The 121,896-nt window shown below is 46.1% G+C and overlaps 1 protein-coding gene across 1 annotated transcript; it reads right to left on the minus strand.

The window, feature by feature from the left end:
* Positions 1–30,372: 30,372 nt before the first annotated feature.
* Positions 30,373–118,742, minus strand: RCOR1 (REST corepressor 1). The gene is made up of 12 exons (XM_074149018.1): positions 118,553–118,742; positions 118,362–118,421; positions 74,871–74,954; positions 54,710–54,762; positions 50,581–50,742; positions 47,792–47,910; positions 44,228–44,306; positions 39,907–40,101; positions 38,844–38,921; positions 38,075–38,132; positions 37,311–37,540; positions 30,373–34,814 (listed from the first exon to the last, which is right to left on the minus strand). The coding sequence occupies exons 1-12, from the start codon at positions 118,740–118,742 to the stop codon at positions 34,773–34,775; spliced, it is 1,350 nt and encodes a 449-aa protein (XP_074005119.1). The 3' UTR covers positions 30,373–34,772.
* Between the last annotated feature and the right edge of the window lie 3,154 nt (positions 118,743–121,896).

Below are 121,896 nucleotides of genomic sequence, written 5' to 3' on the forward strand. Positions count from 1 at the left end.
CCGTAAGCCCCAGAGGCACGTCCACTCGGTGCCAGAAATACATGTGTCCATGCTGCCTGCCTGACTCTCATATCACGGTCCTGAAATACCTGCTGAGCACCAGCAAAACTGTGTCAGTGATGGCACTGGTCTGCATCAGCAGCACATAAACTCAGGCTTTGAGGGCAATCCTGAGGAATCCTGGTACCTCGGGATGAACCATGCCTCCAGCTCCCACACCCATCCTCCTGAAATGCAAGAAGGAAATTACAGTTTGTCATTATCCCCATTTCCACCAACCCATCATCATCCAAATTTGACTTCGTTAGGGTCTTTCCCCGGGCATATCCAGGTTGTTGTTACCTTTCTGCTCAACAGACTTACCCACCCAGGAAACTGGCAGGTCCAGGTCCAGGCAGGAGTCTCACTGAAGCTCGCTGCACTGGGTTTTGGCCTAGACAGCCAAACGAACCCTGATGTGTGCCAGGGACATCTTCGTCTTTATCACCTGATTATTCACGCTGCAGGCCATCAGTGCTGGTCAGCATCTACAGGCTACACCAGAAGCTCTCTTGAAAGATTTGCCCATAGGGGACATCTGAAGAGCAGCGATGCCACTGTTCACCTGTCACCTCCCAACACGTCATACCATGACGAGGTCCAACACAGGCACCGGAGAGGTTGTCCTGTCCTTGGGCTTTAAACAAACCCTGAGGCTCAGCATCATGGAGCCCTACTTGGGATCTTCATACAGTAAAACAGACAAGTGCAATCAATCAAAGAAACAGCTAATAGTGTGCACAGCAAAATAAATAAAGTTTTGATTTCTACAAACAGCATCTTAAAGGTGAGGGTGGATTCTTCCCAGATACCCAGGGAAAGATGAGCTCCTGCCCCCTTCCCTGTCCTAGGAGTGGTAACAGGCCTATGTATTCATGGAATTGAAGGAGCTTGATATTTCTGAGGTCCCTGAAATTTTTTGTAATTTGGTCTAATGAGTTCAAAATCAGAGGAGGACAGAATGACAACATGAGCATGCAATCTCATTTGCATATTAACCACTTAGCCCAGTCACACCACTCTTTCCTTCAGCTCCACATCCCTCTGCGGGAGCTGAGGGCAGGACAGCAGAAAGATATGTGCCACCTGGACCACATTACTCTGGGAACTTTTCATGTGTGCTGAACTAGAGCACAGCACAGCAAAACGTGTGTATGTCACACACCTCGAATGGGACACCTCTACGTGGGCACGTAGCCATCACTATTTTTTCCCTGCTGGCCTACTAATGCCAGTGGGACCATTCACAACTGAGATGATAGGGACTGCTGTGCAAGCACTAATACCCAGCAAAGGCTGGCGTGGTCAGATAGAGACAATCAGGCTTCAAACCACCACCACAGGACCTCCTGGAGCTCCTCTGACAAAGCTCTTGGTCTCTGTGGCTTAGCCATTCCCATGAAGATAAAACTACTCCCTTTCTCCTGCTTGCTCTTGCCTGGCTCCCTCAGAAACTCCAGAGGTTCAAAAAGCATGCAGGGGAGCACCCCAAAAAACTAGGGGTTATTGCTTTTCTTTTTTTTTTTTTCAACAGAAATGCATATAAACTTACAAGTGGTTGATTCATGTTTTTTAAAAGGGTGTCTTTTCCTTCCTGAGCATCCCCACCTTCCCCAGCTACAGGTCCCACCTCCCAGCAAACGCCCTTACAGAAACGCAGCTTATTGCAACATCCTTCGGCTGGAATATCTCAGACTGGCTCTTGAGAGAGAGCAAATAATGCCAGCACAGTCCTTTTCAAGTGATACGACTGCATCAGCACCGGGACATTTGCCAGCACAGCTATTTTTTTGGCAAGAGAAGGGTAAAAAGCCACTGCTCCAACCAACAGAACGAAGCTGGCAAAACAGAAGCATGGGCCGTTGCATCTCCAGTAGCATCTGTCTCCTCTGTGCCCCTTCTCCAGCCCCACTTTCTCCCACCACCACTTACACACACAGTTTCGGGTCTGTCCGGGAAGGGACGGGATGTACTGCTATCTCCTCATGCGGACAAAGCCACAATGTCTAGTGAAAACAAGTCCAAAGGACCTGTGGGAAACGCGGACCATATGCTGCACGTCAACTCATTCACTCAGTCCCTCATCACCTCATTGAGCCACTAACCCGACAGCAGCTCCTCAAATCTCCTTGCTAACTACAAAGCTCTTGTTCCAAAGGAACAAAACGCTTTGAATGATCCCTGTGCAGGAAAAGCTGCTGTGTGTCGGGGACGAGAGCCGCAGCGCTGCCGCTTGGTCTGCGGGGCACTGCTGAAAGCAGCGAACAGCCCGGAGCGTAGCTGCAGCCTGCTCTCCGTCATGAGCAGTCAACTTCATGGGTGAGTTGGGACCGTTTCATCAATAGCGTTATTAAGCAAAGCTCATTTGCCCTCCCACCTTCCGCCTATGAAAGGAGGAGAGAAGTTCAATGCCGAACTCTGCGCTAAAGCAACTGCAAAACCACACTTTAAAAAAAGGGCCGAAAATGGGGAAGCTGGGGGGGGGTGGGGAGGGGGTGTTTCAGCAGCAGCCGTAATCCCGCCTTGCTGCAGTGACCTGGGTGGCCTTCCCTGGGCCAGGGCACGCCGAGAGCTTCACAGCTTCGCTCGGGATGCTGTGGCACGGCAGAGAGCACGGGGAGACTTGGCACAGCCTGAATGCAACTTCCAGAGCCTCTGCAGGCTCCCACCTTGGCTCCCATTTAGCAAACAGTGCGTGGTGCAGTCTGACAGCGCCTGGAAGGAGGCTGCGCCGTAGCTCCACATGCATGCAAGCAAACAGAGCAACAGATAGGAAAAGCAAAGCCTATGCAGCCACGTCTCTGCTGACATGCAGGTAAATCCTGATGACAGACTCTAATCCCTCTTGTTAACGCACCTAAATTTCTTCCTACAGTTTAGCAAGTTGATGCTATTTGGGCAAAACACCACAATCAACAGATAAGTTGGCAGGCACGGCAAATTGAAAAGGCTTTGAATAATGTTGATCCAATTCCTAGCTTGAAAGCTTATAGCTTACAAACAACATAACATGTAACAACACTGTATATTGATTTCATTAAATAATAGCATTGGGTGGGGGGAAATTGCTCTGAATAGCGGCTTTTAGGAAAATCACTTTACAGCCCATAGTATCTGATAAAAACGTCGTTCTGGCAATCGAGACCAAGGGGAGAAAGAGCTGAATCAGAGGCCCCTGGGATGCAGTGCCAGTCTCTGCTGCAAGGGTGTGGGAATCCTGCAGCAGATTTTACTAATTCTCCTCCAGCCCCGCAGCCGCAGCGTGTGACTGCAATCCCCCGGCCCCCGGCCTCGCCACAGCCCCGCTCTGCCCTGCGTCCCCAGGAACCGCTGCCGACATCCTTCCCAGCATCAATCCCTCCAAGCTGCGCTCGTGCTCGGACCGCTCAGATCGTGCCGCAGAATGAAATGTTGCTGGGGCAGCATTTTGGGTAGGGGGCTGGAGCTGGGCTGGTGGGCTTTTACTGGGATAACCAGACCAGGCTATCTCCAGGCAAAACAGCCAGTCATCTGCGAAAGGGAATTTCTGCCAGATGATAAATGTTTCTAACCTCTCCTCTGCTCCTCTTACCCCAAATAAACCTTAGTAGGGAAAAAGCTGCTGGGGATGTATCCAAGGGGCTTTTTCCGATATGATTCTCTCAAGCACCTCATGCATCTCATCACACCTCCAGCCGGTACAGCTCTGCAGGGCCAGACCAGAGCCCGGCCGCCAGCAAGATGCAAGGGGAAAAAAAAAACAACTCAGATTTGTCAAATCAGCTCCCACTCAGAGCAGCGAGGACTGCATTAGGATCCGCTGGGGCACCCATTTAACCTCACCATTAAGTTTCCATCAGGCCAGGCCACTGCCCCTGCCAGGGTGGAGCCCAGTTAATTGGGCTTGTGACCTCCCCATTCCCCGGCTCCTCTCATTCAGAGCAGGCTCATAAAAGCGCAGACGCTGCCAGCCAGAAGCGCGCTATTAGTAGTAATAGTAGTGGCACTGTTATTATTAGCTAGCCTTTTATTTATTTTTTAGGAAGTTGTACTGCTGGACTGCAGACCTGCCTGTAATGCTTTTCCAAGGGGGAGGAGGGCTGGGGACGGCAGACTCCCCGGCACCAAACCCATCATTAATCTATTTTGAAAACAAGATCGTGTTTTCCAAATAACACTGCATGACTCGCTCCTATTCTGCCAACACATTTTTTATGGTGGTTTGGGATTTTTCGGGGGTTTCTTGATGGTGGGGGAGGAGGTTAACGACTGATAAGTGTACTAGCCTGCTTCCAGCGAGCCAGGAGAAAAGTCTGTGTCCTCAGCCTGGGCAGAGCAAGTAAAGCCCTTCCACACCAGGTGGGGACGAGGTCCCCAGGAAGCCCTCTCCATGGGCACTGGCTGTAGTCCATTCCAGGTGGAGGATGTGCCTGCTTCAATACACAGCAATATCTGGAGGCAACAGCATCACCGGCCACGAGTGCAGGAGATTTGCTTAAGTGCATGCCCTGGGAGCGTGGTTAACCCCCCAAAAACCTAATGTGACTGCAGCCCAGCAAAATGCAGGGCTAGATCCTCCAACGATGCTCTGCAAAGCTGAGATTTAATGGCCCCATCCCTGCTGGACCACCTGCCTCTGCTGCAGCACAGCATCCCTGGCTACCCCTCATAGCAGACCCCGCAGCCGGGGTAGGTTCCTCTGGTCCCCAGCCACGTTTGTCAAGTGCAAAGGTCCCATCTCTGTCACTGCTGTAACTAATGATGAGGCTTAGCTACAGGCTCCATGTCAGAGCTGGTCTGAAGGGCTTACAGTGCTCGAGTGTGGACCGGTGCTCCAAATCCCAACGGATTTGCCCTGCACCTCAGTAAGGACTAGTTCAGGACCAAAAGCTGGTTCAGTCTCTAACTGCTGTTATTTAAGGGAGATGTGCGGGGTCCTGACAGGAAGAAATGAGCTGGCTGCTGGCAGCCTTTGCGGGCAGGAGCAGCAGGGACAGGCGAAGACCAGCAGCCTTGCTGTGAAGACAGGGAGGAGAGCAAAACACTACCAGCATTTTGGCTCATAGCTTTGGACCCTCTTTGGGGAATTCCCAGCATGCAAGATGCTGTTTGTTTTTTCCTGGGGTCCCTCAGGAGCTTTTGGGCAATTACAAATGTGTGCTGTGGAGCACAAAACCTGGTTTCTCCCGAAGCAGCCTGGTCCTGCACCAGAGGCTTTCGGCACCCTGGAGGAGCCATGCTCGGTGTGAGCCTCTGCACTTCCCCTGCCTCCAACCCAGCACTAACATGGGTAAAAAGAACCCGAGCAAGAAGTGACAGAGGTGAGAGCACAGGCCTACAGCTCAGGAAACACAGTCTCTACTTCCAGCACCACCTGTGCTTCCCGATGATCCCGTACAAGATGCTTGGCTCTGTGCCTCAGTTTCCCTCTCTGTAAAATGGGCTAGCAGCCACCCTTCTGGTGAGCTCTCTGACAGGTAGGGACGGGAAGTGCTGCAAATGCTGTCACAAGGGCACTGCCCTGGGGAGAAGACAGGAGGAAGGGGGCAGGTAGATATGCCAGCTGTGTGTCAGGAGCAACAGAAAGGGCCTTAGCACCTACTTTTTCTCAGTTTAAAAAAAAAAAAAAAAAACAGGAATCCTGAGCAAAGGAAAAGAAATTAATAAAGTCGGGTGAGAAGCCAGGTAGCTGGCAAAGTCACACACACAGGCGAAACTGAGGCAGTTGGGAATCAATTCACTGACACTGAAAAGCATCTTCATCAGAGAGTCCTGTCCGCTCCTGAGACTGGGACAATCCTGGCAGTGAGGAGTCCACGTGCTACTTCTAAATATTGCAGAAAGTCCCAGCTGCTGCAGGGAAAGGAGTCCCCCCCCTAGGACGGAGCCAGGCTGGCTCAGGAGAACGTGAGCGTGCTGCAAAACAAGTCTCATGGAGAGGCTACTGGGTGCTTTGCTCATTTAAAACAGCCTTGTGCTTATTCATCTTTGTGCAATGTCCCCCGTGATTGCACACGGCTGCGTACAATACTGGAGAAGTTAGGAGAAATTCAATTATATTGATTTACAGAAGAAAGAGACAATAACAAATGTAATGGGTAGCTGCTATTCCATATTTTATCGTGAGCCATTAAGACTTCGGTTTCTAATATCCTCTACCTTTAGCGTGAGAATGAAATTAAAACAATCATTTTCAGGATGAGGCGCTTCTCCATGCAAAGCCCGGAGCTGCCAGCTAACCGAGTGTCGACACACATAAATCAAGACCTCCTCAAACCTGAGTGCGTTCAGATACCTGCTGGAAATCAACTGAAGAAGGTTCCTCTCAGAAAAGGTGCTTTTCGGTATAAAATATGCCAGGCGGGCATCCCACTCATTGTGCAAATCTAATTGTAGACTGGATAAATATACGGTAGGAAACTGAATCTGAGGTGGCTTCTATTTAATATCCATGCTTTGAAGATCCACCTTCTAATTACTAGGTAGGTCACCACAGTCTACAGCAGGGAAACAGAAAACTCAAAGTATTAAGCTAAAGCAAGCAGAGAATTGTCCTGGTCTGTAGCATGTTCCAGGTACCGGTGACCAAACCTGATTGATTTTAGGGAAGACTTGAAAAAAGACAGATTTTTGAGAGGGGTAACAAAATCAGTCATCCAGACTTGAGGTTACCAGCTAAGAAACCCCTGGCATCTCCCGCTGTTGGATACACATATCACTAGTGACAGCTTGATGTCCTGCTGCTCTGCTGCTGGGTCTACAGCTCCACTTCCATGAGGAATAAAGCCCTGAGCCTCTGGGCTTTCCTCCTCTGACTCACATTTCATTAGGGGTCGCAGTTCTGTGATGAAAAATGAAGTGCAACCAATTCTCCAAACCTCTTCCTTTCAGCAAGTAAAACCTGAAACCACCTCATTTATAGGTATGCTGCTAGAGAAGTTTCCCCTCCCCGATATTCAGATTCTGCTGGGAACACACAACCAGGCAGCCGCTCTTTCTAACGTAGCCTGAAAATGTCTGCTCTTTATCATGATCAAGGGCTAAAAAGCTGCTGAGGCACATTCCAGCATTGTAATATTGCTCTAAGTACAAAAACGATAGAATGCAACCCTGGCTTCTTGAGGTAGAGCATTTTTATGTTAATTGTGGTTTAGGAGCCCTGCTCAGTAGTTGAATGAATGACCATTTGTTTGCAGCATCTTAAGCTACGACTGCATGCAGTTTATGGCAATTTAACAGAGTATTTATAGCTGAGGTTAATAATTTCCCTGCAGTTTTTTCTTAGCTCCTTGCTATCATTTGACACCTTGAATGGCTCCTCCCCACCCACTGCCTGGACCGAGCAGTGACATGCTGCCAAAACAGCAATGATGCCTCCTTCAGCCTGCTCCTGCCTCAGCCGAGCAACAGGAGCAAATTTACCTACCAAAACATTGTTCCCTGTTCCCAGAAATCAGTCTCGGAGTCGTACATCTCTCTCCCTGACTCCATCAATGCTGAAGGCTCCCCAAAAGCCCCCTGTCAGACACACCAGGGCAGCCTGTGCCCCCCATGCACAAAGGCTGGTGGGATCATGACACGGCTCCCACCGGAGGTGAGGAAGACTGCCAACCCGCCCAGCCTTCCTCCGGTGAGCAGACCAGGTTGCTGCTTCAGCTTGCAGCTGTCTGGCATCTCTCCAGGTGATGCTTGCTTGCTTTTTAAAAGCAAGCCACCCACAGCCGAGTCCCCACCAAAGGTGGTTTCCCCAACCCTTGCTTTCTGCACAAAGCCTGGAGGCACCTTGTGGTCCAAAAGCACCGATGGGCAGAAAGTGGCTACCGGAGCCCTGCACGTGGTCCCTTTCCAGACCGTGGCCCCTGCAGGAGGCCTCCAAAGGGCTCGTTTTGTGGTTTCTACCAGCAAACTCCTTTCCCTGAGGTGGGAAGGGCCCAGAGGGCAGCTCCCTCCATCAGGCTCTTCTCTCTGCCCCAGAGCACAGGTTTTGCACCCATTTGGATGGATGGATGCTTCAGGACCTTCACCTCCTCAAGGATGAGGTGCAGGCCAGGTCACTGAGGGCTCGCTCATCCCACAGGTCCCTCCAACGCATTCAGACCATCTTTGGGGACAGAGGGCCCGAGGTTTGGGTGGAGGCTGGGCAGGTGGGAGGGGGCTCTGGGGCATCTGTGGGGTGCAAGGCTGGGGTGTGAGGGGAAGTGGCAGCTGCATGCCTTCCCTGGGGAGCAGAGAGACGAGTTTCAGTGCCAGTTTCAAAGGCACACGCTTCTCACAATTAACCCTCTGACCTCCCAGCACACCCTGGGCCAGCCTGTTGCCACTCTCTTCAATGTTTTGGGGGCTCAGGGCATCCTCCTCAAGCTTTACAATAGGGTTACAATGCACTAGCTGTGCCTTGAGCAGGAGGAGAGAGCAAGATGACCAATGGAACTGGATGATTTGCAGTATCAGGATGGGGGAGGCTGGCAGGGGCCTCTCTGGAGACCGTCTGTCCACCCCCTGCCCAGGGCAGGGTCAGCCAGAGTAGGTTGCTTTGGTGGGGCTTTGTATATCTCCATGGGTGGAGATGCTACATCCTCTCCGAGTGCCCTGTTTCTGTGTTTGACCACATCCAGGCAGGCTGGGATTTAATCTCAGTCAACATCTGAAAATGTCATCAAAGCAGGTCTCCTTTTCCTGTGTAAAACCAGTACCCTCTGCGGGGCCCCCGGTCCAGCTCTGCTCCTTGGAAGCCTTCACCACCTCAGAAGCATGATCACATCAGCAAAGGAGACTCAGTCTCCCAGCTAGACCTGCTCCCCCCTCCGAGTCCACTATCCATGTATTTGATAATTCACAGATTCAAATATTCTACCTTTTGCCATTTAACCTTTGTCAGCAAAGTTAATTTGCAGAGGCAGATTGTGAGCTCGGTGGGACAGAAACCACATTTTTCTACTGTGTTGTACATAGTAACGGTTTCTATGTAATATTCCATAGAAATAAGAGTCTTTATAGGACGGACTAAATATAACAGCTCTAATGAAGTTACCTCTGGTCTTAAACATAACATGCCGCCTTCCAGCCTGCAGGGCTTCATCACACACATTGTTCCCCTCTATCAAAAATAGAGGAGTAGGACGGCTGTTTTTCTGTCCTCAGGCAGCTTTACCTGCCTCCTCTTTGGCCCGGGAGCCACTTCATACATCCTTCGCTTTCTAAATATCACACAGTGACCCCTAGGAAATGTCACAGCCCACCCTTGCCACCTCCTCCCACCCAGGCTACTTCTCAGCTCTGTCCCACCACTCTGTGGCCTCTTCGACCTCACCCCTGCCACTGCAAGAACCCTCTATCCCTGCCTTGCTTGGCATCTCCGTCCTTCACCAATTCCCAGCACTACCCAAATCTCAGCAGAAAACGAGTCTGCCACCATTTGCTATGCTCATTTTATTTCCAGTTACTATCTCTAAAACTGAGGAGGAAAAGCTTATATGAAAGAAAACAAAATCAGCCCCCAGCCTCAAGATGAACAAAACTGAGCATTGCCTGGTTAGATAGGGCAGAATTGAAACTTCCTTCTAAAAGCTCACAGCACAGTAGCTTCAAAACCAAGAAAACTTCAGTGACCTCACCCTATGAATTAGGCTGCTCCTCTTGATTCCTACTCGTGAGTTATATGGCATCACACTCAGCACAGCCATCCAGGTTAAAAACATGCATAATCGCTCCCAGGGTTGCAGGCGGCAAGGGCAGGCGAGGGATTCCTGCCCAGCCCGAAGAGCGAACACCTTGGATCACTGCACCCTAACGCGTGAAGTTATTAAATGCATTTGTTGGGACCATCTGCTCCAAGAGCTGCAGCGCGAGGGCAGGGGAAGCCGCCTGCAGCAGCTTGTTGTCTCTAGCTGCTTATCTGGAACCCAAGTCACAGTTGGCTGGTGGTCCAGAACTGAGAAGTGAAAGACACCCAAATGAAACGCAGTCGGCTCGAGCACTGCTTTAGTGCATTTCACTGACGGGCCGCCTCGCTTAAAATCACTTAAAACTTCTGTTACACAGGCAGAGGGAAAGAGCACTCCAGAAGCTAGAGATACTCTACTGATGCGCAAAATTAAACAGTGGCTCAGCTAAAATTGTGTATAGATACAGGCTGGGGAAAACCCAGTATCCCTGTTATGCATTTCAGGCTCACAGATAACAAGAATCTGATTTTCCTTTCCTACCTACACAGGGGTGGCACTTGCTATTTGCACAGAATTGTCTTTACGGTGTAAAACTGATGTTGCGCTTTTATAAAACAAGCCAGAGACCCCATCCCACACTCCTTCACTAGAGTAGAACTCTACCTATTCTATAGTTAGAATAGGTACACTCATTCTCCGTACCGAGGGTGTGCTGGATGAACAAGGGGAGAAGTTGCTTTAAAAGACCCACATTTTGCATTCCCTGTGAAGGCCAGGTCCTGCCAATAGCTCTCCGCACCGCATGCATTGCAATAAGCTGTAGATCATCATTTGGCAGGAGACTTACCCGCAGACTGCCAAGCTGTCCAGGAGCTCGTAGCAAGAGACCTCGCTGCCTCCGGCTGACCCTGACGTGCCCGGGACCTGTGGACCACTGTGCACCACTCTCCCCCATGAAGCAAGCACCGCTCCATCCAGGTCATGAAGTCACTCGTTGGCAACAGTGACCAACGCAACTGGCTGTGTCTCAAGTCACAGCTGAAAGCCTCTTGGCTGGGGTGGTTTTATCCAGTCCCCCGTGGGCTCCCTTTGCAAAAGGCGACCAGGCAGGGTGGAGGCTAAAGCGGCCGGTCAGCTAGCTGGCTGGATCCTGGCTAGTATTCCAGATAGCAGTGGAGGGTTATCTGCCTCAAGGGATCTCAACTTGGGATGTTCAAATTCCAAGTAATAGGTCAATTTACTGAGTGAAAACAGGAGCTCTGTGCTTGCCTGGGCCTGAGATGCTCTTTCGAGCACCGCGCTGTCACAAGGAGCTGGCCATCTGCCAGCCCAAAGGTCTCCAGGCCGGGGCTGCAACTCCATAAAAACCCCAAACCCCAAGCGACGTTCTCATTTTCTGTTTTACCACTCTGAAACCCTGCGTTTGCTCGAGTGGGCGACTGCACTCAGTCATCACTGCCGAGCAAAGGCAGCTCAACAGCCATGTCCACCCCAGCCCCGTGGCACAAGCCCAGCTGGAGAGTGTGGCCACGCAGCCAGGGGGAAGAGCTGCACCAGAGGGACTGCAGGGGACACAGGAGAGAGGATCTTCCCTCTGCTTTGCTATCTGTTCTGTCTTTTCTCCTTTTATCACCTTTGTTCCTGCTTTACCTTTTTTTGCTGTTTTCTTCCTCCTCTCTCCTTGGTCATAACCCTTCCTTGGTTCCCACCGAAGCCAGGTGGGTTCAGCCTCTGACGTTTGCAGCCCCCAGCACTGAACTAAGCTGTGCTTTTTCTCAGGGGAGGAGCATCAGCTCCCCCACCAAGACTGGTTCCTAATCTCTGCACCTCCATTTCCCTCCACAGCTTTTTCCCCACCAGTCCCATAGGGCACAAGCTGTCTGAGTGAGGTTAGGTTTGGAAACTGCAAGAAGACACCCATGGTGGCAGAAGACAGCCTTTTGCTGGGTCGCTGGAGGAAAGCACTGTGGATGCCTGAGCTTAGACACCAAATCCACATCACCTGTGGATGAACATGGGCACGGTGCACCCCCCTGTCCAGCTGTGTCTGGACCCTCAGCTCTCCCCTCGCAAGCCGGCATCTCTGCTCACACTGTCACCACGTGCTCTGCCTCCAGCTCTTGCTCAAAATCAGAGGGTATTTGCAGTGATTCGGTGGGAACGACCTATATCCTCCACTCCCAGTGCTTCACTGTGCAACAGTGACCAGATACTCTTCAGATTCAGTTTATCACAAGAATTTCTTTCATCAAATCCTCGCCAGAAACCCCTCACGTTATCCACGCTGCTAACGCAGCGCAAGACTCCACATTAATCCAACACGCGGACACCAACAAATTCAGATTTGTTGCTAACAAACGTGAGGAAACGCTTGGCTGCTGATGCATCCCTGACCTTGTCTCCGGTGTCACAAGGAATTACTATTTTCCCGTTACCTGTCGCCTTCTCTTCCATTTTCCAGGATGTGAAACAATTAATCACAGAAGAGGGGAAAAGCGCTCCGCCTCGCTCCCAGGGAGGGGGAGAAAGGAGCTGCAGGATATTTCTAGCCCAAGTAAAAAACATCGGGATAACAGTCTGGCACCCAGTCACTCTACAGAAAAATTAGCAATGATCTCCACTGCAACACGAACTGGAGCTGGCTGGATATTTGTCAGGGTTTTGGCATGTGTGTGCTGGGTTTGGTTGGGTTTTTTTGCTTTTATATAAATTAATTTAGAAATGGAATGTAGAGGTGCCTCTTTTATAGTAGCTCAGCTCAGAAATTGTTGATTTGCAGTTTTTGTGAGGGTTTAGGTGATAAAGCTCCTCTTGCTTTCACTGTAGCAGCCCATTTTGAGACCATGGACAGACTGGTTTGCTTTCTCTTCGCTAGTTTGTGAGGAATATATATCATATGTATATATGTGTTTGTTTGTTTGTTTGTTTTCCATGTTTGTATTTCAGGCTTCCTTTTATTCTGCTCCAGGCATCCTTATTGACAGACTAATAAATATTACAGCATCTCTTTCCCGTGGATTAGGAGGGCTGCAACTATCCATTCAAATGCTCAGAATAATCAATTTTTTTCACTGCACATAATAGGGGAGGGGAAGAAAAAGCATCATAACCCACGATGGGCGATCAGGCAGGGGAACAGCATGTACGCAAAATGCTCAGTAGTGGCTCTGGAATTACACTGTGCCTGTTTCTGAAAGCTTCATTTGTCATTTCAGGGTTTTGTACACCAGAGGATCCAGCTGCAGGCTTGAATCATTGTATTCCCATCAGGGCAGCACACAGAAATCGTTTAGGAGGTAAAGCGCACACCAGCATCGCAAGGTATGCTGTTTGCAGCGGGCCAGGTAAGAATGGGTTTGCCAAAAAGAGGGCGTAGTGTGTGCCCATAGTTTTGGAAACACAGAATCAGGTGTGAGGTTCTTGAATCAAGAGCAATCTTCTGGTCTTCTCAAGCACCTAAATATCTCAGGGTGCCACAGACTCATCTCCTTTCCCAGAGGCAGCGTTGCTCGTGCTGCAGGAAAGCCACACTAGGTCTGCAGGCAGGATCTGCATCACTGATGTATTACAACTGCAAAGCTCGATGCTCTAGGCAAGACCAAGGCAATGAGACTTACTAAAATCACTACTTTTCCTCAAAAAAAAAAAAAAAAAATTGTCTCTTGCCTTTATCACAGGAAAGTTACCCACTGACACATGAAGCTTTGAGAGCACAGGGCATCAAGTGGATAAAACTGACAGGGGTAAAGGAGAAATGAGATATGAAATTAAATAATGGATTATAACACTTGTCTCTTGACTGGAAGAATTTGGAACATAAGAGACAGGAAGGTGCCTAGCACCAGAAATACCATCAAATAAGGCTCATGCAAGATTTTATTTTTATGAAGACATGCTCAAAAGGAAGACAAGCAAAGCATGGCTCTAAAACAAATATAATTTTTCACAGTCAAAAAGATTAGTCTTGCTCAATATTCTACAGCTAAGTGGGAAGAGCTGGTTATTAGGCAACACTAGAAAAGAATTAGAACAACACTGCAGTCTTAAAAAAAAATTTGGAGAGATATGACTTTCATATAAAGACAGGAGCTTCTGAGATCTGAGACGGGAGTTTTACATCAAACCCACAGCCTAGTGAAATGCCTACTTTAGGGCTAGATTGTAAGGGCTGTCAGAGACACAAAACTGGAAAAGAGCCGACTAAAAGAGCCCAGTAAGGATTCACCATTGCCATAGATCACAACTGCAAATCCTGGCCAGAAAACCACAGTGGACAGAGCGAGCAAATCCCAGCCCCAGGGACGGGGGTTGCAGAGCCAGGACTGCAAGACCAGAGAAAAGATTTACAAAGTCCGGCGTATTCACACAAGATGTTTTCCATCCAGTGTGGAAGTAAACGTGGGCTTCTGCAACTCTGCTGCATCTACAAGAACCTGCTGAGGACCCATAGAAACATACCTTGAAAGAAACCCCAAAGGTCCATCCCTGCAGGGAGCAGATGGCCTCAGTACAAAGATGAGGGAGGGAACTGCTCGTGGGGATTTCTCAAGACACCAAGGCACGCAGCAAGTGAAACATCCACGTGAACATGAAGGTCTCTTATAAATTGAACACTTCTGTGAGCGGGTAGATAGAGTTCCAATAAAAGGGTTGAAAAGAAAATGTAATCGTGCTCATTCCTGAACTGGGGTACCACAGTAGGAAAATAATTTCTATCATAGACAGAAGCAAGGGAGATGTCAGAGGAAAACAAAATATTGAAGAGTTTGTTTCAAGTAAGGAGTTCCTATTCCAGGGTCGAAAACATCTTAAGCTTCAGCATTTGTGTTCATCTCTTCCAGATTTCAGGTTATCCAGGGTGGAACCTGCGGCTACATTGCCTGTCCCTCATGGGTTAAGGGAGGAGAACGGGCACCGCTGGGATGCAGTTCATCTCATCTAGTTTAGAGATCTAGCTTAGGAGGAGACAAGTCATATCTTAGAGGTGGGTATTTAGTGGATAAAAAGGGAGGCTTTACAACACAGGTGTCTACACATGAGCCTGTTGGTCACCATCATCTGAAACCAGGGTGGGATTCATCTTACCTTACTGAATGAAAATTCCTATCATAGGACAGGAGCTTGTAGAGGAAAAAAATAATAGAGAGAAGCAGAACTAAAGGAGGGGAAAAAAACCCCCACAAACTAAAAGCCCCATCCCCAGTAGCAGGTGAAGGCAATGCAGAAAGTGATACCTCTAAAGTAAAATGAAGAAGAGACAGCATAAAAAAACCCCCTAAGCTAATATTTCTGAACATTCTGAAGGAAGCCAGATTCCCAGGCCAAGGCTGGCACAGGCTTGCTTATGCTGGGAAAACATATATTGATTTTGGATCGTTGTTCTTAGAATCCAAAAATAGCATTAATAAAGATTACAAACCAGTAACCACATGGTCTCCTGTCTAAAAGTCTATCTGCCAGTCATAGCATAACAACTATGGAAACAACAGATAACAAACCACAGCTGAGTGTTACGAGTTAAGTGTTTCAGGGGGAAAAAAAATTATTGTGAGGAAACTCCTCTGAGCCCAAAGTGATTTGGCTTGGTCTGGGATGTCCAGCTTATCTGCCTCATGGGAAGTGATGCCTACAGTCCCAGCCCAGCATACAAATGTATAACAACGTGTTATTCTGGCTCCCGGGGGGCAATTCCACCCTTCTCGTGCCTCCAAAGGGATTACTAGAGGGGACCAGACCTGTAAGAGAAGCAGAAAACCCTTCATCGGGTTTGTCCAGAAGAAGGGGAGATGTGGTTCTCCGAGCTGCAGAGCGAGGCAGCAGGGCTCGTTACATCAGGAAGGGGACCGAGGATGTCAGCACAGGGACACTTGGGGTGCACAAGAGCGAGGAGGCCAGCACCGAGCACAACCAAGTCTCGCTGAATTGCTTTTTCAATGCTATGCAAGTCCGTCCTTCCTTCCAGGCCGATGGGGCTGAGCTGCAGTGTCCCAGAGCAACCCAGTCAGGGCAGTTTTGGGAACAGTAAGAGCCTGCAGCCAGAGACAAGTAGATGATGCCTTTCTTCAGCTGGCAGGAATATTTTTTAATTTATCTCTTACACTAAAATGCATCCAAGTCATTACCCCAGCCAAGCAACTGCTCCCCCCGGCCCAACAACACATACTGCCTGTGTGAAGAGGCTGTTACCAACACCTGGACATCTCCACCCAATGCTGTGGCTTTACCTCTGTGACCAAGCTACCCAGGGGGAGCAGGCTGGTCCCATGGGGGCCAGCGCTGCCGGAGCTGTAGCCCCCTCCAGGTCTCCAGCTCTGCGTCCAGAGCACTGCAACCTCCAGGGTTTGCTACAAGCTTGATGTTCATGTTCAGAAACCGGGAATTTTTAGCCCTTGGCAGAGGCACGAAAGAGGATGGAGGAGTGAGAGGGGGGATGGAGAAGAATTTGATGCTGTTCTGAGCACAGTGAAAACTAGAGAAATAAAAAGTAATCCTGCAGAGGTAGAAAAGCTGATTTACAGCCGAGCTCATTTTTAGAGTGGCAGCCACCAACATCTGCTAATGGCAGTAAAAGTCCTCCCACTTTGGCTACATATCAGCTCCTGTATAAACTCATCCGAAGGCTGACAGCCAGTCTGGGTTGGCTGTTTCAGTACCTTTTATTGCTTCAGCACTCGCAAAGGGAATGAATTTGTGTCCCAGGTGGCTAAGAGCCATGCATAACCTGCAGCCTCGCTTCTCACCGGGGTTTAAGACCCACTGCATCCCCTGCTGATGCTGCCCCACGCCCCCAGACCAGCACCCACCTTCACAGCAGCTCCACCAAGCCTCCCATTCCCTGCAGAGGACAACACCACAGCAGCTGACATACCTTCTACCCGACCAGGGGCTCCATTAGGAGGAGGCTTCAGCTAATCACCTGATGGTGATTAGCTAATCACCAGGTGGCTCCTGACAAGCCACCCAGGGCACTTCCAGCAGGGCAAGGGAATAGCTACAACTTCTGCTAAAACTCCTCTGTAAAGTGCTCGAGATGCTAATGGGTTTTAATTTTCCATGAATTTGCAAAAGCAGTATCCTGCAAAGCTGCAGACGATTGTTCAGGCTTCCTCACCTAGTCTAACATTTATTATATTTTTCAAACAGACATTAGTATTAATTTAATCTTGAGGGGTTTTTTTTCCTGAAGCAAGCTATAATTAAATGTCCTTTTCCCATGACATTTGCTGGGATATAGTGAGGCCAGGGCATTTTTAAAGACTTATTCAATATAACTAGCATTTCAATTAGTGTAAGTGTGTGAAGTAAACATTAAAAAAAACAGCCCAGTCACTTGAACTCATACACATGGGACAGTTTGATTTTTAATTGACTGCAATTTTTTTATTTTTTTTAAATCTGACTGAGTGGTGGAAGTCCTAGCGAAGTGTGCATGTTAAAGCACGCTGGATTTCTTTTCATTTTCTCCTCAGAGCCGTAATATATTTTCTTTTCTAGAGCTGAAGCTTCATGTTGACACTTCGTCTCTGTGCTGCTGCCCTTACTTGGGGGGATTTTCATAGAGGAAATTTCCTACTGAGTGACACTGTTTCACTGAACAAAGCTGCTTCTCTTTTGGTCCATCACACCAACATGCCTGAGCACGGGTTGGCAAAGGTACGTGTAATACTTTCAACGGCTTACGCTTCTTCTTTGAAAACAGTCACAGAGAAATACGGTATTTCTTCTCATTCCTATTTTTCAGGGAACATCTCTCAAAAAAAAAAAAAAAAAAGCCTCCTTTGGGGTTCACAGATCCCAGCCACCTCCTGAGGAGGAGGTCATTAAAGCAAGAGTCACATCTTGCTGTATATTAGCACAGCATCTCACACAGGAGACCCCTGACCTTGCTGGGCGGGAGGCGGCAGCGCTGTGCAGCAGCGGCAGTCACTGAGCCTTTAATAAGTTGTCTCAAATTACCATAGGAGACATTAAGGAAAGGGACATTTAATTACAGTTCTTTGTTAGAGGGGAAAAAAAAAAAAAAAGAAAAAAAAAAGCAGCGGTCATTTTAATCCATCTCCCACGAGTGTGGAAAAGGAAGAGCAGCTTCCCTGTCCCATTTAAATCTCCTTTCTGTACTGCTGGTGACCGAAGCCGAGGGGCGGTGGGAGAGGATGCCACCCCCCCAGGCTGACAGCGGCTCCTGGAGAAGCAAAGTGGAAGGCTCGACTTTGCCAACCTGATATAAAGGCACGTGTCATACATCACTCAGAGAGGTTGTCCTGCTTTGAGAAAGCTCCCCCCGTTCCCGCAAGCCCCTGCTGGTTGCACAGCCCCGAGGGCGGCGTGTCTGTAAGAGGGCTCCGACACTTCTGGGCTTGTTTCAGGAGCCACGGGGAGAAACGATGTGCTGAAGGTGAAGAGACAAGCTCGGGAAAAAGGTGAATCCAAGCTTTCCCTGCAGAAAGTGGAGGCCTTGGGGTTCGCATGGTAAGAGAAGCACATCCCCAAAGGGATGGCTCAGAAGCACATGCAGGAGGATCCTGACACAGCCGCAGCAGCAGCTAGGAACGTTGCGTGCAGATACCTCACCCTCAAGTAACCCAACCAGGCTGCAGTAAATTGGTCACTAATTACCCCCAAGACCTGCGCTCAAGAAGAAACCCAGCATCTGCACTCCTATTTCTATTCCAAGTAATACTGTTGCAACACCAAAATGAAGCACGATTACAAAAGCCAAGAGTATTTCTAAAAATAAAGGAGATACCAGTAAATGCCCCCATATGAAATGTAGCATTTTATCTAACGCTACCAATTGAACTGAACGCTGCGCTGCCTGCTCTGCCGTTCCCAGAATAAGCACGGCGCATCTCCAATCGATTTACCCTTATTACTCATTTTGTACCGGGGTTTGCAAATTCCTCTCCCAGCACAGAACATAATTTTTCTCCGTTGCTGACGGACAGCAGCAGGCCGACTCCGATAAATCCCACTTGGTCAGAATCAAGTATCTCCATAATCATTCCTCCTAACCGCCCGGCTGAAACACTGCCGGCACTGCATTAGCAGGAGGCAATTTCAATCGCTGCGTTTACCTTCCTTTAACCTCTTCCACAGATCCCAGAGCTTTCCCATTATTTCAGATGCTGGAGATGCTTTCCTCAACTTAGGTGCAAAGGAATCCTCTCCAGGAGGAGAGGAGATTTGAATGCCATCACCTCTGGGTGGAAAGTCACCCTTAGGAAGGTTCAACCCAGCGCCATCGGCTGCTCCCGAGGGGAAGCGAGCATCCCACCGCCCTTTTCCCACTTCAACCGATGACACTTGGCCTGAGCTGGAACCCAACAGACGCCATGGTTGGGGTAAGATTTATGAGCAATTTAGCAACTTGTTTATTTTTATGCAGTTGGTTACTACAGTTACTACACACTGACAAGTGTCCTTAGTGTGACACCAGGCTCTCTTCTGGCGTTTCCTGCCCAACAAGTCTACCTGGGGGATCTGATTAATTAATCCCTGGCCATGTTCAATATTTGCTGATGGGACCCCCAACCAGGCACAGAGAACCTCATCTCCCCCCTTTTTTTTTTTTGGATGAAACTTGCAACAGGTGGGTACCAGTGATAAATGGGGGAGGAGGAGGAAGACAGCAAATTAAACGCTGAAGCTGACCTGCCCGACATACTAATGAGGCTTCTCAGTGCGCTGCCGCGCTCGCCGGCGGCAAACCATTTCCCCTTCTCTCCCTACGGCAGCGGAGAGGCGGGATGGAAGAGCACTGCTGGGAAAGCAAACACGTTAGCAGTGCCTCTTAGTTAAAGGCAACATCTAGAAGGCTCCTCGCTGCGGGAGGGAAGCAGCACACACGGCCCGCTGTGCCCCTCCATACCCTCGGGAAGGGATACGGGGACCGGAGCCTCCCCCAGGCCCTTCCCAGAGGAGCCCAAACCCAGCTCCCTGCCCCACGGATCGGTTTTGCCTTGAGATCTTGGTGCCCCCCAGGACTTCCATAGGAAACCACATTTTTTTTTTTCTCAGGGACTTCTTTTAACACCTGGGGCCTCTTGCCTGGACTTTGCCAATTAGAGACAGAGTTGCAGAGACTGCAGAATTGCTCTCATTTTGTATTTCATTTTTTCAGTTAGATTAGTTCAGGGATCAGAAAATGAATGAGCTTAGCTCAAGTCCCACAAGCCTGCTTTTCCTCCAGGCAGCTAAACACACTTCTCTGCTTGCTAGACAAACATTTAATCACTTTCTACACTCAGCATCCTCCGCCATGCTGGGAGATGGGCTCTTGCCAGGTTCCTCAAATAGGCAAAGCCACCACATGCCTTCATTTATTTCCCATGCAAGTTGTGGCTTCCACCCAAGACAGGCACAAAGAGAGGAAATCGCCTTTTGTAAAGGAGAAACCTTGTAAATAGCATCAGGTTAAACAGGCTCTCCGAATTCCAGAGCATCTTCTGTGCAACTGTAAAACAGGAACCTATCCGACAACAAACCTATCAGACAATTTATGCCAGGAGACACAGGGGAAGGAAGATTCACTTCCAAATGTTACCAGTGCCCAACAGCACAGTTTTGAGAGAAGGGCAACAGGAATTATTTTGGTTGTGTAAAGTTTGCCTTTTCACGAAGACAGCAGAAAACTCACACTACTCAGTTTATCCAAAATGAGACTACGATGTAGGCGACCGCTGATCTACAAGTACCAGGTTGGGGAGAAGCGTCTGATAATAGTCTTTCACCCAGCAGAAGGAGATGCAATGAGACATACCAAGTAGAAGAAAAAAAAAAAAATAAAAATATGCTGGGCAAATTAAGGCAGCAAAGGTAACTTACTACAGCAGCAACTTGCTTAGGAACCTTGAGAATTCGTCGTTGCTTGAAGTCAAACCTGGGCATCTTTCCAAGAGCTACGTTACAGCTCAAGAATAAATAACAGGTGTGACAGAGCTGATGTTCTGGAAGCACAGAGATATGATAAAGGCCATGGAAACAGTCACATCAAGCAGAAGTCATTATGAATAAATTGGTATTCCTTACTTGATGGGAACTGTTGGAGTGTGTGGGAGAAGAAAGGGGAGAAAGGGATAATTAGGGCGAGCTCCTGCCTGCGTGGATGGCTTGTCCTCCAGACATCACCTCCCAAAGGAAACAGCACCACTTGGCTCAGGAGGCTGGATGGGGCCCTTGAGCTAAATATCAATGCTGCTGGTCTCGAAGGAACCGTCTCATGCCAGTACAAAATGCCACACGTGCCCCATATGTGCCATCTACTCCCACCACCATCCTGCTGACATGAGCAAATGTGGACTTGCTTTGTAGGAGCCTCTGCAATGCTACTGCCCCCAGCAGAGCTGGGGACGTCAAGCTGGCATCCAACGTGCGGAAATCACCATGGTACCTCAGAAGGCAGCTGCAGGTTTAAAACTCATCCCTGGAGAGACATGAGTGTGGGACAGAGACGCCAGAAGACCTATAGGAGTCCCTGAGGAGCTACAGAAGGTCTGAATGGGATCTTGGTGGAAAGGTCATCAGGCAGGTTCTGAGATGGTTTAGGGCTATTAAAGCCTGAGTGGTGGGTAAGCCACACAAAACATGGTTGTGGGCCTTTCTAGCTTTCAAAACCTACAAGAACTCATCCCACTTGATCATTTATCACTAGACACGTGGATCTTTCATGCATTCCAGCACAGCCTGTGCCTCCCCCTCAAATTATACTCATCTAGACTTCTCTTCAGAGAAAACCCCCAAATAAATCATTTGTGATTCATAATTTATTCAAGCAGTTCCTAATCCTTTGGACTAGGTATTGCTTGGGTTGTCATCTGACAAGATTAATCACTTTTCGGAGCCACTGGGAACACCTTCCCCATCCTCTCCTCCTCAGAGCTTTACTGGCTCTGGCAAAGTACAGGCTGGAGGTGCCACCTGGCACCCCTGCCTTGAACACAGGCTGTCGAGAAACAGTTTGTGTATAAAGACAAACTCAAAGTTTCACAGCAATAAAGAACGTGGCACATCTGTCACTCAGCTCTGCTAATGATTAATTCCCTTCACTGCCTCGTTTCCAGGACTTCATCAAGAGCTATTTTCTAGCCCTACCACACAGCCTGGGCTGAAGCATCCACCTGTCCACCATCTCCTGCAGAAATAAATCCTGTTGCCTCAGGTCTCCAAGCTGTTCCCCGTGGCATAGCCTGCACCCGGTACCTCCTTTCCATCCGCCGAGGACTTACCCCACTCCCCTCCAGCCCCTCACTGTTTCTGCCATCGCTCTTCTGCAGCATCAGCTTCACCACTGGACAAGAGGTGGAATTTCTTAATAGTAGATTTCGATATCTTTGAATGGTTGGAGCAATCCGGATTTACACCAAGCTTCCCACACAAAAGACCTTTTTTCTTACAAGGGGGGTAGGAGGCAGTGAAACAGAGATGTGAGGACACATCCATGCCCCTTCTACAGATTCTTCCAAGCTTCTGCAGCGGGCAATATTTGAGACAGCAGCGTGCACACACTGCCCAGCTTCCAGCCACAAACACATGGCTTCCAAAGGCTTCTGCAAGCATTAATCAAACACTTCAGGACACACAGTTTTCACATACCAATTTACTTAAATGACATGTTACTTTGCCTTCACAACCAAGACACCTAAACAGCTGAACAGGAATCACAAACCGAATCTCATAGGAATAATTAGTATATGAAAAATAAACCAAGCTGAGCTCGAGCCACCCAGGCAAGTGGCCCTTGGGGTCTGCCTACAAAACAACTCATTTAGAATCAAAATAGTCACATGCAGAAGGAATTCGGACAGCATTCTCCAAAGCTCCAGCTATTCTAGGAAAAAAACCTGCTATAAAAGGCTGTCATGAAAAATGGATCTTCTGATGTGCAGCCAGACTCAGCAAGGAGAACAGACTAAACTGTTCCTCCTCTACTCAGGAATGGTCTTAGAGGTGGGATCATGGCAGAGGTCCCAAGCCCCACCTCCCCCACAGACTGTGACGGTTTCCACTACTCCCAATGAAGGTTCAAGGTACCTTTTGTTGATTTCTAGACGCCCACACTAGTCTGTAGCTGGAACACAGCCCAGCAATCTTGTTGGTGTGTATAATATCAGGACATTCTTGTGGTCTCCAACTTTGCTCTGTGCTTTGATTATCCCTGGTTAAGAGTTTCCAGAAAAACCTGCTATAAATACCGTCATTGCCAAGAAGCAAACCAACAGCAAGGGCAAAATCTCTCTAGCATCAGAGAAATTTGGCCTTCAGAAAGTAAGCCCACCCTGACATCTATCTCTAGAAGCTTCTAATATCCAATCAAGGATCCGTTCCTCTAGTCCACTACTCAAACACGTGACCTAAGCCTCTGCAATGTTGCTCCAACAGGGCAACTCACCACCGCACTCATCACCACCACCACAACCACCACCACAAAGGGCTCCTCCGGTCAGCCTCCTTCCCACCAGCATCAACTTCTCATAGGGCATCTTTATACAAGTCAAAAGGAACCCTTTGCTACTAGACAACATCTACACAAACCTCTTGTACAACACCGTGTTTGCATGCACTGTCTAAAATGACATTTTGTATTGCAAGTCTAAGGAAGAAGGTATTTCCTGAGATACATAATTGCTCCTCTACAACCGTGCAACATTAACTAAGGGGTTTACCTCCCAAACACCCACAGGTTGGTAATCCAAGCCCTAACTGGGCATTGTTCTAGGGCTTAGTTATCCAGAGGAAGGACACACCCTAACACTTCCCATCTGCAGACATCGACGCTGTCACACTGGCAATACTACTCTCTACCCTGAGCTCACAGGTGAGTTAACATCGACTTAGTTTTGGCACAAAGTAGCAGAAATTACAGCTTTGCTCCTCCTCCATGAGCACGTTAACAACTCTCAGCAGCGCTCTGCGTCCTCCCAAGCGACCAGCAGTTGTTTGAAGCCTTTAGTAGGTTCTGAATTTTTAAATGGAGATGTATTCTCCTGAGTGTTTACAGGGCATTAAGTAAACATTAAACTTTTTAGTAAAATGTAAAAACATTGAAAACCATTTCAATTACTCAGCTTTCATTTATACAGCACTGTGACCTCTCCATCCCAGGGGGCTGTAGAAACAAGACTGAGATACTAAATGAAAAAATGCACCTTTACAAGAAAAACAGAGATGACTCCGCTGCCTTTTGGCAACCTTCAAAAGCAAGAACAGCAACAAAAAGGATATAAACCCTCTTCGCTTCATTTAACAGATTACTTTTTCTTTTCATACTAGAGCAAAAGCAAAACATTGAAGGAGGACAGACAACTGGACCACATCCAGGTTTGAAGGCACTGCTGCCTTCTTAACACATATTACTAGAGAAATCCTTGAGGTTAACCAGTTTGAGCCAGGAAATGACCATCTCCAGTAGACAAAGTAAGAAGCAGAGAGTTTCCTGGAGGCAACGTAATTCCCTCCTCCAAGTCTTCAAACCAGGTTCCCTGACCAGCAAGGAAGGAATTCGAGGTGCCAGATGCTCTCTCGAGTCGATAAAGCATTGCTGAAACCTTGCTGCTTCTCACATCGTGCTGACGCTTCCCTTCGTTAGCAAGGCACATCTTCCCTTGTCAAGTTTCTGCTTGGTCCCAGACACTAATGAGAGGCTGACAGGTAATCATTTAAAACTGCATTTGCTCTAATGTTATAAAGTTATTTACTATCCACCTGGTCCAAATCTTACTGCAGACTATGTAAAAGCACCTAACAAGGCTTGGATTGGGTTCCCTACTATTTATTTCATGCCTATAGTGCGGGCATGCTTGTGTGGGGAACTTGAAGTTTAAAGCATACAAAAATACCTTGGGAAATCCAGGAGAAGTTAGGGAGTCAGAAGTAATTTTTATTTATATATATGTATATAAAAATTAAGCTTTCTCCTCTTACTTTAAGAGATTTTTCTCTGGACCTTGAGAGACAGGCTGAGGACTGAGTGTATTTCACATTATGGAGGCCCCAGGCAGCGCACATTTGAGGGCAGTGAAGATGCAAGTCAGCTCATAGTTATTTACTATGGATCTTTATTCTTGACACTGGATTCTGAGCCGCAGATCTGGAGCCCCGGGCAGATCCCAGCACTCACTGCTAACAACGCACAAAAATAAAACCAGGAGGAAGAGAAGCCATCCATCTGCGCCTAGAGCCAAAGGCATTGTTCCTGACAAATTGCTTGACTAGTTTATCTTCCTTGTGTGCGTAGCACAATTCTCCTAACTTATTTTTCTGCTGCTAAACCCCACTGTGGTTCTGGGTCACTCATTGAAAATCAAACCGAGAGGCTGCTTGTGATGGAGCACAGACACGGGGTATTGTTTCCTTCCCCAGTACAGCACGGCGCTGGACCCAAGGCCTCCCGTGATTAATTGCAGAAACCAGAATCTCTGTACAAATACTTTTAAAGGAGAATTTGATTACGCTTAAAAGTTATCTTCTCAGAATATTTGTACCAGTGAGACTTGATCGTGCGAGGAAGAGAGAACCAGCCATGCAGCAAAAGGGAATTAGCTTAAATAGAACATCCAATTAACTGCTTTGGGTTTTTTAATAGTTGTTTCGAATTTATTTTTTTAAGGGAGAACATTAACAGCTCAACATACTAATCAGAGGCGTAAAGCTACTTTTGGCATCCCAAAAGCTGTCCCTAAAGTTGTATTTGAAAGGCCAAAAATGATAGGAAATACATGCAAAAATAACACTTTGGGCCTTAGCGAATGATGAGAGATCTACCCCAAGCTGTCTCTTCAAGAGAGGTTGGACACAGGGACCAAAAGAGTGGAAATTTGGTCCAGTGAGGTGTGTGTCCCCCCCACAAAGGCACATTTCTAGAGTACTGAAAAGGTACCAAGCCACAGGGAAGCTAGTTCTATTATCAGAGGCATATTTCAAAAAGTAACTAAATTTGGGACCTTCAGGAAGACATACTTGTTTAGGAGCTCCAGAAGTTCCCACCTCTGTCCCAGATTTCCCACTGTATCTCGTGGCAGGAAGCAGATTTAATCCTCTTTCACAAGGAAAGAACACAGGACAGGAGTCAGGACCCTTCCTACAGGAAGGCAGGACAAGCAGTTCAGTTATCAGTGATGAAGAGAAGCCTACAGGACATGCCATGATGCAGTTTGGGGAAACTCAACATCAAGTAGTTACTGAAATGAAAATAAACAAAATCCTTCAAGCCAATCTTTCCAACTGGGAACGCAATTCCACTTACATGAGGAAAACAAAAACATAAGCCAACACAAAATCTCCAAGACAACACAGCAGGAACCTCTGGGAATCTGCTGGTGCTCCCATGAATGCGCTTCCCAAGCCTCCCCACATCAGCAGCGAGGTTCTGGGTCTGGCACTGGAAGAAGGAGCAGTCACTGCCTCCCAGTAGCAAGTGACTGGGCTGCTGTGGGCAGCAGTCCAAGGCAGGCAAGATGGCTGGAGTGAGTCAAGGCTTCTTCAGAAGCCGCCTTCTTCTACAGAAATCAGCTTCTGTACCCAGAATAGCATGTGCAAAATCCAGACCAGAGTGCCACCACGCAACTTTTACCTGGCCAAGGGCGCCTCTCTTAGTCTCCCCCTACCCCAAAGCCATTTATCCCACCCCACAGGCAGCACACAGAGCATAACCATGGACCCACCAGCTCCAGGAAGCCCTCCATTCCCAGCTCTCAGCCAACAGCTTCATCCTGCTGCAAGCTCAGACTCGAAATCCACGGCCAGCACACACTTAGATGCCCGCAGTACCTCTCCTCACCTTTCACACCAGAGAGCTGCTTGGCCTCTGCCATGGGCCGGGCAGCTGCAGACAGCCAGGTGCCCAGGACAGGGGAAGGCTACAGATACAATCAGAGGTAGGTATGTCTCTTGGAACACCCTTCTACCAGAATCCACGGCCCTGTGATTCAGTACAAATCCCTGTGATTCAACACCCCCACTCTCCTGGAGGAAGAAAAGCAAGCAGCAGTAAGGGTGGACCCAACTGGCAAACCAGAGCTTGCCCAATACCCTTCTGTACCAAGAAGCAGGGAGCTGGGATCTTCTGCCGTATGGAGTTCAGCTCAGTAACCATGGCACCTCCTTCGCATACTTTCAGAGTTTAGGATTAATGGAGAGATTTGTCCCCAGACCTGGAAGAATGACCTCAGTAAGGCTATGGACAGGCTAAAATCCAGCCTAGTTTTTCCTCCCACCAACACTGCCTTTATCTTAACCTGCGACCCCCGGGGTACTATTTACAGAGAACAGGCACGACCCCCAGCCCTTCTTCCACCTGCCCGAGCAAGCCAAGCTCACCGGGTGCCTTCCTTTCCTTTCCATCTGCTCAGATAGACCTGTCTTCCAGAGGATGAACCAGGATTGCACACAATAGCCCAGAGGAGATTTTCAAGGCCTTGGTATGATGGCATCGATGGTTCCTCATCCAGCCGGAGGTATGACGCCTGGCGCCGCAGTGAGGGATCCAAGTCCTTGCCATCTCCTGGGGTTAAGCCCAGGCAGCCATGGCACTAGTGTGGTTAATGCCCGGCTCCCACATCCCAGACAGAGCTCCAGGCTCTGCCTACAATCTATAATAAGGAGAGAAATAAGCACTTTCGGGATGTAATACATTAGATCAGTTTTCAACATCTAATTTAGGATTAAATTAATTACACCCTAGAAAAGCTTATTTCTCTCTAAGGGATTCTGAACGGCGAGCTCAGGCAGCGATATCCGTATCCGCCGATGAATCCTGCCCCTTGCAATTGGCTACTCAGGCACAAGCCTTTCCCTGGCGAATCCATTGCACCCATTCTTCTATTTTGTTAAATCACCTAATTCTCCTTTACATCACGACTTATTCTAAACCTTGACTACACAAGGCAGTATCAAGAAGCCTGCAGCTGCCTGGATCCCCTATTCATCTTTTTCTTTCAGAAGTCAGTTCAGTTTTGTCTTTCACGTAGCATCATCTTCCATTTTAATGGCTCGCTCAGGTCTTGCTAAGCCGTTCCAGTTCCCGCGCTAGGTGACAGGTCATATCTGCTCCCCCAAAGTGTGCAGACACTGGGGGAAAGTTCCTCCCAGTTCACACGTGCATGTTTTATTTCCATCATCCCACACGCCTTCGCCTATTCCAAGCTACCTTAGTGAAAACGAAGCGTCCATCCAGAACCAGCACAAACACCTCGACCTCTCCCCCACCGTCGTCTCTGGCTGGAAACAAACAGAAGTCAGTGTGACACATCAGTTCCTCTCTGACTCCCATTTCCCGGTCTCTCCAGTGAAAACCCCTTGGCTGATCAATGTTTTTCCCCATCTTACAAGTCCCTGCCCTTTGCTGCCCTTCTTCCGTGCAAACCTCGACCCTTTCAGCAGGGGAAACTTCCAGGTGATTTCTCCACCTTTGATAAAAGTTCAGACCTCCTGTATGCTACTATCTTCAAGATTTCCCTTCTTGATGACTTCAGAAACTAGTTCCCCTTAATATCTTACCGTAATTCTCTGCTACAGCCCTTCTGCAGCAAAAGCAAACAATTCCTCTACACCACTGTCAGCGGGCCCTTTGCTGAGTTTTGGGGGGGTGGTTTTGGTTTTGTTGTTTGTTTGTACATCCACACATGCACATTTTGTTTATGGTTTACTAAAAGCAAGACCAGAAATTTCATTTGCTCCTATTAGTTCAAAGACTATTTGGGTGGATCAGCCAGAGCACAGTTCAGAGGGGAATGAGATCATTGGTTTGATACCCAGCTCTCTCTCCAACATCACACTGTATTTTTCATACTGGAAGTCGGTTTATGAGATAAAATCCACACTTATACTGTTATTTCATAAAGCTGATACTTGGGGATTAGATTAAGATCTCAGCAGGCAAACAGCACCAACACTGAACTCTTCCATTTCAGCCTGAACCGGAGGCAGCTCCTGTCCCGCGGGAGAAGGGCTCGGTGCTGCTCATACTCCACAGCTTGCAGAGATGCCGGGAAGACACATGCACGTGTTCTGGAAACTCAGGTTGCTCCATATACACGTATTCCCATTTTTAGTTAAGGTCCAAAGCTTAACTAAGGTCAGACCTTAAAGCCTGAACCACAGTACTTGCTGGAGAGCTGATGCCTTAAGACACCAACACTGGAAATTATCAGATACCCATCTGTTTATGTAGGAAACAGGCTACCAGGCATACTAAATACACCATTTTAACTCCATTCAGCATTAATTCAACACTGCATTCCCATTTACAAATACATACCATTACCAGGTAGAAATGTAGCACCTGTGTTTTTAAAAACCTGTAGCATTACTACGACTTCACCTCTGCTTCTGGACTCCTCAGGTGTGTGTTTGGGCAGAGGAAGTCCCGGTTTCCTCACCTGCTTATGCTCCTCGACTGAAAGGAGGGGAAGTTCCTTCTTTATTTGTTTCTCTTTGCTTTACTTTGGGGCTGGGGGGGGATGGGCACAGGGGCAGGAAAGGCTGGTTTGGATTGAAGGTTAAGGGCTGAAAAATCTCCAAGTCAAACAACTCTGCTAAAAAAAATAATGTATTACTGCTGTACGATACTGGTACCCTATTCTCCACCACCAGGAAAATGATAAAGATGCTCTCTCTCCAGTAAGGAAAAACCCTCAGCTCTTAAAAACACTGGCTGTGCTTCCAAAACCCCAAGCCTGTCTCGCTCCCCAGCCCCCTTGCTTTACAATATAGAAAGGCATGACTAATTCCTGCCCCCCCCCACACTACAGTATTGGAAACCACCACAGAATCTCGCTGTATTTCTGTATTTCTTGCTGTTCTGCTGCATTTAACGTTCAGGAGCAAAGCAGAAACCTCCTTGTCCTTTGTTCTGGGCAAAGACCGCGGCTCGGGAAGCACCGCTGGTACCCTGCCCGTTGAGTGTAACAACACAACACAAAGCAGTTTTCCCCCAACTGCCCTGTAACATCTTACCTGCGTTAGTTTAGTGCTTACTTGCACCCAGCACGTGAAAACAGAAAATATTCCCTTCCTGAAAATCCCAAGGTTCAAGCCCAGTGCAAAATTTCCTGCCAGTTTGAGCATCTCTGACAGCAACACCTACACACTGCTAAGCTTCAAGGGCAAGAGTGGCTTTTACCCACATATTTCAATCGCCTTTCTTTCATTGCGGGACAAAGATGACCATCTCGTGAAGTTGCACGGGCAAGTGCTAGCCCTTGGCATGCAGCAGACAGGAGTTTATTCCTCAGTACGTTAGCAATGACACCATCTGTGCCCCCATCTGTACCCTATGATCTAGGCTCCAGCTCTGTCCCTCAAGACCAGCCCGCATCCCGGTCCCACCGCTTCCCAATCCCGAGAGCCATCTCACACCGGCGCTGCCGATGCCAGTGGGGATCTCACACAGCCAGGGGAAGGAATATGCCACACCATCAAAAAAAAAAAAAAAAAAAAAAGAAAAGGAGCAGTGGCCTCTCCAGGGCCACCAGGATGGATTGGACAGGGCAGTCCCAGCTGCCAGCACCGTACTAAGGGCGCCTTGAGCTTCCCAGGACAGGGGCTCTGCCCAGCAGTAATTAACCTGCACCCCAACGACACCGACGATGCGATACAGGAAGGGGCAAGCCCTGGTCGGTTCTCCTGACCAAAATTTGAAATGGGGCGGGGGGGGGGGGATCAATTACATATCAGAACCACGTTTTACATCAATAACATTTTACTACATGTTTTATTACATCAATGGCTTGAAAAATTTTTTATTTGATGTCAGCAAACATTGGAAATCATAGAAAAATGAGTTATGTAGAATTTCACAAAGGAATTTACCCCACTATAATTCCTCATACAGTAAAATAATTCAAAACCAAATGTTACTTTTCAGTGGCTAAGCAATTTTATAATGCTATGAACATTCATCACAGTAAGTGTGCTGAATAATAGAAAACAGGCAAAAAAGACATTTAAAATATTACTTACAACATACTTTCTTTAAAATCCCAACGAGTATTTTATCACTTCAAAAGCTATACAGCATTTCCATTATATTTGCAAACTTAACCTTATACATCTTTTAAAATCTTGAAAAAACTTCTTTTAAGCAATCTATAAGCAGTTAACAAAATTGATAAAATCTACATAATGGAATACTATACACTCCAGTATAAATTTTATTTTAGGAGAATATGAATGTAAACACTCATTATTATACAACATGCATAGACTATACTGACCTTCCATCTTCTGAACTGTAACTTTCACTGCAATTGTGCTTTACTATCAACAGGAAAAGCTGCATTAATCCAGGGAGTGGCAGAAAGTATTTGCTTTAGGGGCATTGCACAAGATCACTAGATTTTGACTTGCTGAAGACAAGCTGGAGCTAATAAAAATCACTTTTTTTTTTTTTTTTAAAAAGAGTAAATATCAGGCCACTCATTGCTGAATGGGCTACGCATCATTTTATACAGATTTGAAAAAAATGCATTATCAGAAAAATCTCCTACGATATTTCTGCGCTTCATTGACTTGGGAGATTTATGTTCAGAAATCCAGTGACCAAGTTAGTGTAATGCACTGTTTGGCTCATATTTGGTGTGCAAGAATACCAACAGCATATTAGCGATTTAGAGAATAAAAACTGAAATTTAAAGTGACAATGAGCATATTTTAATATAATGTTTCAGATGTATTTGTACAGGAAAGAAAAACGTTTGTCAGGACATTGCTTTAAGAGAAGAAGAGTTTCACTCTTATATTAACTATTAAAAAAGTGTTCTAGTGGATACTCATGGGGTCTTCCTGGTTGCAAACTTGTAAAAATATATTAAGAATTCATTATCCCCATTGGTATTAAATATATCAAGACACAACCATTGTGGTTGCACTACCAGTTATGGCTACTATGGTCTTAAGCATCTGATTGTACATTGTTGCTGTATTGTTAAGCACAACTGAGGCATGTATTTTTTTCCCTTGGTTATAAGATTATATTACAAAAATTGATCACTGTTTCAAACCAGTTAAACACGAATATTCAAGTAACAAGGTTGTTTTAATGGATAAGCGAAAAAAGAAATTACCTAAGCACTTTACACAACTACATAAAAATTAAATAGAACAAATGAAATTTGTTTATGCATATGCAATACACTTTTATATCTTTAAGATTTCTAAAACTAAAACTTAAACTATCATTTTCTTTAACGATACCATATTTTGCACAATAACTTATACTTAGGAGAAATAATTTCCCATTTTCCACAAAATATATATAATTATGACATTCACATTGGTAGTTTAAGAAACAAAATTTAAGTGAATATTCTATCTTATGCAGTTATCTTTGTGGACCCTTCTAATTAGAATGCAACCAGTTGATGTATCTAATGCTTGACCCATTTAAAAAAGAAAAAGAGGGTCTTCACCTAAACAAGACCAAACCATTGAAACTTTCAAAAGCTAAAATTATTTCATCGCATTTAAAAAGATAGTTAAGAGAATGTAAAAAAACTAAACCTTTAAAATACAGTGCTATTATATTGTATGTATCAACTACAATAAGATAGCAGTCAACTGAAAAGTAATTAAACAACTTTTTTCTTCCTAATATCATGAATTATACACGTTTCCCCCTACCCCTTGGGGATGAAGCCAAAACACAACTTTTCTCATCACGAGATGGACAGATTTGAGGGCAAAAACCGATGAAAAGTCCTCACAGGCAACTTAACTCGCCAGCAGAAGCCTCTCCCCATGAGTTTCCCCAGCTGGGATGGAAGCTCACACAAACCCTCTCGCACTGGCGAGGTCCTGTCTCTGTGCATTGGTACCAGCAGGAGGTTTAATACTAGAATATTTCTAATGAGCGGCATTGCTTTATACCACAACTGTCAGCTGAATTCACAGTGCTATTTGCCCGTCTTTCACCCTAATTCACACTGGCTAACAACTAGTGTCCTTTCCCACCAGAGGCTCCCAACTCCAACTGTCCCAGGACTGAAGGAACATCTGCAGGGCCACAACAGAGCTGCCAAGTTCACATAAACAGCTGTAGAGACGCTGCCGCAAACTTGGGATTTACAGGTTTCCAATACAGAGGGGAGGGAATAGCTCCCTTCCATCCTCCCATCACCTCAAAGGATCTCTCTGGAGCTACCAGAATGAAACTGCCTAGAAACAGCTGCAAAGTGGCTGAAACAGGCCCTTTTTGGGCTCCACACTCTAGCTTACCCTCAGAAATGCCCAGCTGCTCCTTCGCCTCTGCGTTGTTGCTCGATTTCTGATGTTGAATTACTTTCCTCACATGTGGCCTAGGGAGGAGACCACCTCGGCGGCACAGAAGGCTACCTCCCCTGCCTTTTCCTTGGGTGGTGCCTATGCTGCAGCAGGCACAGGCAGAGCTGGCCCTGTTAGCCAGCTGGCATTAGCCCACCTCCTTTAGGGGCAGAGAACAGAGCCCACACAGCACGGCACAGCCCAGCACCTCAAACATCAGCACCAAGTTCGGGGTTAGACCCTGAGCTGCAGCACCTCAGCTGCAGGCCAGGACGTGGACTAGCTCATTTCAGGTTGTCTTAAGAGGCTGGTGCCGTACATTGCTGTGTGCCATCTTGCCTTGATCCTCTGTAGGGGAAGAGAGGCAAAGAAGGTCCTTTTTTCCACCTGCAAAGACACCTGGTGGTTTCTTCCAACACCATAAAATTAACCATTTTTTAAATGCTTTGTGACTAGTGTTATTTTGCAGCTTTCCACTGGAAAAGAAGTAATACTGCTGCTTCTAGCTTCTCTGAACACTGTCTGCTCGGCAGTCAGCAACTACCTTGTTCAAGGTGCAAAGTCCTCATACGGGACTTTGAAGACCAGCCCCAGTTCAAGCCAGCTGGACAGGCCACAGCACAGGTCATCCGAGCAGAGGGCTGGGGATCCGAAAGCTGCATGCACCAAGTATTTGGAAAAGCACCTCTTAGATTTTAAATTGCATATTTTGGTTCAGAACATGAAAGCGATATGTGCTTCAGAAGGGTTAAAATGGCCAATGAAATTAACCCGGTTCTTCTCCATTAAACTTCCGAGAGACCAGAAACTACCTGAAGGTTGAATTTTGTGCTCCAACCCTCCTCCAGACTTCCCATGGGAGAAATAGTTTGATGTCTTTGGCAAACAGCGCTCTGAAGAGGAATGAGACACTGGGACAGAAAGTGACCTATGGTAGCCAAATGTAAAAAGGCACATATTCCAAAAGGAGAGGCACCAGAGAAAGTTGTTTTGACTTAATCCCCCAGAGGATCAGGAAAAAGAAAGTTGTGTAGCACTCATTTAACAAGTTACAATGCAAATGCTGAATGCCAGGGGTTAAATAGCGTATCAAACAGTTTCAGGTTACGTATTCCCTTTTGCACTAAATAAAAGCCATTAAAATATACAGGAATAAAATGCTCAATTAGGGAGCTTTCTATGAAGCAAGAACACACAAATACAGTGGGAAGAATTGCACAAACCAGAAGTGTAATGAGTTACGTTTACAACCTTGGACTGACCAAACCTTTGAAATAACATTTCCTATCAGTTTGCATTATTCAAGATCACTTGTTAACATGCCTTGTCATTTCAGAACAAACCTGACACCACTGGCATGTGCACAGGCCTCTCCTTTATAGAAAGCTCACTAACAATAGTGTCATCGTAAGAATACACAGGAAGCGGAGACCACAAGGCCATGCAGCAATACGTACTTATACCCTACGGACCAAGTATTATAAGAACTCCTAATGTGTAGAGTTACTGTGGGGCTGCTAAGGAGCTCCTTGCTTTGCAGGTTGGTCAAAATTTACAGCCAGGTGTTACTGGTTCTAGGAATCCCCGTGCTTAAGCAGGACGTTGATGAAATGGAGAGCTGAGCTACCTGGGTGCTTTTGAAAGAAAGTGGAGGCAGTATGGAGGAATGAGGGGAGATTAAGGCAGATGTAGCACAGGACTGGAAGCGTTTGCCTTTTTTTGGTAATAGCTGCTTGTCCACAGATATGATGCAGATGGCTGTCTGAGGTTTGCTAATACCTGATATCCTGGATAACACAGTAGTCAACACAAATTGTTCTAGGCTACAGCACCTTCTCACGAAGCAGATGCATATCTGACATCAAGAACAGAAGTAGCCTGGAGGGAAGGGGGAGGGGGGAGAAAAAGGAGACGTTTAGTTCAAAAATGAATACACATCGGCTTTCTTGCATCTCCAAACTTCACCCCAGATCCACAGTATTGAAAGCGACAAAATGGACAACCCTGGCACATGGGAGGAATCGCAGCAGCTTCCCTTATTCTGAGCCAGATTGGGATTTGTTTGGAGTATAAACATAAAAGAATTAAGACTGGAGTTGAGGCTATTTTATCATCAGCAGTCTCACCTCCCCCCTTCAAAAAAAAACCCCAAAAACCAGAACTGTGACCACTTGCTCTGAAAACACACTGAAGGGGAAAGCCCAGAGCAGTCAGAGGGCTGACGAGGCTTTGACCAGGCTGGCAGCCAGGCAGACAGACAAGGCATGCCAGGGAGAAAGCACCTGAGGGACTTCAGGGTTAGGCCAGCAGAAATCTCTCTCTGGCTACCGTTGACTGAGTCCACCTGGCTTTGACCAGCCACCTGTGCAAACGCCTGTGTGATAATCCCAATGACATTTCACTCTGCTCCCAGAACTGCTCAGACAAGCACCAGTCAGCACCATGCTTATGTTACCTCTGAAGGCTGGAGCACCATGTTTATAGCCAGCCTGAGAGGCAATGTCTGATGTGCTCAAGAGAGCACGGTGGCCATTAGATGTCCACTGTGCAACACCCCTGTGCCCCTTCCCTGTGCATTTTTATAAAAAGCTGCAGGCTTGGTTATTTAAAATCCACCCCCCCCCGCCCCAATGCTGCCAGCACCTTCCTCCTCCCAGCCGTGACACATCAGTTCCCACTGTCCAGAGTGGGCTTCATCACGAACCACAAGCCACACGGTGCTAGTATAAGGCACACATAGCATGTCACAGCTGGCAGGTGACTGCCACCCTGCCTGGCTCCTGCCTGGTGCAGGCAGGCTCTGCCCTCATCCCGTACTGTACGGGGCACAGCGAACCACCCGACTCCCGCAATAGCTGCCTTTTCTCCAGGCTTTGCAACTATCCCCACCAGCCCATTGCTTTGGTCCCATTCCTTGCTTGGCTCCAGCCTGGGCACTTCCCATCACTAGTTTGGGAATCACGACTGCTGCTTCACCAGTCATTTCACCAGACCCTGGTGTTGTGTCACTCTCCCTCGTCCTCTGCTAATTTCTCTGGGATCCTCATCACTCCAGTAGCCACACACTTGGCCACATCAGCACACTCCAGCTTCTACTGCAACCATTTTCTTCCTATCTCAAGTGAGACTCCTCTTTTTTTCACTCCGACTTTCAGGAGCAAGGGTGTATTTGAAGCCAGGAAGAACCTCAGAGGGCTCAGAGAAAAAAAAGCCCTGCACTGCCAACAGATACAGCTCTATGTTCACAGGAAAAGGCAGTGACACGAGCCACCAGTCTTTCAAATGGCTGGCTATGCATGAGGATGATTGCTTCTTTCCTCCACCTCTCAGTTTTGGAAGAATGGGACGATTTCACGCACAACCTTCTGAGAAGGCAAGTTTTTTGAGTTTGGTTTTGTTCATCTGTCATACCTTTGGACCTAGTCCTCAAATAGAAGCATCTTTGAATAATACATTATTAGGATTTGTGAAGCATAATGAAGTTCTGCTCTCTGAATGCCTCAACGGCAATGTACAAGTGAGGCAACCAGGGCAACAAAAATATGCAGCACAATAGGAAGTCTTTAGTCCACGTGAAACCAAAATTAGCCTTACACTGTTGACTGTGCTTGCATTTAGAAGATACAGCTTTTGTGCCAAGCTGCCTTATAAAATTAGGCCAAAGGGAGTCCTAGATCAGACATTTTTAACATGCAAACCTCTAGCGATGTTTTCTTTTGCAAGGCTCCGTTAATATTACATTTTTGTAACTAGCTTTCATATTTAAACACACTACTGTCTCTTAGTTAAATAAAAACACACATTGTCTTTGGAGGAGTGTTAACTCCATGAAGCTGCATCAAGGAGAGGCCGTTTCTAGTATTTCTGTCTTCACAGAAACTGCTGTAAAATCAAGGAAACTTTGCCTCTAATTCCAGAGTGAACAGTTACACACACTCGCCTTGTTTACAGCTTTTTTTTCCCCTTCCCTTGAGTGAAACCACTCCATTGTCAAATATAAAAGAGCAAGCTTTGCCTCAGAAGACTGTATGGTCCCACAAAGCCAAACCTAGAACAGCTCAGAGAACTGAGTGCAGGGAAAACATCCAAGTGAGATAAAGACGTATTGGATTTCGGCAGCGACAGGCATTAAAATGTCCATGTGCTGATGAGATACAGATACTGTCAGAGGGCTGCAAATTAACTGTTCTCTTTCCACTTTCATACAGGTCTGGAATTCCCAAAATCACTAGTGGAATCTGTATATCCAGAGGAAGTGAAATATGCTCAGACTGAAGATTGTCAAAAATTGCCTTTGCAAAGAGTATATTTATACACATCTATCTGAACTCAGCTCAGATTGGGAATTTTATGTTATTTTTAAATTGGATTTACCTCATCTTCCTCTTCGGACATTTTAGTGGAATTATCAGGGGATTTTACAGGCTTCTGGCTATTGGTTCCATTTGTCTCCTCTTTGCCATGCTCTGCCTCCCACTCCTGTAGAACTTCATCTATGTTGAAACGACGTCGATAATTTACAAAAAAGTTTTTCACTTGCACCACAGATTTGTTTCCAATCACGTCAGAGATTGCCTGAAAGTCTCGGCCGTACTTCCTGATTGCTAAAAGCAACAAAAAGAAAACAAAAGCAATGTGTTATTTCCACAAAGACTACACATCATGCTCAAGTCGCAGCATAAAGATCCAAAGCTGAACTTCTGTCAAGGTTTCAGATCTCTCAGATTAATCCAGGGAAAAAAAGAATCTAAATTGGGCAAGAGACACAGTTAAGACTAGCCCTGGAGAAGAGAAGAAAAAAAAGAGGTGTAATAAAGATGGGCAGAACCAAATCTAAAAGACCTGTCTAAGTCTGCCTGTGCTACTGGAGAGGTTATGCAAGCAAAGAGCGTAGCAGCGACTCCAGTAGAGTTTCACTTTCTGAAAGCTTGGACAAGTGGAGATTATTCACAAACACTCATATGGTACAATTTATACTGCCTGTTTCCTTGTTCAATTCCATTCTTTGGGCGTTAGTACACAGCAACATCAAAATCTTTCATTAGTCACCGAAGGGAAACACAGCTCTGAAATGCAGCAGAGTTTCGATTATCACCAACTGAAGCACAAATATCACCAACTGAATCACAGTACCGTACCTTGCACAGCAAGAAGCTGCTCATCTGTGGTCCAACGTGCATTAAACTTCTGAACGACCTAGACATCAAAAAAATAATCAGGTAACTTCATTTATGTCGGCAACAAATTTCACTTCTATCTGAGCTCACAAAACCACAAGGAATTAACTGTTAGTCAAACTATATCATTCCGTTTAGTAGGAACAATGTTTTCCACATAAAGAACTGCGTATGGCATTCATTCAGTTAACTGTGACATACACTAAGCCTGTAAGTCACAGTAATACAAAAAGACAGGGAATGGTCTGAGCAGATAACCGAGAGCCACGCTCTTCCAAAGCACCTACTTGTTTTTATCACAGACACCCTCTGTAATCTTGGTCAAATTATTTCCAGCACGAGGTACCAGAGTTGGAAGGAAAACAGGAAAAGCACCAAGTGCCAAGAGAAAGATGGGACATTAACATCCTCTCCTACATTTTTCAGTATTTAAAGTAAAGCAACTACCTCTCTCATGAGGGCACATGGATACAACACTGACAAAACATGGTATATCTGGGATACCTCTCCTTCTGTTAGAAACCACTTTCACATGTTAAACACTGCTCTTACTTTCTCCCCATCTCCCATTTCCATTACACAACAACAGCGGATATGGTAACGGTCTTGATTCACACTGACAACTAACAGGACATCGGTCCCAGTTTCCTGGACACATGAATAGCCCTGGTATGTAAGCACAGATTAGCATTTACCCCCACAATAAACAAGGGTCAGAAAGTGATCCTACCTCTGGAAGTCTGTATTGTTCTATACCACCTTCAAGTTTTTCTTTGAGCGCGCTGTTTGTCTGTTTGATATTCTGAATCTGAAAAGAAAGTTTCATCCCTTTAACAAGGATTAAAAATAATAATCCTTGGACGAGCCTCCTCCCAGCAGCCCCAGCAGGAACCCTACCAGCTCAGCATTACAGTTCTTCTCACAGCCTCCATTTTCCAAAAAGATTTGTTACATTGCAATAATGGAACGCAGGAGCAGCTGGAACATCAGGAGATCCCATTTAAATTATTCTATCCTGTCTGCAAGTTATTTGGAGCAAGAACTGTCCCAACTTCCAGGTCTGTATGAAATCCAGCATAAAAAGAAAGGCCCTGTTCACAGCAAGTAATGAATCAAAGACTGCTTGAGAGCTCCGCTTCTCCCAAAGCACCAAGAAAAAGGCTTCAGGCCAAAATACCAATTCTATTAAGTTTAATAAAGAGCTTGAGCCAGATCTCTTGCTTTAGAAACAGTGAAAATGTTCAGATCTAGGAAACAGACTCGTGTAGTAAACCTGTCTTTACTAACAGATATTTGAAAAACATTTGTTTAAAAGGCAGATCCATCAGGGAAGCAAAAGGTATGTAGGAAAGTTTGTATGATGCCTGTCTAAAAAAGACTAAAACAAACATATCTGACTGTTCCAAAAGTACCATATGAAAAGGCAAAGGAAACTGACTGCTGCATATGGAAATCGGATAGTACTGAAACCAACGTCATCTGAGGGAAGCTCATAGTTAAAACATAAGGAACTCTGAACGGCAAGAAATATGAAGAACCAACAAATGTTCCTTCAAGTCAGTACCACGGACTTTGCCTTCCTTCACTTTAGGTATAAAGTCAGCTTGCTCATCAAACTAAAATAAGAGAGACGTAAAACACAGGGCTGCATTAATTTATAGCACAAGGCTAGCATCTTATCAATTAAGTCACACAATGATGTGCATCAATCACTGTCAAGCTACAAATTCCTGTGAACTTTGAAGACTGTGATAGGCAAAACAGCAGTTACTCTTGAGCTATCTCATCCATACCTGTCGTTTTATTGAGACTAATTCCATGTCCAGTTGTCTGAGTACAGTGGTAGCAGCTGTCGCGTTGGCAGAAACGGCCTCCACATCTTCTTGGGAAAGGAACATTCCTTTGGGAGGTTTCCTCTTCGCTCTGTTCTTGGCCTGCGTACTGTGCTTCTCCTTCTTCACCTGAGGAACAGTTTCAGCGGGCGGCACCTGGCAAACAGCAGTCATTTTACAAAACTAGATGATCTTTAAAGGTCCCTTCCACCTCAAACCATCCTGTGATTCTATGACCTTTAGCCATCCTCAAAGGCTGGAGAATGAAAAAGGTACCTTGCAGACAGGAAGACATTTTTTGCTTTAAGTGGCATGTCATACAAACACTGTCTTATAGAAATCTCTCCTTTCTTCTAGGCAGCTTTCAATGTCTACAGAGATACTGGTTGTCTTCTCTGCCCATTCTCATTTGGGAGAGAGATGCCCAATTTTCCAGCAGTTAGCTATTCTGGTTATTTTCAAATACTCCAAAACGTGTCTTCTTGCTTTCATCACCAGGCCTGAACACACCAGTTTAACTGAATGGAAACAAAGTGGAGTTTGGAGACAGGGGAAGAACACAACTAGAGGAGTTTAGAGAGACTTCTTTTTCTATGTGTCAAGGGAAAGAATAAACCAAATTTATTTAAAGGCTAAGGATAAAGGAGTGAGGTGACTACAAAGTAATTCTTAGATCGTTACGCAGTTTCTTGGAAGCCAAGTTTTCTTGCACAGCACTGATAGATCAACTGTTCCATTAACCTGATGCAGTTTTGCCCACTAAGTCTCTTTTGGAACAGGGAATCTTTCATATACCACTAAATATTTTTATGCCTTCTGTCTAAAGCAAAGAATTAAGCACATACCTCTAACAGGTTGACTAGCTAGGACACTATACTACACATACTTCCAAGAGCACATCTGATTGTTTCATACCAAAACCATTTCTTCCAGAAGTTATTTTCAACAAGCAACTCATACCCAAGATTTATTACCCAGTGGCTGGAGCTTGGCCAAGAACACAGAACAGAAGAAGGGTGATGGGGAGAGAAAAAGCAGAGAGGGGAGGCTGCACATCTGAAATCCTCTACTTGATCATTGCCAGCTCTAAACACATTGGCTTCACTTAGCGCTATTGTTTCCCTCATAATTTGCGGCTCCATGTAGTTTCTACACAGTTTGTGGCATTTGCTCATTAGTGAAAATTAAAACTCTCACATTCAAACCCACACAAGGTTGAGCACAAAGCCCCACGTAATATGAGGTTCAGCCTCCCAGAGACTGGAGGATGCCAGCACAGCTGCCAGCAGATAAAACCTTGCACCCTCTTCATGGGCTCAATGGCCAGAGCCACCCAGGAGCAGTAACGTGGACAACTGCCTGTTTCAACCTTTTTCCTTTAGTGCAAAGGACTCCATGAGAGACAATGCCTAAGGCAAGTCTAGGAGCAAGAAATACTGCTGTTGCAGGATGGATACCCTATTTCTTTTTGCAGGAGGGAGTGGGGAGCGGGAGAAACCAGACTGGTTTAGCTATGAATGAATGAGGTAAGCTCCGCACTCTGCCTCAGAAGCCAGCACTTTGATAGCTGAGCCAGGTAAATTATTCAACATAGACAGACATTTCAGATTTATTCATATTTCATCTACATACAGAATTTCACAGAATCATGCAGTAATGCCTCACAATAGGTTCAGGCTGTAGGTTGACCAACATGCAGTACCTCCAGTTCAAATATCCCAAACGTTAAAGAAAAATGAAAGCAGCTTCAAATTATTGTTTTACAAAGTTCAAAGAATGTGAAGCTCTTTTGCATTGTGGACAAGAAGCCAGAGCTCCAGCAGAATGGTTTTTGACAGCTCCAAATGCCTCTAGGCCCTGGTGATATTGCGCAGGCTCTGAAAATTTGAATGTCTTCTTTCCTGGCCACACACATCTCTCCATAGAATTAAATCAGGAAAACCAGGGATTTAGCAGTGCTCCTCTGTTCATTTATATATTGACACTGTTATCCAGCACACTTCAGTCTTACAAACCCATTCATACAAACAAGGTCCCCTTCCTCAGATTTCACTGCGTAAAAAGAAAAGACCAAGCTACTCAAGCCACATAAAAGCAGAGGATGAAATGAGCAGCATTTCCAGTAACAGGGAAGATGTGGAGAAAGCAGCTCTAGATGATAGGTCAGTATTATGGAGTCACTTTCTGAAGAAACCTGAACAGTTGCACTAACACTGAAAGTATTAAAAAGGGAAGATTCCCCCTCCAATGATCCCCAAAAGAGGAAACAAATGAGAAACTCTGAGAAGTCCCAGTATTACTCGGCAAGTCATACAGTAAGTGACATGTCTCAGAGCTGGAAAAACCATCCCTGCGGGGTTGGAACAGGGAGGTTCTTTACGGTAAGAGTCCTGGGCTAGTGGTACATCACCACCCCTGCACATCTGACCATATCATTAACAGAAATGTAACTATCAAGAAAGAACATATTCACCTCCTGGATACCTGCTCTCTCTGAAGGCATTTTCAGTCAGCCCCAGGCTCTGGTACTGCAAAACCAAATCAAATTAACTCTGAAGAGCCCCCACAAGGCTGCCCACCATTGCACACACAGTCAGAGTCAGACTGCACATGTGCCGCAAGTTCTGGTGACCTCCTTCAGACCTCTTAGAGTGCCACGGCCTGTATTAGCGTGACAGGGAGGGCACATGGCCCACACAAGACTTTCTACAAAAGTGTCTTGATCAGCCATCTGCTCTGGTGTGGCCTTACAACAGAGGAAGCCAAGTTGGAGAACAAATGCCTTTCCCTCTTCTGCAGCCAGCTCAGGGCATGCCAGCATTGGTAGGGAAGGAAGCAAAAATAAAGGGGATTTAAGGGAGCTCTCTAACAGATGCAAGCTTTTGAAGAGCTTATGGTGAAATCTAAACTTGAAAATTTATTAAAATAATGGGAAATAAGATGATAGTATTAATTATTTACAAGGCACACTGGAGAGCTGCAGTACGCAGTTGCAACTCAGCCAAGAGAGAGCCCTTCCAGTTTGGGTGCTGCTGAGGCTTTTGAGAATTCAGCTTCTTGTGAATACGGGTGGCTTCACATCCCTTCTGCTCCTAGGAAGCCACCAGTGTTCCTTCAGTGAAAGCAACAGCTAGACTTTTCTGGAAAGTCTAGAGAGCACTCTGTCATGGGTGAAGAACAGACTAGAATGCTGTGCTTTTTCAGTTATTTCCGCTCAAAATAATTTATTAGAGGAATTAATCTCACTGACAGTGACTGACAAAACAGCTGCTCTAAGACTTTGGTTTTGTCTGCGTGCAATCAAATATTTCTAGTGTTTTTTTCCTATAAAGATTCTTTTATAAGAACAATTAAAAAAAATTCAAAGAGAATGACTGTGGGAGAGAAACTAGGCTACGTGAAATCAGGAAAGGGAGCTACTTCAAGGGGAGAAGGCCTTAGGGTAAACACCTTCCTGTAGCACTCACACACATAGAACCCACAGTGCTGCTGAACAGACAGGCTTTTTTTATTTAGTAACAGATAACCAGCAGGTTATACACATGAAAATAAGTATACACTTCCCTGTTAAGCATCACACTAGGTTTTCAAAACTGTCTGTTATATTTGTGTGGCTATTTTCATCCAGAACTCTATGCCGACTTAAAATGAAGTATTTGAAGTGAGGTGCAAGTACTACGTTTTAAGGAGACAAAATACTCTGTGCATAACAACAGGTGAAGGCCCTTCTGCCAGACAAAAAGAACTGGCCACACAAAAGCTTTCTCCTTTACTGTTCACCACGGTAGTTGTAATCCCAGTGCCACCCAAAATCCTCAGAACCATTGCTAAGGATTTCAGCACATCGGGAATTTACCTTAGAGCCTGAGGTGTAGATAAACACACTCTTGCTAGTCTACCTAGAACATATTTCCCCACCATCAAGTCATCTCAGTGGGGACATAAGTGCTTCTACTCCATCTCCACGCAGTCATATTGATTTAAACCATCACTGAAGGTGGTTCAAGGTAACAGAGTCAAAAAGAGAATCAAAGAAACTAGAAACATTCACATAGTACATTATCATGGGATGGTAATGTCTTAAGTTTTCCCAGCTCCATCCATAATAACTTATTTGTCTTTACTTGTCTTGATCTAAGAATCATTCTGAAGACAATTCTTCTTTTCTTGTATGACAACTACACAGAGCACAAATGAAGAAAATTAGATACTGTCAGCTTCTACATGAAGTAGCTACTAAGTAAACACTTTCATTTGTACAGTAGCAAGAAAAGAATTCTACCTCCTTTTTGCTCTCCTTGTTTTGTTCAACTTCAATATCAATAGGGTTATTTCCATTTGCTTCTTCCATTTCATCCTCACTGGAAGACAAAAGCAAACAGTACTGTATTAATTTGTGAGGCTCTCTTTTTCTATAAATAGCATGCTAAAAAGAAATGCATGGATGCAACAGCAAGCCCAACAGCTTCCCTTAGTTTTATTCCCAGGGTAGTATTTTTAGGGGGCTGGGGTGGGGTTTTTTGATTGGGGGGCTTTGTTTATTTGTTTTCTTTTTAAGTCAAGAAATTCTTAATTGTAAAGATACTAAGTACCATCTCTTGTAAAGGAAGATTCTCAGAAGTATACTGAGGCAAAAGAAGTCCGCTGAGACGAGGGCAAGATACATGAAATTGATTACACAAGTCATCTTTTAAAGAACATGGGACACTAAGCATTTTAACTTGAGGCAAACCAAGACAGAAACAAAGACTTAGAATTACAGCAAGTAGCTAAAACACAGATTTCATACAAGTCCTTAACATTTAGCAAAATGACATGCACAAGATGAAGTCCCTCAAGAACAAGCATTAAAAAATGTTTGGGTTTGTTTTTGTTTTTTTTTTCAGTGACAGCCTCACATTTCATTCTCCCCTGGAAAAGAAAAAGAGGTTATCAGTTACAGAATAATAATAATAGGCATGAAATTGGGGCCATATTGAAAGTGACCTTGGCACACCTGGCCAGTTTGGCCTCATTGGAATTTTAATCAGACCTTAAATCGAATATATTTTCACCATTTAGAATTTTTTGCACTGTACACAACTGAAGTTAATTGCACTATTTGGGATGATGCCCAGAAACAGAAGAAATAAACTGACCTAATCAAAGTTTTTTTTATTTTAATTTTTTTTAAAATAAATAAACAAACCTATTTTGTCATGCCAAACTTCATAGCCTAGGCCAAGGAACTTTGGATGGTGCAGGTATGTCACAGCGCCAGCACCAAGCAGGGCTGTGTGGAGAAACCCCAGCAGGAGCTATGTGATGCTCCTGGAGACCTGGATGCAGCTGGGGAGTGGTTCCTTCACACAGCGAGCGTGGCTGCGATACCGGTGCTTGCTCCCAGCTCTCTCCCTGCTCCAGCTATGTCCCATGCAGACATAGCCCAAGGAGGACTGTACTGCTGGGTGGCTCGAGCTGGCATCCATCTCTACTTGTACAAGCTCTTCCTGCTCTTCCCAAGCCGCCTGGCTCACCAGTTGATTCACAAGATGTTTGGGTAATCAGGATTCCAAGAAATAAACTCACAAGCACCCCCTCCCAGAGCTGCATACAACTAAGAACAGCTACTGAAAACCTGGTCCCAAATGCACTGGGAGCTATTTTAGCCACCATCTGTGGGGCTGGGGAATTTCCCTGCTTAGCCACAGAAGAGATATAGCAGTATTTGAGCGAGATATCTCAGACTGCTTCTTCTCTTAACCTCATCTCCAAAAGAGCTTCCTCGTGTTCTCACCTCAGTTCATATTTCAGCCTTTCTGCACAGACCAAACCTCCACAGGCTTTGCTGTGCTCCTGGCTTGCTCTCCTATTCCAGCAAGTTCCCTAGACATGAGCTAAATCAAAACCCACCCACTCATTTCTGCAGTTTTAGACATTGATCACTATTAACTGAAGAACATTTCTGAAATTTTGCCAACACCCGATGGCACAGTACAAACCTCAAAATCCGGGCACCCCAAACTCACTCGGCTTTGCTTCCACACCTCACATGACTACACTGACAAATCCTTCGGGAGTGTAGAGGTTTGACCATTTTACATAACAGAGGGAAAGAAGGGAAATCAAACAGCAAGCTGATGGCCTGGTGCTTAGCTTGCTGCAGATGTAAACCATATTACACATTTCCAATCCAGCTGCCTTCCTCAAAGGTTACAAAATTACAGCACATGGCAGCCCATACAGTTCTTTCCCAGTCACCAGATGGGCTGAGGAGCTGCTTTTCCCAGCAAACAGGCATGGGTACTGGAGAGGTGTATTTCCAAATCTCAGTAATTTCCTTTATCAGCACAGAACAAAAATAGAGAGGTAGTATTAAAAGATCCTAAACTACACATACTCCTTATAAAAGATTCTCCCCACCACCCCCTAAATTAGTAGGAAATGCTTTTTTTTTTTAAAAGAGTAGGATGTGGAGAAGAAAAATCAAGACAGCCTTTGCAGAGAAGGGAAAAGAACAGAATGGGAAAAGAGACTCAAGTCAGAGAAAGCCAACCAAATACTGGACAAGCTGGCTGGTAGTATTCTCCCTGGCCCTGCCTGTTAAGCAAGTATTGTTGACCTAATGGAGAGATGGGAGAGGTTGAGTGAGTCATTGGTGTAGCACCAGCTCAACCCTAGAAACACATTTCTTCCTGCTTCCCAAACAGGGCTTGCTCATACGCACTGGAGCCAGGAGACAGCTGCCCGGGAAGTGCCAGAGCAGCAACTCCTTTGAGGGAAAAGCTTTTGCAAAATATTGCTCAATTACCTTAGGAGTCTTCCAAAGCCATTAACTGCATTTTAGAGGAAGCTGAGAAGGCATCTGCATCAAGCAGATGGAGTTGCTGCTGTTCAGAGGGGTTTTTTTTGTCCCCTCACACATCTGAGGCCTTTCTAAGGCTGTGTCAGCTCTAGAACTAGGTGAAGTCACCGAGTGGCAGTTCTAGCTGTACAGATACTTTTAGCAATACACACAAGGCCACTGGCTGACCTACCTTCAAGGGCTTGCACAGGTACCCAGGAGGGTAAACTTGCAGACAAAGCTGCACAAGCAGGAGTCAAGCTCATCTGATGAAACTCAGCGGCTAGTGACCCCCCGAACACCACCACCCTCACCCAAATCCTAATGCACCCAGCACTCCTCGTGACACCTCTACCAGAGAACTCCTCCTAAGCTCTCCTGTGCTACCCTCTTCTCAGTCACTCAAAAACACAGCCTTAACTTCATCTTTCTCAAGGAATGGAGCTTGGCCTGACAGCCTTATACCGGTAACAGTTTCCTAAGACCCTTCCCCTGCATTTTCCTATGTGTGCTCACACACAGGCTGAGGGGTGCTGCACCAGCGCCTGTTCCCCATCAGGTGCACGTTCTCACTCTACTGAGCATCACATGAAGGAAATAAAGGCAGATTTCTAGCTCTTTCGTGACTTCCTTTTACTGTCCTGCTTATCAGCTTTTCTGGCTCTGCTGACAACAGTGCCAATCAGCTTGGGAACGGTTTTAATTTCATTTTCTCCACCCTCAAGCAGTATCAGAGAAAAAGCTTCTTGAGTGACAGGACAGTGGCCACTGCACCAAGAGGGCAATCGGGAATTGCACAGTGTTGAAAAAGGGAGCGCACCTAATTGCCAACAGGTTCCTTTTGGTTTTAAGCAAAGCAAAACATGCACAGCAGGGAAGAGGGGTGGGGAAAGAAGGTGTGGTACCAGGAAACATTTTGGGGAAAATCCTACATCTAGTTTCTTACAAGCTAACAGGAATCTCTGAGATAGTCTGAAGAAATCAGTGTGCGTCAATACACAGCCTTTCTGCTTGCAAACCTACCTTTCCTCACGTTCCCTTTTTTGTTTACGAGCATGACGGTCCATCACGCTAGTTTTAGTCCTTGTCTTCTTCCAGGAGTAGTAAAATTTCACCAGGCTGGCTATTGATTTGTCAGGAAGCTGTAAATTAAACATGTATCCTTTTATATGTTTATATGTAAAGTATTCCCAGGAGTTCACATACAATCGGTCTGTTTTTGTCAAGGAACATCTGATCTCTCTAGGTTGGATTCTCTCAAAGGCTCAAGCAAGGCAGTTCCGCAGCCTTTCCAAAGAAGATCTATGGGGGAGTGTTTCAGGTTAGTGCCTACTATTTAGGACATCAAAATCTCTATAAAGAGCATCTCAGCAAGCCTCCACTCACAAGCCAGGTAGCTGGTTCACTTCAGAATAGAGGAACATAGCAAGAGCAGATCTGAATTGGGGCCTTGAAACTGAGATAACAGTTTTAAAAGCCAACACAGGCATGTGTAAGCAACCACAGGAACTGCTGAATTGCAGGCTACATCCCAAGCATATCTTTGATGTTTGGTTAGAAAGGCTTATTCACATCATTCACATGGTGAAGTCTATTCAAAGGTCTCAACAAAAGATGTTTTGAAAGGTAAAACGTTACTGTATGGTGAACCGAGGGCACAGGAAAACACAAGCCTCAGAATTATTTTTTTTGGTCCTCTTATACTAATGTCATTGCCCTGTAGCTATGAATGAAAAGTCTGCCTCCAAAAAGCATAAAACTACATTAAGACTAATTCTCTACTTCTGAGGTACTCTGCATGGATCTTCTTTCACAGGACTTCTACAAAGTAAAAGTCCATCCTTTTTTGCTGAATAAAACATGTTTTAGGTAAGTGTCTGATTCAGCTTGGAAGGCAGAACAGACAGTTTGAAAACAAAACTGCGAGCAAGAGCCAGATCTCTCTTATTCAGATACTTCAGTTTAAATCTTTACTTGAGATAAGCCTGGTTCTCGGGCTGCAGGTTCACTTGAGGTCCTAATAATGGATCGCACCAGAACTACCACCCTGGCCCACAGCTGCACACAGGCATAAATCCACCTGCGCTGGCAAAGCACAGGTGCTGTGCGGATGTTGTGTTGCCACTGGCCATGCAGCAGGCTGGTACACCGGAACTAGAGTTCCACAGAACAAACTCAGGGTCAAGGCTGTTTGTGACAAACATCCACTTGGCTACAAACACATGCTAAGAGTGCCAAAATATCAGAACCAGCTCCGGTAAATAACCTAACTCCCTTTTCATTCTCTGGCTTCAATAATTTTCCCCCTCAGTTCCAAGCTGCACTGGTGCTAATGGGACAGCATATATAAACTAACAACTAACGTGCTCCCAAGCCATTGATTCCTGTCCCCTGCTAAACACAAAGCTTCATGCCATTTAATTCCTTTTATGCAGAATGGCTTTTCTGGGAGCAACAGTAAAAAAATATCATTACCTAGGGAACAGTGCATGAGCTTGGCATCCCTGTATTGGAATGCACCTCAGTCAGGGACAGAGTCATGCTTCCGCACATAAACCAAATTGAGAATTTCTTGCTTTGGCATTTAACCAAGCAACAGGATGGACTTTATGTTCTCTTTTTTTCCCCAGGACATTCCCCTCCACTTTTCTTTCCCCTGTGTAAGAACAGAGGAATAAAGAAGAAAACAGCTTCACCCTTCAGGAGTCAACAACTCTCTGGACTGTCTCTATCAGCTGTCCACAGTATGTGCAAGCCCCACCATCTGTCCTAAGGGAGAGGGAGACCCAAGGACTCCAAGAACATTTGGGAACAAATGCCAGTGAGGGAACATTCAAGGAGGACATGAGGAGAACGAGCCTCTTCCTGCCATCCTTTTGAAAAGGGACCTGGCAGTTTTCCTTCATACTTGGGACACAAGTTGCCTTTTGCTTTTCAGCGGGATCAGCAACACAGACCTTCACGTGTGCTTTAAAGAGGCTGAACAGACTGCAACAGCCTAGGCTCACTTCAAAGGGTCACAACCAACGTAACCAGGTCCTGCTGGAACACTCGAGAGGCACTTTACTGAAGGAGAGCAGAGAACAAAGTCTGGTTCTCACTCAGGTGATAAATCACTTGAAGAAACCCTCAAGATATAATTAATAAAAATTTTTTTACATCCTACCCTTTCCCTCTTCCAAAAAAAAAAAAAAAAAATTGCACACACCCCAGCAGCTCCCTTTCAGGAAGAAACCTACCCTTGAAGTTTTCAATCACCGTTTTAAAAAAAAAAAAAAAAATAAACAACAAAAAACCTATCACTACGACCCAAAAGCAAAGGACTGATGCTTGCAATGGTGTATAAACCTCCACTACAGCATCCACTGACAGTCCCAAATCACATTAAGCATAGACTTCCTAGTCAAATAAAATGAATTCCTAAAAAGCAGCCTGTAAGAAAGGAAATCAGCTTTGCACAGAGATGATCTCTACTCTGTGGGTGGGTGGGCACATGTGTACAGACCATGCCTGAGCTCCAGCCGAGACATAAACACTACCATGGCACACAGGGGACTGAAAACTGTAATTTCCAACCAAAAAAATTGCACAGTCAAAGTTTATCCTGAACCAGTAAAGCACTTCAGGAAAACACTTTTAGAGAGACTCTGGAAACAATGCTGTTTCTTTCTACTCATGGTAATATTTTTCCTCTAATACCCTCTTTGGCCTGTTCTCCCCCAAAAGCATTAGACAGGAGTTCAGCACAATCAGCACTGAAGACGATGGCCCAACCGCCTGTTCTGCTTTTCCATTCCTGTGACAGTACTTACCATCTGCTGGATCCTGTGAAAGGTTTTCCCATGGAAACTGAAGGCCTGTTCAAACAAGACCTTGTCTTCCACTGTCCACTCATCTGGGAACGGAGTAAAGTTTGGCAGATCTGCCAAAGACTTCTCAATGTTGTGCTTGTGCCAAAACAGCATCCCAAGGGCCTAGAAATAACAAGGACACCAAGGGGACAATTATAATCACAAGAAACATTATACACATGCATAGGGAGAGCTACAGCTTTTTTCTCAGGCAACATGTTAGACCTAATTTTAATTCTCAGCTACATCAGACACTTTTCTGTGTGGAAGAAACCTGGAATCTGACCCCCAGCCCTGCCAGGCCATGAAAACCAACCTGAAGTTTATCCAAATCACACAAGCAGTAAAGTAGTAAGAGAATAGCAACAGAGAGGAGGGAGAAGAAAATTGAAGAAATTGCTCCAACTTTACTGATCATGGTATGCACCGGAAAGCTAAGCAAAGACCTGGGAAGACTATGTAAAAAAACAGGCTGGACTCAAGGAAGCTTCTTACCAGTGCTAAACTCCCTTTATTTCCTGTGCAATTTGGAGGATGGTTTAGTTGACTGGAGGTTTTGATGGATGTTTAGGGGGCTCTTTCTGAGGGGACGGGGGAAGAGAGGCAGAGGATGAGGGAAGAAATGGAAGAAGGGAAGGCAGAGAGCACGCACAACCTTGACTTGCTGCTAAGATGTCCCTGGCCTGAAGGAGGAACAAATCTCACTCATTTTGGCGGCTGCTCATTTGTTCCCTTGAGAGGCACCTCGTTTCACTGTTGCAGCCTCTGGTTCTCAGTTCCGAAGACAAAGTGCACATTCTGTGCTCCACCACCTGCAAGCAGTCCTCCCCCCACCATCGCCGACACGCTCGTCCCAGGGGTGTGCAGCCCCTGTACCTGATGACACATCACTGCATCTGGCATGCCAGAGACCACCGCGAGTCATTTTGGGAAGGCCTGACTCTGCAGAGCTAGAAACCAGCCTTTCACAACGGCTGCAAAGTGAAAACAATCCCTAACATGCTGAGTAAAACATCAGTGTAACCTGCCCGTCATATGCAAACTCAGCTCAGTTTCGCAGCCACAGTTACCCTCATCTACTAGTTTCGCCCTGGCTGCTCAGAAGTACAAAATCCCTCCGAATTCGGGGTTTCCCCATTATGCTTTGCTATGCAAAAAGTAGTTCCTTTATGGGATCTTGCTCCCCTGAGATTCTGCAGAGAGTATGCGTATAAATATTAGTGTTATCCAAGATCTTGCCCTGACCCTATTGACTTCTCAGTGCTGCCCAGGCACCTTCGCCTCCCTTTTGCCACCACACAGAACAAGAAGTCATTTCGGTTGCAGCAGTCACTCGAGATGTCACAGGAGCCACACTGCCACTTATCTCCATCCACTCTGGCAAGCACGGGACCAAAGAAACTATTTTGCAGTCACAAAGGACTGAGTTTTCTCTCCCCTGCCATGCCTTTCAGCTTGAGATACGAGCTGTGCCAAATATCTCTGTGAGAAGCAAGGGCAAAACAAGGAGGGACCCATGTTGGGAGGGCAGAGTAGTGTTAAATACCACTAAGGTGCTAGTGAGGGCTATGGGGACAGCTGTTTACACAAAGCAATAGGTAAACAAAAAGGTTTTCCTTACAGGCTTAACAGGAGAGCAGTATTCCTCCTCCACCCCAGGCTGTCCTAGGAGAGCTCTGCACTCATACGCAGGTGAGCATGCAGCTTTTCCAGCCTCCTTTTGTCCCAGGATGTCTGACAACACAGGCTGGCAGGAGAGCACAGCTCATGGCCAGACTTGCTGTAATACTCCCAAAAGCCTGTGACTGCTACAGCTCAACACAACCACCTACAGCCATTTGCAACATCAGCTGAAGTGGGCTTGCCCTGTCAGGGGCTCCCACCAGCACTGCCCTGAGCCTCCAGCCATCATCCGACAGCAGCAGAGTCAACAACGGAGCACTCAGAAGGGGAATGAAAGGACAGAAATATGGGAGTCGCACATGGCATAGATGTGGGATGAGAAAGCTGCTGGGTAGAGGAGAGGCCAGTGCATGGCCCAGCCACCCTACCAGACAGCTCAGCACTCCCTTCAACAAAAACTGGCATCTTAGTCTGCAAAGGTAGGTTTTGGGCAGGGGGTACAGATGGAAGAAGGGGAATCTGTGTGCAGATGACTGTCAGCCAAGCCACCTGCACAGGGGTCCAAAGAGACTGGCTCTCAGGGGGGATGAACACGTGGGAAAGGGTTGCCTTGGCCAGCAAAGCCCAGAGACAGTGGCCAAATGCTAAAGTGAACTCTGACTGGCTTCCAGGGAGTCCGTATCAGCTTGTCCACAGTTACCCAGCCAACAGCAACTCCCATGATACCAGCTGAAGAGAGTGTCCCTTGGTGATACAACAAATCATCCCGATTTGAAAGCTTTGACACTTGTCCCTATAATACAAAATGAGTACGTGCCTTCCAGAGTGATACAAGATAGATCCTCTCCAGTTATTTCCTGGAAGTGCCTATCTTAGCTGTCTAGGAAATCCCAAAGGACCTGGGAAACATGTTTAACACCAGAATATTATGCGAGAGTGCTAGGGAAGGAATGAGAAAATTTTTAGAAGGAGGAACATTTTTACAAGTTGCTCAGCCACTTTACATCCTAGTGTGGCAAGTTCCATAGCTTCTACTTCTGTACACAGAGAAGGGGAGAAAAAAGGGGAGAAAGACTTCAAGGAAGGAGTGGGAGGTCTGTATTTCCAATGTTAAAATGAACACAAATCTCTGTTGGCCAAATCTAAGTTTTTCAAAACACAAGAATTCAATGTTTTTGAAAAAATCCCAAGCTTCATTTTGATCACTCTTCCAGATCGGTCTATAGTCTCCAAACCACACTTCTCCACTAAAATAATGAAACCTACTTTTATTACCCTGAGACCATCTCTTTTGGCAAATATTACTTACAATATCCAATACTAGAATATACCTGTCTCAACTGAGATGAGCTACCATTTTGGTGCCTTTACCTTCCTTTTATTGCTGTTTTCTGCTCTTAGAAACTATAAATATCAAGTCTGATTATTCCTGATTTTGCTGGAAACTTTGCTGGCTATCTCAACTTCAATGCTCTTGTTCCGCAAGAAGTCTTTTTGAGTATGAGTATCAACCACTGAAAGTCTGACTCAAAGATGACAACAGAGTCATTTAAACAGAAACCCTTGCCCATCCAAATCATTGGTTTCTACGCTCATAGTCTTTGCCTGAACAATTTCATAAACTTTCCAGTTTTCACAGAATCCCTTTGTAGAGACAGTATGTAATTTGCCAATACAGTAAGTCATGAGATTTCCTGCCTTCCCTTTCCAAGCAAGTATTAATGCATAAGGAAACTCACAGAATTCAGAAAAAGCTTCCCAGGCACAGGTCTGCTCATCTCCCCAGATGAGTGTTGAAATCGAGGTTAGTTAACACAGGGAAGATGAGTACACAATCCTTTAGACCACGTGCAGTAAAGGAGAGGTCTGTTCCTCAGACCAGGATTTCCATCCGTAGGCTAAGGGCACTAACCTCGGGAACCGCAGGTGAAGTCATCCAGTGCTACTGCACGGACATCTGAGGTGCTCATCTATGAAATGCAAAATGATTTGCAGCAGAGTTTTAAGGTAAATAACCATGGATATTGGTTTGCCTCAGAAAAGCATAGGATGGTTCAATAGCTCATTAATAACTGCCAAGACATCCATGAAGCAGAGATGGAGCGGTCAACTGGAAACTGCAATGCAATCAGGCAGCCGTCCAAAGACAAGCCAATCTTTTTAATGTTGTTTATGGGTTATGAAAGTGTTCAAGAGATAGTCACCATAGGAAACATAATACTCATGGCCAAACTCCACTAGATATTATAATGTTTTTTCTTCTTTTGACTCTTGATGTAAAACCAGGGATGAACTCTATACCCCCAGGGCACAGGGTACTATTAGAAACAGTTTTTGGAGAAGTAGGAAAGGAGAAAATACAGACAGGAACAAGGGAAGAAGCAGTTCTAGGCAGTCACTTCAGGTCATGTTTTAATACCTGCTGAAAAAGTTTTTAAAATAAAGTAAGTATTCAAAGGGTTGTTACCTGCTCCATATTGTATCCATGCTTCTCTTTAGCAATGGCAATATATTCATCCACTGAAAAACAAAGAGAAGACATAAGAGCGTTTTGTATAACAATCTCATCTACTCTTCCCTTCCCCTTTCCAGTCTAGAACCCAGTCCTGCAGCTCTGACTTCAGTCATAGTCATTGCATCCTCCACAGAGAACTCTCACAAATCACTGCTGTTTCCAACAATTCAGGAAAGGAAGGAAACAAAAGAAAAACAACAGTCACCAGACAAACTACTACATATTTTCCTTAACAAGCCTAAATGATGCATGATATCCAATCCAGTTCCAGTACTTCTGAAACACAGCATATAATATTTCAGAACTTGTTCACCAAAACTATAGATGCAACTCTCTCTCAGCTACTTTTTGTTTGGTTTTTTCATTTTTTAAAAATTCCCCAAAACAGTTGTTTTCTTAAGAACGAAAATTCCCAGACAGAAATCCATACGTTCCAATACTGCCAGACTCCTCGTGTTGCACAACCACTGCAGATGCCTTGGCAAATTTTTCCGCCCTTATGCCTCAGCAATTTTGGTCTTGGACCAAACCCTACCTCTACGTATTATTAGGCCCCCACAAGCTTTTAACCTTTACAATGTAAAGATGCCCTGAGGAGTTACATTTTGTATAGACGGGACTAAAATCCAAGTGTCTCTTTCAGTATGAGTGAATAAGCTTACATTATATCCAACGGCACCCATTTGAGAGAACTGGATCAAAGTCGGTACCAGTGGTGGTGTTCTGAAGTCTATGCCCTTGCACTTTGTCATTATTAAATGCACTGTAACGATAACAACACCCTTGGAAAAAAACCCACAAGCTAAAACGTGAGACTCCTACTTCACCTAACGGAGTGGAAGATGCTGGAAGCATTGTTCATCTGTAGCATCCCCAATATGCAAGTACCCTGAAAGACTTAGAACTAGTAAACACAGCCAGAATTCTCGTTCTTCTACACATTTTGCACTTCAAGACATGCCACTTAGCAATGAACTCAAAAATCATTCTCCTCTCCTTCTCTGCAGATGTCCAGAGTGGGTTGCAAATTCCTGTGCTGAGCACCTGACTCATGGAGAGCATGTGCAGCACCTCAGGAAGAAAATGGTTCTGCAGACACTGCAGCTAAGGAAGCCACAGTTCCCACGCTTTGGGCCTCACAATTAACTTCAGCTCTCAAATGTGCTTCTCCAATGTTTTTTGCCTTTATGAAAACTCTCCTGTGGGAGTCTCTGATGTCTAATAACAACTGCATTTCTTAAAGCCTTTCCTCCAAGTTGCAGCACTCCTCAATTCTTCTTTCAACTGAGCAAACTAAGCAATGAACTCAAAAGGTATTGAGAAAACAGAGAGGACAGATCAGAAAATGCACAGCAGGAGAGCACCAGCCTCTTATTTTCAGCTTGTCATCAATACAAAGAAATTAAATCTAGGTACTTAAAGTAGACATCCCATCTTACCAGGCAATATGATACTTTATATCAATGCCAGCCATTCATTTGGAAAGGAGAGGCATTAGTTAATTTTCACACAAAGGTGTTGCAAAAAAGGTCTTTAAGTGCCATGGAATAGTCCATGAGAACATTAATACAGCCACATGTTGTGGCAGGAGAAGAGCATGCAAGAAACGTAGGCACAGTTCCACATCAACAAGGACACTCCATGAGGTTCTTGCTCTTCCAGGCTCCCACCTGCACATGATGGGCACTCCCAAGTGGCTGACGAACCTGTTTGTTGTACCATGTTCTGGAGACATTCAGTAAAAGTTTTACTAGCCCTTTGGAGAAAGGTCAGCCACTCATTTGCACCCCTGCAGCACAAAAACATCTGCCTCTCCAAGTCAACAAACTCAGCCCTTTGTTTCTGAGGGCCATGCACAACTTGGATGAAAACTATCCCCTTTTGCAAATAACCTCCTTGCACAAGGCAAAACATACTAAAATAGTTGCACAGACAGTGGAGGTGATGGGGATGATGGCAGCAATTTCTTAGGCTGAAATCGCTGCATTGCCTAATTGAACATCCTGAGGGTTACCAAACGGTAGGAACCTCAGAAATCAGCTTTGCCATGGAGAAAAAAAAAAAAAAAAAGAGACAAAAAAAAGCCACACACCAAAAAAAGAACCCTCGCAAAACCACACCCCAAAGGAAGAACATGATCCAGGAGGACCACATACGGGAAATGGGGACGGAGAAGGGAACTGCTTCCTCCCTACACACCACCTTTTCCCTCCACGCACCAAACAGAGCACAGAACATCAGTAGGATATGGGCAGAATGATTTCAGGTGCTTCCAGACTTTATAACTACACCAAAACCAAAGGCTGCCAGGAAACCCTAAGTGCAGCATTTTCCAGTACTTCAGCTAGATGCTCTCGGTTTCTTTAGGACAGGTATTGCACATGCAGTGTTATATATTTTGTCTAAGGGGGAGGCGAAGGAAGGGGGAGGGCAAGGAGCTGAATTCTCTGAAGTCCAAGGCTGAATTAAGCTCTTGAATGCTAAATACTGCTGCATTAACTAGCTCGCTTTTACTGTGGAAAGATCTACAGCTCCTGATTTGACTTCAGCATCTTATCCTTTAATACATTCAGAGAAGAGATGAGGTCGTTCCCCTTTCCACTGTATTACCTTTCTTATGCCAGATGCTATAAGCAATGAAAACATACTTTGTCCCCCTTGCTCCCCACCCCCCAAAAACAACATTACAGCATTTTCTCTCCTAAGAACTTGGTCCCTCCATATCAATATCAATAGGATTCCTCTTGAATCAAGTCAATATACCACAGAGCCAAACAATAGACCATGAGTGATCAGACACCATGAAAGGAAGCAGGATGCTTTTCTTGTCATGGTGGGGTCTGTGTTACACCTCATTGTTACATTGGAGGAAGAGAAAAGAAAAATAAGAGGCAATAAGGCAGTAAACAGACCATGAGCACACAGCAATGCTCTTTCTATACACTAAAAGAGTGTTTGTGGATTAAGGAAGGACAAGGAGTACACCATCAGACTCTACTCTTGGCTTGTTCCCTGCCTGCTTACTGACAATCTAGCCCATTCTGCTTGTCGTTTCTTGGCTAATTGCAGGCTCACTGGCTTTAATGCTTGCACCATCTGAGAGGTATGACAGTCCCTTGAGCAATCCTCCTGATTGCTTTCTTTACCATCCCCCTCCATATGAAGTGAGCAAGAAAGAGCATGGCACCAGCTGAGTCACAGGAGCCCTTTAGTCTCCCATACCAGTAGAGCCTGGAATTGCCACAAGCTTAATGCTTCACATGCCACATCAGATAAATAAGTGCCCTCTTCCATCCCTGCCTTCGCCATGCATCTCTAGCAAGGCCAGGGCAGCAGGCACATGAAATTCTGCTCCACTGCGTTTCAGTGGCATTCAGTCACGCTCAGCATGTAACCCAGCAATCTGTTTAGACATCAGAGTTGGGAGCCAGAGGAGCCTGGGGCAGAGCCCTGCTTACAGCAGAAGACAGTTTGCCAGCACAGCTCTTAGCCGCTTTCCAGAAGAGAATAAGTGAGAGCAGCAAAGCAATCCCATCCTGTTTCTCCCAGCATAAACTACCCCACTATGCACTCGACCAGTTTAACTTTTCCCCAAACATGGCAGACAAGAGCATCCTTCCCCTCCCACCCAACTCATTTCTCTATGCTGGAAAGATATTCAGGCACAGACCAAGCCAAAAAGACAATGATGCTTGAATAGAGACAGTCGTGTGACAGGAGATGCATTGCTCCTGTGAAGGCTCTTGTTGCTACTAGAAACCAGATGGGGGAGCGGGGGGGGGGGGGGGGGGGGGGAAGAGGAGGGCCGAGAAAAGAATCATAAACTGGTATTTCTTTACCTGTTTTGCTACATTTCTTCTCTTGCATGTGTTTTAGCTGTGGGTGGGTGAGCAGGACCCTCCTGTCCACTCCACACCCAAAATGGAGTGAGCACTGGCCCAAAAAGCCCCTTCCTGCAGCCAGTCATGCTCAGGAAGGCATAAGTAGCACAAAAGATGGGGACACAAAGGGAACAGAGCTCCACATACATATTGCCACCAGCAAAGAGGAGCACAGGGTGTTCAGATGCTAAAATCCACCTCTCCCTAATACAAGAAATGAGGTCTAGAAAAAGATGACCAAAGAATCCCAGCTGTAGCACTAACACAGCCAAAGAGACAAGGGAAATGGAAGGGAGTGGGAAAGTAAGCAGAGAAAGATGCTTCCCCCCTGCCATCTAGAGAGGAGAGTTTCTGACCAAAATGGTGCCATCAACCCCCTGAATTTTGTGGTCTTGTTTCCAGCTTTCTTATACACCCTTTTCTTCTCCTAACCACCTTCCTGCAAGAGTTCCTCACTAGAGGCAACAGAAAGGGGACCCTCTCGGCTGACAGAGGGAAGGAGAGACAAGAGCAAACAACTGCATTGCTGATTTTCAGTCCCGCATCCTCGAACAGTGAATTGAGAGATGTAAAACAGGAGCATTAATTTCAGGGGACTGGAAGAACTCGGAAAAGAGAAATGCCTGAAAGCAATGACTCTCCTCATCACCATTCGATCAGATTAAACGACCTCTCCAAGTTGGTCTTTTGGGAGAATTTCTCCCCCTACCCAAATTGTTTCTTAATGACCCCACAAGCATCACATCATGTTTAGTGGACTCAGTGACCCCAAGGAGGGTTTGCAGCAGAAGCAAGTACGCTAAAGCCTATAGAAAGCAACAGGAATGCAGAGGTAGAGCTGTTGCTGCAACCTCAGTTCACCCCTATTACTGGGGTACTGCAGGAGCTCTGAGCACTTTGCATATTACGTGATGCAATACCCTGACAGAACGGGGTGAAATGAGGACAAAAGCAGCAGCCTTCACAGCCTCAGTAATGTGCTTCACAGGGTTTGATCAATGCTGGAACCTGTGAGGAATTCTGGATGTTGCTGTACATCTCCCCCTCCCCTCCATCTCCCTTGAGAACCGGGGGAAGGAAAAAAAAAAAGTCAAGACCCAGAATAAATCAGTGTTATATAAAGAAAATAAGGAGCATGGATTAGACACATACATGTGAAATTCCTCCAAATTTCAAAACACAGTTATGACGGTACACAAACAACTAAGCACAGTTTTTGCCTTGGCTATAAAAATGAGCAGCTGCATTGCCGTCCTGCCGCCCTCGCAGCATCAGTGGAACAATCCTGCCACCTCGTGGTCCCTGCACAGGAGAGGAAGCCACAAAAAGCACAACAATTTGGACAACAAGTGTTTCACTAAAGCCAGCTGCAACAGGAGGCGGGGGGGAGCAGGCAGAGGTCAAATCAGGGTGGCTTGACCACTTTTTCTGGTCAGAATCACTTAAAAGAAATAAAAGCTGCCTATTTAAAAGGCTCTTCTGCCTTGGAAAAGCTATTTCCTCTTCTTGGCAAGATGTGATGCGTGTCACGGGCAGGAGAGGAGCAGAGAGCCAGAGCACAGCCATGTTTTGTGCCCCTTGCTGCACCCACCTGGGCAGGCATAGAGCCTTCTTTAACACCATTTCTAGGAACAGAGAGCACTAGTTACAGACGCAAAGGCTACTTAAAAATCACTTCATGCAACTGACAGCACGAGAGGATTTAGGCCTCAACTTCATTGCATCTGCAGCAAATAAGGGAAAAGTCTGGATGCAACTGCAAAGGAAAGGCAAAGGAAAACTAACCCTACCTGGGAAGGAAAAGTTTACCTGAATAGGAGCAAGAGAAAGTACCCCGCAGCCAGGCAGGGTACCTTGAGTCATGGGACTCCACCATCTCTCAGCCTCCCACCCACTTACCTCCCTGTAGCTCAGATTTTACTTTTATGTCACCTCTTGTCCCCATACCAAGGACGGTAGTGTGCCATTGCATTAGAAGTCTCTTTTGGCAGCAGGGCCAGGTTAAGCACCCCAAGCCTCCAGCCACCTCTTCCCAAACATTTGCCTGGACCCCCAGGAACCGGACTGGGCAACTGTTCTGCCTGAAAAAACACCAACCCTCTCCTGCTGCAACCTCCCTCACCCAGGTGGCAGCAAAGCCATACAAGCACACAGTGGTGGTGGTTCAAAGTACAGAGATGCTCTCACCTACAAGGAAGGACAGCCTCTTGCACCAGCTTTGAAGCCACACAAGGCACTCAAGAGCTGACCGTCACCAAAGCAGCATTGTATTCATAAAACACAACAGTTTTACACTTTTTATATAGTTGTATACCATATAAAAATCACCTTGATGAGACCGTACACAAGTCTGAGGAGAGACGAGCCCTCCCACTTCCAGGGAGGGATGAGGCTGTCTCAGCCCAAAAAGTGCAACTCATTCCTTGCCCCGGTACAGCACGGTGGTGGGGATGAGAAGGCAGGCAGGAACAGGCACGGCTGTGTAATCTAGCACTGGTGAGGAAAGAGTTGCTCATGGAACCACACCTGGAGCCTGCGAACTGCAGCCTCAGAGAGCAGAAAACAAGGAATAAACCAGAGTGCCCCGTTGCTGGGAGATTTATCCCTTTAAAAGCTCTGATACCTACCAAAGGCTTCTTCTCTCACACAAAGGCAACCAGTCCCCACCCAACCAGTGCACGCTAACAAGGTACCAAAGAAACACACCTATTTCCATTTTTTAATTTTCAGTGCTGCTCTTTTGCATGGCCTGCATCTAAGGGCAAGTCCAAAGCTGAAACTCCAGTGATGGTTAAAGACCTGACTCATCTGCCTCTAGATTTTGCCATACCAGCAACAAGGTCGTACTGCAGACACAGGTGTACCAACAAATCTAGCATCGCTTTTGTAGCTTGCCAAAACTATTTTAAACTGTTTAGCAGGAAAGGCCTTTTGCTAGCATTCACGTGTGTCTTTTAAAGCTTTTACTAATATAGGCTTTTTCCTAAAGTTGTACCCTCAGCTGGCACTATCACATGAAGAAAAGGCTCAAGACAGTGCACATGTGGGGAGGCGGTGTATTAATGAGGATTAGCATAAGGAAAGCCAGCTGGCTGATGCTTGCTTGCCTCTCTGCTCTCTGATGCTGCTGCTGTTCTCCCTCAGAAAGGCCACATGGATGCCTGCTCATTGTAAAGACATCCATGGAGGACCCTCTGGGAAGAAAGACAGCTTCTTACACGGCCATCACATTTAACCTTCTGACAGAAATTTGCTCTGCCAAGCGCCGAATGCCACTTTTCTGAGGAGTGGCACAGGTTTCAGTATCCACAGAGCCCTGGGTACCACAAGCCCAGATGTCTCCATATGTACCACAGAAGAGATGGGGACAAGGGAGATCTGAGGGCAGTAGCTAAGAGGAAACACTACCTCTGGGACCTAGCAAAGAATAGGCAGAACCACATCAGATCACCTGGGGACCTAATCTCTGACCATGCAGGATCCGAGCATGGCTGATTATTCAGCAGTGCAAACCTAATCCTAAATCAGACACAGGCACTGGGCTGTATTAAATGTAATTAGTCAGAGCACTTGATGCTGGGTTTGGAGCCCATGTAAGAACATAAAACCAGCACACAGTAGCTTCTGGCAGGGAGGGAATACTCGTTCCCACATATGACCTTCCCAGACATAGACAGGAAGTTACAGACAGGATAAACACACAGAGCACGTGCCCGAACAACAAAGTGAGTTTATAGCAAAACAGCTCTTTGCATTATTCAGCACAGTGCTCTCAATTCAGTCCGAGGAGCCCTAAAGCCAGATTTAGTCTGCTGTCAAACCATGGCTTGAGTTAACTCTATTGAGAGATTATAGCCTCGGATTATATACTTCAACCACAGGCAGAAACATGTCCAAGTACTGCACGTAGCAACATCATCAATACAGTTGTGATGAGGGGTAGAATAGTGAAAAAAAAAAAAATGTTATCAGATAGCTGACTGCAGGAAATGGTAGCTTGAATTAGAAGAAACCCTCATGCAAATTTTCTTATGGAAATTATTATCACAGAATCATAGAATACCAAGTCAGAAGGGATCTGGTCCAATGGTCCAACCTTTCTTGGCAACAGCATGGACTAGACAAGATGACCCAGCACACTGTCCAGCTGAATCGTAGAAGTGTCCAATGTTGGGGAATCCACCACTTCCTGGGGAGATTATTCCAATGGCTGATTGTTCTCATTGGGAAAAATTTTCCTCTTGTGTCCAATCAGAATATCCCCCAGAGTAACTTGTACCAGTTACTCCTCATCTTTTCCATATGACTCCTTGTAAAAAAGGAGTCTCCATCTTCTTTGCAGCCACCCTTTAAATACTGGAACATGCGATAACATCTCCCCTAAGCCTTTTCTCAAGGCTGAACAAACGCAGTTCTCTCAGCCTTTCCTCATGTGGCAGGCTTACCAAGCCTTGGATCATCTTGGTGGCCCTTCTCTGGAGCCTCTCCTGCCTGTCCACATCTTTTTTGTATAGCAGGAACCAAAACTGAACACAACATTCCAGATGTGGCCTGACAAGCGCTGATTAGAGTGGGATAATGAGTTCTTTACCTCTGCTGGTGATGTCCTTGTTCATGCAGCCCAGCATCCTGTTGCCTTTCTTTGCCACAGCAGCAAACTGTCCACTCATATTGAGCTGCTTGTCCACCAGGACCCTGAGGTCTCTTTCCACAGCGCTGCTTCCCCAGTGAGGTAGATCCCAGCCTGTGCTGCACTTCTGGATTATGCCTTCTGAGGTGCAAAACCTTACACGACTTTACACTTGTCCTTGTTCAACTTCTTGTTAACCCACTTTTCTGGCCTATCCAAGTCTTCCTGCAGGGTGGCTCTCCTTCCTGAAGTGTCCGCTTCCCACTCAGTTTGGTGTCAGCAGCAAAATTCCTCAGGGTACACTTGATCCCATTACCCAAGTGGGGTACACTTGACCCCACTTGATCCAACAGCGTTGGGCCCAATATCAATCCCTGGGGGACCCCACTTGAGACCGGTTGCCAGTTTGAAAAAGAGCTATTTACTACTGCCCTCTGGATGCAGCCTGTCAGCCAGTTCCCCACCCACCACAAAGACCACTTCTCTCGACCAGAACACATTGGGTGTGGGGAACAGTATGGAAAGCTTTGTAGAAGTACAGGCAGACAATGTCCACCACTCGCCCCACATCAACCAAGCACGTTACTTTGTCATATTTTTTGCACTCCTTGAGAATGCCTGATCCAGTGCATCCTTTCCAAAAGCCAGATTCACTAATTCGACAAAATACCGTTTGGCACACACTGATGACAGAGTCAGTACATGAGACCACAGATTTAGACTACTAGCAGTCTTTGGTACTCTACCTAGGAACATTCTCAGATCTTCATCCACATCATGCTATATATGCTGAAATTCTTGGGTCTGTAAAATAGTCAGCGCAGACTGGTCAAGAAACCTGCTGTCAACCAGCTTCAGAAGCCACCAAGGAATATCCAGACTCAAAGCCCTCTAAAGAGGGTGAAACCTTCCACAAGGTCCATTTTCTACCCTCCACAAGATTTTGAAAGCTCCCATCTAAAACCAGAACTGTATCAGAGCCAGGCTTCCTAAACAGCATGGGTAACTCCACAACACAGGGTCTTTATGCAGGATGAGGGCACACACACAAGGGGTGCTTGGGAGCAGAATAGCCACCAGGTTGAATTACAGCTCACTATTATTGTTACTGATAATAAAGCCTGTGACAAGAGAGTAGAAGCCATGCTGACCCCCTTTACAATGGATACAAAAGCAAAAGAAGTGATCAATTTGTCCCCTAGCTACCTCCTGGAAGGATGTCACTTGGGTGGAAAGGAAGCATGGGGCAAGCCAGCAGGCAGCCAAAGGAAGGAGACAAGTCAGAGTCACACAGAGGAGCTGCCCTCCGCAGATGTGATGAGAGCCAGGAGCTGCTGATGGAAGAGAGAGGGCCTCCAGCTGTAATTGCCCACATCCAGCTCCTCAGCAGCTTGAACTGGAGAACCCCGTGATCCTGTATGGTAAGTGATCAGGTCACAAAAGCACCACTTACTATTTCAGTTATTTTTTGCAGCCAGCCCCCTCACTTCCAACCTAGCTGTATGAGCAGCATAATAGTCTCAGCAACCCAGGCGGTCTCTGCACTCATGAACAAGTTGCACGAAACTTGCTTCCAGCAAAATTAGATGAGGAATGATAAGGACTAAGTGAAGGCAGCTTCATGTTGGAGGGGAACTAATCCTTCAGTTGTATTTTCTAAAGTATTACTGAGATGCTTTTGTTCTTTTTAACATCTACAGTTAAAAACCTATGTACAGATGTTTGGGGCTGGCCCCCTTCTGAGAGGGCAAGGGGCTTCCCACAACTCCACTCATTGCACTACTGCACCCGGGTGCTAAGAATGAAAAAATTAGGTCTCAAACTTGCTTTTCAAAGACTCCGTTTTCCTCATTTGCACAAAAGCTGGATGTGAAGAAGTTCGCAGGAAGCAAAAGAACGGAGACAAGAAAAACACTTCCAAGGCACAGAGTGCTACACAACCTGAAGGGAACAGCTTGTCTCCAGAGCGGTCGTGGCTCTGTCCCCAGTTATCTGTTCTGTCCCTCTCCTGGAAGTTCCTATTCCTGCTTCCTGCAAGAACAGTTTGGCAGCTTGATTAAGCAGCTGCTTAATCACTTAATAAGGCAGGCCATGAACTAAGGCAACATAAACAAGCACCTATTGCAGGTTAAGGCACAGTGGTTCACGAAATTCCTGGTACCCTACGCCACAAAACATGAGAACCTGGGAAATAAACAGAGGTTTAGGTGAAGAGGCCTTTCTCCACTGGAGATCAGAAACTACCTATGGACAAATTCATACAGATTGCCCTACTGCAGGCAGGCCAGCCTTCAGGAGACACTAACACTTAGTTTATCCATTCTTGCACTTGTTTACTTCCTACAGGTCTGAAACCAGAGAGATGCAAAGAAATGTTTTTGACCCCTCGAAGAAGTCCACACAGAAAGACAGCGAGCTTACACAGCCTGATCTTGGACAACATGATCTTTATAATAACCTCTAAACCAAAGTATTAGCATTATGTTGACAGATATTAAGGTATTCAAAATACATAAAATTAAGTCAATTTAGAAAAAGTCAAGTTGCAGATCCACACAGCACACCAGCCCTCAGCTTTCATGCTGATCCTAAGAGACTAAGTAGAAAAGCCTGCAATAAACCAATGTCACTAGCTAGATCCTGGAATATCAGTGCTAGGTGGTCAGGGCTTTTAGCTGGGATTTAGAAGCCCAGTCCTTGCTGAGAAGTTATTATGCATTCCTACTGATGTTTGTAGTGCTAGAAAACTCACTACTACCCTATCATAATACGAATCTGCACAAGCAGCACGTGATTGGGAAAGTAATTTAACATGGAGTGCAAAAAATAAGAGTACAGGTGTCCCGGTTTGAAAACTAGGGGGAGTGGTTCCTAATTATAGCAAATAATGCCACAGCAAACACATTATGGCGAGGGAAGCTTTGGCACATATCCTTGAGAAAGCCTCGCTGCTCTGCCTCCTGCACTAGCACCTCTGTAAAGGTCACACTCAGCAGCATAAGAACTCAGCACAGCAAGCTGTTAGGACCATGACCTCCAAGTATTCCTCAGTGGAGGACACAACTCACAAGAGCCCCTCTCTGTCTGTGCACAGCCCCCATCACATACCTATAAACATGCACATGTCGGTGCATTTGCTGACTAACCTTGCTCTAAGAAGAAAAAAAAAAAAAACAACCTAAAAAATATCAGTTACCTTTCAGTTCCCTGACCCTTCTTATTTTTCTCCTTGCAGCTACAGTAAGAGACAAGAGGTCAGGAATAAAGGTCTAGTCTTCTGTAACGCTCCGAGTCTGCCATTCTCACCAAGACCAGCAAGACTGGAGCACGCTCAGCCTGTCCCAGGGCTGGGTCCAAGCAGCACGATGTAGCTGCAGCCTGCTAGTTCTTGCCATACTGGTCCTACAACTCACACGCAGCGCCTATCAGACTGGCTAGGACTGCTCCCAAACATCATTCAGATCACAGATCGCTGCCAGAGTAACTCTTAACAGGGCTATCATCACTCCATTACATCCACATCATCTTGTCTCTAAACTTCTCTTCGGAAAAAAAGCTTTTTCCCAGCGCCAGCGCTAGTTCAATCCCCACAGCAGCAACGGTAGCAGCAGCTGGCATTTTCGAACTGGGTCACCTCGACATGTTCAGAGAAGGCCTGTTTCACACTGCAGTAAAAAGGAGGAACAAACAGGTGGCAGGAGAGAACAAGGCACAATAAGAAACTGGTGACTGTCATAGTCCCTGTCGCCCCCTTCTCCCCCCCCCCACCTCCAGCACAGCAGCAAAAATTCCTCCAGGATAACAAAGGTACCCTTAGATAAGGCATCCTTTTCTTGGATGATCTCCAAAACAATCGTTCCTTCGGTTTATTTTTTTTTAAATAAAATAAAATAAAATACAAAAAACCCTACAAAACACATGATCCACTGTACCTCAAGTGAAATCCATCCCAAACACGCACCCTAGTCCTTTCAAACTCAATTGCTCTCCTGGCTCCAATACAAACCGCTGCTGTGAAAGGGTTAAAACTTCATCTTAATTTAAATATGCATTCAGGATCCAGAAATATCAACCTGCAGCAATAATGATGAAAGAGCCTCTCTGAGATTTCCACACAGCATTGCAACAGCAACTAGCACAGCAGATGACAAACAAAGGGGAAACTAGCTAAGTTTGAGACAACTCAGCCATTTCTGGGATACACCCATAGCCTTTGAAGCCTAGTATCTTCTTTTTGCTGTTCACAATACTGCTACTACAAGCAGCGAAAGTTGCTTCAGCTAAAATAAAAAACTGCATCCCTTCACCTTCATCTTTTGAGCATTTTCTGAAGTGCAGCAACTGCAGCTGCTAGGAGAAGTGGCCATGACTGTATTATTTCTACAGCTAAACTCAAGTAGAATCTTTAATTAAACACCAGTTCTCTCATTTCTGAATTCATGGAGTTTATTCTTCAGCTACTGTATTTGCATACAGGCTTCACAGCTGCCAGGTTCACTGCATAATATGAAATTTGGATTAGGGATAAACATAAACCCAATTCTGCTTTTCCATTAATCCTTTTTGCTGTCACTGGGACAGCCAACAAGCTGGTATTTCTAGGGAGGGAGCACATACGAACAGCAAGATTATAAGTTTGGGGGTTTTTTTGCTGTCTTCACTTTGAGTGACAGAAGGTGAGCACGAGGTGAGAATTATAACCCCTGAAGTCCACCCCTCAGAGACCTGGAAGTCTTGGCTCTACCTGGCAGATATTTTTTTAAGGCTAACACTTTTCCTACCACCAAAAAAAAAAAAAAAAAAAACCAACCCAAAACCAACTCAACAAAATAACCTCAGACACAAACAAGCAGAAAAATCCCAAACAAGAAAAGCACAACACATACATACACTCCATCTTCCAAAACCTCCCACAGCACTTAGCCAGCCAAAAAAAAAGAAGAAAAAGAAAAGGAAAAAAAAGTGTAAGCTCAGCTAAGACTTCAACAATACTTTTCCCTCTGGTGGCAAAGCCTAAGCAGCTGCTTTTCTCCCATCCTCGACCAAGGTGGCTGCACCCTCACTCAAAAGGTTATAACATAACCTTTTGTGGGGTTATGTTATAAACCAGGTCACAGAAACAACAGGGGTTGAAGGGGACAGGGAAACAAAAATAAATCCCCAATTCCAACTGTTTCAGGGATCCTATTTACAGCATGATGGAGAGGAGGGACTTAAAACTACATCCTCTCCCTCACTGCTACTGCCCAGGGCAGGGGTGCCTGTGCACCAGGAAGCGGGATCTGGGGGCTCTTGGGTACCTCTGAAGCATTAAATCTCTTCCATTTCAAATGCATCCTGTTAAAAAGAGGCTTCGTTTTTTAAAATGGAGATTTTAAGTTCACCTCTCTACTAGTCTAGTAGTCTACTCTCTCCCACTTGTGGTTTTCCACTTGCATTTCTTTATTGCTAGGGCACCCTACACCAAGGAAAATGAGAACTGATGATGATAGTTGATGGCGTCATATGTCTACGGAATTCCCAGGCCAAAATAATTGAGCCAAGGCAGAAAGAATATGTTCAAGCACAAACCCTTCTTAAAATGGCTCTAGCTCAGCTACACACTGAAAATAGACTTGCCACACAAAGCATGATCAGACGCACTCAGCAACCTGAGAAGACAAACACTTTCCTCTCCTCTACTCTGACAGTCATTTTAAGTTAGAAAATTCAGACAAAGGTGATTTCCAAGCTTGTTTAACGTCTCCTTTAAAAGGGAAACTGAAGAATAATCATAGCCTGTTGTTCTATGCAAAGATTACCCCTTGAACTACAGCTGGAGAAAACTCTGGCCACTTAAACCTGTCACCTGCCCTCAGAAATTTTGGGATTCACCTCACCTTCACAACAGAGGACAGGTACTAAAACTCACTCTCACCCAAAGAAGGCTGTTGACACACTAACAATCAGGACACGCTTACAGACTTGGTTGGGACATAGGCTTCCGAGATCCTGAATGCCAGCTCATGGCTTCTTAGGGTGGAGCACCACTGCTCCACACTCCCAAACCGTTACCCAGCCCGTGGCACAGTTAACTAAACCTTGCCCATCCAGACACCACAGGGTTAATATCCTTAGTTACCATAGCAACCAGCACTTCTTCCTCCATCAGAGCCTCAGCTGGCACATTGCTGCCTTCCCAGCATCAGGTTTTGCAGCACATTTAGGGATGTCTCCCTTTCCCCCCCAGCCACGGGGTTTGGCCAAGCACATCAAGGATGTTGGAGCACTCACTTGCTTCGCCTAATTCTGGCATTCGTCTGTCCCTGTGTCCCCTGGGCACTTCTACCTCCCCTCCGTAGGGGGAAGGAGGCTGTCTAAATTCTATCCAAGTGCACCAAGGCAGGCATAATGTACAGCAGGCAGCCAGCTGCAGCCTCGCAGGAGGAGATGCCACGGGGTAAGGGAGGGAGGCACTGGTGAGCGTTCAAAGTTGGCACGCTGATCAACCATCGGTTCAAAGAGAAGCAGCACTGCAAGGCCAGGGGGCTCAGCTGCCGTCCACGACCCACTGTCCCATAGGTATTAGGGACAGCACCTGCCTTTTCAGTGACCCAGTGACCCCCCATAAATCCACCCACTACAACATCAGTAAGAAACCAAAACTCCCATCTAGCGGTACACGTATTCTGTCAGGAAGAGAGCAGAAAAATTACTTTCAAAACAGAGCTTATCACAAGTAAAACAATACATCTTTCTCCTCTTGTAGTTCACCTTTGAACTGCAGGTGCATAAAAGCAATCATCACATCCTGTCCTCCCGCCTGGTTTCCATCCCTTGCTCCTGGGCAGCTGCCACATGCCAGCACTTGCTCATTTCTAAACCAACCCAATGTCATTTTTATGGTTCCACCCATTGGCGTACTTGGCAGAGAGAGAGACACTGCTGTTTTATTAATAGCTTCATGCTGGCCCAGCTATATCCTGTGCAGGATTTCCACAGCATCGTTACAATGCATTTTTCACGATTTCCCCCCCTCCTTCCCCACACGCCACTCAAGGAGAGCACATGCCTGTCTTCCACCAAGCTGTTCCTGCTCCTCAATGTCACCTTGCTCAAGACCTCTCTCCTCCTCCTCTCTCCCTGTCTTCTTCCCCGCCCTCCATGACAGTGTCCCAGCACAGCCAGGTCAGTTGCCCTCTGTGGTACCAAGTCCTCAGAGAGCCTCCCAGAGTGTCACTTTGAGAGCAAGCTCTTTGTAAGAGATGCGACACCAGCCACTGCACACGGGGTATTTGGAGCAGAGCTGGAAGGGCAGAAGAGTTATTTTAAGTCCAAATGTTCAGTTACTGCACAATGACAGTTCTTTCTTTCTTCTTCAAAAGAGACAAGACAAACTTCTAGCTTTGGGCTAACTTTGTGAACTACTCACTAATGGTGGCAACTGCTATGCAAGTGACCCCTCAAAGGCAGAAGTTTGGCAGTAGATATGGAACACGCTGGCAGCATTCCACTTTGGTGTTAATATGGGCAAGGCAGTAACTGGTTTGTACCCAGGATTAATGGTTAACAAGGCACAGAATAAAAAAAAGTGATCAACGTGCCAACAAATACTTTTCTTTGTCATAATCTTCTCCACCACATCCATCATTTCATAGTGTCCAGGCAAAAGGTTTCTCATTGCTTCAGTAAACAGGGTGCATGAGACTCAAACAAGCTTTAACTAACTGTATGAGCCTGGAGGATCAGGTATGCAGATATCCACCAGGTCTTGGCTGACACACTGGTCTTTCCAGGAGTCATTTCAGCAGCTTCCAGAGGACCCTCCCACAATCCCCACCAGTTCGGCCACCCCTCTGCCAAACCCATTAGCATGTATTGCTCTGAGCCTTGTCACAGATCTGCCCACAGTGTTTTGTAGCACAGATTCACCTTTAATGGAGGTGGGTTCCAAGAGTTTCACTGATTGCACAGAAGAGCTACTAGGTCACTCTGAGCAGAGGCCTAACCTGTGCTGCACTATCTTCCATCTTCACATTCAGTCCCAGCCACGGGAAGAAGTCCTGTGACTTTTAAAGAGATCACAAGAACAGGCATAGAATGGATTAAAGGCTTTGGAGTACAAATGAAAGCAGCTAGGCACAGGTACCACCACAGTGCTGTTCGGAAGGATTTGTTCACTCACACTTAACCTGAACAGCAATATTAAGAATGGATGTGCCAGCTAGTATTCATAGTACTTACAGCCCAAGGGGCTACACCAACCTCCTGGAGTCCACAGCTCCTTCCACTTGCCATTTCACACTGTCAATGATTCCCCCCAACAAGGATAACACACATCACAAAAATCCACGGTTAAAAAAGGCATCATGAAATAGAGAATCCATACCACCCTGAGAACGCCCGATCTTGTCTGATCTCAGAAGCTAAGCAGGGTCGGGCCCGGTTAGTTCTTTTTCTAAACTCGTAAATGTCTTTATCTCTTCCCTTCCTCTCTTTGAAGGAGGCGGGGGATCGGGCATCTGTCATTCTGATTGGCTAATCCGGCCAAAACCACAACACCCTGGATAACTTCCAATAGTCAATCACAAAAAAAAAAACCGTACTTGGGCATTACATTTCAGTCCATGCAAACTTATTTTGCAGCCATTTGTGTTATGCTCATCTCTTGCTACATCAAAATTTCCCTATGAGAAAATAATTGACAATAGTCCCCCTTTCAGTCTCTCTTCAGTAGGCAAAACATATGGAGTTTGTTTTGTCTTCAGTTCCCAAAATGTTTCAGTAGCTCCTGTCTCCATCCTTTTCTCAGTTTTTCAACACTAAAGCCACTATTTTGAGGTTCATTTTCCTGAATGCTGCTGGATGCAGAGGCAGCAAACCGTTCCAGTGACACCTCACTCTCTTTTACACCCACGTCAAGCCAGACACCAGGAAGCTTTGTCAAATTACCTGCTCACTGGGTCCCCAAAAGTGCTCTCCATGCCATTTCTTTCCAAACATCAGCCCTTGATGCAGAAGATAAGGCCAGATCTTCCAGTACCGAGATTCATAACCCTGCAGCTGGGTCATGAAGAGCCCATTGCGTTGGCATCAGTTCAAGTTAGGAAAAGATCCAAAGCACTCTCTACAAGACTATCAGTAGCATTCATTTTATTTACCATCATGTCAGTCTATGGCTCATCCTCAACTTCTCTCCACAGCAATTCTATGTCAATTCCCATATCACTGATGGAAATGTTGATCATCATCAGTCCTCTTACACATCCCCACAGACCCCATTTAATTAGGATTCACTATCAACAATGCCAAGACTTGTCAGTGAACTTGAGAGTAGTTGAAGAGACCTCCTGTCCCCTGATGTTCTTTCTTCATAAACCATAAAACAGATTAGAGAACTCTGCTTGTAATACATTTAAGTAAGTGCTCTACAGCCACTGCAGAACACTGGTGTTTTGGATGAGGGTTCCCATCTTTTGAAAGGAAGGGGGATTGAATCAGACTCTCATGCAGTGGCAAATCAATGCCTAACAGCTGGCTGAATACATTAGAGCTATAGAGTTATTTCTACCGATCAATCCATTTCTAGTCTCAAAAAGAACTAAAGCAGCTACCTTCAGCAGGATTTGTTTTTCACAGTTCATTTTTAAGTAATGCCAGGTAGAGACAGGAATAACTGATACCTTTCCATAGTGTCAGCTCAAATTGACAAAAAGACAAAGACAAACCAGCTCACTCTTACCCTGTTATCTCATTCCCTGCACAGCTGCCCTCTCCCCATCTGATGGGGCTTTCCTGCCACCCCAAGGTCCCCTCAGCCACCTCTCCCCATGCTCCTTTGGTTTTTTTACTACTACTAGATGCTAAATTTCACAACTCCGTCTCCCTACATCAATTAGGCACCTGGGAGATATTTTGTGTCACGTATGGCACAAGACCATTGTACTTCTCTCACCCAAACACATTATGAAATATTTATTAACTTTTTTCTGTATCTTTTTTGGAAGGAGAAATCACGGATGAGCCTACACTCTTACTAAAATTTTGAGTCTTTTGAGACATTTCTTCTTGTCCTCTTATATTCATATTGTTATCCCAAACTTTTTTATTGTACCAGCAACAGTCAACTGCCACCTAGGTTTTATTTATCAATGTCATAGTACATTTTTAATTACCTCTTAGGTTTGTGATATCTTCTTAGTAGATATTATATCCCTTTTATGCTCTATAATACCCTTGCATATTTTTGTGCCAATTGTCACAGAATATGCAGTCACAGATTATTTTACTCAGTTCCATACATCTTCACTCCTTCTCCTCTGTTTTCTCCTCCCTCCCCAAGAAGCCTGTTTCCTATCAGGCAGGAGTTAAACGTTCCAAAGCTGAGCTGAGATTCGAAAGACTCAGACTTGATAGGCAGCTACAGGCACAGACAACCCATGAACAGTCATTCCTTTTGGTGGAAGCAACAGTTTCTTACTCTTATACCTTTTTAGAGGTTTCTAGCTGTGGATAACTGTCAAATATATCCCTCTCCTCATCAGTCTTATTTAGTTCAGTATCCAATAACCAGCAGGGAGCAGACAAGACACCACAGACATGATCCTTGCAAAGCCCTTTTTATCTGTAGATCAGAGTACCGTCATCCTTCTGTAATTTAAGGGGCAACTTACTCATTGGAACAAATGCCCCAGGGCAGAGCCCAGCCCTTTCATGACAGAGCCAGTTTGAGCACAATTTCTGCTGCCTTAATTTGCAAATGCCACTACATCCTCACAAGTGTGTGAAGGCATCTTAGCCCTTGGGTCTAGGGGAAAACCAGGTATCAACTTAATAGTGCCACCACAAACAACTGCAGAGGAACAGGAATGCAAGATTCTTATTCTCGGTCCCAGAATCAGAAAGGAGAAAAAAAAAAAAAGGTACAAGCACAAAGTCAAAAATAGCTCCTTTCAGCTCCCTCCCCCAAAAGCACTTAGGTTTAGTTACTGCATTCAAACAGCAGCCCTTTAATCAAGGAGTCCTACTTATTCATGAGGAGAACTGTAGCTAGACAAACCTTTCAAACACTAGTTCTGCCATCTGGCAGCAGCACTGAGACTTGTTCCCAGACACACATAGAGCCCTGGTAATTGCCCTCACGTGGAATTCCAAGGCACTGCAATTGTTCTGGCATTTAAACCTCCATGGGCTCCAGATGTGGATTTTATTTGTGTCTTTGTGGGAAAAAGGTACTACTAATTACCATATACTTCCCCCCCACAAATACTTTCAAATTTGCTCTCCCCAGTTATTTCTGTCACTTTCTACAGCACCGGCAGCAAAAAAGCCGATTGTGTAGGCCTGCGGATCAGTATCTCAAAGAATTCATACCAAGGAAGAAAGTGTGTCGCATTTCTCTTGCTTTCCCTGCCTCCACGGATTTGATGCTCTGAGCAGCTGCCCAGTGGGGAACACAGCTTTTCTGGGGGATTGCTTTGTAGACTTTTCTTTTTTCAAATTAATTTCAAATCATAATGGAAAGGTCACAGACATAACCTCTCTACTGAAAGTGGCAACTTTGCATTCTTGAAGTGATATATGTAAGGGAAGGGGGGGAATAAGAGTATTTGAAGAGACTTACATTTTGCTTCAGACAGATTCTGGTTGGGTGACCAGACCAGCATGCCGAGATTCTCCCTCTCCTGACTTCGCCTTGCGAGTTTGGCTTAAGAGAAAACAGATACAAACCAAGTTACAGAGAAAGTTATTTGAGATGCAAAATGGATACAAAAGTGACTTATCACACATCTGCAGCTTTTAATCAAGATAGAAAGCCCATCCGCAGAGTTAAAACCCCATCTTCCCATTCAGACCTGAGGCTCTTCCTTGTTTCTTCAGCGCATCACCCCCTATGTAACATGACAGATACCGCACACTCACTATTTCATGCAGTACACTTAGAAGCATACGTTAGATCTAAATTAAAAGTTAATTAATGTTTCTCTTCCAGCATACATGATTATTTTTCTTCCAGCCATCGTTAAATGAAAAAGGGAGAAGCAAGGCTCAGGCAGCAGGCTCCAAACCCTTGACACCATGAGACCGTAGCGTGCAGCTACATTAAGACTTCAAGGTAGACACAAGGATGAACCGCCCAAATTTCACTTCTGAGCGCCTCCTCCCCTGCCCCAGCAGCCATTCTGTGCCTCCATCCCACACACAGACGGGGTCCCCCCTCCAGGTCAGAATCAGGTGCTCTGCTCAACCCCTCCAGAGAAATTCTTGTGCGTTCAACACCCACGCTGCGCACACGCACCCACGCTCAGAAAGCAAGTCCGTTTTTAACCAGCTTAACACCTGGCGAGCCCGAGACCTCTGAAAGTCTCGGGTGAAGAACCACAGCTGCACGTAGTTTGAAAGAGCAACCTCAAGCTAAGGAACATTTCAACAGCAAGTTCTTGTGAATTGGTTGTTGTTCGGTAACAAGCAGTCAAAAGAGGAGGAGGAGGAGGAGGAGTTGGAGAAGAGAACGAAGCTTGCTCCGTTGAGTCAGCACGCACACAGCCAGCTCAACTACCCACCCTGGCCCAGAGAAACTTGCAGGTCTTGTTATGAACGATTGCCTACAGAACTCCTTCCACTACAAAACGTCACATAACGCTGAGATTTTATGCGATATTGCAACACAATGCTATTTTCTCTGCGCTGTGCAATTAGACATACAACCGCCACTTCACGATGCATTAAACAGGTCAGAAAAAATCTAGGAAAGATGCAATGCCAGGACGTTGTCTCATGGCACAGGGGATGAAAATCAGAACATTATCTGCTCACATGTCTCTGCTGCAGCAGAAAGAGACCTGACAGCACCCGGCTCCTGCTCATCTCAACACATCGGAAAGTTCAGTAATTACAATGCTACGAACGCTCACGGTTTGGCTACCGTTTTTAACCTGAAATCTGCTCAGCTAAGAACAGTCAGGATTTAGATGACAAAAATATACTAACATTAAATTTCAAGCACAAATAGCATGTATTAAAAATAAACAGTTGCCAGCAATGCATTTACATTGAACTAACAACGTTTATTTTCACGACAAACACCATGATTATCTTTCACAGAGTTGGGGTTTTGTTTTTTTAAAATAAGGTTAATATACTAAGGTTATTAATAAGGTTAATATAATACAGTTAACATACAAGATATTTTGTGCACTGTGCAGGTTCATTACTTTCTACACTAGGCAGAAAAACAGGAGTGAAAAGAGACAACAACAGCCTCTGGTGGTGAGAGATGGGGCGTGGAGACCAGGTCTATACACAGAACACAAAGGATGCCTGAATTTAAAACTACAATACTGAAGTTAAAATTACAACTTCACCCAAAAATAAAAAAAAAAAATTTAAAAAAAAAAAAAAAAAAAAAGAGTCCTGAAACTTTGAGGATTAAATTTTACTTTCTCCCTCATCTCAAGTCTAGGTCCGGAACATAAAGAAAGAGGCAAACTTAAGCCTCCCCTTCATCAAATTTTGCTCCTCACTCTCCCTATCCAGGATGATCTGTCCTACTGAAGTCTAGCATAGGGTTCAAAACGCAGAAAGAAAGTCTCTCTCCTCACTTTGCATTACCCTGAAAAGCACGTTCTCATCTCATAAAAAAACCTCAAAGACAGAAATCATCAGTCAGGTCTCCAGGAAGTTAAAACACTTTCCACCCAAATCCCAACGCACCCCCAGTATCCCACCACAGTTCAGGAGCCAGATGCCCAAATTCTGCCGGTGAGGCTTAACACCCAGATTTACCACAGTCTCACTCGCTGAACCGGCAAAACCCACCTAACTCAGGAAAAGGGAAAAGTTTTCTCCTAGTTTAGCAGGCTGAACCTCCTCCCCAACAGGTCAGGCGCACGTCCCAGCCTGGCTGTCCCTTTCGGGAGCAGAGCACCAGCAGGTCAGCTCACCCACAGTATGGTGGGTGAAGTTTCACCTCCCACGCTTAAAACCCCAAGTGATGCTTCGGGGCATTGTGGAGAGAGCACCACAGCCTTCCTGGCTGTGAACTGCAACAAGCCCTGGGAGGTGACGAACAGTTCAGCGAGGTACAGTGGAACCTCATGGCACCCAAGCAGGGTTGGTGAAATGTGTTCCTCATCCTCCATCATGGGTCCCCCCACAAGGTACCCAAGGACCTCCCCTTGCAAAGGGAGTGCCTTGGATTAGGAGCTACCTCCTTCCAGCCCCACATCTCCTCCCCGTGAGCTGGGATAAACCACTCCCTGGGCCTCACACTCAGAACAAGAACGCCCTGGAGATGCTGGACTTCATGCAATCCTCAGGACCTCCTTCTGCCCAGTTCCCCCAGCCCAGCTTCTTCTCCTCTGCCTCCTTCCAGCTTCTGGGTAGCAACAACCAGCCAAGTTACACTGTACTTGTAAAGGTGTGTGAAGCAGCACCTCCGGTATTCCCACAACTTCTCTCCCGCTCTGCCTCTCCACCCAATCCCACATCTGTCACCCTCAGCCCTTGCTCCGTGACAGAGGCCAGTGCAAGGCACACATTAGGGTTAAGTTAAAACTCATGCTTTTCTGCAAAGGACAGAAGCACCTAAAGGCCAACACACATGGAAGGGCAAGGAGGTGTGGGTGGGTGCTCCTCAAACATCTACAGAAGCCAAAACTCCCCCCCTAGTACCACAGGTGACTGCCTGCCACCCAGCTCCAGCACCGCATCCTCCCCATCACCCCTTCTCAAGCCCACAGCCCCCACATTTACTGTCCCCTACATGCAAGGCAAACACAACAGGCATTCTTCCAAATCCAGTGCTGACCCCATCATAAAGACACACAGCACAAGTACTCTTGCTACATGACCATAGAATCATAGAATGGTTTGGGTTGGAAGGGACCTTAAAGATCATTGAGTTCCAACCCCCCTGCCAAGGGCATTGACACCTCCCACTAGACCAGGTTGCTCAAAGCCCCATCCAACCTGGCCTTGAACACTTCCAGGGATGCGGCATACACAGCTTCTCTGGGCAACCTGTTCCAGTGTCTCACTACCCCCATAGTAAAAAATTTCTTCCTAATATCTCATCTAAATCTCGCCTCTTTCAGTTTAAAACCGTTACCCCTCGTCCTATCTCTCCACTCCCTGACAAAGAGTCCTTCTCCATCTCTCCTGTAGGCCCCAATGTACCAAGGATGTACATTACATAGCAAGGAAGAGCTTAAGACCTTGCTCAGAATTTGGAAGCACTTGTAATGGTTATTTCAGAGCAACAGCCAGGAGAGGGGAAGAGGGGGCCGAGAGCAGAGTGGTTATTACATCCCTTTCCTGCATCTTTCTGAGCACAGCTGCAAGGCTCACCAGCACAGAGAATTCCTTCCCCCATCCCCTGCTTCTGGACAAAGGATAACAGGGTGAATTCAAACACTCCAAACTTCAGTGACAAAGCTCAAACGCCAGTTCAATTTAATCCATTCTATATTTCATATAAAAATAGCCACGTAAGGAGGGCAAGGGTTACTCTTTTTTAGGGGAATAGATCAATTTAGGATCAATGGGGTTTGCTTGTTTAAGCAAGTCCAGTTAAACCAGTGCAACTTGTGTTTAGAGAAGCTGTATATTGGCAGACGAGATCATCTGACATTTCAGTTAATCCTGCACTTTCATCTAGGCTACCCACCCGGTATTTGTAAAGTCTCTGCCATAGCCATTAGCTCCTTATCACAGCTGTTGTGGGAGCAAACACTTTGTAATCACTTTACAACTGCTGACTCTCCCGTTTGTCCCAAGTCTGGGAAGAATCATGGATGCTTCCTCCAACCCCAAGAGAACCACCTGCTCCTACAAGCAGCATCCCCCTAAACCTTGTTCCAGTGCCAGAATTCACGGGGGATACAAGGTCCCACTGCCTTTACCCAAGCAGTAAAAAAGCCTTAGTGGTAAATCCACTTTAGACACCAAACCTGAGTGATCCCAGCTCATAAAGAAAAAAAAAAAAAAAAGAAAAAAAAAATGTAGAGTGAGAGCAAAGATATTTTTTGTCAATCAAAAAAAAAAAACCATACCACACACACAAAAAGACCAAAAAACACACCACCACCACCAGCCCCAAAACTCTTTAAAAACCCACTCCCTACATCCCAGAGCCACACTCCCCTGCTGCACTTACTCCAAGCCACAGAGCAGAGGGTCAACCCTGCCAGGACCCTCTGCAGAAACAGAGAAGGAAGGTGGAACTTGCAAGGAACTTAAAGGACACCAAGCTCTAAATCCCCTTGCAAGTACTCTGACGTGTCTATTACCTTAAACTGGGCCTGGACCCCCTCCCTACACCAAGAAATATGCAGGTTTCTCCTTGCATCTGAGGGGTTCTTCTGCAGATACAGTAACTTCGTATTTTCTCTTAAGCAAACCAAAGTTGTACCGGTGCTGGAATCTGGACTGTATGAATAAGCTCAGTGTTGAACGTGCTGCACAGTTTGTCATCATGAATACATTTGTGTTGACATGAAACCACAGATCTTTGTTCAGACTCTCTCCGGAACATTGCAAGAGCCAAGACGTGCCCACATGCCCTGCAGGCTCCTCAGTCACCACGCTCAGCAGAGCTGCAGCAAATGGACAAGAAAGCAGGACTGAAAGCTCCAAGTGTGCTTCTCTCTCCACCTCTGCCAGGGTGCTGTGAAGTCAGGACACCCATCAGGAAAAGCCAGAAGCACAGGAAGGACATGGACCTGTTGGAACAGGTCCAAAGGAGGGTCACAAAGATTATCAGAGGGCTGGAGCACCTCTCCTATGAGGACAGGCTGAGAGAGTTGGGGTTGTTTAGCCTGGAGAAGAGAAGGCTCCAGGGAGATCTTATAGCAGCCTTCCAGCACCTAAAGGGGGCTACAGGAGAGATGGGGAAGGACTCTTAAGAGGGAGTATAGCAACAGGATGAGTGGTAATCGTTTTAAACCAGAAGAGTGGAGATTTAGATGAGATATCAGGAAGAAATTCTTTACTGTGAGGGTGGTGAGACACTGGAACAGGTTGCCCAGAGAAGTTGTGGATGCCGCATCCCTGGAAGTGTTCAAGGCCAGGGTAAATGGGGTTTTGAGCAACCTGGTCTAGTGGAGGTGTCCCTGTCCATGGCAGGGGGGTTGGAACTCGATGTCAGAGAGTACCTTCCCCATCCTTCTGACCTGTCCCCAATTCCAAGTTAGCCATGGAGCAGCTGGCATCAGTACAGGAGGAAAGCTGTGCCCGGCAGGAATACCACTCTCTTCATCCCACCCGAATCTCCTTTTGGAGAGGAACTAAGAGCCTCTGAAGAGCTGTGTCAAAAGGCCAAAGGGTGAAGCTTGCACTTCACAGCTTGAATCTGTCCAGCGCCTTACCACTTCTGAAGGGAGAGGAGGTCCTGCTCAGCCAGCATTGCCCTGCCCTCCTGACTCGTGCTCCCTGCCTCTCCCTCCCCATCCCGTGTTGACTCTGGCATTTATCCCTCCAAGCCAAGCACATTCACTAGAAGTAACCTGGCAAAACAGAAAGCAAACAGCATTTTCCCTCCATTATTAAATTAAATCAGCTGGCTGTGAGACGAGACAAACAGCCAAGCGGGTGCACAGGGTGGACGGGGCCTCTCTGCCTTCACCCCAAGGCAACGGCGCCGCAGCACCACCACAAAAGAGAGGGAGGGAGGCTGTTTCCCCTTCCACCAGGACCATACCGCATATCCTAAGAGACAAGGAAAGGGAAAGGGAAGGAGGAAGCAGGCACAGGCAGGATACCTTCCTCAACCACAGCGCCAGTTTAGGCTGACTTAGGGACCACTGGTGGAACGACAGTGTACATGAATAGCAGGCAGAAAGACAACGGAGCCCGCCAGTGAGCAGGAGCCCAGCGCTGCGCAGCTCCAGCCTGGCACATCCCATTTTATTTTTCTTCTCCAAGTTAAAGAAGAAACATGCCAGAATAAACTCAGTGGGAGCCGAGGCCTCTCAAAAGAGCCACCAATCACTCTGTCGCCTATTATTTTGCTTCCGTGCAAGGCAGCGGTGCCAGCTCCCACTTGAGTTCCTGCACTTAGGGAGCTGCTCTGTCTCACAGCTCTCCCCAAGGATGCTGCATGTTCCAGCTGGGGCTGTGAGCCCTTCAAAAGCACCTTGCACTTTCCTTTTGGCACCTGTACTGACCCCTCAGAGAGATGATCCCCGTCTCCTGCAGATGCCAAGACACACTTTGCTCCCAGCTCCATCCTGCCCAAGTGGGTGTGAAGCCCTGCCAGGTGGCCTCCAGCATTCTGACTTCTCCATAAACCTTTCAGGAGTCTTCAATGTGAGTTTTTGCTGCTGCTGTTTGCACAAGACATTTCAGAGCTATTGAAGCACTCAAAGAAAGAGTTTCAAAGAAAAACACAGTAACGTGTGACTATGTGAGAGCATTGCAACACACACCATGAAGAGTGGGAATCCGCAGCCAGTCAGTTCTTCCATTATTTAGAAACGACAAAAGGTAACTCAGAATAGCATGTCCACTGTCAGGTGCTCAATACAGATATACACTTCTGTATCTTCTCTGGAAGGCAAACGGGCAAATCAAAGTTTATAAACCACTTGCCATAGAAGCACATGGAATTCTTCAGGTACTGATCTTTTTGCAAGATAACAGGTAAGAAAAGATTTCCAGATCCAAACAATATATTTCATGAAGTTATTAAAGTTTACACAACAACTGAAATCCTCAAGGTATACAATGGCAAGATTCCCACTTACAAAGGCTATTGCATTACTAACAGCACCTCCTGATCCCCCCAAAACTGGTACCAACACATTTTTAATTCATATATTGCAGGTTGAAAGACTAAGAAATAACTCTTCCTTTTAATATGTAACCCTCAACATTATATATAAGATGTATTGTATAATACCCAAAGGCGAATAGAAGTTCTTATTGTTTGGGGAAGAGCTGGAGCTGACATATAATAACTTAGTTGTTGAATACTGCTTACAGCAGTTTTGGACCAAGTCTAAATGTATTTACTTCTAATGAAGCAAGATTAACCAAGTGCTTCCATTCCCAACCCTGTATTTTCTTTATCAATGCAGACCTTGTATTTATTGCATAGGGTAAAATCCCCTGTTTACAGTACCCATGATGACAGTTAAACAAAATAAGACAAGGGAGGCACAGGCTCCCATAGTTTAAAGAACTCCCTCTCACTGGTTCATTGATATTACTCAGGCTTACAGTGTAATTGTAAACGCACAGCTGCGATACAACAAAATACCTATGTGACACAAGAGAATTCCAACAAAATTGAGAGTCAGAAGAAAAGCTTCTTCCACCTTCCTTCCCCACGGCTGGCACTGGCGTCTCAAGCAGCAGCTCAAAGACGTTTGAAGAACTTTGCTGTCCATCTCCACTTCCATCTGCATGTGACTTCCCCCCCGAGTCAGCAGATAATGCTTGTGGTCCCCTTTCATTCGTATTTTCTGAGGACTGCCTAGATATAGGAGCTGGTACCTCATAGAAATACCATCTTTATACACACTATAGCAGCATTAAATACAGCAGAACATTTTAGACTGGAATCCTGCAAGTTGAGGAACGTTTTTTTTAATTAAAAACTTATAAATTAAGCGGCGGTTAGCTCTTCCTATACATGACTACACCCGGCTGGCACTATAATCTATATGCAAATAAAGTTCTGAGGGCATTTTTGTATCTGCCTAGGGAAACAAAGGCAACTATTTGAGTTTCTATACAGAGCAGCAGCACTGGAAACGCAGGCTGAAGGGCCTTATTGCCCCAGAATAACTGTAGGTGCTGTGCTACAAAAACCCACGGTATCACACGTTACAACAGTGTGAAAAATACTGCTTTAAAAATTACCCAGTTAAAGATTAATCATCCAGCAACGATTACAAAGGTCACTTTGCAGTGATAAAAATTATTACCATTAGAAGAACTGGAAGAGAAAATGAGAAAAAGCCCGGATAGCAAGGCAGTTTCCTGTTCTTTACAGTAATCAAGTTCAACCCATACTAAGTTCGAACTTCACATCTTTGTAGTTATTTTTTTTTTTAATTTTTATTTTAAACTTTTTAAGAATGCATCTGATCCAAGATGCTTTTCCAGTGTAAGAGCTAGCAGTAAAGCAAAAGCTGTGGCCTACATTTTGCCCACAGCCCAGGCCAGACCAAACAATAAAGCCAGAACAGATGTTGAGGCCTCGCCTTGATTTTTTTTTTTTCTTTCTGAATAATAGGAGTCCGCGCATTCTTTCCTGCAAGCAGGTGGCACCAATGTGCAGCCATAGATGAGGTCTGAATAACTATACAAGCGAACAGCCTTTCAATATACACTCTAAGTGTGTAAAATTATTTTTTCTACATGCATGCAATTCCAATACGAGCTCCGCAGCGAGTTCTGCATACACGAGCCCTGCAACCCGTACAGGAGCAGGAAACACATTAACATAACATCAGAAGCATGAATGTTCCACACACGCACTCAGTATTGAGGAGCACACCTCTGCTAATCACAACGGGGTTCTGTCTAGACATGGCCGGGGTTTTGTACTGAAATAAAGAGAGAGTTAAGTATAAAATTAAGAGGAGAAAATGCACATTTGATTAAGATTTTACCATAGATCTCTTGCAAGCCTTTTTAAGAATGTAAAAATTTGCACCATACGCCTTTTTTTTTTTTTTTTTAAGGAGGAGGGCTAGTAACTATACTATAGCGATCCTGAACGCACAGCCAAGAAGCAGGCAACCAGAACAAAGCAAAATCCTGCAGCACATGCGTCGGGTCGGACCACGAGGCTCCCTGCCCTCCCAAGCACACTTCTCCCCCACAGCACCACCGAGAGAGCATCCCTGGCCTCCCCAGGCTGCACTTCAGAGCCACAGCAGCTCCAAAGCTCCATCAGGAAGACTGGGATGGGACTGGACCTGTGCTGCCCTGTCAGTCAGTAGCAACAAAAAAAAAAAAAAACCCACCACACGTGGGGCCTGCTGGGCTCCATACACACTACGAGGCTACCACCCCACAACCTATAGCTGCCACACTGTACCCCACATCCTGCCACCAAACCTGTGGCGGGGGGACGGGGGGATGGGACGGGGGCAGGACGGACACTCACAACCCTACCAAAAAAAAAAAAAAAAAAGCAGAGGCAGGACCTCCAGAGCCACGCAGTGAAGCATTTGAAAGTTTGTTAAAAATAGGTAAATGCATGCACACCATTAGTTCTGAGAGCCAAGCGACAAGCTGAGCCAAGCTACCACGAGCCAACTACTTACTGTTGGTTTCTGTTCAATCTCCCTGAATGCTGCCCCAACAAGAAGAGATTTCCTTCCTTCCCTCCACGCTATTTCCCTTCCACTTTCATTTAAGTGACCAAGAAGTCACACAGGCACGCCTACATGTATGCAAGTACGATCCATGTATAGAATTTAACATACAAAAAAGGAACAACAATAACATAGCACGGTTGCCTCAAGTGCCAGGCCTCGTGCTGCCAACAAATACCCAGGCACTGCCAAATCTATTTGAAGCCAAACAGTCTACTGATGAGGAAGCAAATAAGACAAACACATCTTCCTCTCTTTCCATCACAGATAGAACTTGATTCTGCTGCCTCCCCTGTTCCTTGACAATCAGCAACTCCTACACACACAGCTCCACATTCATATGGTCTCCTGTTTCTTTACTAAGCCAGCCCTCAGCTCTTCCCACCCCTCTGATGTATTTTCCTTACCCCCAGCAAGAAGAGCTGTTTGGGTCCAGTCCTGCCCATTATTCACAGGCAGCACTTAGGAATAACGAGACCAGGACCAGCAGAGAGACCTCCTGAGCCTGGCTCCGTATCTGCATCATTGGATTTAATGGTTCTTCATGGGAGGAGGGAGGGGAAAAAAAGAAAAAAAAAAAAGTCCATCAACGGGTCTAATCCTTTTTGAACCCATTTGTAATTTTGGCATCTACAACATCCTGTGGCAGAGTGCTTCAATTTAATTATATGTTTGTTGTCTGAAGGAGAACAAAGAAAGCCCATGCACACAATCCCTTCTCAGCTCTGGAGCTGCTACCCAGTCATTTCATTTGGTGGCCCCATTTCCTGCCTTATGAGAAGCAGAGAATAACTGTGCCCTGTTCACCTCCTCCGTGTCTCTTGCTGTTTTACATACCCCTCGACCACACTCCTGTTGGTCATCTGTTTTCCAAGCTAGATAATCCAGGCTTTTCTACTTCTCCCTTGTCCAGAGACAGGGAAGAGGAACAATTCCTGTACTTTATCTAGTTATCTTACAGCTCTGAGAAGCATGTATGCATGGGGGAGGGATGGAAATGGGGCACAACCAGAACGGTACACAGTGTTCGAGAAGAGGGTACACCACAGGATTTATAAAACCTGCCATAATGAGGTTCTGTTTTGTTCTCATATGCTTTCATAACAGCTTTTAACAATACTCTTGCCTTTTCACTATTACCATCGAGTTGATGAAAAAACCACTACAACTCCCAAGATCTTTATCTGGAAAGGCAACAGCTAATTTAGAGACCACTACCGTACACATACAGTTAAGGGCTGTTCCACCCTACCCTGCCCCCCTTTCCCTGAATATTACTTAGCATACAACAAGTGTCACCTGTCCTTTTTATAGCCATGCTGTCACAAGACTGAACAGGTTGCCCATTCCCCCCATTCAGCAGATATCCAGACTCCCCCTGCTGCCCCCTCCTCCAGTTCACATACTGTCTTTTACACACTGACAAAAGGACAATCCAGCTGTTAGTAGTAAAAATAAAAAGCGAGAAACAAAAATAACAAGATACGTAATTTGAAATGGGGAATGTACAAGTGTTGCTTTATTTGGAGTGTGAGAAGTGCGCAGTGCCTCCTCTCCAAACCCTGACTCCAGGACACCTCTGGATTCCCAAGGTTTTTCCCCCAAGAGACATGACACAAGGAGCAAGAAGCCAACAGAGGGGTTTTCTCAGACCTTGCAGCTCCCCCTCCATTCCCTGTCCTACTAAACAGCAGTGCTGTTTCAACCACTGACCCAAGCACTCCCCACTCCCTGTTTCCAGCCACCCTTTCCCATTCCCCAGCACCCTTAGGGGAACGAGGAGAGGAACAGAAAATGGGGGAAGGGACAAGTGCTTTTGCCCCTGCTCAGAAAAGTCACTCCCACCACCCTGGCTTTAGAAAGCCCTGAACCTCCTTACTCATAGAGCAGACCTGATTTCCCCTGCAAAGCTTCAAACGTTGGTCTTCATAGGCCTGCACAAGCACTGGCAACCCAAACAAGCAGCATTTTACTCATCTTTCCCACACGCTGAAGACCAGCTGGCCTGCTTCTATTGCCCACAACACAAGAAGAAAGAAAAAGCCAGTGTCTCAATTGTTCACAAAGCAGAGGGATTACTTTTTGATATTTTTAGCAACACCTCTTCCCTCCCCATCCATCCAAAGTTCTTATGAAAGTATCCTTTTGAGATAACTTACACTGATTAGTGGAAGTAGCGAGTGCCTAGAAAGCACCAGCAATACAAAAATGTAGATTTTTGGTTAACAAAGTAACTGATGTATTTTTTCCCACCACACTTCAAAAACCCTTGCCAAGAGATAGTCAGATCTGACTAACTAGAACCTGGTCTCCAATGAGTATGGGGTGTGGGCACTTTTCCTCCTCCCCACCCCACATCTCAGGAGTTCAGAAAAGAAAAATAATCACAGAAACCCAGCTATGCTCAATGGCTTATGAACTAAGGCCACTGTGTGACCATGTTACTGCTTGATGGTACAGTACTGTGAAGGGCATGCCGATAGGACACACTGGTGTCTCCATCCAGACAAGAGTCCACTCAAAAGGTCAAACGAGAGAGAAATTCTCCGTTTTACTGTACTCTTGGCAGTAGCAAATCATTTCACACAGCAGAATGAATCAATCAGCAACAGCTAAGCAGTCAGCTCTCAAAGACACTAAAGATTTCTCACATTATTATTATTCTTTTAAACCTGGGTCAAACACCAACACTTTTCAAAGCCATAAGAAGACAAGCCCATCACACTACAGCAGCAGACACACATCTTCCAAACCCAGCTGGGTGCTGTGGAGAGGCTGGACATCCAGGAAGGGACCACCACTGCACCTCCTTGGCTGGAGGTAGTAACCCTCTAGAACAACAGAACTGGGGCCTACAAGCACACACGGGGGACTCCTTACCTCTGTGCTGAAGTCACCTAAACTAACCCAGCCACTTCGACCCAAAGCTGGTTTTGGAGAGGTTACACGAGTGGCCCGTCTGGCAGAGCGACAGAGATGGCAACCTCTGAAAAGAGGGCACAGCTTCATCTCCCGGTGCAGCCTCCTCCAGAAGCAGACACCTGTCCTCAGGCCAACGTGAGTGTACGAGAAGCTTAGATATCAAATCCCACCCAGCACTGAGTCATGCACTGATGGGGCGTGCAACTGCAATCAACAGGCTGCGAGCATGCCCAGTTTAACCCACACAAATCCGACTTCTCAACGTCTGTGAAGGCTGCATATCCTCCTCTCACCCCCCATCCATGACAGTCTTCCAGGTCCTTATCCTCACAGCACCCCTAACCAGCAGATGAGAGCTTTTATCAACACACACACACGCAAAGCGCCGAGTGCCAGGCTGACAGGAATTGGGCCAGGTTTCCCGGGCCCCACGTTAGAGCCCCAGCTGTGGGTCATCCTTCCTCATCATCCCACTCTCAGAAATGCTGGAACCAAGCAGGAGCCCATAAATGACACATTTGTAATATTTCAAATCAGATCTTGAAAACTCAAGTCTGTTTCCAGCTCTCCTTGGAGCTGACTTGTATTCATTAGCTCACAAGCTCCCCAAGGCACAGACAGTCCCTCTCCTTCTGTCTGCACAGGGCCTGGCTCAACAGGGAGCTGTAAGGAAAATATTCATTCCCAAAAAACACAAAGTCAGATTTAACATGCCCTTGAAATGCAGGCAGCTCCTGGATCACATTTTTCCGACAGATTTCACAAGTCAGTCTGTTTTTTCCCATTTTTGCCAAACTTGGAGGCACAGTAAAGACTATATTTAAAATGTAGCTAACAATCATGGCAAATCTTAAATTTTGTTTTTAACATTCAACTTCTAGTAAAAGACTATCCAAAAGAAGTTATCTGGTTCCTCCTCCCACCTTCAAAAGAGTCTCAGAACTAGTTTGTCTTGCATCTACATTAATAATGTCAGAGCAAGAAAACAGTATGATAACTACGAGAGAGGCTGAAGACTTAATTCATCGCTGCTCCACACCAAGCACCGCCTTGCACTCATTCTGCTCTTGCTGGTCTGCCCATACTCCTACTTTACACTGAACATAACTGATCCTAAAAGGTGCCAAGTAACAGGGAACCAAACCCCGGAGAGACAGGCTCCCAGCAATAAGCAGCAGCAAGTACGCTTGCAGCCCAGAGGAACAAAAGAGGGGCACAGCCCTGCAAAGACGTTGGATTTCCCTGAGCTGCCTCCGCTTTGGGATTACGAACGCTCCTTCTGCAGTGCCGGCATTTGCATACCACAGCATATTTACGAAGAAATCAATCGGGACACAAGCACGAAGGTGAACATGGAGAAGAGGCCCGGAGTGCTGGGGGCACCCCGCAGGAAAGCGGGCGGCTTTCTGCTCTGCTTAGATACTTCAGGGAAAAGCAAACCGGTTACGACCTATCCACGTCTAAAGCACAATCCCTTTCCCCACCTCGTTTAACAAAGACGACAGAAGTTTGCAGGCGCAAGGCCTTACAAGCTCTCTAAAACGCAACCACCACGTGGCGAGCGTCAGGAGCAGAGCTCACACAAAGAGCCGAGAGGCAGCAGGAGACAGAGGGGAGAGGGCTGGGAAAGCCTCCGCAGCCAGGAGACAGGGAAGGGGAGACCGAGCCTTATTCTCCAGCCATCGCCACAAGGAAGTGAGCACAAAGGGGCTGGGGAGGCGAAGCAGATAAGGAGAAGCCAGCCAAACGCCAGCCTGGCAGTGAAGATAAACGGAGAAGCCAAAACCTTGCTGGAAGGAGAAGAGTGTGGTTTGGTAGGAGCTGAGGGAGGAACCCAGCTTGGCGCTGCCCCGGGAGGGGAAGGAGGAGACACTTCCCAGCAAGGCAGTTTGCACTGCGCTTACCTGCACCGTGGCACGTCCCTCGTACCGCACATGCTGCAGCACAGTCCTCCTCACACACAGACACACAGCTACAAAATTAACTTAATTTTACTGTGTTCAGGGCCATTAGTCTTTCCAATCTGAGGATCGAGATCCTATTCAGCACATAAATGCCTCTTTATTGAGGCTGAAAATTCTTCCGTTTTCTCCAAATTAAAAAGAAGCGGAGAAAAAAAAAAAATCCCCTTTAGACATAATTCATGCTTATGGCAAAACATCCCCTCTCTCCTTTCCTTCCAAAAACTATCATCATAGTGAAAGCAGCCAGAGCATCCCTGCCTGTGTTAAGAGCCCAGAGGTCTTGTTTTCCCTTCCCACAAATTATATAATGGAAAGAAATGCAGTGGCCAGCCCCCGGCAGCTGTGTGACAGGAATACAGCTGTGCCTCCTTGCACATCAATTACGCTGCCCCACACTGCACAAATTCAAAACGTGGTTGCCAAGCTCGTTTTCTTTACCCAGTGACCATTGGATAAGTCCATAAAAGCAACCAGCAGCTCTCCACAGGGCACCATATTGAGCTTCAGCCACGTAAGGAGGCATTAAGCAATCGTCCCTGTCCTCCTATATCCAGTGCTACCACCCTGGCCACTCCGGAGCCCTGTTCTCCACGCTATCACCTTCTGAGCATTAGTGACCCAATGCAGCCTCTTGTTCTGCCACCAGGTCACTTCAAATCCAAACCTCAGCTCCTCAGCTTGTAGAAAAGTCCTTAATGGGGCTTACACACATGTGTACAGGAGAAAAGAAAGCCGGGGGTTGGGGGGGGAGAGCAGCAACAAGAACAAGGCAGCAAGGGAAACAAAACACATAGGGACATAAAGAGGACAGAGAGCCTCAGGGGAGTGACAGTATTTAGAAAAGCAGAGTTATTAGAGACTGAGAAGCTAAACCATGCTAAGGCTGCTGGGCCTTCAAAGGGGGGAAAAAAAAAAAAAAAAAAAAAAAGTCTGTGCAGAGCATCTTGGAGAACACAACAGCCTTACAGGTGCATACGTGGGCTGGAGCAGGGAAAAGCTGAGACACAGTGGCACCAGAGAGGAAAGCAGACTGTCAAAAAAAAACTACCAGGCAAGGCAGGCCAGGGAATCCACACCATATACCCATAGAGAAGGCCTCTGCCAAGCATTTTGAGACACTTGCATCTTCCTCAGCAGAAAAGCTGCGTGTCCTCTTCATTTTTATCCTGGCCTGCACTTACTCCAAAACTTTCCCAGCACAATTTATTGCATTTACTGAAAGACGACCATTTTCCCTGATGTCTGAATTTTCATAGGCTGCTATTTCAATAAAACTTTGCTGCCTTAAAGGACAGACTACAAGGCAGGTACCATGAAACAGGGACTAACAACCACCGTCCTTAGTGCAGCTGAGCTCTGATCTGCAACCGGGAGCCGTAGGTACTGTTGCAACACTAATTTCACCCTGCGCATTAGAAAGTCTTGAGCCTTCTGCTCTGTGCCACCACTCAAACACAATTGCTACAAGTGCAGTTGTACCTATGTTGAAGGGAAAGAATGAGCGTCAAAATAATTCAGGGTAAGTTGACTCCACAGACTTCTCTCTTCTACTCCTCCCCCTACCCCAGAAAATCCTTCAGCCTCACCTCCCCCTCCTCACACGCACACAGCCCCTTGGCAAAAGCTTTGCACACATCAAACCAATACTTCTTAGCACAGCCAGGGACAATGCTGAGAGGCTCGACTCCCTTTAAGGCATGCTCCGATTGGTCCGACTTTCTGACATGAAACTATTTGTAGTCAGATATTCATGATGCTGGCAGTGATTCTTGGCCTAAATCTGTTCATTAATACCTAGCCTGAACGTACAACAGCAAAGGAAGAAGAGTCCACACCCTGTGAAAGATACCAAGCTCCAGTTAAAAAATAAAATAAAATAAAACCAACAAGCTCAAGAGTAAACCAGCTTCACTGAACAAGAGACTGAAGCTCTTTTCCTACAGCAGATTTCTGCAGTATGCATTTACTGTGCAGAGCAACAAGAACATCTTATTCTACTTGTTCCAAAGATCCCACCTGAGCAACGCCGACAGCGGGCACTTGCTGTCTGTGCTGGGTCCAAATGCAAGACTCCAAGGGCATCTTGGCAGTACAAGGGCATCCAGCTGCAGCACTGTGACATGCTCACCCTCCTACACCTCCACAGACAGCTCCCCACTACCCTACAACAACTGTGGGACCTTCCTGCAGGAGCAGTCATGACGTGTGCCGCTGCACAAGACACAGGAGCAGCAGGGAAATGGGACTCCCTGAAGCCCCAGATAAATTCCATCTTCAAAAACTGTCATTCAGCAGGAATATAGCCCAGGCTTTCTCAACAGCTGGATGCTAGATCTTTGCACCCAGGTATTTTTTCTGCTATATCCACCATAAGCTACAAACACCAGATCTTCTGCTCCAGCAAGGCCTGAACACCAGCAATGTTTGCAAGACCTTGGCAAAAGGCAGGGAGACAGAAACATCCCTGATGAGTCCCAAGAAACTCAGGACTTTCATTTCCTCAAGGTCATGACTATCACAGGTACCAGCATTGTGTTCAGGCTGGTAAATCACATGCTAGATCAACTCACATGGTCTCCAGCAACACAGTCCTAAGAACATCAGTCTCGGACCTGTAGCCACCTTTTGGTGTACTTCAGACTGCCTAGCTGCTGACCGCATGGCCTTACTTGTTTCCATGCCCCCACTGAGAAAGGAAGAAGGAAGCTGCTTAGAAAACTCCTTAAAAGACCACTTTCTTGCAGAGCAAGATGATCCCATTGCATCTGGTGCTGTCCTGAACCAGAGGCATCAACTCACATGCAGGAGAATTCAGATGCCTGTTGGTGCAGAGTTGGGTCTGAACTTGCAGAGTGCCCTCCAAAAGCCTCCATTTTCCCCCTCTCACAGAAGACAACAGTTCAGCCACAAGCATGAACAGGTTCATCAAAAGACCTTAACAGTCCAAGAGCAATGCAATGATGAGTCCCAGAGCCCTGGCACATCCCCCCTCAACCTCAGCACCTCCTTATGCAAGTGCCCAGTCAGTATGTAGAAGAGTCACATGAGACTAGCACAGATGCCGGGAGAGCAGGTTTTAAGTTATTCCTGCACAAGAAAAAGGAGTAATAATTAAGCAGTGCCTAATAGATGCCTGGGCTCTATCTATTTGAGAATCCTTGCACCCTTGACTATAGCAATACACCACAAAAACAGCACTCCCTCTATGCAGTTTGTTTAAATATCTGTGCTATCTCCAGTAGAGAACTCTGCAGCAATTTCTAGGAAAGATGACACCAGAGCACCACAGTTTCCACATCTCTGGCTTACTGCCCTTGGATAGCTCTTTTTGTGCAAAGTCAGTAAGGCTGGAAAACTTGTTTCCATCTCACACTGGCTGGTGATGCAACCTCCCTCCCCCACATCAGAACCCAGAGCAAAGCCCTTCTGAAGATCCCGCTCAGTGGTCTACAGAAACAGAAAAACCACACCTTTTTTGTCCAAGCCCCACTTTGCCAGGGTGATGCTACTGGAAAGCTAAAGCTTTCACAACAAGCTTCTAGGTTGCTTCTCAGTTCCTAAAACTGAAGGTCACATGCCAGCAGGCTCAGCTAGTGCCCTGCAGTAATGCTTCATGCAAGGCAAGGGCACCATGCCTTTGCTCTCCTGCACCACCTGCAATGAAGAATTTCCCCTGTAGAAGCACAGGAGAGAAGAGGGACAGGGAACACACCAGGCTATGGTATGTAGAAACAAAACATAAGCCACCTCCTGACAGAAGGTTACTGGAGTATATCCCACCCTCCAGGCTGTGTGCACACATGCTAGGTGCTCAGGTGGTGGTGCCTCATCAAGTTTAGGAATGGTCATGTCCAACTTCATCCTGTGATGCCGGCACCTTCCTGAACAGAGGTTTCAAGTCAAATGTTGAGGGCAAGGACATGCTACCAGCACCGCTAGGAAAGCAGATTTTTCTGCTTTCAGAAGCTCTTCCTCCACTGTTCCTACAGAACCATCAATTTTGGCCACTAGAAACCTTGCCACAAGGCGGGGGTGGGGGGGAACCAACTGTTTTTTTTATAGAAGCAGTAATTGTCATCCCTGAGTTTGCCACTAAGGAATACTAACAATCTCTTCTCTGGCTCCCCTGGCTCTCCTGTAGAAAATTCACTTGAAACCACACAACCCTATCCCTTCTGCCTTTGTTCAAAAAACATGGCAAGTTTCCCTTGTTCCTCTTGTTTCTTTGTTCAGGTGATTTCAAGGCCATCTACAATAGTATCATCCTCAGCAATGCCACTAGAAGTAACACTTGTGAATTAGAAAGGGAACTTCCCCAGCCACCTAAACCCTGGTAGAACAAGGCACAGGTGCAGATGACAGAGGGAAAGGTCCATGCCATGCCCCGTGTTCTCACGGGTTAGACACTGTCCCGTCTCATTACATCCTAAGGCAAAGATGATCAGTCTTTTTCACCTCATGCACCACCCAGAGCTGTAACGTTTCCTCGAGTTTTGAAACATGAAGAGTGAAAACTAGTTCTTTTTTCTTTCTATCTGCCCTTTGCCCAGAAGTTTCCAAAGAAGTCAGCTGTAGCAACTTCATTTGCTCATCTAGGAATGAGAAACTCATCAAGCCTAACTGAGTTAGCCCATAAATTCCCATCAGATATGCTTTCAAATAAAGCTTTTTAATACAAGGTACATTTATTACCATTCAGAAGTGAGACTAGAACATCACAGCACACCATGGTAATAAGTTTATTTGTTGCCAGTTGGTGTATCTCTAAAATGAGATAAAGGGGGAGGAAAAGTGTCAGAAATAAAAAGTATCAATATTGTTAACTCAAACAGAAGGTTATATATCCTGAGGGCTCTGAAATGGTACGTAAATAAAGGCCTAGTGCCACAATGCAAACGTAAAGAAACAAGTACAACATCCCAGTCTACATGAAAGTGTCCTCCATTGTGACACGGGAACAGCAAGGACAAAAAGTAAATCTGATCCCGCATTATCACTAATTAAATTCATATATACTGATTTATTTTTTTTTAAATGAAGCAAACATTTGAATTCATTAGTGGCAGAAAACATTCTGAATAACTTAAGTGCAACAGTCATCTCCATTTAAAGCTTTTCACTTTTAATCCTAAATATATCTCAAGAATATCCCTTCTGATTTTTCCATGCTGGACTTCAGGAGGGGAAAGTGGATTCTGAGAGCTAATGACTTACTCTTTTTCCATACCGAGTCCTCACATCTAGTACATTGCATCCATGACCTTTCCATAGAGATTAAGTGTTGTTTCATGTACTGAGTCTTGCCCTAGAGAACTATCTGGCCTTCACGAAACACAAGGCTATCATCCATGAACCAGTCCCAGGTATCATTTACTTCTGGTTATGAGGATCTGCATTAATCTGACCTTCTGACTTTGAGCCCAGAGTTCACAAGACAACCATAAAACCACTTTATTCATTTATTAAAACAAACAAAAAACCCAAGGAAATTATTTTCTTCTCATAGACCTAAAAGATCTGTGCCTTGGAATGGGACTCCCCGCATTTCATTACTGATTCATGAAGACCTTAACCTGCTAAGTTGCTTTGCAGGCAGAAGCCCCATGTTTTCTCCTCTCAAGCACTGTTACAACAAAAGCTTAGATCGTCCGCTAGAATGCTTATGCACTGCAGTTCTGAAGAAAAAGCTGTACAAAAATGGATTTATTTCTGACTACCACAGAAAGTGACTGAACATGAAACAGGGATGCTATGTGGGAAACCAGGTTTTGTTCCCTGGAGCAGAAGCAAGGGATTTAACCTCAGTGCCTCGATTCCCTCCTGTCTTCAACTCGCAGCGACACTCAGCACTTCGCAGACACACACAGAGGGCTAGAAAGTCTAAAGGCCATTACAGGACAGCGGTCCGGGCTCCCTGGCAGAAAGAACTGCTGCACACACGCAAGCCAGGCAAAGACAGACCTTGGGGGAATTTCTACCACAGTGCACTTCAAAGTGAGAAGACCACAGAAAGTCAATTCAAGTTACCTCCTAGAGGTAACGGTGGTCATAGGAGACTCCCTTCCATCACATCCAACGAATAAATTTCACAGTATTCATAGCTTACCAACACAGGCACATCACCATGCATCCTGCAGAACAACTTCCACTGCAGACTGAACTACAAAACTGCCCCTTCCAAGAAAGAAAAAAGAAAGTGGAGTTTTGCAGGACAACTACTGTGCTTTGCAGTCACACCCTCAATTATTTCGTAATTTTTCCAGTGTAGACACCAACAGCAATTGCACACCTGGTTCCAGTGTCAGGCCAGTTACCTGGGCAAGTCTCTTGGTAGCTATGTCCCTTTTGCTTGAGACACAAGCCTTTCCAGGGACCTAGATTATCAGAGATCTCCATAAAACAGTTCCTGGCCTGAAGGGGCAAAGGAACAGCAGAAACCATTCACTCCAGCAGGACAAAAGGAAAGCGTCCTTGGGCTTGCAGCCTCAAGAGTAGCACCTAGTAGGATATGGGATGCCTTGCCTACCTAGGAAAGCCTGAAGTTTCCCAAATATCACTTAAGGTTTCACAAAACACCTTTTTAAGTAGGAGACCCCATTGGGAAGGAGAAGAAAGGAAGGGGAAAGCAAGCTATTCACAACTGACTGGAGTTCCTCCGTAAGAGTTATACAGCCTTAACTACAGCAGATTCAATTCATGGCCTAGCTCAGCTCATACAGGAAAAGCTTTTTAGTACAGACAAAGAGTAACTCAGAAACCTATGTCTGTAGATCTGTACCCAGAGTTGTGCTACCCAGCTTAAGCTTTACTTAAAACATACTACTAAAAGAACAAAGCAGGAGGATGATACCCATACACCTGAGCTATCAAAAGGAGTTCCTGAAGTTTTTATACCCAGGGATCTCACTGCAGAGTACAGTTAGCCTACCTGCAGCTGCTACTCCATGAAGGGACAGTCATGACATAATCCAAATGTCTGTACAGATACAGAAGATGAGAACAAGTTAAACTGAGCAATTACTATCAATGAAAAAGTAGTCACACTACACAATGCCTGCTCTTGTAGTGGAAGGAGGCTGCTCTGTGGTTACACTGGTATGACTGAGCCAATCCAGCAGCAGAACTTCACCAGGAAACCAAACTCCTCCGTGTCCATCTGGTGTGCTCCTCCTCAGAGGCTGGTGAACTAAGTCTTCTTTTCCTACAGTCAGGTTATGACAGATAGCAACCTGCAGGCTGAGTCCAAGGATGCTCTGACGTTCTGCAGTGTCTTCACATCCAGTACCTTTCTAGGGAATATTGCCAAAATACAACAGAAGGGTAAGGCAGGACCAACCCCACTCTCCCTCAAATCCCTCATGTTTCTCCATAATGAAACTGGATAGGTTATGTGACAAGAGAAAATCTAGTCCTAGCTCAGGACAACTGATGCCAATAAAAAGGGATTTTAACTCTGGCTGGTAAAATGTTGGATGGAAAAAAATCAGACCGAACCACCTAGTTATTTACAGCACTGCAGACTTCCTGTTTTGATGCAAGTCAGCAAGATCTTCTGGAAAACTCAGGAACAAAAAGCAGTAGTTAAAGAGGATAAGTTAGTTACAGAGAAGCTAATGATCTATCTCTGTTAAGACTTCAGAACAGAGGAAACTGTATCTATGCCTATCCTTTCCTAGCAGTATTTCAAAGACTAATGCACAGGAAAATGAAGGAATACATTAGTGAACTAGGAAGAAAGCCAGCGACTAGCCATAAGGAGGCTGTCTATACCTTTGCAGCTTCAGATACAAGTCTCCTCCCCTTCTTCCCCAGTCCAGCCTTCCTCATGTGCCACATCAGTTTATTCTAACCAGGCACTGCAACAGCGGGTACCGAGAAGAGAGCCCTTAGGAGGCAGGCAGGCAGAAGTGATTCTGAAAAGTTCAGAACAGCAAGTCTTACCTTTGCACCAGGTGAACTGCCTGAAAAAGATCACTGGAGACAGCTATTAAAATGAAAAGCTAAACGAATGAGGACAAGACATTTAGGTTCTAGAAATCTTGTTCTTCTTACTGTAAAAGGTCCCAGAATACCAAAAAAATATTTTAATATATTGCTAAGCTTTAATCAAGTCTCTTGCCAATTTACAATTTTGGAGAATCACAGGTGATAGGATAAAACAGTACTGTGGATTAAAACCAGCTACATAAAAATAAAAGGGAGAGGAGGGAAAAAAACCCACAATTCTTTCACACCATAAATTAGGAAAGAGAAGATAAATGGCAATACAGGGCTCAGCCTACAGTCCTCCGACCCAAAGGGACTTGTTCCACTGACCTAGCTGAGCTCTGGTTCATGGCATCTGTGCTCTGAAGTTCATGGATTCTCTCCATAGCACTCAAGTACAAAACCATCCCCAGAGCGTTCCCAGTATGTATCCTGCTATATTGGCAGATATAGTTGTGCTTTGTACAACTACAGCGAACCGCCTCCCAGAAGTTTTGCTGGTAGAAGGGTGGGGTTTGCTGGCCACAAAGCACCTACATTAGGGATTTCTGCCTGCCAGCAGCTGACCCACACCTCTATCTCAAAGACGAACTAACAGCGCATCCTGCCATCGCAAGCCCACTCACAGCCAATAATTCCAAGTTTATTTTTAAGGCTGTGATTGATAAAGCCACAAGAAAGCTCTTTGCAAACAAGTGACAAAGCCACCCCACAAGCCCTCAACTGGAGCCAGTCATGGTGTTCTTAAGAACAACAGGCCTCAAGGACTGCTCTCAAAACACCAGCAACATCACTCTCTGCTCCCCTAAAAGCAGCTCTACAGCAGGACATGGTGCTGCACACCTCCTTCCTTCAAGCCCCTGGACAAACTACTGAGAAAGATCATTCACTTAAAAGCGTAAAACTTCACAGAGCTGAGGAGACACAAGCAGCAGGCAGCCAGGCTCCCAGCAACTGCTCCTGACCCTTGGGGGCTCCATCTGGGCTCCCCTGCACACGCTGCACTGAGCGGGGACCAAGCCAGCACCACACACCTGACTTGCTGCTTAGCCCAGCAGGGATCACACTCTGACAACCCAAAAGCAAGTTTCCTGGAATAATTAGTAGGGATTTTTGTACTAGATGGATGGATGATTTATATTACGGTGATTAGACATAACCTGCAAAAAATCTTGTGATAACCAAGGTACACCTACAGAACAATTTGTCTGAGACACAAAATGCTCTGCATAGCTGGTAACACAACTTAAAGAAATACATTTTGAAGATACTTGGGTGCACGCTAGCAAGCAGGTTGCTGAGCCAGTGTTTGTTTCATTCTTCTCTCCGCAAGCCATTCCCACAAAGTGCTGATTAGGACAACGGCTGTTTGGCTGCTAGATCCAGGAGAAGCTCTTCTAGCTACTCTGACCTCCTACCCTCCTCTCTGCTTACCTGTGTGCTCATCTGTCATAACACATGTCAAACTACAGCAAGGCACACTTGGTCATAGCCTTGGACCAGCTTCTGCTTGTCCATGTCACGATAGCATCTCTTTACGGTAAAGCAGGTCGCCAGGAGGCCTTGAACCCTGAGAGGGGCCTCCTTAAATTATGCCTCCACATCAGAGTAACAAGAGCCTATTCCCCTCAGGGTGCCCTAAGGCTCCGTTATAACTGAGCCTAGGAAGATAATTTCACCATCCAACAGACCGTGGTTTTCACAGACCACAGCAGACACATTTAGGACCCGCTTTTAATCTCTCCCTTCCAAGAGCTGAGTGAACATGAGTTCTGTTAAGATTTCCAAACAACCGGAGTTCGTGTGTTGTACAGACGCACCTTGCACAGTGCAGGCTGGAACAAACCTGAGCTCCACTACCAAGGACTTCTGATGGATGCGGCAGGCACTCAGCACCCTCTGGCCACCTTGCACGTGGCCAAGTGACAAATGCTGTGGTGTCTCCATAGACCAGCTGTCCTCTCATCGCTTAGCAGGGGATAGTGCTGGAGTTGTCATTTAATAAAGATTTGGAATTCATTTCCTGCTTTACACCATTGTGGGGGAAATTAGCTTAGCTCAGAAGCATGAGACAACGGTGTGACTGATGCAGAGGGTGTTTATTTAGGCAAGCATCTAGAGAGGAGTCCAGGAGAACTGAACATGGTTCTGTTAGCATCACTTGGCATTCACTTCTCCAGCTTTCGCAGTAGATGAGGCCTTTTAGGTGTGGGAAATGCTAGGCTTCAGGCACTTGCTTGAATCCCACATGCCAGAACACACTGCCTCAAGAGCTTCCTTACTTTCTCCGATATCTTGTATTCCCCTCCCAGATTTCCAGGGCACAGGCCTCCAGATCCTCAGAAACCCTCTAGTGAAATAGTCACAGAAAACAGCATGGAAGAGAAATTGCCAAGAAGTACCTCCAAACCCTTTAAGGGGGAAGGTGGTTTCTCCTAAGCCAGTGAAATCCCCTTACTTCAGGGCTATGGCTGCTTCACTAGGCCAGGCTTCACGCACAGAAGTGACATTCCAGAAACAGGGACAACACCCACAGCGGTCAGAGCAGAGGACTCCCCAACTCCAGTGGTCCCTGGGAGCAGTTTTTTCTTGCATAAGCAAGCAAGAGAGGCAGCATCACGAACTAGAAGTTAAGGTAACCCAGAGAAATATACCCTTACATGAGCGGCACTGGACAGCCTAGGAAACCTTCCAGTCCCCCATCACTCCATTATAGGCAGAGGGAAGGCATTAAACTTTGAGACATGTCAACACCGCTCATAAAGCACAGCACAGGTCTGGCACAACAGAGTCTAACCCCAACACACATTAATTTGCTATATAGTTCTCTTCCTTCCAAGCAGCCTGAAAGGGAAATGTGTAAATTTAGCTGCTGCCTTCCCTGCTAGAGACATCTCTCCCTCCCCCCGCAATGCACAAATGCAGACTCCTCCCTGAGATGGACAGGCAAGCCCAGCACTGGCTGCACCTGCTTTACTGTGCAGTAAAGCTACAGCAAGCACTCTGTCTCCACAAGGAATTCACAGTGGAATAGTTAATGCACCCTAGTTTCCCTGCAGCCAGAAACACTTTTGACTTTTGGAAGACAGATTACAAAGGAAAAATTCTTCCTGTTTTACCTTCAGAACATGAATTAGTCTGCTGTGATCAGACCAGACTTCAGGTGCATCAATTCTGTTAATAAGACAGACCACGAACACTGATACCTCCTCTCCCCATCTCAGTTGTTGTCAGCAAATCAGACAGGGGGGATTCCAGCCCTGCCTCATAAAGCACTAGCTCTGCTCAGGCTGCTGGTTTCTTCTCTCATGTCTCTAGATACACGCACGCTTGTCCACTCCACTCTCATCCCCATCCTGAACACAGATAGATTTAATGTAAAGTAGAGAAAGCTAAAAGGTTCAGCTTTCTGCCCAAGGTCACACTGGAAGTCAAGCAATGAGTTTCCTATGGCGAAACACCTGTCACAGTCTACGCTGAGTGGAAATTATTCTCACATGTCAAGATTTTAGGTGACTTTGCTTAATGAAACCAAGCTCTTTTTAGAGTTTTCTCCCCTCCACCATCTCTTACCTTCAGATGTCAGTGATCTTCGCTGCAGAGCAAAGTAGCCTACATCAAGCTTACCCTCCCTTACTAGAAGTTTTGCCTGTTTCCCTATTTGAAAAATCAACTGGAGAAAGCCTTTTCAGAACAAGGTTTTAAGCCACTAGGCCAAAAGGGGAAGGAAAGGGAAGAAACATCACCACATCATCTGTGATTCTATGAATCTATGATAGATTCATAGAATCTATGATTCTATGATCATCTGCATACCAGGCTGGCTCACCTCTCAATTGGGTTCTCATTCATTCAAGTCCAGCCTCCATTGTGCAAAGAGAGGCGACCCAGCTATCGGCTAACAGAACAAGAAACACAAGACCTTGATGAAGGCTTAGCTATGGAGAACACACATGCAGAGCAGAGGTGCTAATTACTCATCTTAGTACCTGGATTAACTGTGCACTGGAAGTCCTGCCCTAGACGGGAACCGTGACTACTTTCCCCATGGCACACCGATGTCCCAAGCTCCTCTATGTGGAGGGAAGTAAGTCCCCAGAGCCATGAAGGCTGCAGGCAATACCACTCATTTTCCCCAATCCCAGCACAAGCTTGTACTCTCAGTCCAAATGACTTTAGGAGGGGAACAGGTTCTTTTTCTTCCCCTGCCACTGCCCACCTTCTCTTGTTACTACATATCTAAGCCCCGGAAGGAACCCCCCAGCCAGCTTCACAAGCCACCTCCAGCGGTTAGATATGCCCCAGAAAACCCTTCAGAGGCTAGTGTCAAATCCCAGTGTCCTACGTGCTCTTTCCCCCATCACTGCCAATTAGTCAGACATCTACACAGAAGGGCCATTTTTGATGTGCTGACAGCTTCCCTCGTCCAATTCATTCCAAGGTCTGTCCATGATCATTACTTCATTCTCTCTCTCACTTCACTAACACTGTAGCTGTGCTTGGCCACAACCAAAGACTATTTATTTACGGCTATTTGAGGCAATATTCCCACCACCCTTCCTCAACGCCAGCCCATACTCCTAACTCCACTCGACCGTAGTTGCATGGAGATAGTTCACTGCCATGCAAGTTAAACAGCCACTTAAACATCTGCTTTGACAAGAGGATCTCTGTCACCCTACAGCTGTGTGACACGGACACATCTGTGAAACAACAGGGTATAACTGTACTGTGATGGAAGTATGACAGGGATCTCACGCCTGCTCTTACTGAACAGAATCCTGGGCACAGGCAGCGAAATTCAGCACCAGAGTGACCACCTGCTGCAGCAAGGACACCCCAACAGCAGAGGGGGGTCCCGCTCTGAACATATGGCACAGGAACACGGCGTGAGTGACTGCAATATTGCTCGTTCTTCAGAGAGGGGAGGTTGCATGGCACAAGGAATAGGAGTTGGCAGGAGCAGGGAGATCCGAGTTAGGCAAGGCTTGTCCCAGCCTCAAAGGGGGCTGGGAATGCAGGTAGTAACAGCATTTCCACCTCTGAAAGAGATACAGTGCTTTGTGCAGCTCAGGGATGAAACAAGGAGTCTGGAAAGAAGGGAGGTTAGAGGTAGAAAGAAAGCTGTAAAGGCTCCTTAACCCAAGCAAATATTTAGCCAAGAACTTATATGGAGTAAATCAGAGAGATGGATGAATAAGACCTGTACTGTAAAACTCAAGCCTGAACAGAAGTAACAAGACTCGAGAAGATCTCAACTCAGAGGTGAATTCAGACTCTAGATGCTGCAAAGCACACGTCTTGCAACTTTACTCAGCTGAATATGGTGCCAAGAGCCAGCCTGCATGGTGACTTACAGTGTTTGGCTCTCCCTGCATCTGGCTCAGGCACGCTCCCCAGAGCCAGCAGTTCATTTGGCTCAGCAGCTACAGTCCAGCAGAAAGAAGGTAATGACACACGAGGTCCCCATGCCCCAACAGCAGTACAAAGGGATGCTGCCTGGCTTCAAAGGATGGGCAGGACAACCAACAGGAGAGCAAAACACACTGACAGGATGGCTGAAATGTGCCAACAATCTCCCCCACACCCTTATTGCAGGTTATGGCAAGCGAGTCACTAGCTCCATGGTGACCAAGCTCCACCAAGCCCAGCACAGTAAGGCCAAGTAAACAGTATGCTGTGGGGACATCACACTTTGCTGATGGTCACAGGAAATCACAAGTGACAGAGCAACAACAGCAGGTGTCAAACACAACTTGCATCCCGTTATACAAGTCCTCAACTTCCGAGCAAACTCCTTTTGGGTAAGGCAGAATAAAAGTCACAGCAAACGAGTTTCAGTTCAATGGCCTGAGCAGCGGCAGGGCTGACAGAGTGCATGTGAGCAGACAAAGCCACAGCTCTCCTTGCCTGGGAGGAGAGAAAGGAACTTTAGAATGGTTTGGGTTCGAAGGGACCTTAAAGATCATCAAGTTCCAACCCCCCCTGCCACAGGCAGGGACACCTCCCACTAGATCAGGTTGCTCAAAACCCCATCCAGCCTGGCCTTGAACACTTCCAGGGATGGGGCATCCACAACTTCTCTGGGCAACCTGTTCCAGTGTCTCACCACCCTCACAGTAAAGAATTTCTTTCTGATATCTCATCTAAATCTCCACTCTTTCGGTTTAAAACTGTTGCCCCCTCGTCTTGTCGCTCCACTCCCTGATCAAGAGTCCCTCCCCATCTCTCCTGTAGGCCCCCTTTAGGTGCTAGAAGGGGCTATAAGGTCTCCCCGGAGCCTTCTCTTCTCCAGGCTAAACAACCCCACCTCTCTCAGCCTGTCCTCATAGGAGAGGTGCTCCAGCCCTCTGATCATCTTCGTGGTCCTAAACGATTGACCAGCCTGCTCTGGCTCACCCATTGCCAGGCAAGATGCATGTTTGCCCAGGTTGCCAGGGCACCCAGCCACATATGTAACCCCCTAACAGACAAGAACAGCTGCTGCAGCTCAGCTCAATGTGGATGTGTCAGGCCTTCAGATACAACAGCCTTTGGCTAGTAAGATACTGTCATGAATGCAGCTTCCCTTCCACCAGCCTTCCACCAGCCCAGTTGTCTCCTGATCTCAGGAATTCAATTCAAGACCTAGTCTCCAAAGCGTAGAAAGGGTGGATTTGCACTCACCTGAACTGACAACTATATTTGTAATCTATCAAATGATAAAACAACAGAAAGAATAGCCAAATATCTTTAGAAGAGGACGCTAACAGCAGGCTTTGGGTTTTTTTTTAATTAAGATTTTCCCTGCTGCCACTTTTCAGCCTTTCTTGATTGGTTCTCTTCCTATTCCCCCCTTCCCATCTAAGACACTTAGCTTCCAGCTCTGCTGACCTCACAAGTCCTTCTTGTATCATTCTTGCATCTTCACTGATTTCTCTCTCCTTACAGTTGCCCTCCAAGACTACAGAGTCTTGCCAAAATGCAGAAGATAAAACACATTCTAGTTGTCAAGTCGGCTTGTCCTTTTAACATATGGCACACAGAGCTTTGTTTCATCTTCAACACAAAGCAGCAAAGTTTAGCAGCCAGCTCTCATTACAGAAGTTGAAATTTTAGGCTCATTAAAAAATAGGGTATTTAAAATTCTATATAGATTCAAGAACACTGGAAGCTACTTTAAAAAAAAAATTTAAAAAAAAAAATCAAAGGCAACAGAAAAACACGAGTTTCATACAGCCTGGAAGCAATTCTGCCATTTGTCTCAAGCTTTCTAGTAACATAACATGGCCTTTGGAGTTAACATTTCATTTCAAACCTTTTTAAATATATGACTGCTCTGTGATTGTTCTGCTCCTGTGGACATTTTCACTGGAAAATGCAAAGTCTGGATAGATATGTTCTCTAGTCAGTGCTCACTGATTTCCTAAAACAAAGGGCAAAAAAACCCAAGGGCATCAAGAGATGTTTCTAATTACTTTTACACTATTGATGAAAAGCAGATACTTACTCCCTGCTGCATAATACCCATGTGCCAGGTACCGTACAGCTCACCAGGACATTCTCTTCCAAACTTGCTTAAAACAAGCTTTTGTATTTTGACCATGCTCTCTAACAAGCTCATATAATAGTCATTAACCAAACAGGAAGAAAATGACATGTAATAGAATGGTTCTGTTGAAATTGATTACAATCATCATTCCTAAAACTTCCAGGTACTTTCTGAAAACATCCCCCCTTCTCCATTCCCATCAGATGCACAGAGATTGATGAGATACACCTCTGCTAAGGAAAACTCACAGGTAAGCCTTACCCAAGCCTTGACTATAGTTTCACTTAGTCAGGAAAGAGAATTTTAGTTAGAATGATTATGCTCAGAAAGATATGGAAAGATGGATTTCTTTTGAAGGCAGTATCCTGTATCAAATCCATTTCCACCTAGAGAACAGCTACTTAGAACATTTTGTTCAAACTGAAAAATTTCCAGTCCTTTGATTACAAAGGCAACCTGCCAAGTGAGAGTATAAAATTAGCACATTAGTGCAGTAGTGTCTTCCTTAGTCTGAAGACAGCTTCAGTGCCTCAACTGCGTGCCATAGTTTTACGGAGGTAGAACTCGGCTAAGACTAACTAGATACATTCTTTTCTACTCCAGAGGCTCAGAATCACTTGAACAGCATTGAAATACAGACATCGAGGAAATTACGTCTACTGATGAAAGAGCAAGAACCGAGCAGCAGTAAGAGAGCGAAGGCAACCCTAGCGCACACAGAGAACCCTGCTGCAACAGCCAACAAACACCCCAGCAAGCAAGCAGCACCCAGCCATGTTATCCCTTCCTGCTGCAGGGCATATTGCAGCACAGGTGTTTCCCACTGTGGCTTGCAAGCACCAAGGCAATTTTTCAAACCCTGGTTCTATCTGCTGCTCACTTTAGAAATGTAAGTTATTTTTAAAATGTATCATCAAAAAAAAGGTTCAATACAACCCTTTTCCTTTTATTCTCAATGTTTGATAAACATTTCAGCAGGCATCTCTCCAACTTAAGCAAGCTCTGGGTGTGCACCTGCTCCAAGCTTTGTCCCAACTCTGGCAGCATGAATTAAATCCACTGCCTTTATACAGGCACCATATAGTCACTGGAAAGGTTTCTCCTACCCATCTCTTTTAGAGACCCCATCATATCTCCTCCCACCCTCTCCCCCAACAGACACTGAAATCATTTTGCAAGTAACGCTACCGTACCCAGTAGTTTCTTTCTCTTGAGCTGAAACACAAGGACACGCTGCTGCTAGGGAGGTATCGCTCTGGGCAACACAGCAGCAGCCATGGAGCGAGCGATAACCAGCCAGGGCAGCATTCCACCAAACTGAGCTGGAGATGGCTGGTTTCAAGAGGAGAGCAGTGTCTGCTCCCACAGCCTCTTTGCAAAGGTTCAGGTAAGAGGACATGAAACAGTTCCTTTCCCAGCAAGTTTCAGAGAAATAAGGACTGCTTCCAAGCCCAATTCCCCTGACACCTAATTTATTTATTTTTATGACCTCTAAAAGTATTCTTATTAGGGGTTTAAGAAGTTCTAGTTTTATTCATTCCCCCATCCTCCAAAATAACTTCAGTAAGATGGGTACAATAAAGGACATCAATTTGTCTAATATAACTGCTCACACACATGCTTTAAACAGTTTAAACATTTATAAGGGTACTCTCAATATACACCCATCCTTTCAAACCAGTAGCAGCCAGTCTCAGATTGTCAGGCAAAATGAGTGCTGCCCATCTCTGCTCCTGGACCAGTACATGGATGTTCCTCAGTCACCAGCTGCACCCCAGCAAACCACAAGACTTCCCAACTCCAACCACCCTTGCTTCTGCTCCAACAGAAAAAGTCATTTTTCACCCAAATCCACAAATATACCCCTAGACTCTTGCCAATTTCCAGGCTGTTGGCAGGATGGCTGGTTTTGTGCCTGCCCTGTTTGCACAAGGACAGCATCTGACCTGCACGTGGAGGACAGCTTGCTATTTCACCTGAAGTTGCCTGAGAAAAACAACTGATCCCATGCACTCAAGCAAATCTGAGAGGACAACCATCTTAAGAATCAAGAGGACTGAAAACCCACCCAAAATACAGAAGGAGTTAGAGCACAATGCAGTAGTTTCCCAGAGAGCAGACCCACTTCTCAGAGCCAGTACGCACAGGAGGAAACAATTTGCCAAGCAACTCGGATCTTGGGCTGAAAGCCAGAGGACAGCTCTGAAAAATCTTCCCTCTGCCACCAAGTTCCCACCAGCAAGCCTCTCCCCTAGGTTTTATACAAGTATTGAATAACTTAACAGGAGAGAGGCGATGAGAACTTCAGATGAGATCCAGCTGTAGCCCCCCCCAGCTCCCCTCAGCACACCCAACGATGAGCCCAAGGCTGAATCTACAGCAAAAAGCAAAGAGGAAAAACACTTCTGAGCACTTGCCTGTCCTCACTGCATCACAGCTCACTGCTCACAGATTTGAGTCAGCCAGCAACCCCAAGTTTTGCTTTATTCACAAAATGGGCAAGGGTACCTCCCCTTCCTCCTCTCCAAACCCATAGGACAGAGTTCAGGCAGAGAGAGCTCCTCACTGCAGCTCTGCCTTGATGTCCACTGGGCAAGGGACGGCTGGAGGCTCCAGCCAAGTGCTCAGCCCATCCCCGGGGCAGCCCTGGCTGAAGGAGAGATCAGCTTTCTCACTTTGCTCGCACACCCGTTTGCTCACAGCAGCAACAGTTCAGGAGAAGAGTGACATTACTGGCCAAAGAGATGGATGCTCTACCAGGCTAAAGCTGGGGGTGGGGGAAAGCCTTGAGGCTTCCACAGGAGAAGCTGAGGCAAATTCATCAGTGATGCAAAAAAGCCTTGAGAAAGGAGCCTGAAAAGGCAAAAATATCACTACTATTTAAATGCTTGAAAAGCAGGCAGAGCCCCGTATCAAGAGAGGCAGGAAAGTTTCACAATAGCTTATTAAGGCACAGAGTTCTGCTACATTTTCCCCTCTTTCAGAGCAAGACTATAACAAAGTAAAAGTCATGACCACTTTTCTTCCAGCCTGAGAAGACGAACTTGGGAGAAGACCTACAACGTAGCTCAGGCACAGAAGTCCACTCTCCTGGAGGGACAAAGCAGAGTGAAAGAAGGCTCAGGAACATAGAGAAGAGCACCGAAATCTGAGCAGGGCTGGGTTAGTAAGAGGGTGGACAGATAAGATCTAGAAGCTGTACACAAATTATAATGAAAGTGGGAGAACCACAAATAGCAACTTAGGGCTGAGGCATATAAAGGGAAGCAATGTTTTCTTGTAAGAGTTGAGTACAAAAACATTTGGGGCAAATCAAGCAAGCGTTTCCCTCCCTCCCCCAGAAGTAGGTAATTTCTGGAAGGATAAGCAAGGACAACTGCAGTTTGTTGGGGTGGTCAGAGGGGAACAGGACAGCAGTGAGAGAAAACAGAGAGAAAACAACTTCAAAGCAGTTGCTGTGGAAGGTTAAATCAGGTAAGAGTGTACTTTGCTCAGAAAGAAAAAGAGCAGGTGGTAATTGGGAGCATCTCTATAAATGGCCTTATTCCAACAGGAATGACAGTTACTGCACAGCAAATGTTTATAAAATAAAAAAGATCCATTTAAACCAGTGGCCAGCGCATAACCAATTACTGCTGTGTGATACAGGAAGCCAACAGCTGCAGGGACAAAGGCGTGCTGGAGCTCAGCCCTCAAGAAGCACAAGAGGCCCATCTCTCCCTTCCAGTTTGGGTCTCCATTTGCCTTCAGGCCCCTCTAATTTGCCATGCATCCTTTGTCAGGCATCCATGACAAAAATAACAGGAGGGAACAGGCTGCCCCTATTTCCCCAACAAGAAGTGCCAAAACACAAGCTTGGGACAAAGCAACTTATCAACAAGAGATTGCCCAAGTTAAAAGTTCTATACCAGCTCGTCCAGCACATACATACCAGCATCCACGCTAGCAGCGTGTGAAAGTAATGCAAGTTTTGAAAGCATTTACCTTGCCTTAGTCATAATTTTCAGTTTTTATAGCCAGAGTTTAGAAGCGATCTTGTGATATTTTAAGCCGGTGACCTTTGTTTAGAGTGAATGTCACTTTTAGCAGTATCTATTTTAATGCAGGCTACAACTTTTAGACTATACGAGCAGCGCAACAGTTTTGCACCAGGTGGCACTTGGCTCTACTACGCAGCACTTTGCTCTTAAGAGAAGGTCGCATCCAAACCTACCTGCCGAAACTCCTGCTCACCCAGCCACCACGTACTCATCATTCAGATATACAAGAGGGGTTTTCCCCAAGGTTGGCTGGTGCCAGGGGGGCCTTTTGGGGCTGGTTTCATTCTGCCAGCCTAAAGACAAAGACCCAGAATTTGGGGCAAGCCAAGGTGTCTTCTCCCATGAAAGAGGTAGGATATCACAACAGGGTTTGGTTTTTTGTTTTTTTTTTTTTTTTATTGCTGTTAAGACTACTTAATCCACACGTTGAGCTGGGTCTGCCTAGCAACAAGTTGGAGTTTTAAACTTGTATCATCCTACTTGTGTTCCCATGGCTACTGTCATGAACGGCACAGTGGCAGCTGCACAAATCAGCACAAGGGTCCCAGGAGGGACATCTTTAAGATTCCCAGACAGAAAACAATACTGAGAAAGTATGAACGCTACACCTGCCTGCCTTTACAGCCCCCAAAAGCACCCAGAGCAGCCCCTTCCTAGAGATGGGAAGATGTTAGATGGGGCAACAGTCACGCACACTGGTACCTACAGATCACTTGCACTGTTTAGCACAAGAAAACATGGCACTCTTAGCTTCTCACACAGCTGTTAGCTACCTAAACGCACAACTATATACAGCTCCAGCCAACGGTGCCTGCTACGTGGGGCAGATAGTTCTCAAAGTGGGGAGCAAGTGACAAATCCTCCCCCACCCCCGTTCACCCGTGGCCAAGACTCCAACCGATGTTATCGATGAGAACAGAGGGATGAGTTTAGACCCCCAAAGAAGGTGGGAAGTCAGAGGGAAGAGAAAAAAAACTCCACATTTCAATGAAAGCTGCAAGTAAAGAGTTGCTTCAAAAGCAGTGCTGTTATGTAAACCAGACTTCCCCGGTTCTGCTGCTTCAGTTCCTCAAGAGGGGAGGCCGTTTCCTACTCGGGAGAGGTTTTTCTTAGCCTTTATCCATCCCCACTCCCACTGGGGAACTAAAATCTCTCTGTGCCTTCTCTAGGGATCTCACCAGGGAACAGTTAAGAGGGGAGGGCAGGCATCGGTGCCCCCACGTGCAAGCCTTGTTTATACATATTCCTTAGGGATTTCTGAACCCAGAAGCCACAACTATGATTACACATTTGTTACACAGTGCTTTCGTACTACAGTTATAAAGTCTAGAAGGACACCAATTCAAGGTCAAGTACATTAATTATTTTCAATACTCAAATTTCAAATCAAAGCCTCTATATGAACTAAACCCCAACCTGATAAGACATCTAGTCATCTAGAAATACATGCACATGCTATCATGACTGGTTATCACAGATACCTACAGACAGCAGAACTGAAAAGCTGCAATAGACAGCCACGTGGTCAGACTCCTCTAATTAGGCAGCTGCACTACAAAAACAAGCCGTAGGCTCTCTCAGATTATTATTTGTGAAATCCATCCAGGTGAAGAGCACTGAGATAAGAGAGGTGGCAAGGAAGATGAAATAACTTTAAGGACAAAAACTCACAACTTTATCCTTCTGCCCCTAGCAGGTCAGGGGAATATTTTTCTAGAGATACATCTAGTTACACATGCACAGAGTACATATGAGATCCTGCTGATGATCCCTAGACATACCTGCACGACAGAAGGACAGGCTGAGGGGGAAGCATAGACTAGAATTTCCTCCCAAGAGGGGATTTTTGCAATTTTATCACACTGCTGCAGCCTCCTCCCCCCAGAGAGGCAACATTTACCAATACTTCCTTTATGAAGTTCAAAGAACAAGCTGCTGCATAGAGCTGAATTTTTGAAGATACTTGGAAAACGTAGGTTAAACTCACGTGTTTAGTCTCAAAACCTCACATGAGAAGTGAAGCAAATCTATTGAGTTTGACCTACAATACTTAAAGGCAGTCACATCACAATCTGTTGCATTTCAAAACAAACAGCAAGAGGAGCACAAAAGCAGCCCAATTCTAGAATATGCTGGAGAAACTTTCACTGCCTTCACAAAGGCTGAGCACATCCTCTTGCACTTTCGAAAAGCACAAAGAAGTCAAAACTTTCATATGGAAACATAAATTAAAAGCTTGGAAACTTTAAAGAAAGAGAGACCTAACATTCCTTCAAAAATGCTTTTGTAAGAAGTAGTTTAGTTTACAAATCAATTTTTTATTTTCAAGAACTGAATTTCAAACTGTTCTTTCAAGTTGAAACACTTAAGAACACCTTGTTATAATCTCAAGTCAAAGCCTCAAAAGACAAGGTCACCCAGTGCAGAAAGAGATACAGACTTCCTAGGAAGGGAGCACACTCTAACTACCCCAAAAGTTTTCTTTTTGATTTGGTCTCTAGACCCAATCAACCATTAGTCACCATGTCTCAATCTCACTTTACACTTGGAATGAGTAAAGCAAGCCTCGGCCACGACCAGAAATTGTTACACCTGAGGGAAGCGGGGACTAGCACTAACCACAAGTTTCTGAGGAGCCAGTTACTTCAGATTTACCTGCCTGGTGCATATTAAAAAAAAAAAAAAAAGTATGCTAATGTTACAACATAGTTTAAAAAATACATACAGATGTCCAACAAAGCATTGTCATTTATACTACTCTGAAGGTATGTGACAGAACTAGAGCCCACTATAAGCCGCATTATACAGTGCACCTTGATCACCGAGGCAAAGATTTCCGAGCTAATTATAATGACTAATCACAGGGAGCTCTAAGCCTTCACTTGGCCAAGTCACAGACCTAACCAGGGCTGAAAACAAGAGTTTTAGGAGCAACTCATTAAGCAGCAGGAACCAGCTATGAAGAACAAAGCATTCACTCTACCTAGTATTAATTCCAGTCCAGCCATTAATACATTTGTCAGTTCATGAGACAGTTATTACCTCCACATACAAACACTGCATGTGCCAGGCAGGGAAGGAAGCCACAGGCTTTGGCTGCCCTGAGACTTGTTTGTTTACTACAGCATTCAGGTTTGAGAAGGATGTTCTCAGTACTATTTGAATAACAAGAAAGCTTCGAAGCCATGCCTTGGAAGAAGGTGGAGAGGGAGCTCCGCTCACCACTGGCAGCCTCTGCACCCTTTCCCAGGACAAGTGAACAGACTGGGTGAAAACTAACTGCCGAGCCACACAGGCTTAAAAATGTTCTCCCCTGGGTGAATAGCCCAGAGGTAAGAAAGGTATGACACCAAATCAACAGCCATGCTCCTGCTGAGGTGCCAGCGATATGGATAATATAGTCCCCAACTTGAGCACCACTCTTCTTTTTCTCCAAGGTGGATTTAAAAAAAACAGAGGATAAGCCGAAGCTTCAACATCTACAACTCAGCTTCATTATCCTAGAGTACAAGTGTAGTGAGAGTGCACCCTCTTCTGCCACAGTGACTGGACCAGCAGTACATACCAGTGACAAACAAGACAAGACTGAGACTCACCCACGCACCAGCAGAGTTGCCAGCACATTAAGCAGGGGGTAGGAGTCATCTCCCCCTTCCCCAGAGCTGCTGGGCACCAGCCTGACCATAAGAACCCCCTTTGCTTGTACCTAAATGGCTACAGGGTTGAGACAGACAAGAAAAAAAAGGCTTCAGCAACAGCTTTTAGTGGAGCACCTGTTGAGGAGCTTCTCATCTGCTTTGCAGTACAGCACTGAGAGGCTGTGACTTGTGGAAGGAGGGCAAGACAAATATAGCCCACGAGGGAGTAAGGGGCTGAGCAGACTACAACTAAGAGGTAAAGCTCCTTTTCTCACCATAAAGTTTAACAGAAAACCCACAGAACCTCAATTTTCCACCACCTAACTGAGATAACGTACTTTTGTTGGGGACGATGCACATCTCCTCAGACAACAGTGAAAGGACCAAGGCACGCCTGGTTTATCAAGATTCTAGGCAGCCTCTGTCAGCCAAAACACACTGGGCATTAGTACATTATGGTTTGGTATTTCTGATTAGATCAAACATCCTCATAACTCTCCCTCCTTTTCCAAAGAGACTATTGCACTAAAGAGTTCCTTCTGCCTGTTTCGTTTAAGGCAAAGTCATTTGAGGAGATGAGGTAGATAGCTTTCCAGGATACCAGTATTTCCAGTTTCAGGAGCTTGGTTTTGACTTTTCCACTTGCTTAGATGGAGATCCCAAAGTCTCATCTGAAGAGCCCGCTTCTTCCCCCACCCCCTTTCTGATGAGTCCATTCATGTAAACACCATTTTCTCTTACAGTCAGTGGGTACTCAGACTATTTGCAAACTATTAAGACTGTTAGGAGCAGGACTATTTGCAAACAAAGAAACAGAACAAGCTGGGGAGCTGGACTTGCCAAGTGCAAGTCATAAGGGGTCTTTTAACAACTTCTTGTTAAAGAGTTACAGTCCCTATAGTGTAGCCAATATAGGTGCTTCTGCTGAGAACCCCACGAAGTAGCTAAAGACACAACCTAATGAAATCTGCCCTTCAAAGCCACCAGAGAAATAAAGCTATTCTAGGGGAATCAGCCACCCAGGGGCTGTCCCATTGTTATACCTTTGATCCTAAATAGACGGAGGGTGGGCGCATTTTAATAGCCAGAGCTGGATGGATGGGATGCACCAGCTTCCTCCCCTCAGACACAGCCATGCCACCACGTCCCTACCAGGCGTTCCAGATCAGAGACAGCAGAGACTGTAATATATATATTTTATTTTTTTTTCCACCCTTCTTAGACACAACTACACTGACATAGTTTCTGACTACACTGAAAAGGGTTGCTGGTTTCTTTCCTCCCTTCTCCCCTTCATTTTTGGTAACACGGAAACAACAGAGTCTTGGCCATGAAGGGCAGCCAGGGAATATCAAGTCTGTGTGCAGGAGCACTCAGAGCACAGCTCACAGTGTGGACCAGAGAAGGAGCTCCTCAAGGATTAGTGACTTTCTGGCAGTGAGCACCTTCCAGCAGGCTTTTCTGCACCCAGGGGTGGAAGCACTACAGAGTATCTCCTTCCACCATTTTTACTTTAACTGTTACATACAACAACAACAAACTGGGAAGAGAGCAGCATTGCCAACAAGGGGCTGAAGTTTCCCAACTGACACTCATCCCCAACTTCACATCTCTACAACAAGACACTATTGAGTCAAACCATCTGTTTCCACTGGAAATAGCCCCAGAAGCTGCTTTCCAAAGATGACCAACACAACTGATGTCCAAAGGTACAAGATATGGCTTGTATTCTTACTGCCATCGCAACGAATGAGAGATCTAACATAGAGCTATGAACGAGAAAGAAAAGCTTATCTGCCTTCAATACGTGTCAAAATTCAGGAGGGACCATTCTCTTCAGGGAGTTATTTAACACTCCTCAAAATTACGGAAGCTTTAATCTTTATTTAAAGTCACTGGCTGTGTTAAAGTACTCACTAATGTTTTCTTTCTCTTATTAATTTATGCTATTGGAACACTGAAAATAAGTAACAAATAAAACGGTCAAGTACAGTATCAGTGCTTCCCCATATGAAAGATTTTTATTTAGCTTTAGGATATGCAATGTTTCCTTCCACTGAGTTTTTCCATTAACAAGACATGTGGGTTTTATTTGTATGGATTAAAAGAACCATAATAGTATTCCCTCTTCAAAACCTTCAATGTCTCAGACCGAGAACTCACAAGAAATGCTGACCTACTGATACCAGCCTTTGTTTAATGCACAGACTTTTCAGCTGGCAAATATTTGACTCTGAGCTCTAATAACAGAAGAAATAGGAGAGACGATAGCAATTTTTCACATCACGTGTGAAATCAGGGGCAAACAGTAAAACACAGCTCAAGTGCAAGTTTTACTGATTCTAGTGAGCTCTGGCATGGGATTTTCAGCCCAAAAAGTTTTGCCTGTTCTTCTCTCTAATTGAATCAGCTTGTTTAATAAACATGTTGCCTCTGCAAAAGCCTTGCCCTTACTGTACAACTGTTCTTATACAAATAATAATAGAGGTGTAAGTTTTTGAGAGAATAAAAGAAGTGGGATCAATACAGTGAGAACTTACTTTCCCAAAGTAAGGGGGGATTGGGATAGGGAAGAAAGACAGCAACATTAATTTTGGCAAAGAACCTACAGGCTCTGCCAGCACACAGAATGGGCTTTGACACCATTAAGAGATTCATTAAAGGAGCAGCGAGTAAGGACCACCTCCTACATAGGATCCCAGCCACCAGCAGCCAAAGAATCACACCTGGCCCTTCCTCAGCCACTGCCACGCCAAGTTTTAGCCACAAGGAGAATTAAAAACTTGCACCAAAATATTTTAATCCAGAATGAGAACTTGTTATTTTCTGGTTCTAAGGATTAAGCAAAAACAAAGAAGCACAACCTTTAGTCATTTTTCTCGTACTCTGCTCAAACAAGGGAGAGACAAGCACACTCTCTCCCTCCTCAGTGCTAACTGAAAGGTGCTGAGGTCCCTTCCCTCCCTAAACCTAGGCAATCATTAAGACAACACTCTCTTCACTTTCAGGCCATACCATTTGGTACTTTTTTTGCTCTCCTCTGGTTATTTAATTCATGGAACCCAGACCAACATCCCACCGCTGCCTTGCTCTACCTCTCTTTTCTCACATAGTCTCACAGATAAGGATTTCAGATAAGCTTTCCTAATTTTATTGCTCTTTCCTACAGCTCGCACGCGGTTGAGAAGTGAAACAAAATTAAATGCTTTCTCTGCCCCTATGCATGGGGACAGAGGAACACCCACGTAAGAATGCTGATGTAAGACTCAGCAGTTACTGATATACCTCAGCCAAACACAAGGTATAACTGCACATTAAGTTTAAAAAGAAAATAAAAAAATACACACAAGGCCTAGTCTGTGCCATTTTTCCCTCAGACACAGCTAAAGCAGCACAAGCCCTCTGCATTTTACCAGGCAGCTAATCTGAAGGTGAAAGCCTCCGCAACACGACACCCAGCAACCTCCAAGCTTTAGGATCCTTTGGTCAACCAGCCCCTAAAATTTCTAGTGAGAAACAGACACAGTATCCATGTGCACTCTGATAACACTATTCCATCAATTTAACTTTGAAATTATCAGGGAGAGGGGACAATTTAACAGTTTCAGTCAAAAGGTCTTAGTGTATCTGCATTAGGCTTATTTAGGGTTTTCCTTCTTAAAAGGGAAACAAAAGAGGCACAACAAGTAAACACAACGTGGCTATTTAGCCTTCAGGACAGAGAAAAGATCACAAAATTTAGGGAACAATGTTGCATTGCAAAATTATTCCCGTGTAATTCCACAGGCCAGGAAACAAACTCTTCAATACACAAGCAGACAAAAGTTCTCCTCAAACTTCTTAACTGAAAAGTATACTTTTAAGAAAGAATTTAAAAAAAGAAGAAAAAAAAATAGAGAGACCAGCAAAGGGGGATACGATCCCCATTCAGGCCAGCAGAAGACTGATCATTTACTTCGGGTGAATCTACTAAGAGCTTGCCACACTACACTGTGTGCTCAAAGAGCACCCGCTGATGCTGTGTTAGGGTACAGATTACTCAGAAAAAACAAAAAAAAAATTGTTTCCCCACATCACACACTTCCCCCTCCCTTCCACTCCACACAGCACAGAAAGCAGTAACCTTTCTATAGGTCACTGTACATCTACAAGTTAAAACCAGAACAATGTATAACCAAGCACATAATAGTGAGGAAGGGGCACATAGTATTTTTCCCCCCCTCCCTCTATTATGTTAGAGAAATGAATGGCACAAAAGAGAGTAATTCACAGGGGTGACCGAAAAGCCCAAGTATTGTTGTGATACCTGGCTAATAGCCAGCGTGATGCGCGTTGTGTGTTACAGAAACGTTGTGTTTGACCTACAGATTGAAAAACAGTGTCAACTGCTGCCTAACTAACAGCTCCCCCTCCCTCCCCCCCCACTTTTTCTCCTCCTCCTTCCCCCTCCTCCTCCCTTCCTCCTCCTGGTCAACCAAGAAATGGAGTTCCCATGTGCCAAGAGCTTGTATCTTATTTTGTCAAGAAAATGAAGAGGGGAAGGAGTGGGGAAAAAATTATTCTATAAATAAATACAAGTAATATTGTACTTAAGAAAAAAAGCCTTTTTCCCCCCCTCCCCCCTGAGACCTTAACAGTTAAGAACAAACATATACATTATTTAATAATAAAAAAGGCATCCAACATATTAGTGCACAGTCTGAGAACGATCAACGAGAAGCCTTTTTCCTGAATCCACACAACAGTAACTCTCAGGGTTATTCGATAAGGAGACACCGTGCCTTTCCACACCATTCTTTTTGTTTTAAGGCAAGAGGTGCGGAGGATTCAATTAAGTTTGGGCTGGGCAAAGGGACAACTCCAAACGCTAGGCTCTTCAGACAGGAGCGTTTTTGCTTGCTTCAACCTCCACTTACAAAGGAACGATTTAAAAAAAAAAAAAAAAAAAGAAATTGCTTAGATTTCAAACTAAGGAGGTCAACAGCCCGTCTTTCTATACACGGAGATACATCAGTACTAACGTGCTTCCAGCACCTGCCTTTCAGCACAGCCCCAATTCCTTTGTTTGCTCAAAATTTGCTTCCATACCACTTTAAATAAGCTTACAAAGAACCGCAGCAGAATAGCTGGAATGTGAAACATTTTTTTTTTGGGGGGGTGGGGGGAGAGGCGAGCAGCTCCTTAGGAGGCGAGAAAATTAAAATACAGACCCAAGTCGCTTCTAAATACATTCGGGGAAAAAAAAAAATAATAATTATATTTATAACTTGATGCCTTCTACTTCCACCCCCTACGACCGAGCCCACGGACACACGAGTCCAGGAGGGGATAAAATAATTAAAAAAAAAAAAAAAAGAAAGAAAGAAGAAAGAAAAAAAAAAAAAACCACCCAACTGCCATCTCCTGCCTCCTCCAGCCCTGCCAGCTTCCCTGTTCCTCCCTGCCTGCAAAGCGCCCTCTGGAAAGCATCGAGACTTCTTTTATCAACCGTGTGTGTTGGGGAGGGGGGGAAGGGGGGGGGTCCTTGTTCTTGCTTTGGATGTTGGGGACTGGAATGAGGGGGGATTGATTTTGGACCCCCCCGATGAGCGGAGCCCGGGGGGGGGGGGAATCCCCCCCCCCCGGGCTCCGCTCATCGGGGGGGTCCAAAGGAATGGATGGGGGGGGGGGAAGTCGCCCCTTTTAAAAAATAATAAAGACTTACCAGGGTCGAAATCGGGGACCACCGCCTGGTACTGCGGCCCGACCCTCATCCCGCCGCCAGCTGAGGGAGGCAGAGGGAGAAGCGTTACCCGCGTGGGCCCGCCCGGCCCCTACACCCCCCCCCCCCCCCCCCGCTTCAGTTACCACACACCGCCATCACCCCCCCCACCCCCCCCTTCCCCGGCTCCTCACCGTGCTCCTCATCGCTGGAGGACCCCGAGCTCCCTTCCTCCCACGAGTTGACGCTGCTGTTGCCGTTGGGGGCGGCGGATAAACTTTTGCTCCCACCGTTGTTGTTGTTATTATTCCCCCCGGCGGCGTTGTGGTTCCTGCCCCGCCGTTTCCCCGAGACCTCCGGGCCCTTCTCGATCATGGCTGGCATCTAGGGGAGGAAGAGGAGGAGGGGGGGGAGAAGGGGGGGGTGGTGGTGTGTGGAAAAGAAGAAGGGGTGGGGGGGGGGGGGGGGGGGGGGAGGATCGGAGTTTAAAAAACTGAGGGGGGAGGCGCCGAGGGCGGGCGGGAGCCGGGGCGGGCCGGTGAGCGGCGGCGCTGCTGCTGCTGCTACATCCCCCACCGCGATCGCCCCGAAGTTTGAGGCTCATCCCAGCCCTGCGCTGGGACTCCGTTCAACCTGCGCTGCTGCCTGCTCACCCGGCCCCGCCTCCCACCCCCCTTCCCATTGGTTAAACCTATATTTTGGGAGGCCAGCCCGCCCGCTCATTGGGCGGCGCTTCCTGTCCATCCCGCCGGCACGGCGCTTCCGTTTGCTGAGTTAGGTGGAGGCGTATCGCCGGGCCGTACGTGTGAGGGCTCCGCGATCTCTACGCCCAGCGATACCTCTCCTCCGAGGGCTGCGCCGGAGCGGAGCCGGTGGGAGCAGGCGGGTTCGTACGCCCCCGGCCGAGCGGCTTCTCCCCGGCATGGCCCGCAGAGGAGGCGGCAGCGGGGTCCGCCACCCCGCTGTGAACTCAGGTCCGGGAGGAGGGTGGCGAGGGACTACTTTACCCCTACCACCACCGCGGCGGAAGGTTACGGCGTGGTTTGAATGGGATTCCATACAAAGCCCCCGGTGCTCGGGGGCCGTGGCCGGGGGGTGCTGGGGCGAGCAGGGCTTGGGGGGGTGGCACCTGGCCCCGTGCCCGACCCACTCGGGACGCTCCTCGCCGGCAAGGGCGGCTGTTCCGCGCGGGAGGAAGGAGTCCTCCGAGAGGACTTGCGGGGGGGGCCTAGCGGCCGGGAGTGCCCTGAGGAGAGTTGGGGGGGGGCCGGCCGGGAGCGGCGCTGAGGGGGCAGGGGCGGGGGTGTGCCCCCTTCCCGGGAGCGGAGCCCTGAGGGGATGAGAGCAGCCAGCCGGGAAACGGGCTCCACATGGACAGGCTCCCCCCCGCGGGGCCGCAGCCCAAAGCAGGGCCAGGCCCCGTCAGCAGGGTGCTGCCGGCTGCCCCCGCAGGCGGAGCCGCCGGCCGGGGCGTCTCTCACAGTCACAAGGAGCCGCTGAAGCCCTTGCCCCGGGCTGGTGCTCGCCGCGGGGTCCTCTCAAGTAACTCCTCAGGCCTCCCTCCTCTGCCAAGTCCAGATACGCCCTTGGTGGCCGGCGTGAGCCACCCGCCCCACAACCCGCATTTCAAGGCCCTGCGAGGCCCCTGGCTCCCCACGCGGCTTCGGCAGCGTGGCCGGGGGGGGCTCGGGCTGCCAGGGAGCCCCTTGGGCCTGCGAAGGCCTGGGCACGGCACAGAAGCCCTCCCCGCATGGCCGCCCTCGGAGGAGCAGGCTTTTGGGAGTCGGGGGCTGGGCCGTCCCGCAGCGTGGGTGCTGCCCCGCCATCGGCCTGGCGCGGCAGCCCTCCCCAAAACCGGGAAGGAAACAAAAGGGGAAGTGAGAGCACTTTTCCTTTCCCTGTCGCACGAGGCTCCCGTCAAACCCCCCCTCCCCGGAGGCGTCGGGGGAGGAATGGCTTGGGAGGGACAAGGGGGACGGGGGTCCGGGCCCGTCCTGGCAAAAATGGGCAATAAAAGTATACAAACCGCTCGCTTGTATTTGCGACTTGAGCTGTACAGACAATACATAATCATGGAAAGCAGCTTGTGGGGCGTGTTTTCTATTTTCATTCAAATTAACTTCTGTAGCAAGTTGTGGGTTGTTTTTTTTTTTTTTTTTGATTTTGCGTTTTTTTTTTATTTTGGGTTTTGGTTTGGTTTTTTTTTTTTATTGGCCGGTGCAATTAAAAGTGCAGTTTGACTAGCAGCGGTTATCTCGTATCAGACATACTGTCCCCAGCCACTCCCCTCCTCCCTCTGCCATTTTAATCCGGGAGAATTTGCACAGGGGGAGGGGGAAGGAGCTGCAGAGGGAGAGCTACCGTCTCTACTGCTCCGTTTACTGTTCCTTTTCTTAAGGAAAAGAACCGTAAATACCCTTCCTATTGTGCTTAAGATTATCAAAATTATTTCACTTCTAGGTAGTAGTTTGGAAGGGGTCCTCGTTAATTTTCGTGCGCTACTTGCTCCATTAAAATTAGAGGAGGAAATACCTTTTTGAAATGCATGTTAGTTTCTGGTCACCTCTTTTCAATATTTACTTTCCCCTCTATACTCACTGTATGTGTTGTGTGTTTATACTGACAGATGCATAATCAGTTTCCTTCCTCTGCACATGCATTTACCTGTGAATATTTATTCACAACAGCTATTTACTTACAGCACAAAAAATAAGTCAGTTTTCACTACATAAAGATAACTTTTTTCTAGCTCACAAAACTAAGTTTTCTGATGGCGACTCTTGATCCCACGCTCTTAAAAAATATCAGTTCTAAGTCAGGGGAATAATTAGAGATGCTCTGAAACCCCAGCACTGACAGCCACAAATATTTCCCGGTGCAAAGTGTATTAGTTCTTTAGCACAGAAGACATTTTCATGATAGACAGGGGTGCGAACATGGCAGGGTGTTCATTATCTTTTTCTCTGTACTCCAGTGTTTCTGCTCTAAGGGCAGGAAGGGAACACCTGATTTTTCATTTAAAAATGAGCTGGAGTGAAATTTGAAAGGTTTTTCACTCTTCTTTGTGGGTCCCAGCCCTGAGAAAAAAAAAAAGCTCACCCAAGAATTAGACCGAAGCTCACCTGAGTGTTCAACTTGAGCTTGAACCTGAGACCACAGATGCACTTACACAGACACACGTGTGTTTGGCTTTGCAAATCGGGGCCTAATTTTGGTCTTGCTTCACTTCCTCTCCCTCCCTCCTCCTCTCTTTGTAGCCGTTACCCGCTTAGGCCCCAGGATTAAAATCTAAGTCAAATTATCTAAAATATTTATGATACAATTTCATTCTTTTAAACTGTTGAAACGACATTTACTGCCGGCGCTTCACAACTGTTTGCCTTTCCCAAAGCTGTGGTCCCAGCCTTACCCCTCCCGGGAGCGGGGTTGAGCAGCACCATTCCCATAGGAGCAGGTGGAGGAGCACTGTTCCGTAGGAGCAGGGTTGAGCAGCACCCTTCTGGTGGAGTGGGGTTGAGCAGCACCATTCCCATAGGAG

This window comes from Numenius arquata, chromosome 6 (assembly GCF_964106895.1).
Source record: "Numenius arquata chromosome 6, bNumArq3.hap1.1, whole genome shotgun sequence".
Classification (NCBI taxonomy): Eukaryota; Metazoa; Chordata; class Aves; order Charadriiformes; family Scolopacidae; genus Numenius; species Numenius arquata.

Excerpts from the sequence above, each read along its gene's own strand:
- RCOR1 (XM_074149018.1), bottom strand. The coding sequence starts at position 118,742 with ATGCCAGCCATGATCGAGAAGGGCCCGGAGGTCTCGGGGAAACGGCGG. Across the intron at positions 47,911-50,580 it reads TTCACAGGATCCAGCAGATG|CTTCCTGACAAATCAATAGC; the intron begins GTAAGTACTGTC and ends TTTAATTTACAG. Across the intron at positions 34,815-37,310 it reads TGTCCGAAGAGGAAGATGAG|GCTACTTCTGTTCTTGATGT; the intron begins GTAAATCCAATT and ends CCTTCCCTCCAG.